We start from the raw sequence: 144,179 nt of genomic DNA on the forward strand, positions 1-144,179 counted from the left end.
TGCACTACAACTTTTACTCTTTAATGTTCTTTTGCACTTTGTCGCAATGTTCTTGAATGTCTATGTAATGCACTTTGAATTGCCCTGTTGCTGAAATGTGCTCTACAAATAAAGCTGCCTTGCCTTGAAGAGGGGTGCCCTTTTTCTGATGAGCACCTGCCCCCCAAAATGTTGTGCACGTCACTGCCTTGAAGCTCTGACAATGGCATGTGTTGTTGTTATTAAGAGTGGAGAAAGAAAACAATATTAAAAGTCAGTACCAGGCTAAACCACTTGTTCAGGTGGATATTTTTTCTTTTTTTACAGTGTAACCTAGTGTGAGAAATCTCAAAAGGCCTCTATATACCACCCCAGAGCCAGGAGGCTGATTGACAGGACTTGGCTGGCTGTGGACCCTCCCAGCGTCTCCTCCTCTCTCTCTCTCTCTCTCTCTCTCTCTCTTCCCTCCTGTCCTCACTCCCTGCTCTCTCTCTCTCTCTTTTCCCTCTCTCTCTCTCCTCAATCGCAAGGCTGCGCTCACCGACTCGACACCGCCGACAGGGATGCAGCGAGGGCGCAGCGCAGCCTGAAAAATGGCACCAGCACCACCACGCGTCCCGTGGATCTATCCATCCCTCTCACTCCTTCTTCTTCTGCTTTTTCACGCGTTGTCGCCGTGCCGAGCCTTACGGAATTACCCGGAGAATGAAGGTGGGTGTCCTGATGTGTGTGTGTGTGTGTGTGTGTGTGTGTGTGTGTGAAGCTTAAAGTGGAGTGCGCGGAGGTTGTGTTGGCTGAGCCTGGATGGAGAGTCCCCATTCCACGGCTCCACTTGCCGGAGAAGGAGCGCAGAGGAGCGGATTGGAGCTGCGCGGGCTCCCGTTAAGTGCTCGGCTCGGTTATGAATGATGCATAAAGAAAAAGCGAAGAGAGAGAGAGAGAGAGAGAAAAAACTGTTCGTCACGTTTTTTTCTTTTCCGAGCATACTGACATTAAATTTGTATGACACATATACACACACACACACAGAGGCAAGCTGCCATGCTGAAGATAGATGGAGAGGGCTGATTTCACTTTGTCACATCTGGGAAAGCTTCCTCATGTTTTTATTAAATCTCTGCAACTATATTTCAGACATTAAAGTAGCCTAACTTATAAAGATGATGCCAAAACAACATTGAGCGCCTTCTTCATTCTAGATGTCTTCATTATAAAGCACTGATAAATGCTTTTTTTCTTTTCTTTTTCTTTCTGCTGTGTAGCCTCAGTCTGCAAATGAGGGGCAGCAATTACATTAGATTTGTCACACGCTGCTGCTGCTGAGCCTCTCTCACTTATTGTATTAACATCGATGCTGGGCCTGAAATTAGCCAATGCATTTACTCACTAACTACTCCTGACTGGCTTGCTGGGGCTGAAACATGGGAGCTGGCTTGTTTAATGGCAAGTTGCACTAAATGGAGAAAAAGGAACAGAGCAGTGTTGCGTGCACAAGTTATATCCAGGTTTATAAAGCAGATTGTGGCTTATTTGAACTATAATTGTTGTTGTTTTTTTTGCTGGCTGGCTGTCAGACAGGACTGGAGATGATACAGCTGTGACTTGATTGTCACTCTGTGAATCATTTCATTCAGTAAGTCCACGTCAACACAGCAGCTGTCCATCCCTGCTAGGAGCTGGATGCCTTTCACTGATATTCTTACTCACTCTCTCTCTCTCTCACACACACACACACACACACAGAGGCTTAAACACTCAACTGATTCACCTTGAACACATGCACACAATGACTAAAGGCTTGATGGGATCGCCTGCATCTGGTTGACTTTAAGGTGCGTGTACTAGGTACATGCTGATGAATGTATGTCACAGCCCCGTGGAGTTCACACAGAACAAAAGGCTCTGGAGGATATAGATAGGGAGCACAGAGAGAGAGAGAGACAGAGAGGGAGAGAGAGAGAGAGTGTGGAGGAGTGTTTTAACAGCAGGACACAATGCATGTGAAGAAGACACTAACACTGTTGAAATATTCATTGAAATGAGCATGAATGATGAAACCAACTGGAAGCCAAAGGAAACTCCTGTTGATTTAGATAAACGGCCGGGAGCATCTGTGAGTTGCTGTGTGTGTGTGTGTGTGTGTGTGTGTGTGATGTCCAACTTGAGGATTTTTTGAGGTGACTGATAGGTCATAGAGAGGTTTTTCATTGCCAATACACACTTTTCAATTAATCTGCCAGGCCGTCCAAGCCTGTGTGTGACTCACTTTCATCCTCTGGTTATTTCTCCGTCCTGCTGTGTCAGACTATTGGCCTAATTGGCACCTATAAGCCAATTGCCCGACTTGTGTGTGTGTGTGTGTGTGTGTGTGTGTGTGTGTGTGTGCTCATGTGCCCCGATGGGAAAGTAATCCAATGAAGCCATTTTTGTAAACCACCCTTCGTTCACCTTTCGGGGCCTGCCAGTTTTCCTGCTGTGACTGCAGACTTAGCTGAGGGATTGCTCTTCTTCGTGCCAGTGTGTGTGTGTGTGTGTGTGTGTACCTTGTGTTTGTCTATGAGTGCGCATATTCTCCACCCACGTATCTCAGCAGTCGTGTTATTCCAGGAAATCCTCCCTCTGAGTCTGTCGAGTATACGCGAGGCTGTCATAAAAGGAGAGATGGAGCTCTCAAGGCTCAATTAAGAACACAGTCCCTTTGATGGAGCTGATAGCGTTAGCGGGAAAATAGTGTTAAGCTGTCAACAAGCTTAGTTTACTACCAGAGCTATTGATCTGCTCCAAAATTGTTGGCATTTACAAGAAACTCTGTTGCGAAGGGTGGACCGGCGGCACGCTGCTGCAGACCGGGGGACATGACAGACGTAGTGGAAAAAAAGGGGTTCATTCATAAGTTGTTTTGATGAAGAGCATCCTGCGAAGGTCTTCTTTGTTTATCAACAGTAAAAGGAGGAAGAGGAGGAGGAGGTTTTGTGCACCAGCAGAGGGAGCCCAACACACCCTCAGTCTGAACCCTGAGGGCATACTGATGTAACAGCAGGGTGGATGCTCACAGGTCTCCCATGGTTCGTTTTTGTCTTTATTGCCTCTCTCCGTATCCCTTCTAACACGGTGGAACTTCTCCCTGTTTGTTGTTTCTTTGCACTTCCCTTTTTTGCATCCTCCTTGTGGGTGGGGGAAAGGAGCAGACTATTTCTATTTCTGTGTCTTCCCCCTCTCTCTCTCTCTCTCTCTCTAAATACACCCCCTCAATCCTAGAAAACACAGGATGACTGGGAGCCCCGTGCTTCCTTCCACTTGCAAGTGTATGTTGATTTAGCGGTAGATGAATGATTTTACTCCAAATTCTGAAAGCAAACTGCGTGCAAATGGACGTATAATTGAATAAATAATAATCAAGAGTCGGCAAAAGAGAGACGGGAGAAGGAAAAACAACGAAACATGGGAAGGACGTGACTCAACTGTGGTTTTTGTTACAGTCTCAAGGTTTACTGTAATGTGTAATTGGTTTCGGAACTACAGTACACTTGAAGCTTTTTATTGGATTGGCCTTAGGGTGCTGCGGAGAGGAGGGGGGGGATTGCTGTGTAAGGTTAACATGAGGGTGAGCAGTTAGTGCAGACGCAAGCATATGTAGAGCATGCCCTCCTCTTACACGCACATCGTATGATTCACACAAGATCCTGACTGTGGTATAATGTTGGGTCAAAGGTCTCCTCTGGTTTAATTGCTTTAATCTATAATGGTTGCTTGTAGTTATCGGCAGAGCCGTACCTCACTAAGTGTGTGTGTGTGTGTCCGAGAGATTGCTTTGCTATGCTCCCATGTAACAACCATGACCTTGGACAGAAGAGGATATAGATCTCCGCTCTCATCGGAGAGCAGTTGAGACGGACAGCAAGCGCGAGCTGTCTCCTGTTTTTCTCGTCTACGTCCTCTACTCCAATCCCTTTTCTATCATATCTGGCCTCCTCTCCCTCCTGCCCTCCATCTGTCTTTCCTTGTTTGTTTCCCCTTTTCTCTTCTTCTTCACTTCCCTCTCTCTGCAGTCTCCCTGTCTGACCTCCAGTAGCGGTGTAACAGATTGAACAGGCCTGCCCACTTTATGTTTTCTGTAATGATGTGAAGCTCCTATATCTGCTTAACACAGGCCCATACTGTACACATGGATGTACGTGCACACGCACACGCACACGCCCACATACACTCATCTTATTATAATGTATGTCTGGGGGGCAGTTTGGTGGTCTTGGTCCAGAGAATAGTGTCATGTATCTCCAGGGCTGGCTGATAGATGAGGTTATAAATACAGCTCGGTGACAGAGAAGGATTCTGCTGTGAGGGCTTCACCTCATGGATTCATTGTGTGTGTGTGTGTGTGTGTGTGTGTGTGTGTGTGTGTGAGAGAGAGAGAGAGAGAAACACTGAAATTATAAATAAAAGACCAATCCACAAGAGAGAATCAGTGAGACAAAACAAAAGCGATAAGAAAAAGAGAACAAAGGAAGAGACGTAGTTCTAGACAAACCCACCCATTTCTATGTGTTCTTTTGAGCACCCACAGAGCCTTTGTGTCCTATTTGATGGTAGTCAGTGGTTGCTAAATATGGTTTTGGATTCAGCCCCACCAATTAAAATTCTCCTGTTTTGGTGTTTTGAAGGATAAACAGTTCACCTTTGAAAGTCCCTTCTTCCGTGTAATAGTTTGGGATTTTGTTTACTCACTTTCTTGGCCAGAAGATTGATACCACTCTCATGTCTGTATGCTAAATATGAAGCCATAGTCAGCAGCTGCTTAGCTTAGCTTAGCATAAAGACTGGAAACATAGGGAAACAGCTAGCCGGCTATGTCCAAGGGTCAAAATGATCTGCCTACCAGAACCTTTAAAGCTCATTACTTAACATGTTATATCTGTTGAGTCTGTGCACTAACCGAAGTCTAAAACTACAAATAACAGCTTTGGTTCTTATTAAACAATAGAGCTATAACGTGTTCATTAGTGAGCTTTAGAGGTGCCAGGCGAGCCGTTTCCCCCCGCTTCCAGCTTTTATGCTAAGCTGAGCTAACCATCCACTGGCTGTAGCTTCATATACACCCACCTGAGAGTGGTATCTCTATCGTCATCTAACTTGGCAAGAAAGCAAACAAATGTTCTTCTCAAAATGTTGACTATTCTTTTAAAAGTCTGGAAAAAGTCTGCTGACTATTAATGCAAAATTCATTCCACATCCCTACCAAATTTGGCAGAAAGAAACTTAATGTTTTAGTCAAGCTGACCTGCAGACTGTGTGTTTTTGTAAAGGTTAGGAAAAACATCTGGACTATATTAATATGCATTAGTTTATTTTTTTAATTTTTTATGATGTGAACAACTGCAAACAAAACCAGAGCTAAATAAACAACAGTACAGCCACAAATTAAACTTGTTTCTTACTTCCTTCCTTTACTGTTTTGCTTGTTTCATAGAGTGTACTCGTCACTTAAAAGTCTTTATTGTTTTATAGATCAGTGTGCATTTAATTCATTTTACATTTTCGACAAGTTGATACACAAGACAGCGACTGAATTTTAACACATCATTTTAGTTCCCACCAGTAAGGTGAACATGTGTCTCAAACAGCTAGAAACTGAACTTAAACAGTTGAATGATTTCCGTTGGATGCAGAGTTCATTAATGTCAAAGGAAGCCTTCTCTCAGTGTGTGATGTCTGATGGCTGTACTGAAGTTTGGCTATAAGTGGGCCCCCTCCATGTCCGCTGACCCCCTTCCCTTCCCCCTCCGAACAAGCCCTTAACTGCTGGTCAAATCACTGATCACTGGGCCTTGACCACTTTCTACCCGCCACTCGAACACACACACACACACTCCTCTTCTTTTCCTTTCTCTGCTCCTCCTCACTCATACCCACCCCCCATCCATGCAACCCCTGTCCTGACCTTTAATTTGTCTAAATTGAATTTGGTTGTTTCCGTACCTCTGCCTCTCTTTCTGTTTTTCTCTTGTTGTTTGCTCTGCAGGCTTGGCTCGTGCCGCGGCTGTGAAAGGCTGCATTAGCCGGCTTTACAAACAAACAGCCGAGGATTTGGGTCAGCCGTAGATATAGTATGTTTGCTGACCACCAGCGCTCCAACCTTTTCTCTGCTGATGAACGGCTGGGGAGGTTTATATGAGAGAAAAATACCTGAGAACTTAGACGCTGGAAATGAACTGTCAGGAGATGATATTTATGCAGCCCCTTTCTTGATTTTACTTCACAGAAAAGATTATAAATGTGAAAATCAGTGTATGTATTTAATCAGTGCATGATGGAAATGGGTCAAATGGATTTATATATCCAAGCATCCAAGTAACAACAGCATTGGTCATTTGTTCAAAGACTTAAAATGACCGTTAATGAAGTTTTCCTCACAAGTAAACTGGAACTTATGTGTATTTTTGCAGCTTCTCAACTGCCTTCATGCAAGTCACAACCATAGACTGTGTATTAGAAGTGGACGTAGCCACCGTGGTGTCACCCATTGGTTTGTGGACTGCTGTTTTGAAGCCTCCCGTTCAGCATTTCGGCCGTCGTCATCTTGTTTTTTGTTTTGTTTTGAAAACATTCCCTGCTTTATGGTCTATTTGACTCTAAATGGGATCATAATTTACCAAATGAACATCATGCTGTATTAAAGAAGACTTGAAACTAGTGATTGAGACCATAAACTCATGTTTATAATGATTACTGAGTTAATAAATCAAGTGAGAAGTGGCTCATTTTCTCATTGACTTCTATACAATCTGACTTCTTTTTGCAACCAGAGGAGTCGCCCCCTGCTGGCTATTAGAAATAATGCAAGTGTAAGGCACTTCCGCATTGGCTTCACTTCTCAGACCTGGATGTTGCTCACAAATGGCAATCCTTTCGTCCTTTATTGACCCCGTCTTCTAGACATTTGTCTCCAGACACAAGGAGAGCTTATCGATGCATGGATATTGGCTGAAACCACGAGTCCTGTAGTAAACTGAGCGGCCACAAACAGGGCCAAGCTAACAAACGTTTCTCTGTTGGTCTTGGTATGTTTTTCTGGCATAATTCCCTCCTGAATTTCCCTGCAGTACATCCACCCCCCTCATCCTTCTTAGCTTCAGTGTTTTGCTAGTTATGCTTGTTCTGTCTCTCTGTTTACTACTTGATGGTGTCTGCGTCTGTGCAAATTGGTTTAAGTTTGATTTGACAGAGGCAGCAGGGCAGACAGACGAGTTGCCAGACAGACAATTACTGTAGGCTTGTGTGTATATGTCATATGGGTATGTGCCAACAGTAGCAACCTGTCCAAGCACACATTTATCTGACATGAGATTTCCTAACCGTCTCCACTCCTGAGATTCTAGGCCAATTTACCCTCCTGTGACCAACCACTGTGTGACAGCTGTGTGTGTGTATGTGTGTGTGTGTGTGTGTGTGTGTATATGTGCTCTTTTCCCATCAGGAGGAATGTCATAAGAACTAACAGAGCACAAAAAAAGGTCAAGAAAAAGCCCAAAAAGAGAAACACACACTCTTAAAGAGGGAGAATTTAGAGAAAGACAGACTTATCTGTCGTGAGTCTTGTTAAGCAGAAAAAGCTTTATCTATCGCTGCTCATTCACTCTATTCTCTCCTCACGAGCTATTTTAATTCACTTCTTTAAATGAATGGTGGGATGCGTCACAGTGTGGGCGAGTGTGGAGGTGTGTGTGTGTCTGTGATTTGTACTGCAAGTTGTTTCTCAATCCTCAAGGTCTCTGTTTGGTGTGGATGTGTGGATGTGTATGTTGCTCTTTGCCCTTGATGAGTTGTTGGCATACTGGTGGAAGAAGCTTATTAAAAAAAAACAAGTGTCTGGATCTGACTGGGTGTCACAGTTCAACACTGTAAGCATTCAACCAGCGCGCGCGCGCGCGCACACACACACACACACACACACACACACACACACACACACACACACACACACACACACACACACACACACACACACACACACACACACACACACACACACACACACACACACACACACACACACACACACACACACTCCAGAGCCTCTTCAAGCGACAAACTAGGGCAGTGCTCCTGTCATAGTCTGTCAGAATGGCATCTTTTCTGTTCTGTTAGTGCTGCCAGCGTGTATATGAAATAGCAGAGTAGGCTAATGTACTATCTGCCACAGCGGATGGGGGAGGGGAAGCCCAAAAAAATGCAAGCTCAACGAGGTACAGTTCCTAACATACATGAATATTTTCATAAACATTTTCAGCTTTACGCACCATCTGCCTTCTGGGTTGCCAGGGTTCTTTTTTTTTTTTTCGTCCTCTTCAAGGCTTTGGAGAAGGTTTTCAATAAACCATGTGCATCCCTTTTAGAAATCACTAAAGCAGCTGCCTTGAAAAAGAGATTCTTAACGTCACATTTTTTACCCATCTGTGACTGCACAATGTTAGAAACAGCTCATGGCTGTTGTCTTGACTTATTTTTTTTACCTGAAATTGGGGTTATTTGTCTCACATTTTCTGCTGGCTTATTCAAGAAAAATCCAACTTCACACAGTTAAGAGCTTCTGATAAACGATGTAGATGTGTTGTCCAGTTTGTCTTGTTTCATTTTCCTACAGAAGTGTTGCCTGGTTAATCTGAATAGGCTCCCTCTTTGTATCCGTTTAATCAGAGTGAATTGGTCTCACAGTTTTACTCGTTTTGACATGAAAGACTCGATTAAAGCCGACTTGATTTGATAAATGTCTTTATCATTCATGACAACTCTCTTACCACTGTGTCATTTGCACTGGTGTTAAGTATTTATCATTTAACATCTGCACTGCTTGGCCAATGTGTCAATTACGGGACATTCATCACAGCTTATTTTTAGCACAATTGTTGTAAACCAGCTAATATTTAAGTGTCCTGATTTATTGGCAAGTCACTGAATAAAGATCCTTTGGAATGGATGTTCATGCATACTAGTGTCCCGATGATATGATAATTATAGAGTAAACTGGTCATTTCATGTGGTCATCTGACATGATTTATACATGAACATTATCCAGGTTTCTGATCGTCTGTGTCTTTTATATTGTTTGTCACAATCCCATTTATTTCTTAACACTAGTGTGCATATAAACATAAATCTATCATGGTTGAATGATGAAATATATTTATTAAATCAAACATTTATCAGCTTTTTTTTTTGCAATTTAAGGGTAAATGATTATTATTATTTTGATTATGCTCTGATCCACTTTTCTATTAACTCATGATTCAGAAACCCGACTACTATTTAGCCATGCATGCAATAGCTAATTGAATCTTATTGGTGTGTTTCACAGAAGCAGCTTTTTACCTTCAGTGATCTGCTCCCGTCTGTCACTCATTTGTATAGGCTGCCGTGTAATTATCTATACAATTCAGTCCAACTCAATTTCATTTTGTGTTTGTCGAAGTGTGGAGGATCAACATTACATTTCTCCGAGCAGAATGGGAAGTTAGAAAGCAGGGGTAATTGAACTGAATCAAAGAAGAATTAGGATTAGAATTTAATTTAAATCCATTGAATTATTCATAGACACATTCAGTTTGCAGACAGCTATCACACTCAAAAAAAGAATAACATTTTCCCTCTTAAATCACGCTAGATCCCATCTCATCCCCGCCCCAAAACTCTCATTAAAAAAGGAAATTAAAAATATTGCTTGTGATATGGCTGCTTTAGGGAACACACACATCCCACGCACGCAAACGGCACATAACAGAGTCTGAAAAGCTGAAGTGTGAATACAAATGTTTGCAGTTTTGCTGTAAAATTTCTCACATTTTAACTACAGCTTGACGCATGCTTGTGAAAATAACTGTGCAGAACACATAGAAAGGAGTTCAAAATAAAGCAGGGTGTAAAAGGATGGTTGGAAGAGTAATATTTCCAAACACTTTATACCTCTTTTGTGTATTAAACATGGGATATCTTCATCGTTTCAGCCTTTTAATACAAGAGCACATACAGTATTAGACAAACTAATTTAAGTCAGTATATTTAAGATGTTAAAGGATTGTTGACTTAAATATTATTTGTGAACATACTCTAGGCATAAAGCAACATTTAGATTTTCAGTTTATAACCAGTGGACAACCTCCGGGTCTGAAAATGAAGCCAATGTAGAATTGCCTTAAATCTGCATTCTTTCTAACAGCCAGCAGGGGGCGACTCCTCTGGTGGCAAAAAGAAGTCTGACTGTATAGAAGTGTATGAGAAAATGAGCCTACTTCTCACTTGATTTATTACCTCAGTAAACATTATAAACATGAGTTTATTGTCTCAATCCCTAGGTTCAAGTCTTCTTCAATACAGCATGATGTTCATTTAGTAAATTATGGTCCCATTTAGAGTCAAATAGACCATAAAGCAGGGGATGCTTTAGGGCGTGGCTACCTTGTGATTGACAGGTCGCTTAAGCGGCGTTGTCCGGTCTGGGAGTAGTCCGTGTTTTCGTCTTACAACTTTAACCCTTTCACAGTGTGTTTTCAGTTCATGAAAGTTAATATGAACATTTTGGTCGCGGAAAAATGTCTTATTCAGCGATCAGCACCAAGATTGCGACGGCCAAAACGTCGAACTCAAACTCAAAACGGCAGTCCACAAACCAATGGGTGACGTCACGGTGACTACGTCCACTTCTTTAATACAGTTTATGTTTATAACTCAATATGTTAATTATGAGTAGGAACACTTACTATATGTTCACTACATGTTAAAACAAATTTAAAAAAAGAGGATGTAGAAATGAGCCATAAAATTGTTTAAATAAACGTTGAATTTCCTTTACATCTCATCACTGCCTATTACATCATTTTATTATTTGCATGCACCAAATGAAATACTGGCCATGAAGCTGCCTTTTCCTATAACATACAAGCAATGTGCAAGATAGTTCACCCAATGTATGTTCATGTATGTATTCAATATAGAATAAGGATGCACCAATCGGATATCGGGCCGATACGGACTCAAATAGGTGGAATTTTAATTCCTGTTTAAGTTTTGACCAATTTGTTGCTGCATTAAAAAGGTTTACACCTGAATTGTAATTCCTGTTAATTTTGAAGATTTTTGTTGTTGGTGTATGATTTATTATTTTAATAATTACAATTCACTAAACTTATATCTATGTACTTAATTGTTACATTTTGTTTGACAAAGTTAGGAAAGCAATGTATAAGTCAAGCCTGATGTTGCCTAACACATAAAAGAATGGTCCCAGTCACTTCCACACAGAGAGGCATACAGCGCATTAATTAAACAATCGGTACTCGGTATCGGCCGACACCTAAAACCCAGGTATCGCTATCGGTATCGGGACTGAAAAAGTTGGATTGGTGCATCCCTAACACAGAACTACGTCTTAACGGAAGAAGTTCAGTAAAGGCATCATAGAGAAAAGAGCTTTGTGTGTAACAAAATAATGGGAAGCAAAAGTCACTGGAAATAAGGATAGGAAGGATATAAAGTAACACACAGCTTCAATAAAATGGCATGAAGGGAGGACGAGAGCGCAGAAGGAGAGAGAAAACTAAGAGAGGAAAGACTGATTGAGAGCCTCTGGTGGTTTGTGGCTGAGTGGAGAGAGGACTGATGAAAAGACAGCAAGAGAGAGAGAGATAAGGAGTAACAGCAGTCTTGGTACGACGCCAGTTTGTTCCTAAAGTTCAGAGCTCAACTTTTCCCACTCCTTCATCCTGCTCTCCGTTGGCCCGTTTGTTGCCCTGACAACACTCTCAATCGTTGAACTGCACTCTCAGTGGAGTGGAAGCCGGGGAAGGTCTGTGTGTGTGTGGCGGCACTAACACGGAGATACTGGGTGCATGTGTGTGTGTGTGTGTGTGTGTGTGTGTGTGTGTGTGTGTGTGTGTGTGTGCTCATTTGCAGTTGTATAACTGTTTTATTTATTGCATCTGGGTGTATTTGAGTACAGTAAGATGTCTCGGTATGTGGAGCAAGCTGCAAAGCCTTATTGTTATACTAGAGCATGTGCTTGAATTGTACTGTGTTTTCATTTCTAGTTTATTAACCTTTTGTGTTGTTCTTTTGAAGAAGAGATTTCAATCTCAATGGAAATGTTTTTCTAATGAACTGAATTTTATTTAATTAATTGTTAAACATTTTGGGAAATATGTTTATTAGCTTTCTTGCCGAGGGTAAGATAAGAAGATTGATACCTCTCTCACTGTCTGTACACTAAATATGAAGATATCGCCAGCAGCTGCTTAGATTAACTTAGTTTAACGTAGCATAAAGACTGGAAACGAGGGCAAACAGCTAGTCTGGCTCCGTCTAAAGGTATCCACCTACCAGCACCTCTAAATCTCACCAATTAGTAAGTTATATCTTGTTTGTTGATAGCTTCATATTTCATGTACAGACTTGAGAGTGGCATCGATCTTCTCATCTGACTCCCGGCAAAAAAAGCAAATAAGTGTATTTCCCAAAATATTGAACAATTTCATTAATAATGAAAGAAAATATTGGAAACTTGTGTGCATAATTTATGGATATGGATGCATGCTGCACACTTTGTTTTTAAGAGTAGTGCAACTTAAAATTGTATTATAATTTTGATTACTATTGATTACTATTGCTACTTACCTACTTACTTAATTATTATGTCCTGCTGAATGTGTAGGGCTTAACAGATTCTGAATACATGAATTCACTGGTGTTTTTTTTTAATAATAAGAAGAAAGGTGACAATCAGATTAAAAAAAATAAATCCCATCTGCAACACATACTTAAAAAGAAATGATCAGCAACTTATTTGCATTTTCTCTCCATTTTTCTCTTTCTATTACCGGAAGATTTTCTGCCACAAGAGCACCTTGATTACTGTAAACTGCGGCTGTCAGCATTTTCGTGCAGCAGGAAACAACTTTTGGGACGTTCGGGGACATAAAACCTGGGTGAAAATTGCTTTAAGCTGATGAGTGAAAACAATGAGGCTCAGACATGTAGTATCAGCATGTTGAATGTCGTGTCAGCAAGCCCCCCTTCGTTATATATCACGTCTACCGATGTGTTGTGTTCTGAGCTGAAAAGAACTCATTACGTAGTCACATATTGTACTCTATATTGAGTCTGTGTGGTGGTCTTATTGAGCAGTCTCTCTCCTTTTGGCACTGTGGCACCATCCTAAGGTGTGTGTGACTCAGTTTAGTGTGTGTGTGAGTGTTTAAGCATCCTGGTCTCTTTGTGCGCCAGTCTGGCTGTTGGCAGTGCCGTTTGATTCTTGGCAGGTGGATCACAGCTTCTTGCAGCCCAGCTGAAGCGGTGGAGACCAACCAGAGAGAGAGAGTGGCAGAGAGACATAAACAAACTGAGAAGAAGCAAGAAAGAGCGAGAGAGAGAGAGAGAGAGAGAGAGAGACACCCCGTAGGGAGGAAACAGGAGTGAGAAGAAAAATAGACAGACAAAGAAGGAGATGAAGAGACAAAGAGATTGAAAATGTTTGGGGGTTTCTGCACACGGCTCTATACGTACTGTAGTAACTTGCAGCGTTTTACAGCGTTTGTACAGGAATTTACAAATTCACACCCTCCTCCCCCCTTACTCATCTTTCACTCCCAGAATGTACACCTCACAGTTTGGTGCTGAAAATCAATAAGACAGCATGTCTCTCTGTAATCGAACAACTCTCACAGTAATCAGGCCTCATGTGCTTGTGTATGGATCTGTGCATTTATGCCCCGTGATAAAAGCTTGGAGAAAATTAGATATGGGTGTTTGTGTCCCTGACTGAATGTGTTTGTATGGAAATGGTATTTTTTAGGTAGAAAGATGTGATAGCAGATGGATTTTTGTTTTTCGTGTTGTCAGTGAGAGCTCAAATTTGGGAGGTGATCCACCGTGGTTATGATATGTCGTGTTTAGCAGCTCATCAACCTGCAGATTGTGTGAATATGTGTGTGTGAGAGAGACAGAGACTGGTCATTAGATCGAACATGAGCCTGACTGATGAGCTTGTTGTTTTTATTCTGGGCCAAAGCAGGCCTGGCCCAGGCTTAGATTTCACACACATACAATTTAGCCAGTTCCCTGGAGAAAGAGAAGAGAGAGAGAGGGAGACAGAGTGGGAGCATTCAGAGATGAATAGAGAGGTGTGGCTTTGTTTTTGTTTCGGGGAAGAAAATGATACGTATTTTCATAATTTCTCCATTTTTTCCTTGACTTTGACACACAAACACACACACACAAACACACACACACACACACACACACACACACACAGGTACACACACGCATACATCGAGGATATGCATACTGGCTGTGTCAGCAAACAGGAAGCTATAGCTAATACATAATTGATGAGACCAGTCATTGATTACAAGTGATAAGTGGTATTGACAGGAGGTGTGAGGAGAAGAGAAAAAGTGTCGATGTGTAGGTTTATGTATGTGTGTGTGTTTTCCCAGGGGGCTGCTAAATGGCTTTAGAATATGTAATTCTTTCTGTAACACACTAGCCCGATAGACTTTAAGGCAAGTTTCTACATGATGAGTGACTTCAGACACAAAAAAAGTGTTTCTTACTTACCTCTAGTTGGCCAATCGAACCATGCAGATAGTTTGGGTTTTAGTATCCTAGTTTTTCAGATATGTCCGAGATTTCTGCCTCCATACCAACAGTGATGGAATTTCATGGTGGAAAGTTACAGTTAAAAAGAATAATTAAACATTTTGGGGAATACGCTTATTCACTTTCTCTCCGAGTTATGTGAGAAGATCGATACCACTGAGGTGAGGAGCTACAGCCAGCAGATTAGCCTCGCAAAAAATATATAACTAACCACAAGATGTTTTTACATTTCTGTTTGTGTAGGGACTAAACAAATGAGATATAACATGTGAGTAAGTGAGCTTTAGAGGTGCTCGATAGCAGATTTCCTTTTAACTTTGAACAAAGCAAGGCCAGCTGTTCACCCCTGTTTCTTTATGCTAGGATAACCACTCATTGATTTTCACACCCAACTGTCGGACAGTAAATCATATTCCCCAAAGTTGAGCTATTCCTTTAAAGAAAATCAGCAGCAAATGTCTTTCAGAACATAAACTGAGGCATGGGTGTTAGAAAATGTGCACTTATTCCACTGGTTTATTGCAGTGTTTCCCAAACCTTTTTTTTCTGGGGACCCACTTTTTAGAAATGACAAACCATCGCGACCCAATTCACAATAGTCCTTATGTCTATAAATCGTGAGAAGAGCGACTTGGTGCGTAAATGAACGTCCCTGACCATTTTTACTGCCATTTCCGCATTACCTTATATTATCTTGAATAGGTAAACCTGCCATTTCGAAGAGATATACTGTACTATATATGTTTGATAAATCACAACTTTGTTTTAAGCATGTTATTAAAAACATATACACATGTTAAATACTTTATAAATTATACCAAATAAATGCATTTAGGTGGAGTTAGGTGGTGTTAACAGTCTTCTGTTTTTTTTCCTCTCATATGTATGCTAGCCTTTCATATTAGATTCAATGTTATAAGTCGGCTAGGTGTACTGCAGATACAAATGTTAAATAAAAGACTATGGGAGAAATTCTGCAAATTTATCTGTCGACCCTAATAAAATCTCCTGGGACCCGACCCCGTCTTTGGGAATTTGAATACACTTCATAAACATACGGAGAAACGAGGGAAAAAAGGAGATAGACTGGAGGAAAAAGACAGAGAACTTGAGTTCTTGGTGAGTTTTGAGATCAGATCAGAACGTAGAGAGACACACATACTGTTCGTGCAAGCTAGCCAACAGTTAACGTCTGTACTGTCCGTAAATTGGCACTTTGGAGTGAATAAAAACAGCCATAGCGCGAATAAAGAGTCGAAAATTCACATCTTTACTCCACAGGATATTCCACAGAGCAACTATTTTAATAGGGGCAATTGTAGAAAGTAGCTCCAATATGTATATAACAAGGACATTGTTTCTGAAACACTGATACTGTATTTAAATGAATGGAAAAGCACTAAAAATACCACTCAGGGAAGTGAAAAAAAATACGTTTTTTGTAACTTGAGTGAACCAGCCCTTAAATTTATCAAGGTCGCACTCAGTTATATTCGCTGTGAAACACATGAAAAGGTATCGCAGTATAAGTGAGTAACAGAGAATATCGTTGGCATGTGTGAAACAGACAATTTTCCTAAATTCCACGAACCTGGTTGACGGGTAGCTTTTATCTCTGTGTGAGAATGTGTGTGTGTGTGTGTGTCTCTCCTTTGGCTCCTGAAATCACATATTATTATACTATTATGTCTAATTTCAGCATGCCACTCAAATGCCCATGAACTGAGGAAAGCAAATGGTCTTTAGTGTCTCTGAATACACACATGGGCTGGAGGCTGCCTCTGACCTTTAGCTGCTCAGCACCTCTCCTCCGCTGTTTCTGTCTCATCCCTCTCATTTAATCCATCTCCCTCTCTCACCTGCATGGGCTCTCTCTCTGCTTCATTATACCGTGTGCACTATTTTCCCCGTTGCTGTTTTCTCACGCAGACGGCGCTGTGTGTGCCGCTACACGCGCACATGTACACTCACTAATACAGCATGACATGCCTCCCCGCTGTCACGGGGCGCTGAGCTGAGGAGAAGGGCTGGGATTCAGTGAGGGCTGATGAACAGCATGGGTGCGAGAGGAAGAGAAAGAGGGGAAAAGATAGGAAGAGGAGGTTGGACCAATTTTACAGTCCCTTTGTTATTCCTACAGGCAGTATGGAGACACAGAGGGGCTTGTAAACAGGCACTTTCAATCCTCTTCAATTGAGTGATTAGTCTCATTTGCATTCAGTAGGGCAAACTGAAACTGTTTTCCTTTTACTTTGGAATAGTTTTTACAGGTCGCTGCTTATAGAAACTGGAGGGGATATGAAAGCGTGCTGCTTTAAAGTGATGCAGTCAGTTTAAATTGCGTCAGGTCAGCGACTCACCCGTCTGATCTGGGATCTGTGGATTGAAAGCTATAGGTTCAAAGATTTCAATAGAGGATAACCTGAAAGAGCCACAATGCGTGTGATTGTGAGGAAGAGAGAGAGAAGAAAGAGGGAAGCAGCAGTCTCTGCAGATGGATACTGATTAAATATTGATGGTCAGCGGTGTTGAAGGCTTGATTAGGACCTGACTGAGCCAAGCCTTAACAAGCACGCACACTGGTGGAGAACATTGCTCCAGAATCTGAGCAGGTTTTCATTATGCCTCCCGCTGGTCAACCTGCCACCTTCCTCTCTTCACTTCTCAGTCTCACCTTCCTGCATCCTCCCTCCACTTCCTCCGGTCACACAGAGATCACACACAGGAAACAACATGTGCATACCTACGTTCATGCTACTGTTGCACAACAATGACGGTGACACTCCAACAAAACCCTTTTAGGCTTGAAAGTTGTTGAAAGGGTTGGCAAATGAGAAAAACACATATTTTCTCACTTATCTATAGTGTTTATCCAGTTTCAGTTTTATGTGCCGAGGTTTTGAGATATCCATCTCAAGAAGCAATGTCTGGACCATCCACAGACCATGTTAACAACAGTTTTTATGGGGACTATTTCTTTGATAGAGTCGTATGAGAATTGTTCACAGAAAGCTCTGTGGATGCTCCAGAAAGCTCTGTGGATGCTCCAGAGTAACCAGGACAATAGGGATTGGAAAAAAAATTGATTCACCTATGTATTGCGATTTTTTTTTTACAATTCTGAAACTGATTCTTTAATGCCAGAATGAATATATTTGCTTCATTTGAGTCTATGTAGAGGTAGAAGGAAGTTACCGCTTTTATTGTTGCAGTCTGAGTACGTCATATCCGTTCCGTATCCTTCAACCAAAACACACCGCAATGAAACGAAACGACAAAGCAGAAAACTGCGAAGGGTCTGCATGGACCCGCACTCTCACATTTTAAATCCAGAGTGGTAAACACTACACATACAGTAAAGTATGGAAACACTTTGGGTTTCACACATTGCCATGAAAAGCAGAGCTAGACATCATGGCTAAAGCTGGACAGGAAAAGTTATCGTATTGCGGTAACGTGCGGTCGAGCCAGCCGCCACTCATCTCCGTAGTCAAATCGGCCGACTCTACAACTGTAGAGCACCTATATACTGACATTTATGTTATATATTTTATATTCAAATGGCCCCGATGGAGCTGATCATGGATATATAAAGAGAACGGAGCTGACGGGAAAGCTAGCGACAGACTTTGCCAAGTTAGCGGAAGTATACAGGTGTGACTATGTCCGGTTTTCAAAATAATCACATAATCGCAAAGACGACAGCCGGCGGCCAGTTAGCATGTATGTTCCGCGCCTACGCGAGAGGACATAACTCTTCACACCAGCAGGCGACGGTAGTCTGTATATCATCATTCAAAAAGGGTAACCGGAAGACCGAGAACTGATCTATACAAGCCATTGTTATGATACGTATATGAAACGTATATGAAACCACTGACCATTTTCACTCCACTCTCATTCACCACTTAGCTTCATTACATTTTTTGTAATTCAGGTGAATTGACTCTTCAAAGGAAAACATGGACTGTGATGAGGTTGTATTTAAAGCATTCAACAGTGGATTTCAATAGTTTTTTTCAATGCTGTATAAAGCCAATGATTGAGCTTGGATAAAGTGTTTCTGACCACTATAACAGCTGGAGGCTCTAATTTGTGCAAACGAACACATGTGCCTGCTTGTGGGCTTCACGGGGTAATGAGTGTTCAGACAAAAGCAATGTGTTCAGCCATATTTTGGCAAAAATATGACTAATATACTGAGAACACAGATGAACAGCAAAATGGATGATTATGCTGCAGGTGTGGTTTGAGAAGCTTTCTGATGTGTTTCATGTGGCATAAAAACTTTCCATACAATCCATTGTAACCACTTTGAATACATCTCGACCACAGCCTCGTCCCTCCTTAAAAAACACGAGTGTTTAACGGACATTTTTCAAGCCTACAGGGCACTCGGGGGTCGATACACAAAAAAGAGGTTTTGGGTGGAGCTTCACTTTAATGCCTACATTGTAACTGCAAAATACATACTCTCGCTGCCTGTCCTCTGTATCCTGATGCTGTTTCACTGACTGACTTTGTGTCCCCTTGAACCATAACAGCTGCAGCACAACCACAGTAATCTCACAATTGAAATTATAGGTTTACCACTGCTTGTGATTCCACTGCTGTTGTAGTCCAACACAACAAAAGGCGCCCTTGTATAAAACATGAAAACATCTTAGAGTTTTTATATGGAAGCTTTTGATGTTGAGTGATGCTTTCATGACGGCAGTTTCTCCACGCTGTGTGTGGAAAACATTATCATTGTTGTAAGAGAAATAAAATGCAACTTTGGTATTTGTGTATGTTTATGCTTTTTGTTCTCTCTCCTCCGCAGTTACGTTGCTGGACTCCATGTCAGCCTTGGCCGACCTGGGCTGGGAGGCTTACCCTAATGAGGGGGTGAGTATACCGTACGCAGCACAACACACACAAACAAAAGTCATCCTCTCTTTATGCCGGAGCTGGCACCAAAAGCATAAATCTGATCACAACTAGCGGCTTGTGTTGACATGTTTTATTTCCAGGGAGCGAGCAGGAACTCAGAGCTAACGGCAGCACTGGAGTGTGTGTTTTAGAGAGCACTGGGTTCTTGAGCGCTCCTTGCTAAATCGGGAGTCTGCAGGGGGAATTTACAAATTATTTCCGCTGCGCTGAAAACGCCGTGGCACTGGAGCCGCCATTTATTACGGGGTTGCAATTTTTTGGGATGGAGTTGAGGGACGGGGCGGAGGGGTAAATATCCTTACGTAAGAGGAGATGTTGTGTACATGTTTGTGTTATCTTCATGTGTGTGTGTTTGTGTGTGGGGAGGGGTTATGTAACTGGCCTTTTGCAGGTATAGGGACCAAGGGAGTCTGGAGTGCAGCCACCATGCATCAGAAAATGACAACAGAGAAGTGAGAGTGAGAGCAAGTGGGCGAGAGCGAAGAGAGCGAAGAACGCCGAAGTGCATTGAATAAAGAAATAAGAGTGTATGTCGCTCTAGCGCGGGAGCTGTTGAATGGCGCTGAATTAATTCTATTTCCCCTTGAGAGACACTTCCTCTCCACTATTCAGCGTCGGTGTGTTAAATCGCAGGATGCCACACGCGGTTTCATGGTTGTGCGCAGCAGAGAGGCAGCTGAAGTGAGCAGAGCTGAGCAAGTTTGTTTTCTCAAGCAATCAAGGGTTTCAAGTTCTCTTTATGGAAATGCTCTGATTGTGTGGCCATATTGTGGATGTTTGTATATCTTTTTTTTTTTTTTTTTACCAAGGTCCTTATAGAAGAACTGAATGTGTTCCATGTGTGGCTAAGCCAAGAGGTTGGATCTAATTCTGAAAACCAAAGAGTACACAAGTTACTTTTATTGAAAATACGGTTCAGTTTGGGGTGGCGTAATCATGGCCCCGGAAAAACACATGTGTTGTTAGTTTACCCTCAAAGAAATGTGTTGGCTGCAAAGTCAAATAAATATAATAAACTCCATCCTGTTTATCTTTTTCATGAGCTGTCATCGTAGAATGTGTACAGAAACTGAGAGGAAACTGTCTCTATGAGTTTCGACACAACTCCTCTGTTAGATAAATATGACAAATAGGTCCTTGATAACAGTTTCATTGTAAAAACCACAGTGTTTCTTTATTTTGGGGTCAGGCGCAAGCTTTATCAGTTGCTTCATCTGACCAAGGAAATTAATAAATTGGTTAAAGCTGGTAAAGTCTTTACTTTCATGGTTGTTCTTATTTTGCCTCGTGGTACATGAAGGCGATGTTATCGTCCTCCTAGATAAACATGATCCTCCTCCTCGCTCTTTTTCAGTCTAGGCACACAGTTTTTCTACAGTTTATGACTTTGCCATAAAATAAGAATCTTGTTTCTCTGAAAGAGCTGGAGGGCAAACAGGAGTAAAGCAAAACAAAGCACCTGAAGCAGCATAAACAAACAAGGAAAAGGTGAACTGAAAGGAATGAAAGGAGCTTCAGAATAAGTCCTATCAATGCTTCAATTATATCTGTTGTTTGGGAAGCTCTTAAGTTTTGAGCAAGGGCAAGTTACGTCATCATCTGTGCATGTTTGTGCCTGCTGATTGGTCTGACTTTTACTCTGTATATCTGGTGGGCTACATGGATTTTTATTCCATGTTTACATAGGCTTGGTTTAGTCTGCTTTAATCACGCTGAGCCGCAAACATTTCCCCTGTGTCCTTGTGCAAAGGACAGTCGCGTGCTTTTATCGTGAAAGTAAGTTGGTTGAGCAAAAGCAGGTCTATGCAACAAGATATTCTGCGCTATGTAGTCATCAGATCAGTTTTATATACTGTGAGGAGAAATAAGCAGAAACAGAGAGCTGTTGGATGAAGAGCTGAGGATGACATGTGGAAACATCTACAACACGTCATGGCTTGAATTTTCTCAGTAGCTCACGGCTCAGCTTGGCATGAGTATCACCCGTATCGAACAAAAGCATTAGGGCTTTGTGAAGCTAAACGCTTCTTGCCAAAGAGAACTTCTACTTGCCACTTCTGGGCACACACAGCACTTCTTGCATCATGATGTCAAACTCTTGTTAATGTATCTCCGTTTTTGACGTAAAACAATCCATTACATTGCTGGTTAAATCTAACCTGCTGGCGTACATCATAAAAAAACAGTATAGATACTAAGTGGAGGCTGCCAATCCTGATGGCAGCATTATTGTTTGTTTAATATAATTATAAATTTGTCTCAGAATGAATGTAATGCTTTATATAATAGAAATGGATGTAACGTAAAGGAGAAAAGAAGGGAGAGAGAGTGACAGAATGAGAGATGAAAGGTGCCGGCGCTGTGAGAAGGTCTTGTGTTTCATAACAGGAGGATTATCTAGTTGACCTTTAAACTCTAAACCTGCGGATTGCTCTCAACGAGAAGCAATTCCCACCAATCTGAGACCACTGTCTACCTGAATTAGTCCAAAACCACACTTGACCCCTGCGGGTCACGCTTAATCCAAGCCGTGCAGGGCCGGATGTGCCTGAGACTGCGTGGAGCGACCCACTTCTGTCACCGGGTGGGGGTGTTCCTCGTGAGGGACACAAAACAGATACGTTTTAATGATGCTGGAAAATGGAGGGGCCCCACAGCATCTCTACTCCCCCAGAGGCTCCTCAGCCCCCTCTCCTCCCCTTCCTCCTTCTTCATCTTCCATCTCTGTTTCTCCCTCCTTTACGACCACCCCACCCCCTTCCTCACTAAGCCAGAGCTTGTTCCAGAGTTTGGGGGCCAATTATGTCCTCGTAGGTGTACCCATCAGATGATTGCAGGAGGAGGGATATTATGTTAAGCTGGTGAATGGTTGAACTTATACCCTGATCCGACGTCTCTGCTTCACTTCAAAGCAATCAAGCAGGCTGCTCGCTGATTGGCCGAGGTGATTGAGGGTTCAGGGAGGAGGGTTTCATTCCGTTAATTGGTGTTCAGGCCGAACCAACACAGGCAACAGTTTTCACTCCATGTGGGTGTTTGGAGTAAGAAAGCTTAAACTCTTCAGCCTATCCAAACATTTTCCCAGTTGTGTTATGGGTTGATTTTTCTCTCAAGCGGTTGGTGTATCATTAGCAAACATGGGGGGCGAGCAGGTTGTTTTCATGTTCATAAACACACCTGTGCTTTACACCGGGCAAATGTGACAATGAACAGACGCGCCAACTAGGGAAATAAGGCGCTCACCAGGAAGTGGCAGTAATCCAGCCACTCCAAACTCTGCCTACAAAGAAATAAACAAAGACATCATAAAGCCCTCTTTATCCCTCAATGACTATTCCCATAAATGCTTTAATCACCACTCCCTGGGGACTCAGCTTTGTGTGTTTGTGTGTGTGTGTGCGCGTGGGTGTGTGCGACCGTCCTGTGATGTCCGACTGGTCTCAGCTCTGCACAGATGGGTCTATTTAGCTGCCAGGCGCGCCTGTAATTTACCAACATTCATTCCACTCTCCTCTCTCTTTCTCCCTCCGTCTTGTGTTTTGTTCTTTTAATTGAATCGAGCGCTCTCAGTTGTTGTGCTCCCATAATGTCGAGCAAGACTCCAGTGATACGTCCTTTATATATGTAATCTTCAAAACTCTGAACTGGCTGTCAGGGACATTTGTGTAAAATGACTGCAGCAGCTTAAACAATCTTCTGCCTCCCTCTTCTTCTTCTTCTCCCGTTTCCTCCTTTTCTCTCTTACTGCAGTTGAAGGACTGTTGGGTCGGGATCAAGAGAGAGCCGGTTTTGTTCGAGCTCCAATTCATACACAGTAGACGTTTCAGCGGAGGCTGTGGGGGATTAAAAGCATCTGAGAGAGCTGGAGAGAGTGTGCGAGTCTATGTGCGAATGTGTGGTTTCTTTTTTTTATGTGGATCTGTTTTAGCGCTCAGGACTCGGGAGGTGAAATGCGTCAAGCTTTTGCCGGGTTGTTGGGCCGTCACATCAGATTAACCTCAAGAATCCAACTTTAGCTTGGACTCCGCTTGTCTGAAAGTTTCTCTTTTTTGCTTTCTTTTTATTTCTTTCTCTCCGCCTCTCAGTTCATCTACCTTTCGACTTTCATTTGAATTTAAGGACACGTTAGGGATGACAGCTAGATAGCCCCGTGGGTCTTGGTGTGGGCAGGTGTGTGTGTTTATCATGCCTGTTGGTATGTATCATGGAGTCTGTGTTTACATGGTTGGACCACTGTAAGGTGATATGAGCTCATCACTCTGGTGCTTACAGCCTCAGTCTTAAGACGATGACAGGAGCTCAGAACAAAGATGGTGGTCCTCTCATCCCTCACCGCAAACTAGGATTCATCCAGTTTGTGTGTGTGTGGGTCTCTGCATACATGTGTGGGGGTTTGTGTGTGTTAAAGAAAAATCCAGTTAGCTTCCCCTTGAATGGATCAGATATCTTGAGACACTGAAACCACATTGGTTTATTTTCATTTTTCTTTAAGGAATAGAAATGTTCTTTCTCTTCGTGTGTGTGATGGTATATGTGTGTGTGTGTGTGTGCCTGTCCATGTGTGTGTAGATAGAAATGTTTTCCTGCTCATGCGAGAAGTGTTCTCAATTACTGCCTTAGTCAGAAGTGGAAACAGATGGTAGCAGATGATGGGAGACAAAGTAGCTCTGTCCTACCTACTCCTTCTCTCAGTATGTCTCTCTCACACACACACTCCGACCTCTTGAGCGCTAAATCACGCATTCACTTTAGAAAAACACGCTCACTACTCTATGCACACGTGCAGCATGGACAAAGACAGTCCTTCAGTCATCTTGACACAGATCATCACTCATATTCACCCAGACATGAAAAACAGAACATGCAGGCTTAGCGTCGGTTTGCACCGAAACCACAGCTCATTGAACTCCGTCCCAGTTTCCCATAGTAAGTAATCTTTGGACTGAGATCTCCTTTGTGCATTGACTGGCGATGAAATAAGACGATCTCACGGCCGAGTGGTGCTGTTGTCGAGCCGGCCCTGTGCTGCCGAACGTCACTCTACCACTTGGTCTTTGATTTGAAATGTATGTTTTAGTTGAAGGGATTTCCTCGTCAACGCAAACACTCCTCAAACACTCACCTCCTCTCTTTTGCATTCTCCTTTCCTTTCTCCCTCTCCTCATCAATTTCTCCCCCCCCCCCCTTTCCTCCACCTCTCTTCCCCCTTGCCTTTTTTATATCACGTTTCCTCACCTCCCTCCTAGTATTTCGCTATTTTCTTCACTCCTCTCTTTCTTCATCGCATTTCTTTCATCCAAAATGTCATCACTTCATCATTTTATGCTATTAAACATTTGTGTGAAATTGTCATAATTAGCATATTAATTCTTGGGTTGTGGTTGAAATCGTTCTTTGTGAGATCACAGTGACCTTTGACCACCAAAATCTAATCTGTTCATTCTTGAGTCCAAGTGGACATTTGTGCCAAATTTGAAGAAATTGACTATGTAATGAGATTTTACGTTCACAAGAATGGACCGAACGTAAGCGGCAACCTCCGCTGCTGAGAATACATTGAATCCAATGCGGAAGTGACAAAAACTGCAGTTCTTTGAATGACCACTTGAGGCTGGCTCCAAAAGGGAGTCAATCTCCATAGACCCCCATGTTAAAATGCCCGACTTTACAGCAGAAATAAACATGTTAACAGCCTGGTACAAACACCTTTGGTCTCTACAGCTAATATCCCCGTTCATGACAACTGTACGGGGTGTGAATTTCTTATAGAACTCGACCGTTTAAATTATCTTAAGGCTTAAAGTTTGGCATAATGAGGGAGTGGGCGCTTTGAGTGACAGGTGCTAGGTCGCTAGCTGCTGGCTGTCTGCTCTGCTGCGTCACCTGGCCCGCCTCAGCTTCACCGACGATCCACCTCTTTGCCCATTTTTGGATTAGCCGTGAGTGAGGCTGTGTTGTCACTGCCAAGATTGCGACGGCCGGAGCGACCCACTTTGAGCTTCACAACGACTACCAAATTCTAATCATTCATCCTTGAGTCCAAGGGGACGTCTACGCTAAATTTGAAGAAATTCCCTCCAGGCGTTCCTGAGATATCGCGTTCACGAGAATGGTACGGACGGAAAACCCCAAAACAGAATGCCTCTGGCCACAGCTGTCGTTGCCGCGGAGGCATAAAAAGTGTCGTCTGATAAATGTGGAACTCCAATCAGAAATTTCACGAAAAATAAACAGCTATCTCTTTGTTTTTTTTCCCTTTCCTCTCTAAACCTCCTCTTTCTCATCCTCAGTGGGAGGAGATCAGCGTGATGGATGAGAGGAACACCCCGATGAGGACCTACCAGGTGTGCAGCGTCATGGAGGCCAACCAGAACAACTGGCTGAGGACGCGCCACATCAGCAGAGAAGGAGCGCAGCGCGTCCACATCGAGATCAAGTTCACCCTGAGGGACTGTAACAGCCTGCCCGGGGTGCCCGGGACCTGCAAGGAGGTCTGCATCTCTTCCCACACACACAGGATGATACACATGCAAGCTTTTGAACACACACGCAGTATGGTGGCAGATAACAAATGTCCTTGCATCTGCTGTGTGTGTGTTTAAGCCCTCCTGTTGCATTTGTGCTGCTTATTTGTTCACTCTTGGTGAGAAAGACATTGAATTTTGATGAGCTCCATGGGTGCTGGTGTGTAGCTGTGTGCAGTCTGAATTTCTTTTGGAAGGAAGCAAGTTAAAAAAAATAAAAAAGAGAGACGTTTCTGCTTTGGAGATCAATAGCACAGGAGTAAGTTTGATTTGGAACATGGTGGAGGCAGACATTGTTTGGAGTCTGGGGTTCGTATCAGATAAATCACTTCTGCACGACTACAAAATATTCTCTGACTTTGCAGGGCTCTTAGCCTTTTGGATAAAACCCAGTTAATGCAATCAGTATTTCTTCTATCCTTCACTTCTCAAATGTATAACTAGCTTAGCAGATACATATTGGATTTGTTGTGAAAATGGTTTAATTACAAATTGGAACAAATTCACCCCACAGCACACACGATCGACACTTTGTTTAGCGTGCTGAGCTAATCAACTAAATCAGCAAATTAACTTCAATAACACTCCTCTGCATTTTCAATTAAACCTGCCTGATCTTCATATTTTATCTGATACAATTATGCAGTATTGTTTGCTTTTGCTGCCTCCTTTTATACTGCAGCAGAAAACCTAGACACTCGAGACAGCAAAAAAAACACATTACAGAATGAGAAGCAAGCAAGAGCAAAGTGCAGCACTAGATATGTACTTGATGTTGTTACACAAGGTTGAAAATGTATTGGTTTTTTTAAGTGCATGAAGCCAGATTATACATATATATTATATATATACACTTATTAAATAAACATTAAATCAGTGATAGAGAAAGATTTGTTTCCCCACATTTCACAGAATATTGGATTATTATATATTTATTAATGTAAGGCCAGTCAAAAGGTGTTGGTTTCGCATTTACTATGACTACTTGGTATGAAATCAGTGCGTACTCTGCACATTGTACTACACTGCACTGCAGAGCAGCAAAAAAAAATCATACTTTTTATGATTTTTTTTCCCATTCAATGCTCACTCAACACAAACACACAGATGGAAGTTCACTTTGATGAATAGATAAATAGACCAGAGAAAAGAATGGCATGAGAGAATAGCTGCAGAATGAAACAGACGGCGCTCTGGAGGCTTCTTTTGTGGCTCCTCGTATATTTTAACTTGTAATATATATTTTTTTTACTGGCCCCCGTTCTCTCATATCAGCCTGATATCACTGCTCCTCTGTAGTCATTTCTCTCTACTTTGTCTGCCCTCTGCACCCTTTTCACTCTCATTACATCTCCAGAATGAGTAGTAGGAGATAATACGAGACAGCACAGGGCTGCACTTTCATGAAGCCGCAGACAGTGTTGCCGACTGGCCATCGAGACAGATGGACTGAGATTTGAGGAGAAGCAGCAGAATAGCTGGAGAGCTACTGGATGGGGGCCTTGTTAAAATGTCACAATGGACGGACTCTCTCACTGTGATCAGTCTCGTTTAACTGTGTTATTCTGTTGTGTCTGATAAGTTTCTAGAGTTTGAAAGGTGATGGATGTTTGTCTTGCAGACATTCAACATGTACTACTACGAGTCCAACAGCGCCAACCTGTGGTTCATCAAGGAAAGCCAGTACGTCAAGATCGATACTATCGCTGCTGATGAGAGTTTTACACAGGTATGGACACACACACACACACACACACACAGAGGTACTTACATGTACTGTGTATATAACATGTAAACATACACACTCACACATATGCATTGTGTACACATCCACAACATAAAATAGGGCATTACCAAATACAAGAAGTGGGGACTCGTGTCACATGACTTGACTCGAGTCAGACTTGAGTCGCAAATTTGAGGACTTGCTTGACTAACATTGATAAAAGACTCAACATGACTTTGACTTGGTATTCAAGGACATGACTTTTTTATTAACTATTTGCATTTTTCTAGATATTGTCAAATTAAGCTTTGCTTTTGAAACATGATTGGGTGAATTGTAGTCCAATGCTCACAAACCTGTATGGTGTACGGTCTAAGACCTGCTCTATATATAAAGCGTCTTGAGATAACTTCTGTTGTGATTTGACGCTCTACAAAAATAAATTGAATTGAATTGAAACCTGGCAACCTCGTAGGACGCGGCAGACCAGCAGAGGCCAAAGATTTAGTTGTCAATGTAGAATTACGAGAGAGTAGGCTACACAATTCAAGAGTGCGCAAGCACAATAACGAGCACACATACAGCGAGAAGATAAACTGCGGCTGTCAGGCAGTTACTATGGTACCTGAAGCGGTGGTGGGATTTTAAGCTTTCTGGTGTCACCAGACCTCCAACCGGCAAAACCTACGCGAAAAAAAAACGCACTCTCTCGCTCTACAAATATAGAAAAAAAAGTAACAAAAAGTTTACAGATATTACAATAAAAAAAAACTGTTGATTTCAGAATCCAATGCATGTTATATGAACAAATCAATGATTATGTATTGGCTATGTAACAAATGATTTTATAAAATGTGAGCCAATTTATGATTTAATTATTTCCATGGTGTTTTATTTATGTCATGCATCACTTAAATTATAGAAATAATTTTATATTTGTAGTAAAACAGACATTTTATAATTGGGCGGTCAGCATTTACTTCAGGACAGGTTAAATTGGGGTAGATCATAAGAATTTCATACAACTTGACTTGCTTGATTCTTACCACAATAAATTGGGACTTTAAGGTTTAAGACTTGAGACATGCACATGTGTGACTTACTCCCACCTCTGCAAAATACACAGTAATGCAACAAATAAAGATTTCCAAATGACCTCATAACTATCACTAAAATTAATGTGACGCAAAGTTTTGTTTGTCTTCAATCAGGATTCTTACTCTTCGTTCCCCTTCTTTAAAAGCATTGCAGCTGTATGCTGGCTCTATGTCTAGAAAAGTGTTTCCAAAGATTTTAGCATTGTGCTCCGTCTGTTTGTATGTGGCCATCTGATTGTCTGATTCTCAAACAGAAGAGTTGCATTCCAAAATGAGATATTCACCATTTGCCACCGACTCTTAGAAAAGAAATCTAGGTTTGAATGTGTGTTATATTTAAACTTAGTTAATCGTATCCCATTTGCTTGCCAAATTGACAGGATTTTGAGGACCTAATTATTTCTGCCTGAGTTTCAGGCAGCAGCGTTGTACCAAAATAGAATTCTAACTTTAAAATGCTCTGATTGAATTTGAATGCTCCTATTAAAATGAACTAACACATGTAAAAATGTCCTTCGTCCGCAGGTGGACGTTGGCGACCGCGTGATGAAGCTGAACACGGAGGTGCGCGACATCAGCAACCTGAGTAAAAAGGGTTTCTACCTGGCCTTCCAGGACCTGGGCGCCTGCATCGCTCTGGTCTCAGTCAGGGTCTTCTACAAGAAGTGTCCCCTCACTGTGCTCAACTTGGCCCAGTTCCCCGACACGATAACGGGCGGAGACACGGCGCTGGTGGAGGTCCACGGCATCTGCGTGAACGCCTCCGAGGAGTTTGAGGCTCCGAAGATGTACTGCAGCGCGGACGGAGGCTGGCTGGTTCCCATCGGGAGGTGTGTGTGCAAACCGGGCTTCGAGGAGAACAAGGACGTCTGCCAACGTGAGTCTGGGGGTTCTGGGGTCATGTGTGGGAATGTGTGGGAATGTGTGTGTTTCTCCGTATGCACGGGTCTCATAAAGGTTTGGCCTTCTGAAATGAAAGAAACTCTCAACAGCTTACAAAAGTGCTTTTAAATGAGCAACAGCAATCATATCCATCCTGCTCTCTAGGACGTGAATATGTGATGTCATAAATAAATGTATAATAAATGTGTGTGTGCGGGTGTGTCTTTGCCGAACGGGCATGCGCAGAAACGTTTCGGCACTCTATGAATTCTGCTGTGAAACTGAGGATGGAATGACAATGACACTGTGTATTTAGGTTACTGACATGTGTGTGTGTGTGTTTGTGTCAGCGTGGGCGTTGTCGCTCCGAGTGACTTTTATACAATGCGAGGACAGTTCTTGCAGAGAACAGAGGAGGAGTTGCTTTGAGGCACATCCCCCCTATTTTTGGAGTGTGTGTGTGTGTGAGTCTGTCAGAGCTGAATATCTCATTTTCCCTGCTGAGTAGGGGTGAGTGGTACATGCGTGTGTGTGTGTGTGTGTGTGTGTGAGAAAGTGCTTATTGATGTGTGCTTGTGTTGCACGAGAGGAAAAGGTACGCCTTAGGAAGCAGATTATTGAATCGTAAAACTCCACAGATGGCACGTGCAGTATGTGTGTGTGCATACTGTGTGTGCATGCATTTGAGTGAGCGAGCTGTATTAGACTCACGCCGTCACCCGTCCCCACGGGCTCGCTTCCTCCCCGACAAGAAAATGGAATCATAGATATTCATCACGGCAAACTTGGAAATCGGTGCACATAATGCAATTTCAGTTTGTTTTGGAGAAGCAGCCGCCAAGACGCCCAGAAAACTTGGCAGTTGGGCCTTAGAGACAAGTGAATAAGAACAGAAGCTGCTCTCTGCAGCTTGCAGACTGGTAATGTGCACAGATTGTGGCAGAACTCTGGCTGCATCTCAATCATGAAACGCACGGCTGTTGAGCTGCATGTCTGTCTTGTAAAAGTGACACGCTATAGTGCGGTTATTTGACAGGTGATCTCACTGACAGGTTTTCAATTACAGCCTGTAGGTCTAGGGCACATTCCCGGTATTGAAACTTTTATTTAAAGTCGTTCTGATGCAGCAGAGCGGTTGACCTCAGTGATCTCCATGACCTCATCAGTCTGCTCCCTGAGTCTTATCACTCCGTAGAGACTAAAGAGAGCAAGGTAAGCACGATTAACAAGCTAGCTTTGACTCAATAACAGCATGTGTGTGTTAGTGTGTGTGTGTGTGTGTGTGTTTGTGTGTGCTGTAGTCGTGCGGTAATGTAACGAGTCCCTTTGACAGTCTGAGGTCACAGGCCAGGAAATATACGTGTCCCTCGTCTAATAAGTTATGGTCAATACAGATGTGGAGGCTAAACAGGTGCCCAGTGTCTGCAACACAGGAGGGAAAGCCAGGTTTTTCGTTTCAGCTCATTTCGAGGCATATTTTGTGGCGCAGCAATTATTCTGGAAACAATCAAATAGCATTTTCCTACAGATTTTAATTCCTTCGCGGTGAATTGAAATCCGCCGCAGGCTTGTCTACGCCACCTACTCAGTATTAGGAAAAACATTTTTCTGTGGGATCTTGGGAAGGATTTGCATAGCAATGAAATCTCCTCCTCATACAGCAGGAGAATTTGCTGTCCCACGTATGTCAGTCTAACACATCTCATATTTGTTTGCAGCCTGCGAGATAATGCCAGAAAAGAACACCCTGGAAACCAGCTTTCTGTTATTAAAATGACATTGGTGCTATTTCGCCCGCACGCGCCTCTATTCTGATATTGTTCCCTTCCCTCGTCATAATTTCACTTAGCCACCTAATGTAACTGCATCTGTAATCAGCCTGCTTTTAACAAAGACATGGGAGGACACGGAGAAGTACAACAACCCAGTGCGTTGTGCTTTAATGTGTCCCTGAGAGAACAAGGGCCAGGCTTTTAAAGAGTCCTCTCAGCGCTCGCCGTCATGCTCCAAACAAAAGGTTCCTGGCCCGGCACAGCCTGTAGGTCTTCCATAGGGAAAACACACTCCGCTAATGCATTTAAATCACCCTCTCTCGTTTGCCGTCACACAAAGAGAGGTGGGGGAGAGAGAGCTGGGGAGAGGACTGGAGGGGCATTTGTAATTATCGTCATCGTGCAGGTGAACAAGCCTTTTAATGGACCGCCTTGAATTCCCTTTCTCTTGTTCTTTTTGTGTGCGGTTGTTTTACCATTTAGCTGCTCTGACGCTCATTGTTTTCTTGTTCTAATGTTCTGTGTGAATCTTCTTGTTTTGGCCTCTCTAGCTTCCTCTTTTTGTCTCTCTCTCTCTATCTCAGTGTCCCCGTCTCTCTCTCTCTCTCTCTCTCTCTCTCTCTCTCTCTCGGTGTGAGGCGCTAATGGAATCATTACTAGCCTCTCTGTGTTAGACAAACACCAGACACCTCCAATTACAGCCTTTTTTTCCTCAATCTCTGGCTCTCTCCCTTCCTCTCTGCTATTTTCTAACCTTGCTCTGGTGTCTGCTTCTATAATGGGCCTGTTCTCCCTCTGCAAGACCCCCATTTTGCTCCTCACCCGTCCTTTCTGATACTGTCTTCCTTTTTCACCTCACCATTTTTCTTTCTGTCTCCCTCCTCCTCCTCCTCCTCCTCGCAGCCCTCATCTCCTCTGTCTGCACTCGTTAAACATTTATAGATCACGGGTTCATCTTTCCCTTTTTCTATTTTCCCACCCCATGCTTGCTTCTTATTCCCTAAAGTGAGGCACAAAGTGTGTTTAAATGTGTGAGCGTGTTTTGATGTTGTTAATGTTTGGACACTGGATTCAATTAAATCTGGTCAATTATTTTACGACAAAAAGGGACGCTGCTCAAGAGGGACACTATTCTTTACGGGTGGGGAGAAAAAAAACGATTCACCTATGTATCACGATTTATTTTTTTACGATTCTGAAATAAAAATGTTTAATGCCAGAATCGATATATTTGCTTCATTTGAGTCTATGCAGAGGTTGAAGGAAGTTACCGCTTTTATTGTTGTAGTTTCATTAACGTGACGTCATATCCGTTCCACATCCATCAACTAAACGACAAAGCAGAAAACGGCGGAGGTTCCACGTGGATACGACCTGCACCCTCACATTTTAAATCAAAAGTGATAAACACTCCACTACACATACAGTAAAGTATGGAAACACTTTGGGGTTCACACATTGCCAGGAAAAGCAGAGCTAGACATGATGGCTAAAGCTGCATGCTAACTCTGTCATGGACAGGAAACGTTATCGTATTGCGGTAACGTGCGGTCAAGCCAGCCGCCACTCTCATCTCTGTGGTCAAATCGGCCGCTGCTACAACTGTAGAGCACCCATATACTGACATTTATGTTAAATGCATTCAAACGGCCTCGATGAAGCGGACCATGGATGTATAAAGAGAACGGAGCTAACAGTAAGAGCTAGCGATGGTATACATGTATGACTACGAAGGTTTTCAAAGTAAGGTGTTAACGAAGGGAACTGTATATACAAAATACATGTATGGAAATAAGATTGATTGGATCATATTCACCAGAAGTATAAAACATTACATGTCCCTTATAAGTTAAAAACTAAATACCACTAATTTGTGAGGGAAATATAAAAAAAATGTAATAAATAATGCCTGAGAATGACTGGCACATGTGACTCCTAGACATCTCTGACTACATACATGCTGAAAATCAAACATTTTTACTGTATAAATTTAGATATTTTCCAAAGTAGAAGTCCCTAGAAGTGTATGATTCAACATTTTCATATACGGATTCATACACATTTGGTGCTCTAGCGAGTATTTAACGCAGCAGGACGGTGTGCAGTATGTGGGAGTGACGTAAAACTGGGCCCATGTTTATTGTAATGGAGGAAAAAACGGCCACCAAAGCAGTGGTGTGACTCATTGATGTGTTTTTTGATGGACAACAATGGAGCTCTATAGCACAGAGGAATAAGCTTTATCAGACTGTTGCTACACCGGCAATACTTGTTAGTAGGATCAATACATTGTTGGCAGTAAAATATAAAATGTCCCTGTCCTTTAATGTATCGTATGGTATGGTATGGTATCGTATCGTATCGTACTGTGGTTTGCACTGTTGCTCAATCACATGAAATCATACTCATCTGCTTGGTCACCACTGGAGTTACATAATCTCTTTCTCCCTCACTCATATCCAAACACATACTCTCTCTCTCTCCCTGTCTCTGTGCCACATACAGTTGCTCACCCTTGTCCATTTCTCTCTACCCCATGCAGAGGCCTCTGTCAGTGCAGCCCAAGCCCCCCGCCTGCCTCGCTCGCTCTCTTGCTTTCTTTTCTCTCTGTGTCTTTGTCTCTTGTGCATTCTGTTTCTGTTCTCCCTCTCTGTTTCTGTCTGCCACTGTTTCCTCTACCCCCCTCCGCCTCCTTTACCACCTCGTACTCCCTTGCCCTCTCCTGCTGTCTCTCTGTCTCACAGCTGGTAGGGAATGTAGTGAATTCTCCTCTCGAACCTCTCCTGCCTTAAGCCCTAGAGGAACACGCTGAAGGGCAGGAGTGTGTATGTGTGTGCAGCTGTGACTAGACGTTTGTGTGTGTGTGTGTGTGTGTCCTGTCCTTCTCTGTGTGTCTGACAGCACCAATTACTGCCTCAGATGCCTGAGAGATGGAGGAGACAGAGTGGAGAAGGACAGACACCTGTCACCTCGACACAAGATCTCCTGCTCTCATCCCCTCTCTCTCTTTCTCAGCGGGCAAAAGTAATATAGGTCAGCATGACATGTCTGTCTATCTATACCTGTCTAATGGTCTACTCCTTCCCTTCCCTTCTCTTCTCTTCTCTTCTTATTCATTTGTCTGTTTGATGCTGCCAACATGAAGCGAGAACTTAGTTTACAAGAGGAACTTTTCAAAGTCACACCACACTCATCATACTGATTCCACTCAGCTCGCCTGCTGTTGTTTGCACTTCTCAAATTGGACCGAAACCAAAGTGAAAAATCGCTCCAATGTGCCGGTGTGAATTGTCTTGTCAGCTATGTGTTCATTTGGAACGCTGTGGATGCAGACACAATGGGTTTCTGGACTGCTACATGGCTTGAAATAATACTTTAAAGAATTGCGATACAAGTATGATACATTCGTATTCACTCTTTCTGAGAATTAGAGAAGAAGACATCAATCTCATGTCTGAGCATCCTATGCACAGTTCAACAGTTTGACAAATACGTTTCATTAGAGACATTTTTGTGAGATGCAAAGTATATTTTCACAGCTTGACGCATTATTTAAAGAATGTAATTTTGATGTTTTTACTCAAGAATGAATACTTCTATTTTGTGCAATTTTTATTTGTATCTATTATGGTTATTTAGATAATAATGATCATCTGCTATAAAAAGAAGGGGTGAGACCAGAGAAATAGAATAGACGTAGAACTGACATTGAACTGTTTGTCGTGGTCATTTGACTAGTTCAAAAGAAAATGGCGATTGTAGTTAGTGGTTATGGTGACCACACACGTCAGTGGGGCTGTAAAGTGTGTTGCTCCCCGCTGAGCCGGCAGCGGAGGTAGTCACAGAAGCCGAATCAACATCTGTTAAGGCCAATTCACTTTCCTTCACTTATAAAAGGGACAGCCAGCATGGCAGGAAATAGGCATGAGTGAGTCCGCGACTTGATGCAAGTCAGTTTATACGGACGTTAGCCTGCTACAACCGGCTACAACTGGTTGCTATGGCAACTGCACAAATATACTGTAAATGGACACCTCTCTAGTCATCCTGCTGCGTTGATCTGAATGCGAATGTCCGTTCTACTCCTATTCTAACTCTATGGGTAGAACAGAGTTTACTAGAGCAAGCATGTACTGTAGGAAATGTGTGTAGAACGGGGCAGCGGTGCATCTGAGGTCTTTGACCTTGAGTTAGAGTCAGGAATGTTTCCTGTTTTTTTGTTTGTTAAAAGTTAAAAATAAATCATCAACAGTATATGCGACTGTTTCTTTGTGATTTTGACGGTTTCATGTTGTGAGTCGAGAAGTGGAGCCCTGTTGAGGTGAATTTAAAAGAATCACGGGACACGCTTATTTGCTTTCTTGCCAGGAGATAGAGGCACAGATTGATACCACTCTCATGTCTGTTTGGTAAATATGAAGCTACTGCCTACAGCCCGTTAGTTTAGCTTAGCATAAAGACTGGAAACTAGGGCTGACCTGAATGCTTCAAAGCTTCGACTATTGCCATGGTAATCAACCTCTAAATCAACATTCAACATTAATTATTATTAGTTATTCTCAGACGGATATTGCCGTTTGTTGTGTGTAGAGGTGCGTGTGTGTACAGTAGTGCGGCAGCAGCACTGAAACGGGGGAAATGGAGACAGACAGAAAGCCCTACTGGAAACAGGTCCAAAGGTAGCAAAAAATGCTTATCCAGCACCTCTAAAATCTCACTAATTAACACGTTGTATCTCGTAACCTGTGCAAAAAATCTTGTGTAATCTTGTGTTATGTGCTTGAATATTTCTTGACGGGCGCCGTAAATTGAAGTCTTGTCATCACAGTTAGGTTGGCAGGTTTGGTATCATGGTGCCTGTACAGTAATCAAAACCAAAATCTGTGCTCACCAACTGTAACTGGCAACTTCCAGCAAGAGACGCTACGCAGAAGTGTGTTGAAAAAACAGTTTTTCGCTAAAAGAAAATAGCTCCAATGTTGAACTATTCCTTTAAGGCAGAGCCACATAAACCCTTAAAGCCAGGAAAACATCACGCTGCTTTAGCTCCTTACACACTCTAAACCCTATTTGACCACAACTATGAGATCATAACTTTTGGGAGGGATAACTAAGTCCTGCACAATGTCATTTTCAGGAGAAGAAAAAAAAAAAAGAAAACCCTGTAGTATGATATTTTTGGAAAACATTGCTCAACCTGTGGAGGGGAATTCGACTTTCTGTCTGCCCAGTGACGAGCGGGCGATCAAAGGCCTGCCGCTCAGCCGCCCAGTCGATCGGACCTGGCTCCGACCGCGGCGCAGCAGGAAAGGATTTACAGTAAAAAGCCTTTGTTTGTTCTCGGCGAGACGACTCACATTCTGTGCAGATAAGTGAAAGTTATATGATACATGTGCTGCGAAGGCTCCATCAAGATATGCACTCAGACGCATATAATGAAAGAAAGACCATGACCACGTACGCACACACATAGACACAGACACACACACACACACACAGACAGACAAACACACATACACAATTGACTTTTACATTTTATATCTCATAAGAGGATTGCAGCCTCTGTTCATAATGAAAGGTTTGAGCAGGGAACAGATGTAGGAAAAGGCTAATCTTCGCACCTGTGAAAGAGATTGAGCTCACTTACAGAGGGCGGTGTGTGTGTGTGTGTGTGTGTAGGTGTGTGTTGAAAGCTCAGTAGGGAGCCTGCCTTTCTTTATTGCCTCTCCAACACAGAGCTTGATCTCTGCCTCTATCCTTTCACCAGAAGAGTGTGTGTGTGAGTGTGTGTGTGTGTGTGTGTGTGTGTGTGTGTGTGTGTGTGGACAGTCGAGGCGGTCGGTAAAGTGAGTATTTTTATGTTGATCACATACAGAGTTTTGAAGGTCAAACGCTCCCTCCTGCATGTAGTATGTTCACACACGCACACGCACACGCACACGCACACACACACACACACACACACACACACACACACACACACACACACACCTCTCTCATTTCTTTGCTCTTCTCTTGGTGGCAGCTCAGGGAGCTTGAGAGCAAGAAGGTGTGGGTAGGCAGAGAGTGGGCGGTCAAGTCAAGAGCAACTCGAGAGATTTTTGTGTGTATACAGTACAAGCAATGTGTGTGTATGCAATGCATGTGTGTGTATGTATGTACAATGCTGCAGGCATTAGGGCATTACGCTGTTGAAGTGGCAGCCAGCAGGGTGTTATTACCAGCCAGATGTTCTTAAAGGACAAATGGATATATGGGCCAAGTAAAGGCGAGTCATCTGCGCATCTTTCTGCCGCTCGACATGTCCGTCCGTCCGTCTGACTTCACTTTTCATTTATTTGGAGCCCCCTTTTTACATCGTTACGCCCTTATCTTCTCTCTCCTAACCTCCATCCCTTTTCCCCCCTCTCCCTCGTTTTCTCATCTCCTCTCTTTTGTGTTTGAATAAATGACACACAAAATCACAAAGGCTTAGGCGCTCGCTATATCCTCTACACACCATAGTCCCCGTCTACGTACCCACACAGCACTGACCCAGATAATGTCTATTCACACAGTTCCTCCCAGCACAGCTCCTCTTTCGCCGTGGCGGCTCGCTCGCCAGACACGAGTAGGGTTGCCAAAAGCCACCACCTTGGTACCGAGATGCATTTTCACCGCCGAAGTGTTAGCCGCGACAAAACCCGAGGACATCGAGGTGGCTTTTGCGAGACGCGAGCTCGTAAAGCTCAGCCGAGTCTGGTGCAGTGGGTTGAGCCGTGTGAACAAAGCCTTAGAGAGAAGGAGGAAAAGCAGGCCAAGGACTGAGAAACTGTTAACGCATGTTTCAACTCCTCACGTCTTTATATAGCACTATTCCCTACAGACGGAGGCAGAGAGAGAGAGAGAGAGAGGAGAGAGGGGAGAGGTGTAGACGGGAGAGAGTGTCTCCTTTGGGTACAGTTGCCATTAATTGACTGTGTTCCATAAGCTGTTGAGCTCCAGTTAGGGATAAACATGTGTGCACTCATGGGAAAGTTCATAATTTTCACATTTCTATAGTGTTGAATCAGTGTTGAGTTTGCTCCACTTAACGATCTAAAGGTCTGGAGAAAGGTGCATGTATGTGCGAGAGAAAGCAGAGGAGGCATGCAGGCAGCCAGCGGGTCTGCTCAACAGGAAACACAGGAACAGGAAGACAGCCATTGACCCCTTCCCCTTATCCCCTCTTTCCCTCCCTCCCTCCCTCTCTCCCTCTCTTTTTAGTTTATGGATGGCTTCCAGATGTACGATCACCCCGTCAGACTGATTGGACACAAGCGTTACTGCTCAGCTCCAAACACGACGTACAGATGTAGCCGCGGTCGAAGTCCAATTTGTCGCTGCTTTCGTATGCAGTACAGCTGCGCTATTGTTTTACAGCCGAGAGGAACCACTCAGAAAACTCAAATATTCTGCTCGAGCGTGGGCCCAGAACAAAGAACGTTTACACGGGACCCGATGAGAGATGTGACAGATTACATTTTTAAACATGGCTGTTTAGACCAGCTGCTGCTGTATTACAAGTGTCTGCAGGCTGGAACTGACACCTTGTATAGGTAGCTAAATACACCTGCAAGCTACATTCTTCTGCTCTGCTGTCAATTACAACTAAACAGATTGCAAAAATGTGCAAGTGTTAGGAAATAACACACACATTTAACACAGCTCATGCAAGCGTGTAACCTCAGTTAAGCTGAAAATAAACATGCTCAAAAATAGCAGCGTAAATCATGACGTTTATGTCAGACTCTGCTAAGATCCCTCTCCAAACTGCCACCCTGCTTCACCCAGCGCTATGCTGAAAGGGCATCATCGCGGTCTATGAGTGTCATTACCTCTCAAGGCCGCTTCATAAACCAGATCTACCTATTGACCTAATTGTTTTGTCGATATTTTTCTCCAAGAGGGGACTCTTTTGTGTGTGACACCCTTGACTTCCTGCGCGACGCTGAATGGGCGCCGTGGCGTCAAGGAGGTGTGTTTGTAGGTGGGGAAGTGTTATTTATGGGGTGCTTCATTCGTAACAAGGTAATACTGGGAGGTCGAGGATGGCACTTGGGGACACACACACATTCATTCACAGAGATGTATACTCAGCAATGTATACACACCCTCGCAAACCAGCGAGGCGGCGAGACAAAGCGCTCTCTTTCTGGGCTTTTGTGTTCATGACTCTGAGGTCTAAGTGATGTTCTTCTCGAATAGGAATAAAACATACGAGTGCAGACTTTCCTGAGAGCGTGGCTGACGGAAGTCAACCGTTGCCCACCCACAGATTAAAAGACAGCTAGAATCTGGCCTCCCACTTGACAGGTACATCTGCATGAGTGTGACTGACACAGAGAAAAAGGCACGGGGCTCTTGTTTCCTCCTCCGCCTGAGAGAATGAATTATTGAGAGTGATGAACTGAAAATAACGTGGGTGAGGAAAGGAGGTGCACAGCTCCTCCTACACACACTCTGCCGGTCACGGGGCCGGCCGATGTGGGCACGTTTACTGCCGCGGTGTGTGTCTGAGTGTATCAGGGGAGATGAGATGTGTGGATGTGGGTTTATAGTGGGTTAAAGCTCTGTAGGGTTTTTTATGGAGGATGTTTAAGCTACGTGTGTGCCTGGGGAGAGAGAACGTTATAGTGAAGGTTTAAATCTGTGTATTTAGACTTTGCGTGTGTGTGTTGACGGGACTGCCTTGTGTTTAGAAGGAAAAGGTGAATCTTTGTGTTCCTCTCGTCTTTTATCTTGATAGCAAAAAAGAAACAGACAGAAGAGTAAGTTATTCAGACTGTGAACCAAACTCCCAACAGACTCCTTCTATAGACCTGTCATACTCTCTCTCTTCTTCTTCTTCTCCTTCTCTCTCTGTCTTTCTGTCCCTCGCCCATGACCCCATTCACACAGACACACACCTGGTATCTATTTAATCTGTTTTTACACTGCGGGATAATCACCCCGGCTCAAAATTAGTGAGCCATCAGCTTGGGTTACCACTAGAAAAGTGTGTGTGTGGATATGTGTTTGCTTTAATTGAACTGAAATTGAGCTCCCTCTCTTTCTTTTTTTTCTTCTTTCTTTTTGTAGGTGTTTGTGTGTGTGTGTGTGTGTGCGTGTGTGTGTGTGTGTGTGTGGCTGTCAGCGAGAGAGTAAATATTTGTGCAGGAGCTCTGGAGAAGGTCAGGGTCAACGTATGACAGACAGCCCACTGGGAAATAAGACACACATACAAAGGCAGACTCTCTCTCTCACACACACACACACACACACACACACACACACACACACAAATAGAGAGACTAAAGTAGAGATGGCCAGAAAGAGAACAAGAAAGACAGAGAGGACAGAGACAGAACAAATAGAAATAGACAGGTGGGCAAACAGGGAGATAGATGGAGAAGGAGAAAAATAGAAAGAGAGAGAGAGAAATAAGTGATGGACAGAATGAGGAAGAGGGGAGAGCTTCATCTCGTAGTTCCCCTTGGCCGCTCTCAGTAATTGGCTGGTGTCCAGAGGACAGAGAGTAGATCAGAAAGAAGCCGGAGTGTACTCATGTGCTTCATGTACTGGACATCACAAACCATTTCATATCCGGTCTGACCGTGTGTGTGTGTGTGTCTGTGTGTGTGTGTGTGTGTGTGGGGGGGGTTCAGAGTAGTCATAAGATGCTATAAACACAGTCCTGAGGTGTCAATCATAGAGGCCTGTGTCTTCTGTGTGGACATGGCTCATATCTCACGTCCGCTCTGCAGCCACGTGATCCTGCCTCTCCATAACAACAAAAGTCTGGCAAAAGTATATCTCCCCATTTGTTTTCTCTTGTAGTGATGACTTGTAGAGGTTGAATTGGGATTAAAAGGTCATTTACGGACACAGCACACACACAAAATAAAATAATTATTGAAGCATAGTTATTGAAATTCTTTTGATTAGATATAATAAGGACACTTTTCTCTCAGACAGAAAATATAGAGTTTGCACTCTAGATAATGCTCCCATGAATTCAATTACCCTCAGTGATGTTTCAAGCATCAAGCTGTTCTTCAGACGAGGAGAAGAAGAGCTGTCTGAAGAAGAGCTTGATGCTCGAAACATCACTGAGGGTAATTGAATATATGTTCATGGGAGCATAATATCTTTTTTTCCCGTCTCTTACATGTTCTATCCAGCACCTAGTATTCATCGTCTGGATGTGTGTGCTTTTGTAAATACAGGATCTGAGGCATACATTTGAAAATATACAGTATGTATCATTAATAATTAGTATGGAAGGCTATTTTAACATCTGTTCTTTGGTGGGATGGATTTTTCTTCATGACAAACATTAAAAGACTGTCTGTACAAATTTTAATTATACGTTTTTATGACGTCATTTGCTGTAATTATGCACTTAAATGCATTTCTCTTTTTATGCACCAGTATGTCCCTTGGCTTCATTACCTGATATAAAAACTTTTTCAGAGCCTTTTCCCTCCTGTAAGTAATATAATTCAGATGGGGAATATTAAATCTCTAAATTTCTGGCCTAAAACACTCAAACAAATCAATATTTAGTCTCAAATACTGGGATCACTCGTTAAGTTAGTTCAGGTGGGTTTACCTTCCACTGCGACCCAATATGCTGGCAGGCACAGTGTTGATACTCTGGACCAGTGAGCAAAAGTTCATGCACTAAAAATGTGCAAATGTTCCCAGTAGATAACCTTTCATTATAAACTTATTGCAGTGCAAACCTGCATCGCCACACAAACGTGGTAAGGTGCTCTGTAACGCAAATTATGTTTTTTTTGTACGTGACATGACTTAATAATTTGGTTAAACTGGAGTAGCAATTAGTGTCGCTAATTGGCAACCATGTTAATTTCTTATTACCATAGGTTAAGTGTTTTATAGTGAAAAATGTCAATATATTTTTATCAATCTCTAAGATATCTTACTTTTGCTGATATTATGTTTTCTGTTAGTGTTACTCAAAATAATCCATGTTTAAATGTATATATGTGTATTTTTTCATTGTTTTTGTGGATTGTCGTCAGTAACTAAAAGTGCGATTTTTCAATGAGAGGTCAGATGGTTTTAATATCCCTGAGAACCTGTGAGTAACCGTATACAGTATATAACTACAATGAACTCACTGTTTTTACAACATTTCTGTAGTGGTGATGATGCCCCGTAACGAAAACAAAACGTAAAGGCAATGAAATGTTTTAATGCAGTTGAGTTATTGTTCATACAGAGCAAACAATATGAGGTCATTAAAGTTTAATAAGTAGATATTATGATGATAATTCTTCAGATTGGAAAGAAAGAAAGAAAGAAAGAAAAAAAGAAAGAGAGCAGATGTAATGTCAAAACAGGCAAACAGGCTTGGGAATTGTGTGTGTTTCACAGGATTAGTAGTTATGGTGAATATTATGGTGTTAAAGGTTGTTATGAACTCGATTAGGGATTAGAGGATCACAGCAGGAAGCTGCACTCTGATGTTGACATCTCTGTTCCACACAAACGTCCTCATTATCACACACACACACACACACACACACACACACACACTCATGTACTTTGCTCTGCTCTCTACTCTATAAACAGACCCACATAGCACACACAAACACACACACATATTACTCATATGTGTCATCTTCTTCTGTAGCTTGTAAGTACCAGTAAGCATATATATATTTCTTCGTACCTACTGTAAATGTGTATATGGTTTTCTTTCCATATATAAAAGGTACAAAGTTATGTTTTTACTTTTGTTAAAGGTCCCATATTGTAAAAAAGTGAGATTTCCATGTCTTTTATAATATAAAGCAGGTTTAAGTGACATATAAATACTGTGAAAGTATCAAAACACTCAATCCATGGAGGAATACACACAGCCCGTATTCAGAAACTGTGCGTTTGAAACAAGCCGTTAGGATTTCTGTAAATTTGTGATGTCACAAATCTACAATATTTAGACCATTTCACATTTTTAATCGTAAACACACTAAATGTGTCCCAGTTTATTTCCTTTATTTTAGTGTATGTGAATGACATCAGCTGACAGGAAGTAAACATGGCCCAAGCTGTTTCCTAGCAACGCAATTCCATTGCCATTCTGTTGAAATGCGCTAAAACGGAGCGTTTCTGACAGAGCATGAATACAGGTATATTCAGACAGACAGTATGAGGAAAAATTAGGTGTTTTTTGAACATTAAATTATGTAAAAATGTTCTAATAGAAACCCAAAATACAAGTATGAACCTGAAAATGAGCATGATACGTCCCCTTTAAAGTTTGTTTAGCATGAAAACATGTCAATTGGACCGAAAGCATGTTTCACAGGAATGTACACATGAGCACAAAACACACACAAACACACACACACACACACACACACACACAGATGCGACCCCGGTGGCCGTAAAGGACGTCAGATTCAATCTCGTCAGATTTCTCCACTGACGCTTGATGTATCAATTTTTAAGTAGCTGGCCTCAACTAACGCCTGGGTAGCCTACACACACACACACACACAACACACACACACAGGCTGCTCTGTGCTCCAGGAGCTGTGGCACTCGAGGGGTTCTAGGAGGGTTCCATCTTGAAAGCCTGTTGCCATGGTGACCATTATGGAGCTCATCTCCCATGGGCCAGCAAGCTTCACACTGGCCCACGGGAGATGAACCTCCGACTATGAATCCCTCTCGAAAGAACACACACACACTCAGCGTACCCCCCAGGTTTCTCCTCTGTCTGCCCTTTATGGTGACGCCGGCAGGGAGCCAATGTTTGACTTGACCCAGAGTGCGACAGAAAGCAAGAGAACGGAGCAATTAACAGTTCAACTAGCGAGAACATTTGAAAGGGAAGTGGAGGAGAGGAGAGGAAAAGGCTGCCAGCCAGGCAGGCAGGCAGAGGACGTGTTTGTTTCAGAAAACTCGCAGCTGATGTGATTTTGCATACGTATACGGAGCCGCCTGGTTGAATGTAATTAGAATGTAATGACTTTCACTACGAGAGGTTGGGCTTGTGTTTCTGTGGGTGCACTTGAGTGTGAATCTGTGTAGGCCCTTTCCATCATTAACTGAATACATTTCCTGAACTCTCTCCCTCCAGTACAGTCAGCAGCTTCTGTCATTCACACGCTACTTTCTATCTTTAACGCTGGTGTGTCTTAAACACTCAGCTCCATACTTATACATGACCCCTTAACAGTATAATTTAAATTAACTGTAAAGTGTGTAAGACACACTGTGTCAGTGCAGTTGGCTTCCTTCTCTCTGCGGAGGCTTATTCTAATATGTAGATCACATTCATTTCATGCTATGGACTAAAATTGGACTGTCAGAAATGAGGGGGAAGTGAGAAATGAGTGAGAACGAAAGTGCACAGACTAGAATTTGTCAATCAAGTGAAAGTTATTTAGATGATAATTTATTCTTTTGAGTCATTTATCAAGCAAACGTGCCAAAAATTCACAGGTTCCAGCTTCGGAAATGTGCTGCTTTTCTTTGTTGTATGTGTTTTTAAATAAGAATAAGTTACATTTGGGTTTTTCACGGTTGGTCAATAAAACAAGCAAAAGCAGTATTACCAGATTTTTCTTTTCTTTTTTTGCCAACATGGACATATTACCCCCCTTTAAAATTAGTATGGCTAACACGTTAGCAAACTTTTGCCTGCTTAATCATCCAGCAGACACGGAGCAAATTAGCATTCATTCAAGATTTGACTTGCATTCGTCAGGTGACCTTTCCTTTGACCTCTGGTTTGCTTTCCATCGTCTATTCAGCTGCTAAATACTCCACTATCTGTGCGTTCCAAAACTCATACTACCATACTATTTAGTATATCAGAAAAAGATTTAGTATGTCCCAATACATAGTAATTCAAATGCAATATGGCAAAAGTACCAGGATGTTCTACTACACCCGGTCACATTTTGCAGTATGCAAGCCAGCATGCTTTTCTGGCTATTCTGACCCACAATCCTCAGCAGCCGATATATGAGCAAGAGGGTCAAACCTCAAGGCAAAATGTTGAAGAAGTATGTCCCAATTGTATGCATACTGCATGCAACAGTACATACTTTGTAAGGGCAGCTGCAGTATGTACTGAAAGTAAAAAGAAAAAGCATGCGATTTGGAATGTAGCCTATTTTTAGCAGCTCGCCGCTAACTCCGTCTGTCTGCTGTTTGGTGCTGGACAGGTGGCGTACAGTTGGTGTCATAAGAACTTTTTAGCTGAAAACAGCTGCAGCTGGATACATAGTTGATATGTGGTGAAAGTGAACCAAAACTGTAACGTTGTGAGCCCAAAAAAGAATGAGTTAAGAGAGGCTAAAAAGCTCCGTCGAGGTGAGGGGAACCGCAGAGTTTAAAATGCCCTGTGGGTTCGTCACTCCTGTATAAGTGACGCTATTTACATTACACGCAGTGATTTGATCCATTGTTATTATAAATATATTGATCAGCTTTTTAGATACATATCTATGTAGTTTGGGAGGCTTATTTAACTATTTTCTGTCATTTTACAATCAAGTAAAGTAAATAATCAGTAGTTGCAGCCCTAAAAAGAGTAGAATAGAACTCAATCAGCTCATAGTGTGTACAGTGTTTTCCCAGCGGAAACGGTTGGGATGTTCCTTTCTCAATCAGCGCGTGGTGACTGAGGGTGTGTCTTGAGTAGCAGTACTATATCATATCTAAGAGCTATCGATTGGCATAAATACACTAAGTCTCTCTGGTGACCGGATGAATATTTAATAAGACACTGGATCTGAGGCCATTCTTTGTCTTTGGAAGAAACACACACACACACATGCACTCACACCCTATATACTGTACAGCATTGTCAACTGTTACTTTAGCAAATTTGGGGTTAGTTCATCGTTCTACAACATAGTTTTTGCGACTAAACTTTTTTTGTGCTTCTGTGTGTGAGTGCATGTTTATGTGAGCACCGTCTCACCGCCTCAGCCTTCTTGTCCCTTTTTCATATCTTTGGTAAATCATTAATCATAAGGGAACCAAGTCAAGTCACACATTTCCCATGGGGCACACACAGGGAGTAGCTTGAGAAAAAAAAAAGAGGCAAGAAAAGTAGGAGAGAGAGAGAGAGAGAAAAAAAAGGGGGACTGTGAGAGAGAAGAGTGAGAAGGAGGTGGAAAAGCAGAGTAGAAAACAGAAGGAAGGAAGAAGGAAGCTCCACTCGGAGCAGCCAAGCCGCCATTCTTGCGGAAAGTTTTTGATCAGGGAGTTGTTCGGACGCCAGGCCTGGCACGGGGCGCCCTGTCTGTCCTCTAGCGCAGGGGTCTCTTTGTGCCACTGTGGCTGGCCAGCGCCCGGAGCCAGGACTCTCCGGATGAAACTCCCCGGAGAAAAGCTGCTTTTCCACCCTGCTCCTACAGCCCCAGCCAACAGGAACACACACACACAGTCACTAGCACAGCACATAGGCACCCATTACCTTGGAAGCTGACAGGAAGGAGAGCAGAAACCCTTTGAGAATTATCACTCCCTTTCCTTCCTTTCTTTCTTTCTCTCTTTCTTTCTTGCGCACCTACACACACACACACACACACACACACACACACACACGTCCCTTCTCCAGTGTTCTCTCAGGTCTTTTGGGGATTGTGCTAGTGGACTTTGCTCCCCTATGATGAATGATTTGCCTAAAAATACTGTCTGCATGCGAGCGAGCGCAGCGTCCAGGTGGAAGAACTTACCTGCACAGTGAGAAAACACACTACTTTTAGGCCACTCTCCCATTCCTCTACCCGGCAGGTTAACCACGCTGTTGAACATACGCGCGTGTGCCTGTGAACACGCATGATAATTTACAGCCTTTCTGGGACGAGTGACGTGTAGCTTGATTAAATCCGTGACCTTCACCGGCAGCACAAGCAATCAGCAAGCGAACACACACGATCACGCACACGCCGCATACTTAACACCTTCTCGCACGCGGGCGCCCGGCACACGAACATGCAATCAGCACCTGGCGGACTCTGTCGCATCATTGATCCAACCCATTCACACACACACACACACACACACACACACACACACACACACACACACACACACATGTATACATACACACAGGGCATCCATCGAATTGCATTTGAGACACCCTCATTTTTCTTACGCAGGGTTTTGTACACCGTAATACTATTTACCGCCGGCAGAAAAGGGTTTGCGAGGCTGGGAATACCAGGCCTATGAATGTATAAATAAATACATGCGTAATCTATATTCAGATTACCAAAGGGAAAGTCAGGAATTCCATTTTACTGCATATGGATGCAAAAGGGAAATCATTCGAGTCCCCAATCTATTTCAGCAGACTGCTCCATGTTGAGCGGAAGCCTGGTTTTCCCTCCCCGCTTTTATGACTCCACATAATGACTAATACGCAGCCACTTTAACAGCCGTAGCAATAGTCATGTTATGTTATTGTGACTACTGCCGTGGCTGCGGCTGTGTATTTTTGTTCCCCCGGTTGCCCGAAGATCTAAAGCTTATATAACAGGAATGACAGTTGATCTGCTGTTGCACTGTGTTATCGTACTGTACGGCCCTGTGGTTATATACAGGCCTCCAGCCTGATGTGGAAGGATCTCACGTAGACCTAATGTCACAATATATTACATCAAACTTTGTTTTCTTGTTCTTTGCCAAAGGGTGCTGCACGGCACGTCTCGTGACCTGGCAGTATCTATAGTACCTTTGTTGTAGCATAACTCCTCATGTCGTTTGGTGGTTCTGTACATTTTTCTACTTTTTTGAGTATCTGTTTGCCCTTCTACTCTACTACTGTACAACCTTGTTTTTATGCTTGTAGTTTCTGTATCATTTCTATCAGTTGTGACAACATTGTACTCACCGAGGTGAGATCTGATTGAGATCTAAGAACATCAAATCAAGTCAAGTCAATTATATTAGTATAGTGCAATATCACAAATTTGCCTCGGGGGGGCTTTACAATCTCTACAGCATACTACCGGCTCTGTCCTTTATGACCCTCGTAGCGGTTGAGGAAAAACTTAACCAAAAAATGAGAATCTTTAACAGGGAAAAATGGAAGAAACCTAAGGAAGAGTATGAGGAGGATCATTGAAAAATGTCAATCAGTGTTTCCCAAAGCCCAAAATGATGTCCTCAAATGTCTTGTTTGTCCACAACTCAAAGATATTCAGTTTACTGTCATAGAGGAGTAAAGAAGCCAGAAAATATTCACATTTAAGAAGCTAGAATCAGAGAATTTAGACTTTTTTTTGTTAAGAAATTACTCAAACTGATTAATCAATCATCAAAATAGTTGGCAATTTAATAGTTGAGAACTAATTGATTAATCATTGTAGCCCACACAACTGCAGAAGGTACAGTACGTGAGGTCAAAGTTGAACAAGGAAGTCGCTCTGTAAAATGTGATGGATGTTTACAACAGGGAAATAATATCACCATTTGCCAATTAAGTGTGGCGACCCTGGAGGGTTTGTTTAAACCCCCTCTGATCATCTGACTTCACATATTTATGGTATCATCACGATTAGTCTCTAGCAATGTTGTTCCCAGAGCTCAGCAATTACTCTGGCGAGTGTAATGTGATGGTGACTGACAGAATCGATCTACAAAAATATGACCCAAGTTGTAATAAACTGGAAGCTGGAATCTCATAAAAGCATTACTGCCATAACTTCACAGACTTTGACGATGCATGAAAAAGGGAAAAAGTCTTAAAGGGTAAAAAAAAAAAGCACAGCATCTGACCCTGTGTTTATTTGTCTCCTCGCTCCAGCATGCAGACCTGGTACCTACAAGGCTTCAGCCACAGATGCCTACTGCACCAAATGCCCTCCTCACAGCTCGTCCCCGCAGGAACAAGCCTTCGAGTGCGTCTGCGAGAAAGGTTTCTACCGCGCCGAGGGCGACCCGCGCTCAATGGCCTGCACACGTGAGTGATACAAACACTGGCAAAAACTCAAACACCTGAGCATCTCATTAGCTACAAATACAGTTATACAGTCGGAAGCTGATTTCATACCATGTTGTGTAATCAGTGCTTTCACTGTAGTCAAATATTTGCATTTGGTTATACAACGGCATTAAGTAACAATGATTGGATTACATGATATTTAATTAGTTTGCAATGTATTCCTGTAAGAATCTACATTGCATGGCTGCTTTCCATTTACATCTATAATCCCTCCATGCATTTTCCTCCTCCTCAGCTGCTACTGGTTTACACAGCACCAGCGATACAACACACACACCTCCATGTCTGTTAGCTGTGTGGTTACGGTCCACAGATATCTCAGATGAGAACACTGGTACGGGTGTTAGAAAGCTGATGATAGTTCTTACTCTTTGTCTGCCTCTCACACACACACACATAAACGCACGCACGCACACACTCAAAAGTGCAGAGCCAGGAGGATCGGACCACATCCTCATGAACAGGGATGAAGGAGAATAGAGAGGATGAGGAGGGAAGATTGAGCGAAAGAGAGGGACGGAGAGAGATGGATTGAGCTAGGGGGGATGTGGGGGTTGGAAAGGACATGAACTAGAGAAATATGGAGCTCACACTCACTCACACACACACACACACACACACACACACACACACACACACACACACGTACCCAAACCCATTATCAGGTTATGGTAGATTATACTCATTAATCGTTGTAGCAGGTGAGATGTGTAACGGTTGGAGTTATCAGCTGGAAATGAGTAACGGTTCATTCAAATACATACGTGCAGAGTGCTCACACATGCTGGGGAAGAGCACTGGAGACGATGGAGAAGGGGGGGAATGAGGAAATAAGGAGAACAGGTGAAAGTATTAGTCACGGAGAGACATAGAGAATGACACTTAAGACACAGGCAAAGAATAGAACAGCGGGGGAAAGAGTGGACTATCAGAGGCATATAATTTAAATGTCATATAGTAAAAGGCCGATCAGTAGAGGAGATGATGGACAGTTAAGTGTGTCCCAGGGAAGTGGGGGGATGGAGAAAAGAAGAAGACAGAATTAGCAGCGTCAGTCAGCAAGGGAGATTTATGACCGACAGCCTCAATTATCCACAGTATGGCCTCCTTCCCCCACGCCCAGCGTTCCCCTCATCCCTCCTGTGCCTCAGAGAGGCTCGCCACTGGGAAAGGCTAATCAGGAAAGTCCCAGGCTCTGGCGCCGGCCCCCCCGGGGCTCACTGCTCGGCCAGGGCCTGATGAGATGTCAGGCTGAATGGGCATCCACTGCCAGATTTCCATACGGTTGAGATACCTGCACCGTGCTGTGCTGGGAGCAACCATAATCAGATAAGAGTGGTTCCCGTGTAACAGGTTTGACACGGGAAAGGCTTACCGTGATGATGAGTTGGACGGTTGTGGTTCCGCTCGAACACTCCTTCCTGAAAACCGATCTGCCGATGAGAAAGCACAGAAAAAGGCCCGAATGTAGATGTTGAACAAGGAGTTACAAGTTGGTTTCTACTTCCTGTATCTGCTTCACAATAAAGCCGCATTCAGACAGACAATATCACTATGTGAAAAAATGCAGCCCCCTCATTAAGGCTGCACAATTAATCTAAATTTTATTGAATTTGCAATATGACCTACTGCAATTTTCAAATCGCAGGATGAGGAGGAAATTGCAATATTTGTTAAAAGTGAAATGTGTGTGGAAATACCATTTTAAATGAATTATTATGATGCTGCAGAGATGTCCTGGCCTACACATCTTATTCTACAGACCTAAGAAAAACATCTTTGTTTGGTAAAAATCACAACATAATCATTTTAATGTGTTTTTCAATGAAAATAATGGTGTAAAAATGATCATACCCTCTAATATCGCAAATCATATCGCAATTGCAATAACTAATTAATATTTTTTCAAAATGGTGCAGCCCTACCTCTCATACTTTTGAAAGAGGGACCACTTCGTTGACACAGCGAGGTTGCCAATGCAGAAGATAAAAATGTAACCAAAAAAGCACAGGGTAAGCACCTGAAGCAACAAGCCCATGCATGCAGGCCCTCCACGCCATGGACAGAGTACGTTATACTGCGGCAGCGGGAAAGCAAAGGGTGTATGAGCGCCGTCCAAGTTAGATATCTACTGTCTAACACAAATGTTTTTGTGGCCTTAAACAGAATATCTTTGAATTTAAACTCAAAGTTGTTAAACTGTAATCACAAAATTTGGGTATAAGAAATATTAATTTGTATATCCCTATGCTGCTTCTTAGTTCTGTAATTCCCAGCTTGTCTCTGCTCCTTGTTACCTCATTGATCCATGTACACACACACACACACACACACTAGTGAACAGGGAGTACGCACAATAACTAACACATACACGGTCACATCTACGAGAATGTTACCTCTCAGGTTTATTTAGATACAAAATGCCCCGTACAGTGTGAATGTTAAAACCTCAGTATGCTGCTTCAATTGCAACAAAACCATTTAAAATATTATTCACATATATCTAGATATCTAATATTTAGATTTGAATTTATGTGTCGACATGAACACACTTCATCTAAAGGTATAATACATTTTTGTGTCTCTGCGTCTTTGAGAAGGATTACTGAAACACTTTTTGGATTTTGTGATACACCAATCATTTCAGCTGAAGTTGAGAGTAATATTAATTCACTCTAAATCATAAAATGCACCTGACTCATGAAAAGAATTACTGCAGGCTCTTTCTATAGCTCAATGTCCACTCACTATTAATTGTCTGCAGTGCAGCCCCACGGAGTATCAATTAACTTCACATGGTAAAACCCTCCCTGCAGTCGAGCGCCGGCTATTTAACATCATGTGAATTCTCTTTAAAGATGGATTTAAACTTTGGAAGTGTAATACGTTCTCATACCGTCCCATTTACAATCAGCCAAGCTCTTTTAATCACTGCCCATGCCATAGCTATTCATTAATCGAGCACAAAGTGTCCACCCTCTGGCTGGAGACAGTTAATTCATTTTTAATTTAATCAATGTGAGTTCTGTTCTTAATAGAAACGGTGATACGTTTGGTAATGAACACGAAGACGATGCACGTTCAGAGAAAAAAAATGATATTCATCAGTCAGTGTTTCATGAGCTGGCACTAATAAGGGGAGGTGCAGTTGCTCAGAAATGGATAGACTGTGGCTTGTTTGGGTTGTACCAGTGCGTGCTGGGATATCACAGACAATATCTCTGGTTCTGTTGAATCTAAACTGTCCATCGTGAGTCTGACAAATGCTAAATCATTGGAGAGCTCTTTCACTTCCAGTCATTTCCCAGTAGGTTGGGTGAGACTCTACTCTCTTGACAGAAAGGCTTTATAATCACAGTTTTGAAGAGAAATAAAAAATACATTTTACAAGTTTACAGAAATAACTCTATGCCTTTATTTCTCCTCAGGTCCTCCGTCTGCTCCAGAGAACCCCATCTCCACGGTGAACGAGACCTGCGTCACCTTGGAGTGGTCGCCGCCCAGAGAGACGGGAGGCCGAGGAGACATCACCTACAGCCTCCACTGCAGGAAGTGCTCTGGCGACGGCAGGAAGTGCACGCCGTGCGGTAGCAGCATCCATTTCGTTCCCAGACAGTTCGGCCTCTTGTCGGCCACAGTGCTGGTCACCGACCTGCAGCCGGACTCCAACTACAGCTTCACCGTTGAGAGCCAGAACGGAGTGTCGGACTTGAGTCCCACGCCAAGAGGAACGGTAGTCATCAATGTCACCACATCACAGACGGGTGAGAACATGCACGCATAATGTGGGTAATGTAAATGTAAAAGAAACATCTCCAAATTTAACTACGAATGAGAAAACCCCACCGACGGCTCTTTCGCAGTATAATTTTGATGTGTGGCGGCGTGTTTTCAGATTTAAATTGCAGTAAAAACTTGGGAAGAAAGGATTCTGCATGACTTCACTGATATCCACTTTTAAAAAGCTGATAAGAAAATAAAATCCTCCGAGGGAAAAAATGCATTCATCAGTCTGAACCAGGAATTTGCACGATGGATCAGAGAGAGCATTTTTCTTTTTTTCAAAATTTGTCTCCTGATTGCAGCGTGCTCACAAATAGTATCAGGCTTTTTACATGACAACTGTAAAATCGCTGCTGCGCCGCATCACTCTGATGCCACAAAATGACACCTCTGCAGCTCTGCCTTCACATATATAATCATGTGTGCATCTTTCAGTGTGGGACGGTGGGAAATTGGTGCAAGAGAAATGCGTGTGACAGGGTGGCGATGACTAATAGGCCTCGTACTATGGATGTGTGTGTACTACTAACAGGAGGAGGGGAAGGTGAAGGGTGTGTGGGAGGTTGTTAACCTCATTAAGATCCCCACATGTCACACGTGCTGCTCCCGAATACATTATACCACATGCATTTATACACGAGCAAAAAACACATTTTCAACCCACACGAGCATGTGTACCAATGTGGGAAGGCTGGGTATGAAGTAGCTGGGTTTGGGGTTACACACGTCGTATGTCACACATATACACGCATCGTAGAAAGCTGTAATCACACATGTATAAAACAGCTTGTAAGCTCTCGCTCATTAGCAAAATTACATGACAAGCACTTCAAATACGGGTTTTCTCGTTATAGCACAGTAGGTTTCCATCTGAAATCTCTCTCCTCTCCCGCTCTCTCTCCCTCTTTTCATGCTTTTTTTCCTCATCTCGTTGAACTTTACTCTCTCTTTGTTGCTCATGCTTTTCCTCCCTTGTTCTTTGTTTTCTACAGTGAGCGTAGTGCTGAAGGAGAGGCGGAGCAAGGACAGTGTGACTTTGGCCTGGCAGGGTCCAGAGAGACCCAACGGAGCGATAGTGGAGTATGAGGTCATCTACTATGAGAAGGTGAGAGAGACGCGCACACGGCTCATTTTTTAAAGAGGCACTCTACCAATTATACACATGGAGATCAGTTTACTGGTTATGTCGGATTTGTAACAGAAAGCCTGTGTTACAAACTGGAAGAGTGGAACAACTTTGATTTGGGGGGGTATTTGCTTCCTTGCAGAGAGTTAGATGAGAAGATTGATACCACTCTCCACATATCTGTGCTGTAAATATGAAACTATCGCTAGCAGCTGGTTGGCTTATTCTTTCTAATAGCCAGCAGGGAGCGACTCCTCTGGTTGCAAAAAGAAGTCTGATTGTATAGAAGTCTATGAGAAAATCACCCTACTTCTCTCTTGATTTATTACCTCAGTAAACATTGTAAACATCAGTTTATGATGTCAATCACTAGTTTCAAGTCTTCTGCAATACAGCATGATGTTCATTTAGTAAATTATGGTCCCATTTATGCTTTAGGGCGTGGCTACCTTGTGATTGGCAGGTCACTTCCACGGTGTTGTCTGGTCTGGGATTTATCTGTGCCTACAAATGTCTTATTCAGAGTTTGCTTGTACTTATCTCCATCCTCTCATGTCACTTCTGGTTGCAAAAAAACAGGATGGCGACAGTTAAAAATGCCGAACTCGAGGCTTCAAAACAGCAGTCCACAAACCAATGAGTGATGTCACTGTGACTACGTCTACTTCTAATATACAGTCTATGGTCCAAATAAGCTCACAAACGACCATATTATATATTGAGTTCATTTAATCTGCACAAAAACTGAAGCTTAAAAATGACAATCGAGGAGATATTTTTCAGATTATCTCTCGACCGGAACCAACTAGCCGATACCTCAGGATGTTATTGATCCTTGGCAAGAAATTGTCCGGCACATAACCCCCCGTAAAACAGCAAATTGTTTTTCTTATACTTCAGTTCCTGCATGGATTAACAAAGGACATAAACATGTTAAATTGTGAGTTATAGAGGTGCTGGGATCCAGATTATGTTATCTTTAGAGACAGAGCCATGCAAGCTGTTTCCAGACTTTATGCTAAGCTAAGCTGGCCGGCTGCTGGCTGGAGCTTCATATTTAGCATACAGACATGAGAGTGATGTCAATCTGTTCATCTAACCCTCGGCAAGAAAGCGAATAAGCACATTTCCAAAAATGTCAAACTATTCTTTTCAGTGCAACGCTACATTTCTGGAGGAACCCTTTAACAGGTTGAACACAACATGTTTCTCCCCCCCTCCCCTCTTGTTCTCTTCATCTACATGTTGTCTAGGCTAGTAGGATATGGGTTTAGCCTTAGGGCATGTCTGTAATGACTTGTTCATCACAAACATCTCTCTCTCTCCATCTTACTATCCCTCACGTCTTCCCTACTGCTCACACCAAGCCAATTAACCACACATCTGTCGAACAAACCTCGTAAAACACGGCCAAGGTGATGAAATTAAGCTTCCGTGTGTGTGTGTGTGTGTGTGTGTGTGTGTGTGTGTGTGTGTGTGTGTGCGTGCGTGTGTGTGTGTGCGTGCGTTGGCAGGCATTAGCAGTAAAATAGTGTTAATCCTTGTTGTAGAGTGTCTTCCATTAGGTGGAGTATCAGCCTCTCTGCAGGGAATCAGCTTACTGACAGACACACTTATTCTTTATTCATCCTCCTACACACACAAGTGCACACACACACACACACACACCTCCAAGGTAGTCGAGGAGCGAAGCGAAGCGGGACTTGAGTAACCACATATTGCCCCCAAGTGTAAAGAGGATAAGATTTGGGACTTGACAGATGCTCATGTATAAACGGTCCAATGATGAACAAATGAAAACTTAGTGAGGTGTACGTGGCCCCTGGAGACATTTAAATTAAACAATTTGAGGTTTCTATTATTTTCTGGGGGGGTTTTTCTGTCCCTCTCGATACCACAGTCCATTGCTCTTTATATAACCCTTTAGAGTATATCTATAATTTCAGCCTTTTTTCATCCACAAGGACATTATTCTCTGACACATAGTATTATCCACTTTAGTATTAAATTCTCTCCTCTCGCTCTTTCCTCCACTTCAGAATCAGCGGGAGCAGAACTACACAGTCTTGAAGACTCGCTCCAACATGATGACAGTGGACGGGCTGAAGCCAGGGACCACCTATGTGTTCAGGGTGAGGGCTCGAACCGACGGGGGCTATGGGAGCTACGGCGGAGAGATCGAATTGGAAACCAGCCACGAAGGTAAAGGGATGACTAATACATATTTGTTTACTCATAATGAATGAGTCATTTCAGTGTTCCTTATTTTTTCTTTTCATTCTGTGCAATTGGATTGTTATTTTTTCATCTATTTTCCTCTTTTTAAAATGTCCCTGAGGTTTTCAGCTGAAAATTACCATAGTGACATGCCACTTCTTTACCAACAATCCAAAACTAAATTAGACATCAATGGTGCAGGTGAATTAGAGGCACAAAGATTAACTGCAGAGCAAATACTACTGGTATATTATATCACATCGCAGTACTGTAAGAATGTCATTCATCCCTGCTGCAGGTTAAATCTATCCACCTGATGTTTATAAAATAGCTCCCTTTTCATCCGAATGGCTTCTTCAGTTCTGTTGTCAGACAGAGAAACCGCGGCAGCCTCACAGGTTGTCATCTACGTGTCTGAACCAGCGGCTTGAAAGCATCCTAGAATACGTTATCAGGTAGAAAGGAGACAAACCAATTTCACAATGAAGGAAAAAGAATCTTTGCTGGATAGTGAGGATCTGATTCACACCGACGTCTGGAGCAAAATGAAGAAGGGTAGAAGAAGTTTGCATCCACACAAATTGATTTAAACGTGACTGGACATCTGACGGCTATTTTTGGGCTGGTTTTATTCCCCCCACCTGCAACTATACTGTAACACCAGTGATCTGTGTAGAGCACGATTTGTTTTACATTTTTCCTTATGGGGATAGTTTGGGTGTTTTGATTATATGAGGTACTTATCCATAGTAGTTGTATTACTTTCAGTAGATGACAGTCGGCACGCCACCAGCTCGGAGAAACAGACAGGAGTACCGACACCGGAGCAAAGCAACACAGTGCTGTGGACTGACCGGCTAAAAGAAAGGCTCACCTAAAAAAATCAATATCAGTTTAAGTGTACGTTATATTTAGAATATTTTCCCCTCTTTATATTGCCGTCAGACAGCCCATTTCTTCTCCTTTACGACGAGGAACTGAACTGAAAGTGAAACTCATCTGTGCTCTCTTCAAATCCAGCAGTCACAGATGACAAAACAGTACGGATACGTTTCACTTTCAGTTCAGTTCGCTGTTGGAATATATTAATTATATAGCGTATACTTAAACGGATATCATTTTGTTTTAGATGAGCCTTTCTTTTAGGTGGCTAAGATATGTTTTTCTGCCGTCCCCGTCCACAGCAGTACGGTACTCCTGTCTGTTTCTCATTGCTGGTGGCATGCCGACCGTCACCTACTGTAGGTTATACAACTACTATGAATAAGTACCTCATACAACCCCACTTCAAAACACCCAAACTATCCCTTTAAAGGACTCGGACCACTTACATTTAGAAATGTATTCCATATAGACTTTAGGAAAGAAGAGGAGGAGACACAAAAGAGAAATCTATACCAGGTTCGATCCGGGTCCAGTGGGGCCAGGCCTCCCAAACAGCTCTGGGGCGTACTGCGCTGCATCTCTGTCATGATGCTTTCAATCTCTCTGTCACTCGTCCTTTTCCCCTTTGTTTGCTGTCATCCACTTTCATTATCGCTTCATTATGTTCTCTAGGATTTTCTGCTTTAGAGGCCCCATAATGTGCTCTTCAAAGTGAACATTGATTCCCAGACAGGCAGGCAGAGAGGGGGATAAATCAGTTAATGTAAAGCACTGTGCTATAGATTGTCTGTGTAGCATACAACAGGCACACATTAGCCAACTAATCATTCAATAATCAATAAAAGTAATGCAAAGTCCTGCAACAAATATCAGGAATGGGACTGTAAAAAAAAGATTGCGATTGTGTCTGAAACTTATGGAGCTCAGGACACAGGTTGGGTATTACGGTATGAAGCTGTTACTGAGCCGTCATACAGCAGGTTCATAGTCAAGTTCAGTGCTGTGAAATACAGGATCCGACCCCGTAGCAATCATATCAATCAGATCAATTCTATTGATTGTTAAAGAAGGCCGTGTATGTGTGCGCCAGTAAATGTAATAGGAGATCAATGCTTATCTGTGGTTGCCTAGGGGCATTAATTTGCCTCTTCAACACACACACACACACACTCATGTATATACATACATACACACACATACAGACACACGTGTCCGCTCATGCTTAGCTAAGCCAGATAAATGAGGCATTTGTTTTGAGTAATGGCTCGATTGGTGTGGCGTAAAAATCGATGCATCTTTGCAGAAAGTTCTCGGCGGTAGCCTTGTTATGTGCAATGTTAACATATCCATTTGGACAGCGCGGCCGAATGGGAATGGCTTTCACGTCCACTCTCATACCCTCATAGGCGATGCAGAGAGGGAGAGCGCTTTTCATCAAGGACCTTGCTTACTATTCCATCCACCTCCCTCGCTCTCTTTTTCCCTCTCCTTCAACCTCTGTCTTTTATCTCCCTTTCTAATGCTATCATATTTCATTCTCTCTCCCTCTTTCCCCCGCCACACTCACCTTGCTGTCTTTTTTACTCCCAGCCTCCCTTCATCTTTTCTCCCCTCACTTTTCCTCCTGCAGAAAACACCCTCAGCTTCTTTCCATCCTCCTTTATGCTTTTGTTTATTAATCCACTGTGTTCCCTTTTGTCTCCTATATAGATGTGTTTGCTATCGGGGACCCTAACCAGTCCACCATTCTGGCTGTGTCCATCGCCGGGGGAATCGTTCTCCTCATCTTCCTGGTGACTTGCTTCGTTGTCAGCGGAAGGTAGGGTAAAACAAAGAAAAGACACTCCTCTACACATGATCAGTATGAACTGTACGAGAGCACAGGGCAGAGGTAAAGTGTAGCATAGGTTTATAGAACAGCCGGGAAGCCTGGAAATTCCAAAAATCAAACAACGACCCTAAACAAGGTTGTTTTTGAATGATGTGTTTGACGCATGAAATACAGAAGGATAAGTCTTATTATCAGCAAATCCCATGAAGACACCAAAAACAACAATTTGATCCAACTAACTTAGTAATTTATTTATCTTATTCCTCTGTTGGGTGGAAGAGCTCAACAATAAGGATTGCCCGCTCGCCCGAGGCAAGTAAAATACCACGTTGGGCTAGTAAGTCTAGCAACTCATTTGCCAGATCAGGCAAGTAGTAAAAAAGGAAAAAAAAAAAACATTGTTTTTGGAAAGCTGGTGATGGAAGTAGCTAAGGAGTGAGCCATCTCGCTTCCTTCTCCTCTCTGTTGAGAGTTGCACATGCACAGGACTGATCGCACACTCGCTATAAAAAGACAAAGTTTATGAGCTGAAGCGTGGGCATTTCAATTATCCTGGAAACAGGAGTGAGAGGATGAGGGCGAATATCCAGATTGATTTACTTAAATCTAGATCTGGTCTTTGTTATTTGATAAAAAATGGTATCCTGACAAGTAAAAATTGACTTCGGGCAAGCAGATATCCAACCAGGCAAGTGACCAAAAACATTGACATTGAACCCTGCATAGACCTCCATTGTTGTCCAAAAATCTTGAAAACACATAAAAGAGCCACATCTTTGCACTGGCTGACCTATTCTTTTGTTATAAATTGTAGTTTATTTGGAGTCCGTCTCAAACGATCTGTCCTGCTGCTGTTAAAGCAAACTGGAGCATCAAATCTGCAGCTAAAATTAGTCCCCAACAAATGCACTAGTTACCCATGTTTGAGTTACATGTGTGGAAAAACTGCAGTGCCCAGCTGTGTTCGGAAGTTATTCAGCATTTCCTAAAGCTGAGAGTATATATTTGCGGTCCGTTTTTAAAGATTTACGTCTTCAGTAGGAACCGATTGGCTTGGGGTCACAGACAGGAAGTGGAAAGTGCTGAGAGACGGACTGACAAATTGCTGGTTTTGGTCTTTTCATGGGATTTCTGCTGACAATAGCAAGAATATAAAATAATCACCAGCCTTACTCATTAATTTGGTTCTGGTGAATCCGGTCCTGTAATTCAGTTTTGAACATCGTCATGGGTCGCTTTCAGGTTACACCAGCTGTAATCTCATTTGTGGCACATTATACGGTCGCCAACAAAGAAGGTTAACGTTGAAGATGACTGAACTTTGAATGTTTAGGTAGCTCTCTCCATAGGAAAACAATAGCTCATGCATCACTAATCATACGCAGAAGGCCTATCTGGTAATGTACATGTGCATTCATGTACACACGAGGGTTAAGCTAAATCTCCCACTTGGTTTCACTTCATATCGCTCTGCCTCTCTCTGAAGGATTACATGTGGGGTGTGCCAAAGCAGGGCCTCCAACTTTGACATTTATACTGCTGCCAAAGCCTAAACTAAAGGCTATGTTATTCTGTATGTGAAGAGCATGGACTCTCTATGATCACTCTCTTTGAAGGTTAGGCTGCTGTTAATGCTCCGTCTCAAAGAAGGCCAAAGAGGAGACGGAGATGAGAGGGAGGAAGGAAAATAAAAGAATGCCGATTGGTGAGGGGCGAGAGAGATGAAAGGACGGGAGTTAGGAGAGGGCTCTTTGGACGAAGAAGAAAGGGACCACGGCAGGAGGGGAGAGGAGGGAGAAGGGACGACAGCATCTGTGATTTACTGTGCCTGTAACTAAATGTTTATCCTCCATGAGCTCCGCCTAGATTAGCTACATGTTAAGAAATACACGCACACACACACACACGCAAACATGCACACACTAATGTACACACGCTAAAAACATTAGTATTGATTCAGGTGATTGCTTATCAGGCTGAGTGCTCTATTCACTATTGACTAGGAGGGATGTAATCAGTGGAGACTGTCCTGTGTGACACACATACACACACACACACACACACACATGACACATGAACAGGGAACACATCAACATTTTTTTAATCAGTGGGGAATTATGAGGTTGTGCGTGTAAGAATCAGAACAACCTGTTAAACATAGGGTGCTACGAACACACACACACACTCACACTCAACTAATCAGGTTTCACAGGCTGGGGAGGTGTTAACTAGGTTTTTACAGAAGGGTCGATGCACTGCCATCAATTTCAGGCCTGCCTCTCTTCCTCTTTCCCCTCAGTCCGTCTCTATCTCTCCTCCGTTCGGAGGTGGGGACGCTCGGGAGGAAGTAGTGTTGATTACCGCTTTCTATTAGACAACTTCTGTACATCTGTCAAAGTGTGTGTGTGTGTGTGTGTGTACAGGTGGAGTGTGTTTGTTGCTGGGGAATGAGGCGAGGATCAAAGCTACATTACTAGAGAGAGAGAGAGAGAGAGAGAGAGAGAGAGAGCTCAGGGAGGGTGGAAGATGGACAGAAGTAAGGTAAAGGAGAGATAAAATGAGAGTGTATTAGATAGGCAGTGGGAATGACAGACTGTAGTGAGGAGGAGGAAGGGGGGGGGAGGGATACATCAGAAGTATGTTTGCGCCACTAGAGAGCTACATTTTGAGATGCTGTGAAAGATAGAGAGAAAGAGGGGAGCGATGGAGAGGAAAAGGAGATTGATGGAGGGAGGAGGAGAGCCAGCGGCACAACGGGAAGAAGGAGAGGAGCAAAAGATGAAAAGGTAGATCACAAGAGGGTTTGAGAGAGGAGGAGGAGGAGGAAAGGTAGAGGAAGGATGATGGGTGGGCGATTGCACTGTTGGGTGCAATAGGAGTGTCACACTTCAGGTTTTGGAGGCAGGAATCTAAAAAAAAAAGGATCAGTCTTCTCTTGTTGCCCGTACCTTTCCTCTTTTCATCTATGAAACCTTCCATCTTATCTGTAAATCAGTCCATTTCTCTCTCCTTTCAGCACTCTCTCTCTGCTTTTCTCTTCATTTTGCTGCAGCTTTGGCTCTCTGGCTTTCATTTCCTGTTCCGTTCTTCAAAATTTACATTTGGATGAACCCCCCCCCCCCCCCCTCCCCCTTCATAATGTTTCAAGAATCTGACATATTTGCTCAGACCGGTTCAATGTGGACGATGATTAAACTGGAATCGAAATTGACACTGAGAGTCAGCCAGGGTTGAAATGATTTCCCACCAGACCTTTGTAAAGCCCCTTTTCTCCCTAAATGTCAGCTGTTTAAATCATTCCCCCAATAATCATCCGACTGGATACAAGTGCCGGAGAGCTTTTTGTTCTTGTTTTACACCTAGTTCACCTTTTGAATCCACAATCCTGAGCACATTTTGAACACCGTGATAGGGAAGCTTTTATCACTGAACTATAGAATAACAATGAATGCCCGTACGGTCTCTCTGTCTTTCTCGCTCACACACACACATTCCCCGCAGCCGTTGCTGGCAGGGTACCGCGCAGCTATGCCTCATAAACGAGCTGATTTGCAGGCCATTCTGTTCTGTCCTGTTCTCGTTTAATAAAGTGCTGTTATGCTATTGTTACCGCAGGAGGGAAAACATGAAAAAATGTCGAAAGCTCCTCAGACGCAGCACGCCGCTGACAAATCACACCAGTTATTGCCGTGTGCGTGCCATTATTGCTCTGCGAGAGTATATGCGGCCGAGTGTGTGTTTGTGTGTGAAGTTGGTGCTTTTGTCCTCCTGAGGGTGCTTTGGCAACGTGGCAGGTGCGAGCGATGGGAAGCTAGCGAGCGACTGGCATCACCATGGACTCAGCAGATGGCCTTTCACTCAAAAAGCGCTCTCCCCTTCGGTCCTCACTTTCTCTCGCTCCTTGTTAAACATGTTACAGTCTCTGCCTCCCGGCATCTGTGTGTACGTGAGTGTGCTCTGTTTTGTCTGAAGTCTAATGATTCTCCAGCCTTGCAACCATCTCCTTGTTCAGAATAGCTGCAGGCTTTGGTTGTACGCCAGATTCCCGTGTGTTTTTCTGTGTTCATGTTTTTAATGTGCCGCTTTGGTGAGAAGTCAGCGTGAAGTTGTTCCATCTATGCGATGCCTGTTTTTTTTTTAAGCAGTCTCATCTGCTGTGCGTCTCAAAGTCTGCCTTTATTGAGTGCATCTGTTGTCAGAGCTGGGGATATCCAGCAGGGAGTCAAGGGCTGCAATCTGTTATAAGAAATGACTGAAAATCTTAAAATAATAGTGATTAATTAGCTTTAGTGTGAAATAAGATGTTGAGTTATTTACGCAAGCCAGATTTCTTTTTTCCACAGAGGTAAGCTCAAACTGAAATCTATTGATCACCATCTTGCAGGGCGGTTCAGTTTTTATCAACGACAAAAGAAGAGGAAACTTTCCAGAGGCCGATCAAGCCTAGATTCGTGAGGAGAAAAACACCCTGTTCTGTGGAGTTTTGAATAATAAAGAGCGAAAGGCCGAGAGAGAAAGCAGGAAAAGTGAGATGTCATTACAACGTGGCTGATTGCAGCAGAAAGACTTCTCAGAGTCACACTAATGGAGATTGTTAACAGCTCTACCTTGAACACAATGGCATGTTCTGTTGATGCGCGTGTTTGTGCGCGTAAGCTCTTTTACCTCCGCAGCATCTGTTGTAGCAGCCCAGGGTTATTCTTAAAAACTTAATGACACAAAAGAGGAGAGGAAGGATGAAAAAAACGAGGAGGCATGCGCTGATGAAAACATGCTGTTGAGAGAGGAGAGGGCAGAGTTAAGAGGTAGCGAGAGAAAGAGACTTGTGAGAAACTGAATCACACTAATTGAGTGTAAAACAGCTCAAGAATGTTGCAAATGTGGGTGTGCTTGTTTGGATTTCAAAGGAGATGTGAGAGGTTGAGATTAAACACACCAGAGACTACAATTGGTGATGTTTTTGTAGCTCAGATGTGGGAAATAATAATAAAAAAACAATAAAATGCTCTGGTTTGAACCACAAAATAACAAAAATTGGAAATTAACTAGAAAAGTGCACTCAGTAGAGTGTCAGGTGTTTCTGTAACAACCACTGCTGTAATGTTTGATTGAATGAATACAACAGGGTTTCCGCCAGTGTATTGCAATCCCTGGCGGTCCTAACTTGACTCCCAACCAGGCCTACGCATCGGGAAATTATGTATTTTTAAGATGGTTTTTAAACTAAAATATGTTTAACAAGTAGCAAACTCCTTTAAGGAATAACTCAGTGTGTAGATTATGTGCTTAACGTTACCGATTGTCGGTGTGCGGTTGAGAGAGACAGACAGAGAGAGAGAGAGAGCGCGAGGCAGCATGTGTATGTGACAGGCTGACGGAGAGTATAAAGTCAGCAGGAACATTACAGCTGTGACTGTAGCAGTGCAGTGTGTGTACAGTTTAGGCTGTTCGTGAATAAATGCTACAACTCCTCAAGACACAAGCCAAAGTTCCTGTGTCTTGCTTGACACAGTCTGTTTACTGAAGGGGTTAGCTCCGGAGTTAGCCACAACTTCGGCTCAGGCTCGCTTAAGGTGGGCTGACCTTTAAGGTGGACCAGCACTATTGTTCATGTTGATAAGCGCTTGTCATGTCGCAAACATGGCAGACGCGGTTTTTACTCAAGATTTTTCTTTTTCACCAAACTAAGACGGGATTAATTGCCTCGTTAACTCATCGTAAAACACATTTAATTCAAACTCGACAGAAACAAAATAAAACTCACCAAAGCTGTCTTGGTTAGTTATTCCAATGTTCCAACAACCACTAACTCTGGTCTAGTCCAAATACTCCTTAATTCACTGAGTTATATGTGAAAATATGACGGCTCAACACACGTTTTTTTCCCACTGTCTCTCTCTCTCTCTCTTTCTTCGAAGGCAGATCAATTATTAGCAAAATAAACGCTTCATGTTGACCGTTTAAAGCTTCCTCTGAACAGAAACTGTCAGTCCGTTAGCTCCATTAGCTGTATTAGCTCCTTTAGCTGTTTGCCAAACACACCGGCTGTCCCATCAGCTGCTAACAGCGAACTAGCTCTCCTCCTATTGACATAAAAAGATGTGATCCGTTGTAGTCAGTGCTTGGTTTAGTTTGTCTTTTGCTGAGCACTAGTTATACATACATGCAATTGTCTTAACTAGGTGTGCAAATCAAGAGAGGAACAATTACTAATCCATATGGGAACAAGAATCCAAACTGAAATAGTTGTTGATCACTTGTGGCCCCTACAGGCCCCTAAGATTTACTATGTCCCAATGCATAGAATGTCGAATGCAGTATGCCAGAAATACCAGGATGTCCTACTGCATCTGGTCACATTTTGCAGTAGGCAAGCCGGCATGCTTTTCTGGCTATCCTGACCCACAATCCTCTGCGCCGCAGATATTTGATCAAAAGGGTCAAAGTTCAAGACACAATGTTATGACAAAGTAGCATGTCCCTATTGTATGCATACTGCATGCAATAGTATGCACTTAGTAAGGGCAGCTTGAGTATGTACTAAAAGTAAAAAAGAAAAAGTATGCGATTTGGAACGCACACATAATCTCCTGGCGGAACAACAAGCAACAAAGGCACAAATAATAGAGCCGTGTTTGCCAAATGGTACTTATGGTGAATTCGGTGGATGTAGAAATCAGCCAATGCATTCCCTTCCCTGTGGGTGGTGTTGGTCTGTTTGCTCGATAATAGCACTAATAACGATTTGGCAGCCAGGCGATTCTGTGTATCTGAAACAAAACAGGCCAGTGCGGGGAGGTGTGTGTGCATATATGCGACAAGGACGTGTGTGTAATGTCATTAGACAGATTTGTGTGTTGCATGGATGCTGGTGCTTTCAATTAATGCAGCTAAGCTGTAGGGTGTAGCTGAATACAGCTTTGTCTGCAGAATGCCTAGAAAGTAGCTTACAAACAGTGCAATAATAGCAGCTAGTTGCCGCAGGTGCAAAACTATTTCACACAGGCGTTATGCAAATGAGCAGATGTTGCAGTGGGTTTGATCAAATGTCCTATAAACATCAGACAAATTCAAAACTGTTTTCGGTTGGGGTTTTTTAAAGTTTATGGCACATTTAAATAAATTTGTCGGCTCCACACACACACAAGAGCACATATTACGATCGCGACCTAATCAAGTTGTGTCGGTGTAGTAACATCATTAGGGGGATTAGTTTCACACTGATCTACACACTGATCTGTTAGCAAATATAAAGATACACTTCACCTAATGATACAGATGACATGCTCCGTCTCTCACTCTTTCCATCCTCTCTCATGTGACCTTTTCACCAGGTTGTTAAAAATTCGGCTACATTACACCAATTACCACAGACCTGCTACAGACCTCGCCGCTTCTCCCCCACCTTCCTTTTCCTTTCTGTTCCTTTCCTTCCATTACCACTCTCTTTAATGAGCAGGAGCTAAATGAAATGTTTCCAAACAGGTTGTTAATGAAACATAGACAGATTTATTACTCATAACTCTTCAGCTAATCATTTCCCCCTTCCTAATAATTAGCCCGAGCTGAGTAAATCTTTTTACACTGTGGTCAGAGAGTGCTGAGCCGGTGCCAGACGCGTCCAAGATGGAGAGAGAGAGAGAGCGGGCCACTTGTATTCCTGAACGTTACATCACCCAGACTTCTCGGAGTTTGTTTTTTTTCTCCATGCTGTTTTGACTCTTAATTAATTATCCACAATAATCTTTTATGAACCTCACAGTTTGTTAGCGCCCAAGCAGTGAAGGTTTTGTTTTCTCGGGGTTGGTGAGCGAGACTTAATTTTGCTGTGAAATAATGAGAGTGAATTTAATCCATTGATTTAATTCCCAGTAATTATTTTTTATTTAATAGCTTGATATTAAATGGAATCACCATTATCATGAGTAACGATGAGAGCAGATACCCACAGCACGGTGTGTATGTGTGTTTTTAAATGTGTGTGTGTGTGTTTGTCATTTCATTGTGTCATGCCGGAGGGGTGACTAATGATTTACTGATTTCATTTTTCTAGTCATTCTGATTAGCAGTGGGAAAATAATGTGGAGGGACAGGAAATGAAAGAGGAGAGGAGAGGAGAGGCGAGGAAAGGAAAGGAAACGTAGTATCTTTCTGTATGAATGATCCCCTCTGACTCTTTTCTTGTCTCGGAGTGTATCAATTTCTTCTCCCGTCTTCCAGCCGGCAGCCGGCCTCTAATCCTATAAAGGTGGCCAGTCTTATAAAACAAACTGGGCGATACCACGCACCTCAGAACTACACACAATTTATTAGCTCTCTTCACGTCTCAGGTTAACATTAGTCCAAGGTTATTCACTCACATGAAGACAGTCTCTCTTGTCACCAGCACATCATTGTCCACACACAACTTAGTTCATCTTTGTCTCTTTTGTCCCACTGTGTTCCGAGGTTATCCCACCAGACATATTTACCTCTTCTCTTCAACCTTTCTTTGCCTTTAAGCTTTTTATTCTATCCTGCCAAAGTTCCCCCGTCGTTTGATCTCCTCTTTGCATCCCTCTTCTTTTCTGTCTTCACACGCTCCCCACCTCCATACGTTTTTCTTCTTTCCCCCTCTGATTCAGATAGGGACACTAGTGGCTCAGCAGACTCTTTCCATGAGAAAACTTTTGTGAACTGCAGGCTGTTACGTCTTTAAATACATTATACCAGAGAATACAGCAGCATTTGTGTGACGTGATGACCGCCATCTATATCTGTGAGAGGTCTTAATTTCACTCTGCACTGTCAGGCTTTAGCAGCCCCCGCAAACTATAATGACAGCAGAATCACTGAGTGCTGGTTTTCATTATCAGAGGAAGCACAAATCAGTGCAGCTCAGTGTAGTAGATGTTGTCTCTCACTCTTTATAGCCTGGAGTTAGGCTGAGGGGGGGAAATGGGAGCAGCAATAGAGCTTGAGGCTAAATAGACCAATAAATGAAGACATGGCATGATAGTGACAATATCAGGGAAAAAAGGAGGCAGCCTGCTTCGTCACCACACATTGTATAATCTTCTTAAAGGTCTACAAGTTCAGGCTGATTCACAATGTGTTTTCATACACGACACGAGCCACCTGCATTATGACTGGCCACCAGACGACTGTATCTGTCTTTAGGTCTCAAGATTCAGAGGTTTTATTTGCCACACGCTCACACAATGTGTCCAGTGAAACGCAAGGTGTCTTGAGACAGAGGTGGGACCAAGTCCTTGTTTTGCAAGTTGCAAGTAAGTCTCAAGTCTTTGCACTCAAGTCCCAAGTCAAGATTAACAAAGTCTCAAGTCCTAAACGTTGAGTTTGGAGTCCTGAACTCGTCAACAAATATAATGCCATTTTAACAATAGAGTAACTGGCACCAACTGGCGCTCAGTAACGCAACGTTAGTTCTTCATGGTTTTCTCCTGCAACTTGATTGGATGTTGTCGGATTGGTTCAAACAAAGTGGATCTGGGGGAATTAAGTGTAAGATAATCAAATGCAAGTCCAAATAATATTCACCAAAAATAAATAATAGAGTCCAGAGTTCAACAAACAAACACCACTTCTTGGGGATTCAGCCTTAAACAACAAAAGATAGAAATTCAGTTTGCTCAGTTCAGTTAATTTTGTTTCCTCACAAGTAAATCCTCCTCCCAAACAAAATCAATAAAGGATCTCTCAAAAAATAAATAAACCCAACATCTGCGACGCTGTAAGAGTTACCTCCAGAACCATGCAGTTAATCGTCTTCGTGCACACACTTTTTTAATAACATACTTTTTAATCTTTGGGCTTGGAGGAAAGGAATCAAGTATTTTCAAGTCAAAAGGCTTAAGTCCAAGTGAAGTCACGAGGGTTGAAGTCCAAGTCAAGTTGCAAGTCCATTTTATTTTGTCAAGTAGAGTCTAAAGTCATCAAATTTGGGAATCAAGTCCAAGTCATATGACTCGAGTCCACACCCCTGTCTTGAAGCTGTGCTAACAAGGCTAGTATAAGAATTAGAAAAATAAATATAAAGAAAAAAGTTTTAAGGATGAAAAAATATGAATGTATGTAATACAAGTATTAAATACAATATATACAAATACAATAACATGGCGTACACATTCAAGTGCTAATATGAAGATGTGTAGGGCAATGCAAAGGATTCACAGAGGATATACAGAGGACAGAGTTCACCTTCCTGACGGCCTGAGGGAAGAGAGGTTCCATCTTTATATTAAAAAGATTATACTATAAATTAATTATAAATTAATTATTTTAGAAGGTCTGACTATAATGTTTGCACCACATTAATGATTAGAGCTATCATGTGACAGAAAGACATTTTGAATTCAGCCTTTACTCATCCATGTTCATGTGAGTTGACCTCCATGTGCTCTGGTTTCTTCCCAGTGTCAAGTGGACTGAATACTGTGTTTATCTATCTTGCGTTAGGCTTGTGATGGACTGGTGACCTGCACTAAGTGTCTAAGTGGTTCATTTCAACTCCTTCCTCACATTTATACCACATTTGGTTCACCAGAGACTGGCCTCATTTTCTGTAATTTACGGTTACATCGTGGTTTAGTCCATTCTCTTTTTTCTCTCACTCTCTAAGGACATGTCCTCCAGATGTTGACTGACACTCTTCTCTTTGTCATCTGCTCTTAATCTGTCCATCAACTCTCTCATCCTTTCTCTTCCTCTCCTTCACGAGTGTTCCTCGATCCATGCTGACAATATCAACGTCTCCATCCCTCCTTGTTTCAATCACCTTCTCTCCTGCACGATTTGACATCTCCTCCCTTTAGACTCCATTTCTATTTAGCACTCTTTCTTCTCATAATATGTCTTCTCTCTCTTCCTTTTTATCTTCAGCTCCTGTTGCCGCCCCACCTCTCTTTCTGTCCACTTCCCTTACATTTCTATTCCTATATGGCTGCCTCCCCGTCTCTCCTCGCTCTTTCCCTCCATCTGATTGCTTGTTAGTTGGTATGCAGGCTTGGACCCCCATTGTGCGTTCTTGCCTGTCAGCACTCTCTTTTTCCATCTCCCTCTCCACCTCTCTCTCTTTATTTCTCTTTCCCAGCTCCCAGTGTCCACTCTTTCTATTAAAAAAAAAAAAAAAGCAGCACAAAGAAAAAGAGAGCAGGGTCTGTTGGGGGGGAGGATAAATGGATGGAAACAGGAGGAAGAAAAAGAGGATATGTGGGTTATTGGAAAAGGGAATGTTTTTACTTAAAGGAAGAATTACGAACGAATGTAACACCCCAGAGAGATAAAGGGCAGAATGGGAGAGGAAAACGGGGGAGGGGCCACGGCGACGATAATATATGGATGGAGTTCTACGAAGGTGGGAGCTTGCTAGCAGAATGACAAATGGGTCTCGAGTGACAGAGTATTATATTAAAAAGTAAATTGATATGCAAATGTGGAGTGTGTGGCTTTGGAGGACAGGGATAGCCTGTTGTCCTCACTGAAGTGGAACAGAGAGAGGCAGAGAGAAAGGTGAGAGCCCGGGTGTGATGGTGATATCGCAGTCCATTAAAGTGTGTGTTTTTGCGCGATTGGTGCAGGTGTGCGTGCTTTAAATCTGCATGAATATACAGCTGTGTGTGCGGGGTTGTGTGTTGTTTACTGTATGAAACAGCAGAGTAAAGTGTAATTAGATGGCAAATGGAACAATGATTTCTCCCACAGTGACGGATAGGGCAGCATAAAGAAGCAGCTAGTGGCGTTACTCATTACAAAGTCTGTTCCAGCTCAAGAAGCTGGATGGATGCTCATAGTGTAAAGTGAAAACCTGTGGCATCCAAATCAATAGCAGAAAAGCCACTCAACGAGGCTATGTGGTCACCATAACCATGTTTTCTGCAGTTACAAAACATGCTCACTACTAACTTGCTTTGCTGAATGCAAGTAGTTGCATGGATTACAAGCACTGACAGCGTTTTTTCCCCCCCCCAATCCAGGAGGAGACATTCCTGTACAGTTGGGGTACAAGGCACTGGACTTTAATTCCCAAACAATGAAACTGCATTGTGAATTACGTTTCGAGGGAAACAGATTTTACGATTGTTTTTGACGTATCACAAATACGTTTGTAATGATAGTCCACAGAAGGGAGGTCAGGGTGAGTCAAACAAACACAGGACTTTCACCCAGGAAACCGCTGTTTGTGAAACTCTTATTTTAATTTACATCCATAGGTTAATAACGTATCAAACATAGTAATTTTAAGCCAAACCATGATATTTTTTGCTAAACCTCACCAAGTAGTTTTATTGCCTAAACCTAAGGAAATAGTTTTGTTCGTTTTTTTTGTTCTGTTTCAATTGACGTTAACCACGTGTTTAAAACTGTTTAAAGCTGTTTAAAGCTGTTTAAAGCTGTTTAAAGCTGCGACCGTAATCCAGAAGTAAATACATTTCCCTCGATAAGTAATTGAGAATGCAGTTTCGTTGTATGGGAACGCAATTTTGTAGGAGACAGATTTGCACATTTCGTTAGGTTTAGGCTAACAATCTAGCCAAGAGTAAATGACAAAAAAACAGGAGTCACACATGAGTAAAGATACAAAATTAAATGTATTGTGAGCTTGAGCTGAAATAAATTTTAATGAGGAACATCAGTCATGAATGCAAAACACAAAACCTTAATGCAAAGTAGATTGTGGAGGCCCGGGAGGGAAAAAAGAGAATAATGTCAGCTGTGAAGCCACTTAAATGGACTGAGGCCCAAGCTATTCAGGTATATACTGTTTCCTGATGTCCATTCTCTTCTCTGCTTATTGGCTCAAGTAGGGGTCACAAACATTTGGTTAAGGTTACACAAAAAGGTTGGTTAAATGTCAACAACAATTCAGAGTTGACTTTTTGTATGTTTAACTAAGACTATGATCTTTTTTCTAACCTAAACCTAATCATTAAAATGTTAATTTCTCTTTTAATGACAGTAGTGGATATTGCAGGGACAATAAATCTATAAACATATTTTTTAGGAAACAGAGATCATTGATTCCCAACACGTGTTCTGTAATGTATCTTGGATAAACTAAAGGGATTATACAATGAAGGGGCAAATACATGATTCAAATATTGTTATAACTAGTGTAAAGCTGACTAGATATTGATCAGGAAAACTGACCTTTTTAGAGTCAAAGAGAATATATTTGGCAGAAAGTGTAAAAAGTGGACCATTCACAAGCTGGACAAGCAGCCTAATTGTTTAAACATGGAATAACTTCAACTGAGAATAATCCATTTAAATGTGTGATTACCCTATGACAACTATTTGTTCTGTTATGTTGTTTTTGTGCTGCCGCCACATGTTACCACTTTCAAATGTGAAGTATTAAAAAAAAAAAAAACACCCGCGGCATCGGAAAATGGTTTCCACATTGTCCTCCTGAGTCCAGTTCTAGACTCTTTAACGGACAAATTACAGGTCAGTTGCATTTAGTTGAAAGTATTAAATAAAATATCTATTTCGAACACACACACACACACACACACACACACACACACACACACACACACAGACAGACACAGCTGTCGGGGGAAAACAAAAGCCACAGCCATGTCAGGTTTTGTGCCATGTTTAAGACTGCAGCGCTAATGATTCATGACACTTCTAACTGAAGAGGAGAAATGAGTCGCTCTGTAATTACTATGGAAATGTGTTCATTTCCCATCAGACACACACACACACACACACACACACACACACACACACTCATGCATGCCATGCACCCGTGGAGACACACACACTTACACAGATACACGTCTAGCAGTGATGGGGAAGTGTTTTGAACGTGGGTTTCTACACGTGTGTGTGTGTGTGTGTGTGTGTGTGTGTGTGTGTGTGTGTGCGTGTGTGTGTACACCCCCACGGGATTATCACAGTTGGAGCAGAGGTGTGACCCATGCTCCCATTCCCCATATGCTCTAAACACATGCCCCAGAGCACTGTGTGTGTGTGAGAGTGTGTGTCAAGGGGGTAATGATAGTCCCTTGGTGTTTGACTGGCTTGAGCCCAGCTGATAACCAGGTGGGGCCCAGAGAACATTATGCCCCCTCCTCTTTATCCCCAAATACCAGCAACCAGTCTCTAACCTTATGTGTGTGTGTGTGTGTGTGTGTGTGTGTATTCCCAAGACAGCCTATTGATGTCTGGGTTATACCATGCATTCAGCTGTGTAAAATCAACACACGGATTAAACACCAAATGACTGAGATTTACTGAGCCTAGCGAGACCCCACCTTTCTCCATTTCTGTCTCATTAATGCTTTACTCCATTTCTTTTCCACTCAGTATTCCTCTTTTATTACTTTTGTCTGTTTTAACTCTATCCAACTTCTCCTCTCCCCTCTTCTTCATTAAATCTTGCTCCTTTTCTCCTCTGTCCTCCTCCACTCTGCTTCCTTAAAAGGGGACATATCATGCTCATTTTCAGGTTCATACTTTTTGGGGTTTCTACTAGAACATGTTTACATGCTTTTATGTTTAAAAAACACGTTATTTTTCGCTCTCTGTCTGAAACGCTCCGTTTTAGTGCCTGTCTCTTTAAACTCTCCTCCCAAAAAAGCCCATTCTGCTCTGATTGGCTTACAAGGAAAATATGGTGCACCTTTGCAAAGGTAGTTCTCAATCTGTGGGTGATATATAGGGTGGTGTGGGGATAAGATAAGATAAGATAAGATATTCCTTTATTCGTCCCACAGTGGGGAAGATGGATGGCGTATTTTTGTAGGCCAACCCGGAGGTTAGAATCACACGGGTTCCCTCGACCAATGGGATTTTTTTCCATTGGGTTTTGGATTATTATAGAAAATTAGCTCTGTGGCAAACACACGTTTATGATACTTACACGTTTTATTACGTAAAATAATCTCCGCAAATGAACATCCCTTTTATTATTTTTGAAGTGTGAATGCAATCGTCAGACGTAAAAAGCTAACGTTAGGCTATAAACGAACCACAACACGGTCGCATGAGCGCGAGTTTACACAACGAGGCTGTAAAGACGGATGAGTCGGCGTGATGATTTTTAGTAGTCTCATTTAGCAACCGCCTTTTTTAAGACATATGAAAGCTTCAATTTACTGTATTATGTATTGAAGTATTTTATATTGTAGAACAAAACATTATAATCTCTTAAGCTTATGCATCTAACTAAAAACCCATTCAAAAAACTCATGGACTTCGAGACAAGGGAACCGGAAGTGCTAAAATGTTAACTCATGTCCGGGTTTTAGGACTCCTTCCTGCATCACTCTATTCTGATGAGCCTGCCTGTTACATAGGAAGGGGAGCCAAATCTGACTGGCTTGTTGAATCACATGTTTTCTGATCTAGGCAGCCCACAAAAAAACTGGCTAGGTTGTCTTATTTCACAGTTTGTGGGTTGGTAAGCACTCCAGATACCCAAGTGTATGAGCACAAGCACTGAAAAAGTGAGTTTTTCACGATATGTCCCCCCTTTAGATCACGTACAGCCGGTACTGATGATTCCCAGTCACTCTTGGCTCTGAGCCCAAATCAATTCATCTTCATGATGGACAGACGTACCGACTATCTGTACAACAGTCAGAGGAGAATTTGGCCAAGAGGGAAAAAGAGGAGGGGAGAGGAGGCTGTATTGTTTATGTCGTGTTTAGTACCTCGTTATATGAAACTGCTTTTACATTTTATGTTTTTTGTCCTAAAATGTTTGTGCCGAATTTAAAAGAGCCGTAAATCTCAGAGACAGTGTTATGGGTGATCAGGGCTGTTAAACACTGTTTGAGGCGGATGAAGCTCAACAAAGTGGAAAGAAAATACACTGACACAAACATAATGACACCCCACAAAAACACACACACACACACACACACACACTAGCAGCATCCCCCGCATTGAGGTCTGTAAAACAGAGTAAGTTAAACACTTCCTCACAGCTGGACGGCAGGATTGACTTGATCAATTTGTCAATATTTTGTCTTGATCATTGGACTGACCCGCGCTGCAGGGTGTGTGCCTGTGTGCACAGGGGGGTGGGAAAAGGGCACAGAGGTGTGTGTTGTGTGTGTGTTGTGTGTGTGTGTGTGTGACGCATGGCAATATTGAAGGCAGTGGTAAATGGCCGGAGGGGTTCACGGATGGGTAAAGAGAGGCATTATGCATAGATCTGACTCTATAGGGACATCTATGACACACTCACACTCACATTCACACAACCTCAGGCATAACAGCTTAGAAGGAACGGTGGAATTGACGGGTAGACGCAGAGAAAAAGAGGAACAGTTTGGGGCTTTGTTTCCTCCAGGCTCGTCTCAGAGGAGTGGGCGTGTTGAGACAAAAGGAAATATCTAGTTGTTCCTACACACAGCTATTGGCTATGCACAGTGTAGCACAGGACTTTACTGGAAATATCACAGATTTAATCAAACATCTGTGTGGAATTGCACATATGTGATCTTCTATAGATGTGCCATAAAGCTATATTGGTATCTGTGTGATGGAAAAACAGTCTATACTGTGTCTATAGGTCTATATGTTGGATCATAATCCAGCTGTGCATTTTCTTTTTCAGGCACTGTGGATATATCAAAGCCAAGCAGGACCCTGATGAAGAGAAGATGCAGTTCCAACATGGCCGAGGTAAAGACACAAACACGTAAATGTTTGTATGTTTGCAATCAAAAATGGGAATGTTTCAGTTTATCACCTGAAATTCATCACTGTATTCAGTAAAATTATAGCATGAGGCATACAAATGTGTTTTGTTTTTGTTTGTTAAACTGAATGATTTACTTTTAAATGTAAGTTTGTGCTCATCCAAGCATCTCACACAAACGTAACTCGTCTTTAAACCGAGCTTCACACCGAGCTTCACACCATCCTGCAATGGGTCACATCATTTCCTGTATTTGTGGTTTACACTCCAGGAGCAAAAGCACTCGAAAGTAACAACACCCTGACAATTACTATTTGTTTATTCACATAAAACAGTCATACTTTGCATACCTTCAAATGTATCATGAGAACAGTCAGAGCCACAGAACAACATACAGTCAGTGTACACGTAAGTCTCCAACTTCTCAGATGAATAAACCACATTGTTTCACACTTTCTTGCTCAAATGTTTGCTGGCAAAGTGTAGCTCCTTATGGGTTCCTGTTAAAAATTATGAGTCATTTTAACACCGCTGCTAACAAAGTAGTTATGTGTTTAATTATGTAATAATTTGCAATGTCACTCAAACAGAGCACCCACGCTCAGGCTCGCCGTTTCAACACGTGTTCACACTGCTGAAATGTCCGAGTAGGAATCAGCGTCGGCTCCTGCAGGAAACCATTTCCCCAGAGGGATCAATACCCTATTAATACTGTTAACTTTCTACAATAAATGGAACGCCATACGCCGAGCAAAAGCTGGCTATATTTCAGTACATTTAGCATTCATATATCTCTCCCCATTTCTCCTCTTTTCCCGCTCATGCAGTCAAGCTGCCAGGCAGCAGGACCTACATCCATCCTCACACTTACGAAGACCCCAACCAGGCTGTCAGGGACTTTGCCAAAGAGATCGATGCTTCCAATATTCGCATAGAGAGAGTCATTGGAGCTGGTGAGTTGGCTGTAAAACAGCAGTAGACTGTTAATGACGCCAAAAACAGTTAAAATTTAACTTGAATTCAAATTACGACTGCCTTTTTTTTTTGTGTGTAGGAGAGTTTGGGGAAGTGTGCAGCGGTCGGCTGCGTGTTCAGGGAAAAAGGGAGATCTACGTGGCCATCAAGAGTCTGAAGGCGGGATACTCTGACAAACAGAGGAGGGACTTCCTGTCTGAGGCCTCCATCATGGGGCAGTTTGACCATCCGAACATCATCAGGCTGGAGGGTGTCGTCACCAGATGTGAGTGATGTATTTGGTTGTGTAACCGTACACTCTATCTATCTGTGAGTGTGTGTGTCTGTCACATAACTGTGTGAGAGGTTTTGGTGATGTAAGTAAGAGCTGACCCTGGATCAGATAAAAGCTCCATTACCATGGTAACACACATGGTGGTGTGCATGTGAACGGCGCCTGTCTGCCTCTCAAACGGCCACTTGTTTACCTCACATGATTGTGTTAGGCAATTAGAGCGAGTGTGTTCATGAGGGTGAGACAGACACAGGCCTGGTTCAACAAGATAGCTGATTCGTTATCGCCGGGCCTCGCTCCCTCAATCACACTCTCTCTCTCTCTGTCCATCTATGCCTCTCTCATCTCATACCTCTCAGTCAGTGTCCATCTAATCTTCTCATTCAATCGCTCCCCACTTCTCTCCTGTCCCTCTAGTCCTCTCTCTCTCTGTCTTTGTCTCCCTCACACCAGAATATGTTGGCTAAATTTGAAAACACATCTTTTTTTCCTCTCAGTTTTGGTCCTATGACCACACTAAAGGCACAACTTGCTCTGCTGATGGTGTCCTTAGACCCTTGTCCTTGCTGTACCCGGGGTATCTCTGCCTTTATGACCCAACAGTTATCGCAACCAAAATGTAAATCTTGGTTTGTGTGGCTCGGTTCTCATAAATTCTGAAATGGTCTAACATTGGCAAATGTCAAATATTTATGTGATCATGACCTGTAAAGCCAACTGATGATGGAAATTTAAGAAGACAACTTTCTGTCACCATCGGCCAAATATTACGTTTGAATATTCGTTCTAAAAAATGCACATGGTTCGAACTATTCAAATATTGATTTTTGTGCATTATGTCCGTAACACTGTGTCCTAACTGGCTGCGATCTATGCAGCACCGCGCCGTTTTGAGCTGGACTTTTGTCGGTCTCCCCGTTTCCATTTATTCCTTTCGCTCGCTTTGAAAGCCTGCAATGGACGAGGCAGGGTTGACCCGTGAAGATGAAATGAGTTCACTACAAAAACCTAAATAAGGTGGCTGCTGGCTGGAGGTATATCGACAGGAGATCGCTTGAAAGTTTCCTACTTGCTGTTGGCTACATTGTCATTTCCAATAAATATCACAATATTAAATGTGCATTCAGCGCACGCGAGGCAGACAGCCACGGTAGTGCTGCTTTGTTTTCCACAATCAATTTTTAGTTTTCATATTCCAATATCTGTTTGATTCAAATATATATTTGAATTTGAAATATTCGCTGACAGCCCTAGATCTCTTATTTTAAACGTCAAAATAGACAATCACCAACACAGGCGTTGTCATTGTCATGGAAATCTTTGCAAAAACATGTAAACACGAGCATGGACGCACATCTGAGTTTTCAAAATGAGCCATCTTAATGTGGTTCCAGGACTCTTTCCCCTTCCTGTTCATGTTCACCTTGTTATGCAGATGTTTGTAGAGATCTACAGACAAGCAAAAGGAAGAGGGAGAAACAGAATGGTAAACATGCAGGCGGACAAATAAACCTCCGCTTTCCCCCTCGTCTCACTCCCCCTCTCTCTATCCCTGTCACACACTCACTCACACACACACACACACCAAGATCTTGAGTCCATCACACACCGGTGCTCAGTGGCACTTAGGCCAACAATAAAAGAGCAAATGCATATGCATAGGCTTTTATCATGAATATTAATAATTCATAAAGTTAATTGGATGTGTTTTTTAGCCTCATGAATATTCAGCAGCATGCATATTAAGAATGAGAACCACACTGCATTTCTTATTCACTTCCTCTTACTCTGTCACTCTCTCTCTCTCTCTCTCTCTTATTGTCTAAATAATGCTCTGTGTTAACTGTGACCTACGGTTAGCAGGGTTGAGGCAGTTTGTAGAAGTACTACAGCAACTAACTAAATCAAATGTGTTTTTTCTGTATTCTGGCAGGCAGACATGTAATTATGGCACTTCCTTTTCAATGGCACACACCATTCTGATTTAAAATACCAGAATAAATTCAAGAATTACTGCCAAATCCTTGATATTTTCTGGCAGAAGACAATAGCGGAGCCGACTGTGGAATGGTTGGCTCGACAAGCAAGTTAAACATAATAAGGCGCTCTTTACTTTGCTGCGCTCTATGAATATAAAAATATGTTTGTGCGTGTTGTTTTTGCCGTGTGTGCATGTGTAACGAGCGTCTGTCTGCTTCTACACGCGTTTCTTTGTGTCTCTCTTCTCACCTGTCTTCACGGCACATTGAGAAGCTGATAGAGCCCCTCAGAAACAAATCTCACCAGCGGAGCAGTAATTTCACAGGTCACAGCCCAGGGTGCGTATGTGAGAGTGAGGGGGTGAGAGTTGAGATGGGTCAATAATTCCTTCAGGCCTTTTTCTCCAGCACCAGCTGGTCCCTTCACACCGCCCTCAGTCTAATCAGGCAGGCCGACCCTGACTGCTCTGGACTCAGGTGTGTTGGATTGGTTTGTGTAGGTGTAAATTGTAGTAGAATCAGCAGTTATAGGAGCACTATTGGTTGGAGTCGTTGTTGTCACAGCTCTGCTGTAGCAGTAATAGAAGTAGCTGTGGTAGTATAAAGCACCAGTAGTAGTTGTAACAATATTAATAGCCGTAGTAGCAGAGTGAGGACATCAGACAGGAAATAAGATTAATGTCCTCATACTAAAATACGCTTATTTGCTTCCTAGTAGGGATGCACTGATCTGACTTTTTCAGTCCCGATACCGGTAGCGATACCTGGGCTTTGGGTATCGGCCGATACCGAGTATCGTTGTTTCGGAACAAGGTTGATTTTTCTGAGCTTTTGCACTGTGAATAAAGGCATCAACCAATCACGTTGTGCGGAACAGTCCAAACCAAGACAACAAACTTTATTACTCCTTTCAACCTTGTCAAAGGCAGTGAGACCAGATCCACTACCGTCTATTCTTACCTTTCACAATAAAAGCCCTAGACATATAATATTCACAGGCGAGTATTTCGCATTTTCTTTCCGTTTATTCATCACGCCCCCTGATGTGTAAAGATCTTTAGTTAGAGGGCTACAGAAGTGCTGGTAGGCAGTTTTTCTTTTAATCTTTGAACGGAGCCAGGCTTGCTGTTTTACCCCTTTCCCAGTCTTTATGCTAAGCTAAGCTAAACAGCTGCTGTCTGGAGCTTCCTATTTAAAGGAAAGACATGAGATCATCATCTGAGTCAGGGCAAGAAAGAGAATAAGTGCATTTCTTTAAATAGGAAGGAGGGGCATTTTAGAATGATTCATATTGTTAATGGTAGTCTTACAAGTAACAGCAGAGTAGTAGAAGTACTACTAGTAGTAATAGTTATAATGGGGGTAGTGATGGAGGCAGATGTGGTAGCACTGATGGTTGCAGTGGTATTTATTTGAAATTTGCACAGTTGTACTTTGTATTGGGTATGTGCTCATTTTGTCTGTCTGCGTTTTCCTTTTTCATTCATTTCAGTGTGTGTGTGTGTGTGTGTGTGTGTGTGTGTGTGTGTGTGTGTGTGTGTGTGTGTGTGTGTGTACTCTCTCCGCTTAAAACCTCATAAGCCCTCAGCCCCTGCCGTGTGCCACTCTAATAACCTACTCTGCTGTCTGTCACCTGATTGTTGCTATTGTCATGCTAATTAGAGCACCACATGCGGAAAAAGAGAAAAAAATAGATCTTTCTTTTCACTATCTGTCTCCCTACACATCAGGAAAGTGCAGCAATCTGCCCCCCCCCCACTCCCTCACTCCCTCCCTCCCTCCCCCCCTCTCCATCTCCTTATCTTCCCTTCATCTCCCCCGTCCCTCATTTTATCCATCCACCCTTTATGTGTTTTACAATCGCTGCAACAATCGGCTCATTTGGAAAACCCTCAATTACCGAGCTCCATCTCATCTGCCCACATCGTACACACACACAACGCACACACACATACACACACACACACACACACACACACACATAAAAAAAGCTGCCCTACAAAGGTGCTATTAAAACCGGCAAAACCACCCGTCTTTTCCGCCCGTCTTCTGTTTGAAGAAACTAGTGATTAGTTTTAACTGTGTGTCTTTGTGCGCCGAACAATACGTGTTTCAATCTTTCCTGTCAGAGTGTTTGAAATTATTCATGTTTTGAACACGTATGCAGATCTGGAGATTGGGGACAAATGAGGAAGAGGAGGGGAAACGTAGGAGAAAAGGTGACGACGGGTGCGGGACGGAGGGAAGGAAGGAAGGAAGGGAGGGGACGGATGGATGAGATAGGACACAAGAGTGAGGAAATGAGAGACGATGGGGCTTGAGAACAAATGAGGGCAACGGGGGGAAGATGTTTCGAAGAGATTCGAGTTGGGGGAAAGGGGGCGGATAGACGAGAGGAGAGATGGCGAGGAGACAAACGTGAGGAAATGAGAGGAGATGAGAAAGCGAAGAGGGGTGGAGGAGGTGAAGAGAGGGGTGGAGATAAGGTTATTGAGTTTCTGTCTTACTGTTTCTCCGCGCACCCCCGCACCCTCACATGGCGCTTCCCAGAACAGAGATCTGTCCTGTGTTAAAAGCATTGTATCACTTAGTTCAGAGCCTTAACATTAATCAATACAGCAGTTATTTCATTTTCTCGTTTGTACCTTGGGCCGTCTCATTCAATAATGCGGTAATGCGGCCCGCCGGCGCAAACACAGATAGCCTCTCGTAATGTAATTGTCCACATGTATACAGACTGTATCACTTTCATTTACACTCTCACCAGCACACACAGAAACAGCCTCTCATAATGTCATTTACCAGATATACTGCATACACGTAGTCTCCATCACTTTGATGCACACACAATTCACAAATTAACACGCACGTGTAAATGACCCTACCGTAGCTCTATCCTGGGGAAAGCAAAGACAACACTTTCACTTAATGAAGAGCTGGAAAAAGAAGAGCAAACTCTGCACTGATCGTTCCATAACACACTCCACCTGGCAGAACATCAATACCCAATCTGTACACACACAAACACCAACACACACACATACTGGGAGGTGTTTTCAGCTCCACAGACGGCTGCGTTATTTGTGAGGGCGATGAAAGGCTATACATTTGAATGAATATGAACGTGATTAGTTAATTATGTGCTTTCAGGAGGAAATTGCGGAGCGCTCGCGAATGTTTGGCGGAGAGGAGCTCAGCGACGAGTTGGAGAGGCTCCGTCCTGCCAGTGTGTGTGTGTGTGTGTGTGTTTGAAATGTGGATGGCATGCGATAAAGTCGCTAAAAGAACTGAAAGGGATTCATTGTATCATCGAGTGTGTGTGTGAGTGTGTGTTTGCGCTGGCACTTGACAAAAAGAGACGGAATGAGCTAATATACAGCTCGAGTGCGTGTGGTCGGTTTTATTGGTAACCTCTGTTATCTTTTAGAGTTGCAGGGATAATTCTGTATGGCAGGTGTCCAGATGATGACTAGTGATAGCAGAGTGTGTGTGTGAGTGTGTTTGTGTGTGTGTGAGTGTATGCCAGGCTCACATGGTTTTCTAAGCCGACACGACAGGATGAATGTGTTTCATTGTGCTTCGCTCTTGACCGCGTCTAACACCGTCGGCCTGGAAGTAATATTCTCCTTCACTGGTAACATACATGGGCTTATACACACACAGACACACACACACACACACACACACACACACACACACACACACACATCTCGCCAGGTGGACAGAAGGGCTGTGAAGAGTCGTACCTCTTCCCAGTCGGGATCAATCCCATCAACTGTTTTATCCGTCGCTGTGACAAACAAAAACACACAAAGGCACACGTATGTCCTCCACCTATGATCAGAGCTGAAATCCGGCGGTCATCATCGTGCCGCCGCCCCCCCATCACCACCCACTTGCCATGCCCTGAAACCAGCTCTGTCTCTCTCACACACACACACACACGCACACACACACACACACACAAACACAAACACACACGCATAGAGTGACACACCACACACAACACAGGCCCCGTGTGGAGATAAATGTGACCAGTAGTCCTCACCCCCAGCAGAAGAAAATCCAATTCTCTTTCACTTTTATCCCTGAGACTAATGTTACTGTCAGAGAAGACACCACCACCAGAGACCAGGCGACTCTGTTTGTGTGTGTGTCCCGGCAGTATGTGTGTGTTTGTGTGTGTGTGTGTGTGTGTGTTTGCTGCAGTGAGATAGTGAATTCATTTAAGGTGATGTATTGCTGTCTTTACCTACAATCTCACTGTAGGCCTCGGTGGTGTTGTTCCTGCCTTTCCATGACAAGCTTTTGACCCCTCCTCCTTTCCTTTCCTCTCATCTCATTTCCTCCTCCTCCTTTTCTTTCCTTTCCTCCTCCTCTTCTCTTCTTCCCTCCTCACTTCCCCTTTCCTCCTCCCATACATCTTTCTTTTCCCTCTTTTAACCCTTTGCTTCTTTTCGCAATTTCCATTACACTTTTTAATCCTTGATTTGTTTTCTAGAAATTTCTTTCCCATTTAACCTTTTCTTTCAATTCATTTTACAATTTCAGTTGTTAATTATTTATTGGCATGACTATTGATTAAAAAAAAAACATGAGCCCTTTTCTTGGAAGGAAAGACTGGTTGCGTCCGTGATTCCATACTTTTAGTATGTCCGAAAGTATGAAACCAATAGTATGTGAATTATACTATTTCTGATGAAATATTACTGTATGCAAACGCTGGACACTACGACGGCACAAATATCCCACAATGCAATACGGTAGTGACGACAACGTTCATAACAGACGTTGACGGACAGCTCTGTAACATCAATAACGCTTCAGTTCAACTGTAAGTATAAGATTTCACTTTGCTAAGCGTAATAATTTTTTACATTCAGTTACAACTTTGATTCTCACTAATCGTCATTTTGGTCACATGAGGTTGGCACTGGTTGCCATGGTTACACGTGACCAATCGGCAAGGAGGCTCTCAGGAAGTGACGACGTAACTTACAGTTCAGTGCGTCCGAAACAATACATACATGTTTATTCACATGAAAGTATGTTGGACGATATTACACATATTGGGTATGTAATGCATAGTACGCGATTTCAAACCCTGCCTGGGACTTTTTTGGGGTACATTTTAAAAAATTTAATTTCTACTTTTTTTGTATTTTCTGTGTTTTTTAAGAAAACATTGTACAAGATGACTCTCTGTCTCCAATTCTTCAGTTTCCCTCTCCCTCTCTAGTGCTGTCTTTATCTCTCCCCCAGGTTTTTTCCCAGCATCTCTGAGGTCTGATTGAGGAAATGTGACCTATTCATCACAACTGACATAGTCTGTGTGTTTACAAGCCAAGCCAAGCACACACACTCATTTGTACTGCACATTGCGTGTTTGTTTGTGATTGGCAAAGCTCGGCTGTAGGGGGGTGGTACCTATAGGGAGAACCCTGTAAAACAGGGACAACTGCTGGTTTTGGTGTGTGTGCGTGTGTACATGTGATTGCAGGTACTTTGTTAATCATTTGTAAGCCCCACCAGATGCCATGCAGGGGACCATAGTGCGCGGGGCCTGTCAGTCAACCACCCATTCATCACACAAACACACACTCATGCAGGTGCATATAGCGATCCAGCCACAAACCCCCCCCCCTTCCCCTTGAGGCTGATTAGTATTCATGAGATCTCAGGAGGCCCCCTTATACACACACACACACCAACACACACATGTTCTGGTGGATTGGTCCATTCTAATTATCTCCTGGCGTTTATGGAGAGGGCTGATTAGAAGCTGTCAGTGTGACTGATGACGACATGCCACGTTATCCCCTGGAGAGAGACAGAGAGGAAGGCCGGCCACAGCTGTGGACGCCGCTACTTCACTGTCCTCGTCTGTTTATAGGTGGTGTTTGTTATTCTGCTCCACTAACAACAGCGTTTTGTTGTGTGCCTCCGTAGGTAAACCAGTGATGATCATAACAGAGTTCATGGAAAACGGATCTCTGGACACTTTTCTCAAGGTGAGTCACGGCTCAGCTGGAAGGAACACGGCGCACACATTTCCTCCAAGGTCAGGGCCACACGTCTTTACAAAGGCCATGTGACAAATGATGTCCCAGCTGCAAAGTGTTTGAAATTGTAGAGTTCATTCCCCCAAATTGCTGCACTGGAGGACACAGTCTTTTAAAAAATATATAAAAAGGTACCCGACTGAAATTGTCTTTCATCTCAAGCCGGAGTATTCAATCTATGAAAAGTTTTACACCAAGGTCTAACAAGTCTGCATTAAAATAAGCGCCATTTCTGCTGATTACAGTTTTTAAACTTGTTTTGAGCCAAATTTTCATATGAAATCACCACATCAGGAGTGTTTATGAAACACTTTTACAACCTAAAAAAGTGTGCAGCTAGGAACGACACATTTGACAATATAAAAAAAAGCAACGCATCTTTACTAAATGGTACAGTGTAAATATAAGAATAATTGTCATCTGTAGTTATTAGTGCTGTCGAAATTAATACATTCATTTTTTGTGATTAATTTGAAATGTTTAACACAGGGACGTAGGAATGACGTATTTTTGTAGGCCAACCAGGAAGTTAGAATCGCACTGGTTCCCTTGACAAAAAGCCAATGGGATTTTTCCATTGGGTTTTGGATTATTGCAGAAAATAAGCTCTGTGGCAATCATGCATTTATGATACTTACACTTTTTTTTCAGCAAGATAACCTTGACAAATGAATACCACTTTTATGAATTTTGAAATGTCAATGCAATCGCTACCGTTAGGTTAAAGACAAACAACGCCACGGCTCATTCCTGTAGCACTCTATTACCACAGGAGTAATTCATCTTTGACATATCTCAAAGTAAAACACCCTATAGAAACTACAGGGCTTTGCCAATCTACAATACAGCAGTGTGGTATTCGTGGGTGAATATCTGAACCTTATTAGCGCTAGTAGTTATACATGGTGAGTCTTTTATTGGGTGAAATGTTGAGTTTAAGTGACAGAACAAACGGTAAAAAGAATCAAAATCACTATTGTCTTAGCTGCAAGAAACATGCACTGAACTTTTTCTTTAGTAAGTATGGACAGAGGAGTGGATGAGAACAGAAACATCCAGATGGATGCGTGGTCTCCCCACGCTTTCATCACATGATGTTTGATACTGGGTCTATGAAATGCACTTAGCGTCTAGAACCCAGAGCAGAAAAACAGCAGCAGACTGCTGACAAATGGGCAATAAAGCAAAGAAAGTGTATTGCTTTGTGAGCAACATTTTGCTCCGTCAGGGGAATACAGAAATGAACAGTTCATTTCAAGTTTAATGTAATACCACAAAAGTCAAGATTGCAACTGAGGAAAACATTGAAAATAACCTGCAAAATACCAAAGAGATTTAAAAGAAATCAGCTTAATTATGAATGAACAGAGAAATACAGTCAGCAGAAATATTTCTAAAGACATTTATGATGCTGAACAAGTCTCTGAAAATGATCTCCGTTAAGGACGCAGAGTTTAAACTAGTTGAGTATTACAAAATGAAGTCCTGAAAAGCAGATTCTACTCAAAGTTATTGCTGAACCCCTTATCAGTGAGCAGATTTAAAAATCGAAGGAAGTCTGTGGAGGTATTTCTTTGTTATTGAAATCGACATTATGACAAGAGTTAGAGGAGCCTGTCACTCAATATGTCATTACATGAATTGATGTTTTTAAAGAATTACTCCTAAAAGCCTTCCTCTGAAACTCATCACAGATCTGCAGACGAATTAACTCTATTCAGAAAAATCTAAACGTATTTTCTCAAAATTGACAGGTTTTGAAGCATTTCTTAAAACGTCCAATTATATCCACACAAATATGGATCTTTCTGTAATTGCAGATGCGGAAGACAAGCAGATCATGTTGTAAATGTTGATAAATGTGTGATTCATGATTTCTGTTCATAAAAAACAAGCGGCAGAAGTAGTAAACGTAGCAGTATTGACTTTGCCAAGAAGCCTTGTATTGGGGTTTTGCACACACACCCAGATGAATAGCTTGCAGCCGTGGTGTGGCTCACATTGAAAGTCCCCCTGATTCATATTCAGAGTTGTTTGTCAGCCTGTAAAATCACTGCAGTGCTCCAAAGCCATTAAGCCTGTGATGATAGGCCCATCGCTAAATAGACAGCAATCCCATCAGCAACGCTGAAGCAAAATGAAATGAAATCTGACAGATAAAAAATGGCCTGAAACACACACACACACACACATACACACACACACATACAGTACATGCATGTTGTGTGTTACAGTTTGTATTGTAATGAGGGTCATAAAGTGTGCCCGCAGTGGCTCAATATAATTATGGAATTTTATGGGTTTTACAGCTCATCCGTGCTCCGGGCATCCATATGTGTCTTTAATTATGCTGACCATTTATTAAGCAGTCGTCCCTCGGAAATAACAAAACCACTGGTCTGTCAGAGGAGCTCCTCCTCCCTTAGTCTCCTTGTTTCTACCTACAGTAGCTTTTCTATCCCTTTCCCATAGTAAGTGTCTCCTTTTAAAAGGATAGAATGGGTGTTTTGAAGTGTGGTTGTATGAGGTCCTTATCCATAGTAGGTGTGTAACTTACAGTAGGTGACGGTCGGCGTGCCCTCAGTTTGGAGAAACAGACAGGAGCACCGACACTGGAGCAAAGCAACACAGAGCTGTGGACAGGACCGGCAGAAAAACTGATTTTAGCCACCTGAAAGAAAGGCTCACCTAAAAGAATTTAAGTGTACGCTATATTTAGAATATTTTCATGGCATTATCTTGCCGTCAGACAACCCTTTCCGACAGGGAACTGACCTGAAAGTGAAGCTTATCTATGCTCTCTCTCTATGACAAAAACAGTATAGATGTGTTTCACTTTCAGTTCAGTTCCATGTGGGAAAATATTCTAAATATAGCGTACACTTAAACGGATATACATGTTTTTAGGTGAGCCTTTCTTTTAGGTGGCTAAAATACGTTTTTCTGCCGTCCCCGTCCGCAGCACTGTACTGCTTTGCTCTGGTGTCGGTGCTCCTGTCTGTTTCTTGATGCTGGGGGAACACCAGCCGTCATCCACTGTAAGCAATACACCTACTATGGATAAGTACCTCATACCACCCCACTTCAAAACTCCCGAACTATCCCTTTAAGTTTTCTGTTAAAAACTTAAGTAATATGGCAGAATATGCCGTACAGTCTCATTTTCCGTCGTCACCTTTCTCATCCGTCTCCTTCATCTCCTTGTCTAACCTCTCTGCCCTGCATTTGTCTCCTCTCTCGTTCCCTGCCCTGCCCACCCTCCCTCCTCCTTCCTGGCAATGCAATGTGGTGGGCAGATTGATAGAGGAAGTCTGTAGGTTTGTTAGACAGTCCAATCAATCAGCATCTCACAAAGCCACCGGCTAATTAACTTACTCCACAGCTGCCGAGGGAGTGAGAGAGAAAGAACGATAGAGGAAGGGGCAGAGGGGGGGTGCACAGATGTAGAAAGATGAAGGAAGATAGATAGATAGATGGAGACCGAGTCAAAGTAATACAGAGTTCTCTCTCTCCGAGACATTGACTGAGGACAGACGGAGATGGATGGAGAGAACAAAGAGACAGAGGGAAGGAGAGATGATATAAAGGAGAGAGGGTGACTGATAACATGGATGGCTTTTTAACGGGGGCCGTTGGCCCGGGGCAGGAATAATTGGCAGAGGAAGGTGAGCCGGACCCTCATCGATCAACAGGCTCTGCTCTCTGCCAACGACAGCTCAAAACTGAAATCCAGTGAGCTCTGCTTGCACACACGGTCAGTGTTAGAGAGGAAAGTTTTGTCTGCTCTGTCAGATCCAATCCTCTGCGAGCAGGATTTTTCGGTGAATCTCCATTGATCCCTGGGTGGAGAAATTCATCTTTTCCTTGCCACCCTCCAGAGAGAGGTCAAAGCGCAGGGTTAGCGAGAGCTGGAAGAGATTCAGAGTCTTGCTCAGAGACAGAAGCGCGGGTTTATGGCCATTACAGATGCTTGAATCCTGGCTTGAACCTTCACTCCCTGCTGAGGTTGTTAAAGGACTTGACCCTAATCACTATGCCCCCACTGATGCAGCTTAATGTCAGCATTTACACTCTGTGCCGTGTATTAACTCATCACTATCCTCTCTATCCTCTCCCTCCAGAAACATGACGGCCAGTTCACGGTGATCCAGCTGGTCGGCATGTTGCGCGGCATCGCCTCAGGTATGAAGTACCTGTCAGACATGAGCTACGTTCACCGAGACCTGGCAGCTCGAAACATCCTGGTCAACAGCAACCTGGTGTGTAAAGTGTCGGACTTTGGCCTGAGTCGGGTTCTGGAAGACGACCCAGAGGCTGCCTACACCACAAGGGTAAGACACACTCTCGTATGCTGCAGCTGTCATAAACAAATGTTACCTTCAGTTACAGTTCATCAATCCATTGACCTACAGGATACACCATTAGATTAAGTTCAAAACCTAACACTTGAAATAATTTAAGGTGCGACGTGGAGCAGTTGAGAAAGTTTATGCAAATATCCTCCGACATGGGGGAGTGACAACCCGGAGTGAACCGATCATGCTTCTTTTGATTCCCACAGAAAACAGAACAAGCACTTCAAACAGGTGTGGGGAAAGCTGATCACTGCAGTAAACAGCTGCTCAATTTATGATGTAACTTTAACAAGCTACTTGAAAATGATGCATGAAAACATTGCTCAGGAAATGAACTACTTTGTTTGTTTTCCAGAATAGAAATGGGAGAAAACAACTGTCTAATTAGAGCTGAATATGTATATTACGCTAAACATTGTGGCCCAGTGTCTGGTATCAGTTACTAAAGTAAGAACTGACCTACGATGACCCCTTCACCACATTTGTAAAAATGTTTCTGTCTCTCTAAGGGCTCTATCTTACACCAACTGCAAGGCAACGCACTGCTAGTTTCAGGCCGAAGCAGTTGTCATTTTCACGCCCAGCGCCCATGTTGTGTCAGTAGCTAATGCACTAGCGCCCATCTGTGCGCCCATGGGCGTATTGGTCTTAAAATGAGGTGTGGTCTGGCGCTTTGTTGGAGCATTGCTATCTTGAGGCAGCAGAAAGCGAATGGGCCATTGACCAACAAAAACCTGGTCTAAAGTCAATGTCGCAGTATTTTCCTGCTATTTAACGGGCGCATTATTCAGATAGTAAGATGCGCCTACATAGGCAGGTTCACATCACGCGTTCACTCTGCTTCTAACACAAACAGGGACGAGCAGCAGCGTTCCTCCTTTTCAGTTAAATAGGTTATCAGTGCATTTGCTCATATGCAGTCAAATGGAGTTGTTGATAGGACAGAGGATTAGGAGAAGGCGTATTGGGAGATGGTCTGCTCTCGCACTTTCACTATGCCAGGTGCAGGCGCACATGGCTTTTAAGTGGAATGGGAGAGGACACTCTGATTGGTTTACTTCATGTTAGGCCCAAAACACACCTATGATTATTTAAGAGACTAAATACAACCCCTTTGCCCCTTGCACCTTACTTTGCGCCCAGATTATGCACTGTTTAACGAGCAAAAGTAGAGTTGGACACACCCTAAATGCACTTGCTCCATGCATTTTAGACCATGCACTATACTGTAGATCTTTTAAATAGGGCCCTAAAACTGTATCACACAGTGTAGTTGGTTTTCTAAACAGTTGAAGATTTGTCTGAGGCCATGCCAGGCAACTGATAACATAAAAGTATACTGTTCACAAAATGAAATGCACACATGGGATGACTGCACGCACACATGTTTTTTGCCTATATATGGAGAAAAGAAAGAAGTCTTTGGTAACATCGCCATCCTCTCACAGAGCACAGAGAGAACCAAGAAACTCAAACGTCAGTGAGTTAAACCGCTGCGGAGTAACTCATCTAAAATGCCCACAAGGAGATGGCATTATTCATATTCATAGGAAGTGTTGGGGATGTTATTTTTAATATGGCATTAGCATTGCCCTGGGAGGAGTGTATCAGCCGCTGACTGCTCTATTGCAATCACACACACACCCCCACTGATGTCAGGAGACCTAGATGGAGAGCTGCAGGCATGAGGCCGAGGCGGAGATGGGGAAGAGACAGAGAGAGAGAGAGGGAGGAGTGGATATCAAATAAGACTGAGAGAGAGAGAGAGAGAGAGAGAGAGAGAGAGAGAGAGAGAGAATAAGGGAAGGCAGAGGACGGATCCAGTGAGAGCAGTTAAGAGAAAAAAAAAAAGGAGGAAGGGGTAGGGGTGGACTGGGGGTGGTGGTGGAAACAAAAGTACAGCGCCGAGTGACTTGGCAGCTTTGTCTTTTATTTGACTTTGACCAAGCAGAGATGGGGAATGCTAGGTGGTGCAGAGGCAGCTGCCGCATGTTAAAGAGCTGAACTGAGCCCTATAGAGGTACGGTGTGTGTGTGTGTGTGAGTGTGTTAGACGGAGCGAGAGAGAGAGGGCGTGGGTATCTCACTGCCTATTGTGTCTATACAGTGGGCTTTATGGAAGCCTTTTGATCTGTGCATCAACAACAAAGGCAGGAGCAGCATGGAAGAAGAAAAAAAAACAGCAAAAGGAAGTCAAGTGTTAGAATAAACACCGGAGCAAAAGGAACCCTGTGTTGTGAGCCAATTAGAGAGGAGGCAGCAACGCTGCACCAAGCTTCTACGCAGCCACCATCTTATAATTTGTTTAGTCAGTCCTACTCTTATTTATTATAGCGCTTAGTCACAAACGTACTAATAAAGCAACCTTTACATATTTACACCATTACAGCCACTAAGTTCAGGGTGGCATATTCAGTATGACAAGAATGTGTTGACTGTGTTGTGAACCATCTCCAGGGAGGGAAGATCCCCATCAGATGGACGGCTCCGGAGGCCATAGCCTACAGGAAGTTCACCTCAGCCAGCGATGTGTGGAGTTACGGCATCGTCATGTGGGAGGTGATTTCATACGGAGAGAGACCCTACTGGGAGATGTCCAACCAGGATGTGAGTCACAAACACATACATCATGTCTCGGTTGCAGTGACTATGTTTCCCTCAATCTTCAGCTCAATTCTTACCTTTAAGAAAGGACATTTTTTCTTGTATTGATCACAGAACCTGATATGTTGCCCTCTCTCTCCCCACAGGTGATCAAAGCAATAGATGAGGGCTACCGTCTTCCCGCTCCTATGGACTGTCCTGTGGTGTTGCACCAGCTCATGTTGGACTGCTGGGAGAAGGGACGCAGTGAACGGCCAAAGTTTGGACAGATTGTCACAATCCTGGACAAACTCATCAGAAACCCAGCCAGCCTCAGAGAGCTGGCCAACAGCTCAGCATGGTCAGTGGGAGAAAGCTGTACATTAGAGTTGTGAATTCAACACTTTCACTGACACGCATCTAGTCTTGAGATTAGATTATGGGATGGTAGCCTACATGCATAGAAGACATAATCATAGCTTTAGATCTACGTTGTAAATCTACCTTGTCAGTTTTTAAAATTGTGGAAAGTAGGTAATGTCATTTTGTTTTTGTAATATCCCATTCTTATCTCTTATCCCAGCGAAGTAACATTTGTCAGTGAAAAGGTATGAATATAGTGTTGTGGGATGGCATATCCATGGTCTCACATTTAAAGTTGAGACTCGCTGCCTCCACAATTGTAATGCACACATCCATAGAATATCATTATTTTTTACATTTTACACTTAAGGCATTTAGCTGATGTTCAGAACCAGATCAACATACAGAGCTGTGCAACATAATTTGATTTGTGTCAGTCCCTTTCAAAGAAGACCAAAGACACTCTAAACAGAAAAAATAAGTTCTTCACGCACTAAGTCTGTATTTTCGTGTGCATTTTTTTTAATTCGTCATCTGATAAAACGTTGAAACAGAGTCCGATGCGTTTTATTATTCTATCCGTTGCGAAAATTCGCAGTACAAGACAAAACGGAATTCATTACGTGGGTGCAATGAATAGCGCTATACCCAAACGGGGCGAATGAATGAATGACTTTAGCAAGAAGCTTTTGTTTATCTGCTTAGAGCACAATCACTACTGTCTAATCTTTCCTATATCCTTTGTTTTGCGATCATCCCCGATTCCAAGCTGTCACGAACTATCTATAAATTTCTCTAAAGTGCTTTGTGCTGGGAAACGAAATCAATGTTTATCAAATGCCATTTTGGATGATGACGTTTGCACAGACGTTGGCTCTTAGTGGTCAAACAACCCTCTTTTGGCTTTTGATAGATGTGATTGACACAACGTGAGGTCGTATTCATTTTTTAAACGTGTGACAATTTTGGACGAAAAAACATAGACTTGGTGTGTAAAGGCCTTTATACACGGGTCTTATAGACTATGGCATGGCTTTAACTGAAGCATATACAGCACAGAATGTAAGTGCAGATGCCATTAGTCCTACATATGCAAGGTATTTACTAAGTTTGAGCATGCAAATGAATAAACAGAGATCATTTATAACAATTTATAGCAACAGGAAGCAAACAAACAAGTCAAAGGGTCCAGCAAGTGAAGCCATGTGCGCCCGTACTGGAGGGGTTAGCGAGGGGATGAATCATTAATCACACTTACCCACTAATGGGTAGGTTAAGTTTAGGGTTTATGTTTTCGTTTCACAGTGGATTTGAGTCTGTCATGCTGCGGTTGTTGCAGAGTTAAAGCTATTCAGTCCAAATGCAGATAGAGCACCATGAATGAGCATTAACTGGCTCCTCAAGTGTGCTGCTGACATTTTTTTATTCTTATGAATGCCCCCTGACGAGAGCTCCAAGGACAAAACAATTGACCTCGGCACCAATCAGAAACTGTTATTTAGCCACTCAACGGGAGAACATTTCATTGAGTTGTGAGTGTGCTTTGTATCCCAGCAGGGAGGAGCCGTCCACCCCAGAGTTCAGTGTGAGCACAGTGGATGAGTGGTTGGAGGCCATCAAGATGGGCCAGTATAAGGAGAACTTTTCCAGTGCTGGATATGTCAGCTTGGACTCAATCCTCTACATCAGTGTCAGGTACAGACGGCTGGTGACTCGTCCCAGTTAAATGAAGCACTCAAAAGGTCAAATTTGTCAGTAAAAGACATACTATATTCCACCAAAAAAGGGATTTAAACAAGTATCTTAGACATAAAACCTCAGCAGCTGCTTGGCATTTGAGAGACACGGTAGATTTTTTTGTGTCATTAATGAATATGTTTGTTTTCTGTCTTCCTTGTAGTGAATTGGCTAAGATGGGTGTGAGTCTTGCCGGCCACCAGAAGAAGATTCTGTCCAGCGTGCAGACCCTGCAGACCCAGGGGACGCACGTCCAAGTATAACAGTTCCCACATAAACACGCACAGAGAGACAGAGCCAAAATGGATGCTCTTGTGAAGAGTTTCCCCACTGAAATGGAGTTGTAATGGATACTCTATGCTCGGGCCTCCATTGATTTTGAGAGACACACTAAGACGGAGACAACATGGACGCTTGGCTCCTTCACCTTTCTCGCAGTTTCACCATTCTTCCCATCCTCGATGGGCACTACCGGCTTCAGCACTCAAGAGTTCCAGCAACACAGCAGCCACCATTACGGAGCAACAGATGAGAGACACACGTCCAACAACCAAGACCATTTCACATCATATCAGCTCGACAAAAGAAGAAAAAAAAATATTCTTAACAAAAGAAATGACAAAAAAAACAAATTAGAATATAATTATCATCACTGTCTGTGAGGTGTACAGTTGTTTTTTACTGTCATTTTTGTTTCCGTTTTCACCTTGAAGAGTTTAAAAAGGGTCAGAAGAAATGTATATGTGTAGATATATGTTTATATGGGCTGTGTGTCCCACAACCGTAGAGATGGACCTAACGTTTGTATTGGTGGTGAGGTTTGTATCGCTCAACCTTAATGGGAGTTATTACCTACAGCAGTACATGTATGGCCCCTTCCATTGTAAACAGAAAGCCAATGAGTGAGCCGAGATTATGAATGACATGAATGTGCGGGGTGAGGGGGAACGGAGAAACTGGACCTTTAGAGATAGAGAGGGAAGTAGATTTTACTAGCTCGTATAGGATGGGAATATGATTCATTTAAATAGTGTATTTGACCAGGACAAGGGCTTCCCTAGAGACTGCTCTCAGACACACTTCCATAGCAACTAGACACAGGGCACCTTTGCTAGTCTGCTTGCACTTGTGATGTAACTGAGTGCAAAGAAACTGCTTAAGCTGCAGTTAGCACAGACACATTTTTACTCTTCCATAACTGACTGTCTATTCCAAACAACATTGTTTACTCAGCTGTTACAGTACGGTGTTGTTGGGAATATTTCAGCCCAAAAAGTTTGCCTTCCCATGTTTCAGGTGTGTTAAGAAAGTTATAGTGTTTTCGTGTAGAGCGAAGGTGATGCCGAGGTTATCATAGAGTTGACACTGTTAAGAATGTGTACCTTGTTTTTCCAGTGTTGTGCCATGTACAGTAACCTTGAGATGTTCATTTGGGCAACATACCACCATTCCTACTACACTCCTTGTCCGTTCATCAGTTCATATGGCTGGATGCTAACACAAGGCCAGTCACAGTAATTACAGTGTTTTGTGCTTGATGAAAAGGAGCATTGGTTTTCAGCAAGATGAAATATACACAGGGTTGATTTTCAGCTGTGCCACCATGAGAGGGTAAATTTTACTTTAAAAAAAAAAAAAAAAGATTATTTGTGTGTCTTGTACTGTCTCACTTACTTGTTATCAGTCATGCCAACCTATTTCAAGCACCCCTAGTTTCAAACCAATACTGATAAGGTAAATCTACAAAACAATGTTTACAGCAAAAAAAGCAAATAAATTGGTTTGTTGTTTTTTCTTTATCAGGCAGAAACTGCTGCTTATCACATTAAATACAAGCTTAGATATGATGGGACCCTCTTTGTGTGCACTGCATTAATGGCACTGAACCTGCTTTAGTGTATTCCCAAACCCAGTTTTAATATATGTGGTACTCTATAGGACCAACAGTGGCATAAAGTACAGTATATATGATTGTATCATAGTGTAAAATATGTACAGTGTTGATTTCCAATGTTAGAATGTTTGTAATGATAACGATGATGATGATGATGACTATGATGTACTTTTATTGTGAAAAAGAGATTTCTGAAGTACTCGTTCAGGGGCGGGTCATACAGGAGAAAAGTGAAGGGAGGTGATTCGTTGGTCTGAACAAAGGAATGTAGCATGGTGCGAAGCTCCAGCTTTGATTGACAGGTGACAGTGACTGCAGTTTCTACCATAGTGTTAGAATGAGTAGAATGGACTTTCCTTATTGATACACTGGCTTAATTTGCATACCACCCATAGACAGTAATTACATGCACTTTTTAAGCCTGCGTCTTCCTACAAAACAACTTGTAAACATGCTCGTTTCGGTGAAGCAAGAAAGGTCGAGATAAGAGACGTCCTCAGATCAAATTTGTATTCACTGACAAATTAAACATTCGCTAAACCCCTCCCCCCCAAGCAGAAATCGTCCAATCATAGCTTTGCAATGATAACTCGGCACGGCAAGCCTGTCAAGCTTTGCATTTCTCTGCATGCTGAAGCGATTTGCATGTACGTATTAAGAGCGTTACTTGCAATTAAAGACACTGGATTGTGCTGACTTTTTTTTCAGCCTGTCCAAAACCCAAAATACAACAGCAAAAGTGTAAGGAATGGATTAAACAGTCCGTTTGTCTGTTCTAATCAAACTGCAATTGTTAGCATGTTGGGCTAAATAGCTAACCACCTACAATAGTAATCAAGCATTTCTTCCAAGGCCAAGCTGAACGTCAATTATTATCTAGGTTATATTTTGTGGGGCTACAGGTTAGGAAAATAAAAGCCCCGTTCACAGCTAGCCCATCCACTGTGTTGTATTTCTCCACTGAGTTGAAGCTGGTCTTGAAAGCTATCAGAGTTTAGAGTAACGTTTTGTTCTTTATTGGATTTGGGGAAGTTTACACAACAAGCAACTAGGGCTGTGTATTGGAAAAATTCTGGCGATATGATACATATCATGATATTAAAGTGGCAGTAGGCAACAATATTTTGGCATAATTTGGCAAAAATTCCATAATAACCTTTCAGCATATTGTAATTCAAGTGATCTGAGAGAAAACTACACCTCTGTACCTCCTCATGGCTCTGTTTACAGGCTTTAGAAAATCTTGCCTGTGACGGCAGACTTTGACCAATCACAGGGCATTTCAGAGAGAGCGTTCCTATTGGCTGTTCCACAAAAGGAGATGCGCGTTCACGTCTGGTCTCTGCAGATAGTGAAAGCCTCGGTCAATGGCGGAACAACCTACTGGAAAGCTTGCTATTCCAGCATTGGCAGCAACTGCCTACACCTCAAAACAACCCAAAAAAAGAAAGACAGACTTTCAAAAAGACAGTCCACACTGTTGATGTCCTTAGAAGGTAATGTGTAGCTCGCTGCGGTAGCCTCCTCAGATGTAGCGAGCACGTATGAAGCGCGTGCATATGCCCGTTCTCGTGTGGGGGGAGGGGCTTCGGACAGAGAGGGGAGAGCGGAGAGAGGAGAGAGAGGAGAGAGCAGCTCGAGGGGATGCAGGATTTTGCGTTTTCCGGATTTCTACGCACTGCAGCTTTAATCATGATACAGGGGTTACGATTGAATATATTGAATATATTGAAATAAAGTATTGACTGAGTTCATCTTTGCATGTAAACTCTAAATTAAATCGATAGTGTTTTTGAGAATCAACAGAGAACATAATATCGCAATACTCTATATTTTCAATATTTTCTTACCCCCCTACGAGCCACCCAGCCAACATTACCCAAGATAATTTTACGTTTGCACATTGATTACTCGTCATACTTAAAGCATTTTCTTGTTGTGTTAAAAGTGAACCATGTTGTTTGAAAATCCAAACAAGTATGGACCCTTTTAACCTTTTTTTACAGGGTTTTCATTTTAAAACAAGTGAGGTGGAAACATTAAAAAGTCAGCAGGAGACAGCGTTTTCAACAAACTCATGGAGCTAAAGTTAGCTTAAGTACAGTAGCTTAGCTAGATAGCTACAGCTACTAAAATACACCAGTGACGGTTGTCCTTTTAGCCAGAAAAAATAATGTTCGAGGCTAGAAATGAGAACTCTGCTTTTGTCTTCATCTGTCTGAAATTAAGGACGTAATGTTTTAAAATGACGGGACGGTAAATCTGCCGCTCTTATTGTTAACTATATTATGTGCCATTCAACAACGGAAAGCTTGACAAGGGGGCCGGGCTTAGTGAACTGTCAGTTGAGGCGGCCTGAGTGGACAGCAGGGGGAAAATTTCAACCAGTATAAGGCGTTTTACTTGTGCTTTTTCTGCCCTATTGTTTCAAAATAAAATACAAAATACAATTCGGAGAGTCTGAAACTGTCAGTGCATTCTACTCTTGCTAACTCTATGATTTCACTCTAGCGGACTACCCTTGACCGCTGGCCTTTTAGATGCCTTATTTACTGAGCTATTGTTCTTTTCTGTTGCCCTATAGAGGCGATATTAAGAGTAAAGTGTATGTACAGGTAGTATTTATCTGTGTTCTTAAGATGACCTCACATCAACACCCTGGTTTTGTAACATCCCAGAGATCCCCTCCAACAGCACCTTCACTTTGATTTCTCTAAGCAGAACAGAGTCATTTTGTTCTGAAAATATAATAATGAATCTTAAAGCTGATGACCTGCAAAAGCTGATGGAAATTCACAGAATGGTTCTTATTTATTTGAGTCATAAGATACTTGGTTATTGATGTGGTTAGCTCACAACTTGACAGGCTACATTTGGTTGCAAAATTATTTTCATGGGCAAAATTCCTCATGCAATGTCAGGATTAGAAAAAGACACTAAATAAATATGGGTGCATTGTGAAATTGTTCACCCTTTTTACAAGCGTAATCAACACTCCCACTTTAGAAACTTTTACGAATACAGAGGTCACTCACACACACCATTCACCCTCAAGGTTAGCTATGTGGGTTGGTTTGCTTGATCTCAAATACAGTGTTTGTCCTCCATTCCCCACCAGGTCTGTATTGTAAGTGTTCATGAGTGACTCTCATTCAAGACTTTCAGCCCTCTCTCTCTCTCTCTCTCCCTCTCTCTCTCTTTCTCTCTCTCTCTCTCTTTGGCCACCGTACAATGCTTATTTGTCCCCCCATGCCAGTTTCCTCAGCGTTGCTTGTTGTAAAGGATGTAGGCATTCTAATGTCTTTCATGTTGCTGTAATAAATATGCTAATATTTCTAATTTCTCACCTGAAGCCTGCAGTGTCTTTTTCTTTCACACATTCTCTGCTTTTTTTTCTTTCTGTCTCACATTTACACAAACACACACACACACACACACACACACACACACACCAGTAATATGCTTATCCACCAGCACAACTCCACAGTACAATTACACCGGGACTTGCAGAATATGACGGTATAAAATTCCAACTGCCTTTTACATGAAAGTGTTATTAAGCCCTCGCTTAATTTTTTTTTTTTTACTGTGTAACAAAGCCTGAAGGTATTACATTTTGTTTTGGTGAGCGTGTGGTGACCGGTCTTGCAGAAAATCAGTGCATGAATGGGAAGATTCAAGGGTAGCCTCGTTTGTCCCCGGCTCTGCTCTAATGGCGATAACGGTGGTGAAATTCCCATCATAACATTCTTGAATGGCAAAATATGGCCGTCCTGCAACCACATCTTCATTATCAGCGTGTGTGTGTGTGTGTGTGTGTTCCTTACTGAGCAATAATTCTGTCTCAGGGGAAGGGGAAGGTCAGCGACTCCTGGCCTTGGTTAACCCCTTAATGCACTGGCCCAGTTGCTGTCACTCTATGTTACCGCCATTACACCTCATTTACCCCATCATTTTAGGCTCCATATTCCCCTATCGCTCGCTCTCTCGTCTCTCTTTCTCTCACACACACACACGGCTAGACATACAAAAAATTCAGGGCCTGTTCTCCATTACCTCAGTATCTATCTCCTCCTACTGCCCTCCTCTTAATCTTTGTGCTGGCCTCATGCATGCCCATTTTTCCTCCCCTATCCTATCCACCATCCTGTGCAGACAGACAGAAAGGTTGTGTCTAGTTCTCTGACCTCGACTCCCCCATTATCTCCCCTCTCCTTGCTTTTTCCCTCTTCTCATAGCTTTCTAATTCCCCCAACCTCCATCCATCTATCCACCCACCCATCCAGCCATCCATGCAGAAGTTTTCTCCACATGCAGCCCTCTCTTTGAGACTCGTTGCCTCTTTCTGTCTCACTGCTTTCACTACTGGGTTCCCTTTCACCATTAAAGGCCAATCCATAACTTTGGGCTTTTGTCTCCAGGTGTCTCAATAGGGAGAATGTCATCTCACGTATTTACTCTGGGTAACATGGAGGCTACTGGGAGCCAACGGCTTAGGCGATTGATTCATCATGCAGCTGCTATTGGCATCATGTGAAAGGTCAGGTGTCCCTATGGAGAACACTTTAAAAGGCCATTGGTGACTGATGAGCCTGTCATGTTTAGATCACATACATGCAGAAGCACTCGCCCTCTATCTCTGCCTTTCTCCCTGGTCCTCTTCTCTGCACTCTCTCTCTCTCTCTATGAAACACACACACACACACCCTCCCTTTACTCTCCCATGGGAATGGTAATTGGGCCCCTCTGTCATGCTGTCGGGTGTGGGTTTGAGTGTCCCCTCATGTGCAACAGCAGACATTAAAATAACACAAGAGACCAAACAGCCATAGATCCACCGTGACCTCTGCAGGGTCAGCCATATGTGTACGTGTGTGTGTGTGTGTGTGTCCATAGATGAATGTTACATCTGTGTGTTCATAATGCTCGTGAGACCAAAAACGATGCCAAAAACGGTGCGAGTATGAAAAAGGGAGACAAGAAGAAAGTAGTAGATAAAATCTGAACGAGGGAGAAGATTTCATCAGTCATTGGTAAAAATTTCCTGGAGTTCCTGCTTTGTCGCTCTTGATTGCGTTACACGTGTCCTCTCTAATCAAATATGGCCCAGTTCAGACGGGCTCAGTGTATCGCGGTCGGCACACACACACAAGCACACATCAGTGCTCTTCTGTCTCATGAGGTTTTAGTTTGCTATCAAAGCGATTTCCTGTCTCAAATTTTCATCAGTAATCAAAGTTCCTGATTGAATTTGAAAAGTGAGCCCAGCTCTATAAATCACATTACATGCCTCACTCCCATCATGCCTGCTCTCATCAGCCACAGGAATGAGACGCCACCCTGGGTGTATGTCTGCGTCATGGTCTCTGTGTATTGCGTGTGTGTTCTTGTGCATGCAGTGGAACAGGAAAATGGATGTTGACAGAAGAACTGTGATTTGATCCGTGCAATTTTTTGTTGAGACAGATAATACAAAAAAGGAGAGGAATGGTGAGACGACAATAAAGATAACGCACTTGGGTCGGATTGTATGTGGACACAGTTCTTGGCTTTTGTTTTAAGGTCAACTGGATCCCAGATAGATTGAGTTTATATGCATCAGTACATCTCAAATCAGTGATAAAGTCAGGCAAAGTGAATTTGGAGGAAAAGACTGTGTAATGCTTTTGTTGTTGGCATGGATAGGTTAGTGAACAGGCCTATGGCCCCAAGGGGTCAGAGGATCACAACCAAATCCAATCCAATATTTGTTTTTCCTTATTTTTTCCTTCATATTACACCTTCACATCATGCAGAGGCTACAGTTCTGCTGTGGTAGGAAGCTTTGGACAGGAGTCAGAGAGTCTCTCTCTTCATCTCTGGTAAAGTAACTAAATGCTTAAGTACTGCTATTGGTTCAAAAACTTCACCTGAAAGTTCTGGTTCACCTGCAAAAGGTCACCGAAAGAGACACAAAACAACTACAAAAATACGCAAAACGACTGCAAAGAGATAAAACAACAAATACAAAGAGACTCAAAAAGAGATGCAAAATGACTACAAGACTCAAAACAATAACACAAACAGATGCATAATGACTACAAACAGTCACAACAATTAAAAAAAGATGTAAACTGACTACAGTCGTAAAACAACTACAAAAAGATGCAAAACGACTACAAAAAGAGGAATAACGACTACAAGACTCAAAAGATAACAAAACCAGATCCAAAATGACTACAAAAAGATGCAAAATGACTACAAAGAGATGCAAAATGACTACAAAGAGATGCAAAACGACTACAATAAGTTGAAAAATTACTACGAAAAGACTCAAAAAGGTAAAAACAGATGCAAAATGATGACAAAAAGATGCAAAATGACTATAAAGAGTTGCATAACAACTACAAAAAGATGCAAAATGACTATAAAGAGTTGCATAACAACTACAAAAAGATGCAAAATGACTATAAAGAGTTGCATAACAACTACAAAAAGATGCAAAATGACTACAATGAGACTCAAAACGATTACAAAGAGACACAAAACATCTTAAAAGAGACGTGCCCTGGCGCCCATTGTCTCATAATCTGCCAATGGTGGTTGGCACCAAATAAGATACAAACTGTAGTATTTCCAAACACAGTTTGACCCAAGTCAAATAGGTAACCAGAGAAAGAGAATCAGCAAGAATACTGCCTGTATTGGACAGCTGTCACCACCCAAAATCAGTTACAGATTTCAAAATGGAGCAGAAGTAGATAGAGGATGAACAGAATAAGAGGAGAGGAGAATAAATAGAGAAAAAAAAGGTGAAGAAAAACTTGGAGGGGCTGAGATAATATTGACCACATAATCCCTTACAGATGTGGAAATCACTGTTGGCAGACATGACATGCTGAACTGCTATTGGCTGCAGAAGGACTCTGACCAAAGACAAACTCACTCTTGCTCAAATCGTGCTCTCTATCGACGGAGAAAAGATGATACAAATCTAAATTTAGAGCAAACGTGGCAAGACCACATCTGTTGGACTATAAATTACACAAATCCACACAGCATACCTTTCCAGGACTCAGTGAGTCATATGGGGTGATAGTGTCTATAAAAGCCTTGTTTATTTAAGTGTAAAAATACTGCTAATGTCTTCCTACTCTGAAGTGTACAGGCCTCGTTCTGCGCTTCTGTGAAATCCCTTTATGAACCCGGTGTGTGACAGCTGATTGCAGTGTGTTGCATGATTTCCTGTGCCTGTCGCCTGAGTGTGTACATGCGTGTGAGTGGAGCAGAGACATGAGTGTTCTTCTGTACACACCACGTGTTTACGTGTGTTTCCTATCCTGTATAATCAAACACAGCTCTTCAAGTGCCATCAATCAAGCTTTGATGTTACGGGGGAAGAGCCTGGAAACCGCAGCGACCCCCTCTACGAGCGGAGGCAGAGCTGAGGGGGAGGCTGTTTTCAGTGTTGGTGGATCCATAAGAAGTGTTTTCTAAAGGAAACGGAGACGTAGAAGCTCAGGGACCTGCAGCATAACTATATACATTATGTAGGCCATAAGAAATGTGGTTATTTCAGGGTGCTCAGGGTGACAATACACTCCGTCGTGTACGTCGACACCGGTATCTGTAACATCAAAACGATATGGTTCTCCTCGGAGCGTCGCTCTGCATACCCTCGCCTCTTTCATCATGCTATTCTTTCTTTCTTTCATCATCTGCTACTTTTCCTTTGCTTTGTTTCACATCTGAAAAGGACATGAGGTAAGGGGGTTGCATTCAACACCTTTACAGTAGCGCAATTACACACATAAATACAGATCTAGTATATACAATACTGGATGGTTTTGTTAGAATAATTGTGCTAGTGTTATACTCTAGGTAAAACAAACCTTTTTTGTAGGAAAAATACTTGGAAGTTGTCTGGTAAATACTAAATGGAATGTATTTATATAGTGCTATCGTTCACATACACATACACTGGAAACATAACTACCATGAGAGGCACTGGCCTATCAGGAGAAATTGGGGTTAAGTGTCTTGCTGTAGGACACTTCAACATGTAGACAGGGGAAGTTGGGAGTCAAACCACCAACCCTGCAATTGATTGAAAACCCGCTCTACCCGCTGAGCCACAAACTAAAATGTTGTTGCATAATTTAAGGGATTGCCCGTATAAAATAAAACAAGAAGATTGTTGATTTTTTGGTCAAAGAATGAACTTAAAACATTCTCTTTCTGAAATTGTGAAATACACAATACTGTAAGTGTGTACTGTAGTTTGAAAATACAAATTAAATAAGACCATACCCATAAAACTTTCTTCCACAAAAAGAATTTCAACCCTGTCTTTTTACAGTAATCACAGCTGTGATGCCTCCAAGAACATTTGGTAGACCACTATGTCAAGATATTCCAACTATACGGGGTGGTCTCTTAATTTTTTCCAGAGTCGTGAATGGAAAGCTCATAGCATTTTAGTGGTGGGTTGGAATGACTTTAAACTCACTAGATCATCATCAGACAAACAGGCATACAGTATAAGGTCATCTTCTGGTCTTCTTTTCACTATTATGAGACCAGCTCTTCTTTACTATGCCGCCTTCGCTGCTGCGTCCACTCCTCCTCTTCCTCCAGCAGCCTGTTTGTCATCTACATAATGGTTGCCATTGACAAGTGGGCATGTCTAACTTGGCATTGATTGGTAGCGGCCTCTGGGGATTCAACCAGCGACATAAGAGAAACCAGAGTGTGGATGAGTGGTGCTGCTGGTTGTGTATCTGTGCCGTGGGTGTGTTTGGGAAATAACAGGGTATGAGTAAAGAAGGCTCAAGAAAAGAGCGCATCACAGTGATTTAACAGTGGACTTGTGAAGTAAAACCCACTCATACACGACACTGACTTTCCTTTGAAAAACAAAAGAATTAGAGGAGGACAGAATGAGGAATCGACCAGCGTGTGTGACAGGCTGGTCGATGAGTTGGAAGTTGATAAGAAGGATCTTTGGTGGTCAGGGGTCAGTAACCTAACCAAGACATTTGGCTCTTCATATGCATTTCTATCGGACCATATGAGGCACTTGTAAATATTCATTTGGATTTCAGCAATTAAGTTCATTTCTTGTTGATTTGTATTGTAAAATGGCACATACACTTTTTGAAAAATGTACCTACTTAAAGAACAAAGGCTGCTGGCATCAAACCGAAGTACATAATCCATTTTGGTCACCTCAGGACCTTTAAATATGAAATGATTACATCTGTTGTTAGGTGAAAACCATTTAAATGTTGCTTCAGTAGGAAGAAAAGCACTATTTGAACGTGACAATCGTACATTATTGAGTTTGTCCCTGTGAGTTTTTGAAAGGTTTTCATACCTTAAGGGCTGCAGAATTATTAGCCAGTCAGACCGCCGCTGAACCAGAGTCCAGACTGAAACGTCTACCTATGCACTCTACCTGGTAGCCTAAATTAATTATAAATAAACATAAAAGCAGCATATCAAATTATTGTTAACCTAATTATTTCATACGAAAATGATAACAACAGACTCAAAGCCGGACAGCGTGCACCTGCAACCATATTCATCTGATTTCTGAAAACAGAATGAGCCATCGAAGCTGTCGCAAGGGGATGCGCCTGCGGTTATATTATAAACAAAACAATTAGTGTATTTATTAGAGTAAACAAATTGAAATATGCCAAATTCTGATATCATCACACTCAAAAGTAGTGATGCGCATCCACCCGACCCATTATGAGAGTCAATACACATCGTCCAACCCGCAAAAATATGCATTAATCAACCATCCGCAACTGACACCGCAAACTGTCAACTTTATGCATTATAGTAGCACAATTCCCAGGATCTCTCTCTCTCTCTCTCTCTCTCTCTCTCTCACACGCATGTTCTCCCTCCCCCGAAAATAATGGTTAAAAGAAGCATTTTTGTTATGAAAGTAAAACCAACGATAATCCGACCAATGAGAATTTGGTCAGACTAGAGCATATCGACCAACCAAGCGTCCAACCGACCAGAAGTATCCCGTGACTTTTCCTTTCGCGCCATCATCAGGTCATTTTTTTTATTTGTCCAACATTTTTGATTATTACCAAATACGAATATGCTAAACTAATGAAATTCCATCAGCCTCAGCTGTTCTTTTTCTTAGGTGCTAAATAGAAAATGTTAGCATTAGGGCTGTCAATCGATTAAAATATTGACACTGTCAGTGTGTCAGTGTGTCAGTGTGCTGACTTGACTATGACTTGCCCCAAACTCCATGTGATTATCATAAAGTGGGCATGTCTGTAAAGGGGAGACTCGTGGGTACCCATAGAACCCATTTTCATCCACATATCTTGAGGTCAGAGGTCAAGGGACCCCTTAGAAAATGGCCATGCTAGTTTTTCCTCACCAAAATTTAGCACAAGTTTGGAGCGTTATTTAACCTCCTTCGCGACAAGCTAGTATGACATGGTTGGTACCAATGGATTCCTTAGGTTTACTAGTTTCATATGATACCAGTATCTTCACTCTAGCCTTAAAACTGGGCTTCAAACTCAGAAAGATTGATTGCGTTAAAGAAATTAGTGGCGTTAAAACAAATTTGCATTAACCCATTATTATCGCGTTAACTTTGACAATCCTAGTTAGCATGCTAATGCACTAAATTAAGAAGACGGTAAATATTGCACCTGCTAAATATCAGCATGTTCACATTGTTATTGTGAGCATGGTAGCATGTTGAGTTTGGCATGTAGCACAAAGTACCACTGTACCGCTAGCATGGCTGTGCTCTTGTTTTCATACAGTGTACTGCTGTACTGCAGACAGGACCATGTGACCTATCAACTAAAGTTATAATACACTTAAAAATCACAATAGTTGAATAAAGTAGTTTCATCTGGTGATTTTATAAATAAATGTAATTAAACCTGTCATTTAGCAACCAAATGCACAATTGGGGAGAAATGAAGAACATAAACATTGGAGGTATACACAGAAAGCCAGCAAGACAGCCAAATTACAAGTCTAAGAGAAAAACCAGTTGGTGGGGTTTTTGTAGTGTAAAACCACAATCACATGGTCTGTACAATGTCATGGAAAACTAACGGCATCTTTGGAAGCACACTAGCACATGCACACACACACAATCCATAACCACATGCAGCAAGCACACACACTGTGATAGTTGATGTTTGACCACACAAGATGGGTTACTAAACGAGTGTGCGGGTGCTGACTCAAACTCTACTTGTGGTCTATTCACAAAGAAGAAAATACGCTTCTCTCCGTCTATATCGTTGTCATACTCTGCTGGATATTAAGTGAATGTTTATTGTTTATGCCATTACGACGGAGCGTTTGCTTGTGCATGTGTGGTTATGTAAAGCACAAACACAGAGCTATGGGTAGGCAGTCGGGGCTCTAAATCAGCCACGTGCTTACTAACAGAGGTTTGACCCAAATAACAGTGTAATTTATGAAGGCTTTTAGGCTCCCAGGCAGCCATGGAAATAGAACAGAGAATAATGTGAGTCTGACCGTGGCTACATCACTTCAGTTTATGTCCCAGTCTTTTACTAGGACACACGTCCGCGGTTCTTAATGATACAGAGACAGTAAACACAATGTTAATGGACGCCGGGTTTACAAAGAGTGCTCGGCTGCGAATGCACAGCCGTGCGCGCAATTATGGACGAGAGCGAATACTGAACAGGTGCAGCTACTGACAGGGATTTTATGAACGGAGATGCAATCGACAGTAGAGGCAGTACAGTGAAGGAGGGAGATATAGTTATAGCGACAGTGAGAAACATGTGAGAGACGGATGGATGGAGAGGGAGGGACAGACTGAAGCAGAGAGATCATTAGTACCCCACTGTAAGGCTCTGGCCCCAGGCAGGGTTAGCGGCTGAAATGGACTGTTAGCAGCTGCTGGAGGAGATGACATCTCAGGCAGACCCAAAGGACGAGTTAAGACATCCCGAGCACTCATATAGTGTGTACAGTAGGTGTGTGTGTGTGTGTGTGCCTGTATGCATATAATCCCGTGTGCTACCCTCCCGTGCAGTAGCGGGTCATTTGCCTCTTAGTGTTTGAAGTGGAGATGCAGCTCTGAGGATCAGGCTCCTGTCACGGCTCCACAGATCACAGCACAGAGCGACACAATGCCATGAGAGAGGAGGAGAGGGCAAAGACAGACAAATGAGGTGACATGAGACCTTTCCCACACAAGCTTTTCTTTTCGTTCTTGCTTGCTTGCTTTCTTTCAGACTATGTCCTCCTCACAATTGGTGCCTTCAAATGGGGTCGTGTTTACCGTGTTCACAAGAAGAGTCCCTATTAACGCCCTTCTCTTGTAGTATTCACAACATCTTAAGTGGAAAGTTTTTGAAAGCTCTGAATTTAAGACTTGTGATGTGTGAGAAATGACGGAGGCCATGGAAGTTTATTTTTTGGTGCATAATAAGTTAATATATTGTAATTTTAGTCGTATATTTTAATTCGTCATTATGCATTTACTGCATTATGTTACCCACTTGCTAGCCTCTGTGGCTTCTAGATGCCGACAGTAACATTAATATTGCCGTTGCTTAGCAGCAGTGTTCTCACGACCTAACCACTTGAACGCCAAGCATAAAGTGTACAGGACTTCTAGTGTTGTAAATACGAGCTCACGGATTTCATTTGCAGGCACCATATGTCTGAAAACACAGTATATGTGTGAAAACAACGCATCCACAAAAGCATTTTCAGGTCTTTTTGCTAATAATCTGAAGTGTCTAACCAAAGATCATCATAAACACCTAATATGAAACAGCTAGACCCTTCCTCTTTCAGGCTGGCTAACCACCGTGTGCATCACAGCCCACATCTGGTGAGGAGTGAAACAGACACAGTCCTGTTTGCCAAGTCTCAGCTGGTTAGGGGACACACCCCAGGTGAATAGGGTAAAAGATTTAACTAATAGATATCGTCATGGTGATATGATGATCATGAACTTCCCCAGTTGATTACTTACATTAAGATTACTATTTTTTGTTTTACAAGTTTTCTGAAATGAGGAATTATCTTATCAAATATGTGCTAATTTGCATACATTTCCAGAACAGAAACCTGATTGGATTGGATAAAGCCAGGTTCAAAATTAAATTTTGTTGACATATAACTGTAGAGTCAAAGATTTTTACAAAGGGGATTTGGGATATTTATCACTCCATAAGTCAGAAAACAGCCATAAAAAAAATAATTTTCACTGTTTTTTTTTTTTTTTTAAATAAAATGATGTATAAATCAGGCTATTGATGATATATGAACAAACCCTCTGTCAAAACAGAATATAGATAGGAAGGAAACTGGAAAGTTTGGTGCTACTGAAGTGTAAATTTCTGGCTCAGAGTCGGAGAAAAAACAAATTTTGAGAAAATGACCTTTAAAGATATGGATTGTAAAATTCCATACATTTTGCAGGTGAATCGGGTAAAAATATTAAATAATAGATTTGTTGATTACTTACACTACTTACAATTTTTATGAAATATTGTGTATAAATATGCAAATGAGGCATTATCTAATGTTAACTTTTTGGTGAATTAGGAGAAATCTACAGATGCAAATAAACAAGGTTTGGTAAAATAAAAACACCTAAATGTGTATTTTAGATGTTTTCTTTCCACTAAAATCTAAAAATTGACCTGTCTTAATGGAGCCAAACTAAAATTTAGTTGTACTCTGTTTACATATTTTCCTGTTTCTGTTGTCAGATAACTGAACATGCATCAAATAGTGATGTGGTCGAGATTTGATTGATGTCTCAGTGCAGCAGCACATGGATTACAATAATAGTTAATAGGTAGCATCACTCAAATGCAAGGCCGGTGTTTTCAGATTCATCCAGTCCAGTCTGGAGGTCAAAACAGACAGAAAGAATTGTGCACTCTGGACGTTCGCTCAAGAGAGGCAAACCAATGCAAAATAGTCTTTCCTTTGCCTTTCTCACGCACTCAGAAAACTAAAGAGTCCATTGATGGAGAGCCGTGAGAATCAGGGAAACGAGCAGTACGTCAGTAATGACATTACGTTGCTCTTTTCTCGTTTGATACACAGTCAGATGATTTACTTAATGCCGCTTGTAGACTCGTGACGGACAGAGAGAAGAGGAAGAAAGAAGAGCAAAAGGGGGGGAAATCAGGAGGGAGTGAAGAGAGACAAGAGAGCCAATTTGTGCATTCACATGTTTTTCTCAGACTTATCATCACACAAATTAGATCCTGCTTTCTGCTGATAAGGTCAGCTGTCAGTCTGGACTTATTTAAAGGAGTGTGTATACACAAACGGACACATGCACTGCCGTACGCACAAGCTGATTTTTAAGATGATTCTGCATCATTAGGACAGTACATACACATACACACACACACATACATACATAAACACATGCATCTTACACGCACATTTCATTTAACATGATGACGGCATACTCTCACTCTCTGGAAAGCCCTGCATGGGAAAAAAAGAAACTTCACAAACCACTCTTCTTTCTTTGGATTTAAATTCATAGTCATATATTCTAAAAATCCCCTCTCTTATAATCTTCGAGCCATAAGCTCATGAGTCATAAACTGTAAATTCAATTGCACGCTGCAATCCATCCCTATGGAATTGTGCAGTGCAACAATACCACTCACAGTCAAGAGTCTTGTGTAGAGAAATGTCCCCGTACGCAGGTGCCAGGCCCCGTCGCTCTGACATATTCATTCCGACTATGGCGGAGCGTGCATAAAAGGTATTGCCAAAAGCTGAGTGTTTGTTAAATGAAGATGAATGGGATGGTTTGGATTGAAGGTGATATTTTATTTAGGATCAGACGTTCTCTGTTTGGTAATGCAACAGCCACTCTCGCAACAACATGACAGCCCCGGGAAATGGATATTGATTAGAAAAGGTTGATGCTTTTTCTCCCCCTCGTTTTTTTTTTTTTTTTTACTCTCCCCTCTCTCTCTCCTGCTGTTTGGCTCTTTATAATACCCTCCCTCCCTCCATAGCGATCTCCGTTTCCCTCCTCCTCTCCGTCTCTCTCTGTCTGTTGTCAGGCCGTATGTGTGATGTGCTATAAAGCATGATGGATGGTTAGAGCTGATTTTAGGGCCCCGCAGCTGAAGCTGGGGTTGGAGGACACCTGATCAAATTTCAGTCATGTACGGGCTATTTTGTGTGTATGTATGCATGTGTTTAGGTCTCTGTGTGTGTGTGTGTGAGAGAAAAAGAGAGAGAGAGAGAGAGAGAGAGAACAAAAGCAGAGAGAAAAGAGAGAGAGATTTGTCTGTATATATGAGAAAAGACACCAAAGCATGAAGATGAACTAGTTCTCAACACAGTCAATTCAATATAGTGACAGAACCACATGAATATCAGTTTGTGGCTCCACCTGTGGATCATCTTACAGCTACAAAAATATCAGCACTGTTCTCTCACACAAAGGAAAGAATTATATCATAATGAGCCTTTAAGACATGTTTCATTTTAAGACAGCAAGAGACGGTTTTGTTCATTATGTTAGAATCAATCCATAACTAACAGCAATTTAAAAAGAAAATCATTGTGTGCGTACATGTTTCTGTCTCCCTGTGTCTCCCTGTGTATACAAGACTGTATGTGCATGTGGTTAATATACCCCCCTGCTGATGCCATAGGCTCACACAGCCAACGAACCATTTGTTCAGCAGATGTATGGCTGTGCACTATTAAACAGTATTGCCCTACACACACACATTGACTAACACTCATTCCCTGGAGTCTTGCCTAACGTCATTGTTGGAGTCAAGACAACCTAGACCGAGACAAAGTCATTACCAAGACCAGAGGGTATCGAGAGCGAGACAAGACCAAGACTTTGAGGGGTTGAGACCAAGTCAAGACCAGACCAGTGCGAGTCCCACACTGTATGACACACTTACCATAAAATGTGGAACATGCAAACCATTGAGGCACTCCTCGAATTGATCTGAAAGATCCACATTCCCATAAAAACACCCACAGAAAACAAATGAAGATTCCTCTTCAGTCCCCTCTTTTATTGCCATATAGGCTGTACTGTATAAGTGTGCATGTATAAGTGTACCATGAGAAATGTCTTGATGTATTAATCAAAAGGCACTGCAGAGGTGAATTTTATGTGGGAATTTTCCTTTGATTTCTATGGGCAATCACAGTATTGATGTTAGCAAATAAATCAGACATTGCACAGGCAATTTAGTGATACCCCCGCAGTTGTGATACTGACTGGTCTTGATATAAAATCCTGAGTCCTCTTTATCTGAGACCGAGACAAGACTGAGTAAAAATGTGGTCAATTCCGAGATGAGACCGAGACCTTCAAAAAGTGGTCTCAAAACCAGTCTCGAATAAAACAACACTGCCTGACGTTAACCATAACCGTTACATACCTAACCCCAACCTTTTCTGCATCCTGACCTTAAACCTGCAATAACTGATTTACTTAGAAGTAAACTGTGAACACAACAATCACATAGTATCAACCTTTAAGTTGATATGGCGAACGTGTTAGCAAACAGTTGCATATCTACACATCCAGCTAATAAGGGGCAACATTTGGAGTCGTGTTTCTGGTCACCTGATGAATGTAACATTAGGTCCAATATTCACTCTCCTTCAAGCTCTGTTTTTGGTCTCCACCAACTCATGAGAAAAATATCCATCTCTTTAGCTGCTAAACGCTGCACTATGTTCACCAGCTAGTCATTAACTTTGTCTGTCTACCATTTGATGCTGGGCAACTAGAGTACAGTTGGGTTTATCAGTGTGTTTGTTTACCGCTGAAAATAGCTTCCTGATGCTGCAGACAACACTGATAAAAGCGGTGAGAATTAATCAAAACAGTAAAGTTGGTGCCCAGAAAACCAAAACAATGAGCTGAAAGATGCTAAAACGTTCAGTAGAGCTGAGGGGATCTGCAGAGTTGGGGGATGATTCTCTGTGGGTTCGTCACTACGTGTGACCCCTTTCACATATAAGTAGTTAATATAAAAATATAGATTATAGCAGCTTTAACTAAATATAATAAGTGTCAACCATGAATTCTATGCTTTTTGTCCCCAAAAGGTGACTTATACAAGTACACACATCCGACACTCAAAGACGAGGAAACAGAGAAAGAGGAAGCGTGAAGAGGATATATTGTGTTTGGGAACAATAGTGACATCATTAAAATTCGAAACACACACATACTATCCTCAGTGTACCTCTACACCGCACAACACACACACACACACACTTGTCTGGTATTATCTCTGGTGCCCATACACCCTCATTACCATTCAGCTCTGATCCCTGATGATAACCTCTCCTGGGCAGACGCAGCCACACGGTGACCAAGATTATGCGTTTTGACAAGTCCAATTAATACCGACCTAACGACAGCGATCGATAGCATTGATTAAACAAGGCAGGGAAATTCATAATTGCCTGAAGGTGAAAGGTTAAATGACTTATACAAAATCTTAATACACCATTAAACACACCCAGGGCTCGCTCTTTTGTCGTTCTCTCTTTTTGTTCACTGTTCAAGGGACAATTGACCCCGAACACACCACCTGCAATTATTGCATTCTTTCTTTTTATTCTTTCCTAGTCGAGGGCAACAGGCTCTGGCATAGTCATCAATGACCGGTGACGACATAATTTGGATGGTATTGTCACGGATAATACACAATATTGACCACACAGGCCAACAAGATAATACAAAGACTATAAAAATAAACAGTATTGATTAGTTTTTGTTAGCTCATCAATGTATCCTTCTGAATGGAATCAATAACTTCCTTAGTGGTTATGTTTGTGTTTTCTTCCACACACTCTGGTCTCTATGATGAGCTCAGTCAAGGTTTATTATTTCCTTTTCTTAATATAGATTTCTTGTTTGTCCACAATAAAGTGGTGGTGGCAGTTACATTGTGCATGGAACTAAGTGAAGACGGACATGCTTGTTGCCGGCAACAGGAACACAAATCAACAATTCTCTAATTTTACCAATTTTACCAATGTTTGTGTTTTACTACATGGTGGCAGTGCAACAAGCTATAAACACATCAGTGACGTATCATCACCCTATAAAGGTGTTGGCAAATATGTCAGCAAACAGGTGTCTTTTTACACGTCCTACATGCACAGAGCAGCATTATCATTCATGTGGAGTTGTGTTTCTGGTCATCTTAAGTCCAATATTTACTCTCCTTTTAGCTCTGTTTTGGTCTCTATCAACTCCTCAGAAACGATATCTTTACCTGCTAAATGCTCCACTATATTCACAAGCTAGTCGCTAACTAACTAGTCTGTCAATCATTTGGTGCTGGGTATCTAGCATACAGTTGGTTTATCAGAGATGAGAGAGGTGAGAGTGAACTAAAACAGTAAGTTGCAGGCTGTAAAACCAAAAAACAATGAGCTCAAAGATGCTAAAACGCTCATCAGCACTAACGGCTCCTTTCACATTACACTTTACATGTTGTCATGGTATTTTCTATTGTTCACCTGTATGATAAAATCATTTAAAGGGGCTGTGTGTAGGATTTGGCGGCATCTAGTGGTGAGGTTGCAGATTGCAACCAACTGAAAATTCTCTCGTGTGTCAAGCGTGTAGGAGAAGTACAATGGCTGATGGGAAAAAACGTGAAAATGTAAATGGCCCTCTCTAGAGCCAGTGTTTGGTTTGTCCATTCTGGGCTACTGTAGAAACATGGCAGCTGGCTCCGTGAAGAAGACCCGCTCCCTATGTAGACATAAACGGCTCATTCCAAGGTAACGAAAACACAACGATTCTTATTTTCAGGTGATTATACACAAAAGAAAACACACCTTTCAATAGTATATTCCATTTCTGCCAATAGATCCCCCTAAAAGCTACACACTGTTCCTTTAAGCATCAATCAGATAGTGGCTGGCACACTTGTACAACCACATACAGGGATGTAGTTTGGTTATCTTCCAACCGTTAAATGCTTTGTTCACCATTTCTCTGAGCTACAACTGCACTGTGCTGTTAAGAGACTTTAACATGTGGAGTTTCAGTCTTTCCAAACATACAAGTCTCCCCGCCCGAAGAAATACACAGAAAATAATCCAGTTGCTTCAATATAAGCCTCTGATAATTCCTTCTCTCAATGAACTCTTCAACAGCTGATATCTAAATCTCTCCAAACGCTCTGAGCAAGGTTTCCCCCCCACAGCTTTCTCGTCTTCTGTACTCTGCTCTGAGCAGCCGCTTTGCTACCAAGATGAACAAGATGGAAGGTAAGAACAAGACTACTGCAAGGGCATGCTGCCCAGCAGCCAGGCTTTGATCACCTCTCTGAGTCAAACACACTTAACTCCCTTTAGGAAGCAGTGGGGGTCGACCCAGGTGTATCTCCTCCTGCTCACTGCTTCCTCTCAGCAGCAGAAGACTGCTGCTATATGTGAACTAGCAGGAAAATAATATGATACAATAATAACAAATCTTGTTTATCTAATTCTGCGATCAAATCTAATTGGAATATAGTGCCTTGTAATGATTTTGCATGCATAAAAAATAGATTTATCTATTTAACTACTTGCCACATAAACAAACCTTTCTGTGTATATTATTCACCACTTGCTTAACACATTTCGCCTGCAGCTTTATGAATGTATCAAAGAATAGTTTTCTCTTCCCTCTCTCCTCCACACAAAGACCACGGAGCAGGATCTGTTTCTACTGAGGTTGTCGTGGGAGTTTTTTCCTCGTTGTCATTGCCGGTCTAACATCAGTAGTGCCATTTTCATTTACTTTGAGTTATCAGAGTGTGGGCGTTTTTATAAAGCTCTTGGAGCCTGTAAGTGTAGTAAAGGGCTACACAAATAAACTTGACATTCAAAGAAAACACAGCATAGTGAGGAAAGATTTTCCAAGAAAAGAACATACATACTACTAATTCTTCTTAATGGACCTCTAGGGTTGTTTACTAATAGAAAACAGTTGATGATGTTTCATGTTTGGTGCTTCTTATTACTTAATCTTCCTTTGATCTGTCCTTCCTTGTTTTTCTTCCTTCCCTTCTTCCTTGCCTAATTACTTACATCCTGCAGCAGATTTTTAATTCATGCCCCAATTGTAGCTAAAAATTTTTTTTTTTGGGGAGGGGGTCGTTTTCTAGATGCAATATTTTAACACTGCATTTTCTCTTACGTCCAAACCAGTGCGCAACCTCCAGGTCTGAAATGTGAAGCCAATGTGGAAGTGTCTTACACTTGCATTCTTTCTAATAGCCAGCGACTCCTCTGGTTGCAAAAAGAAGTCTGATTGTATGGAAGTCTATGAGAAAATGAGCCTACTTCTCACTTGATTTATTACCTCAGTAAACATTGTAAACATGAGTTTATGGTCTCAATCGCTGGTTTCAAGTCTTCTTCAATACAACATGATGTTCATTTAGTAAATTATGGTCTCATTTAGAGTCAAATAGACCATAAAGCAGGGTATGCTTTAAGGCGTGGCTACCTTGTGATTTACAGGTCGCTACCACGGCGTTGTCCGGTCTGGGAGTTGTCTGTGTTTTCGTCTTAGAACTTTAACCCTTTCACGATGTGTTTTCAGTTCATGAAAGTTAATTGTAACATTTTGGTCGCCTAAAAATGTCTCATTCAGCGTGCGGTTGTACTTAGCTCCACACTCTCGAGTCACTTCTGGTTGCAAAAAAACAAGACGGCAACGGCCAAAAAACAAGATGGCGACGGCTTTATATATAGTCTATGGTCCAAACAAGCTACGAGTATGAACATTATTGCAACTGTGGCAATGGCTTATGTACAACACCCCTTTTTTCCTTAGTGTGTATGCCTATACAGTACTTACACGGCATCTAAGTGAATATAATGCAAGTGTATGCTCTACATTGTTGGAAGAGAATGCTATCAACTCTCTATACAAAAGTCTATACAATGTAACTAATGGAGGTTGTATAGCTCCTCTGGGGATGTATCCGTGAGGCTAGGAAGCAACATCAGTGTGAATAGCAGCAGTGTTTCATACTGAATCATGTGCTGGTTTTATCAGTGGTACCTTAATGCAAAGTTACTAACTAATAGGTAAGTGGTGTCAAAGGAAGTTCAGATTTAAGATACAGTGTATACAGTGTACAGTGTATAGCCAGAAGCACAAAGTGCTCCATCTTATAATAAATGTAATCTATTATGATAATGTGTGCCTCTATGCCTGCGGATGTTTTTGTCAGTATTTGTGAGTGTCTGCATGCACATGTGCAATCCTGTGTGCCTGTCTGTGTGTGAGTGTGTGTATGTGAGTGTACTCACCAGGGTTCCTTGTCAGAGAAAGGGCAGGGAGGGTCCCAGAGGTGTCAGAGGGGACAGCAGGGAGCAGACAGAGGTGACACAGGGAGAGGACTCTGGTGACATTTGCACAGTGGGAACCGGCCATCACAGCATAATGACGAACAAGGTCCGCTTTTACTAATGAGAGAAACAAGGAGGAGGATGTGAGCAGAGAAATAGCCTGACATCCGCATGCTCACAGTCAGTGATACATGCATAAACTCAAATATACACACTTCTTTGTCCGTGAAACACAGTCTCTTTCTCTGTCTGATTTAGATTGGACTAATCAATGTATTGTTTCTGGAATAGGGCACACACACCTGTGTTTATGCAAATGCACACACACATATACGCACCGGGCTAAATTCAAAAGCCCTCTGGTCAAACAAAGCTCTAATGTAGCATTCTCTGCGTATTGACACACACTTGTCCAGAGGCTGCTGTGAGGCAGTGAAGCACGGTCTGAGTTCAGACCAAACCATCGGCAGTCTCTCTGCATCTCAATAACAGATGTCCCAGGGCTGGCGACGACTCACAGTAGCTGGCCAGGAATAATAAATGAAGTGCACACAAGTATTATCTAGCATTTAGTTTTTATCCTTTCTGCATCATATTTGATTGATTTCTGGTCGTCTTCTGCCTGTATAGTGTGTTCACAATTAGCAATTATTGTGGTTTTTTGTGTTGTTATTTTCATTGCTGTGGTATTTCCCTGAGGTCATTTGGAAATTAGATAGTGTCCTTAGTACAGTGATGCCTTTTCGCATGAATATTCTATTGATAAAACGCAAATAAATGGTTCAAGATTTTAGGAAAACATTTATTTGTTCTCTTTCTGAGAGTTAGATGCGCAGATCAATACCACTCTTAAGTCTGTGTTATGTGTTGTGACAATTTCTTGATAAACAGTCTTTGTGCTAAGAAAGCTAAGCTAGCTAACTCTCTGAAAGAAAGTGAATAAGCATATTTCCCGAAATGTTGTGCTATTCCTTTAAAAGGTTCCTTGAGTTAAAGGTGCTAAATTCGATTTCCAGAGCATTAAGTCACTCTCATTCTGTATGTGTTGTAATCTGAGCTTCTCTGTGCTTTGTTGACATAGCCGGGCCGGCTGGGTTGCTTTTAGTGAATGTTAGTGCATGTGAGCGCTCCCCACTGGCTAGCTCGGAGACGCCGCTCTGCACTGCGCTCATACGACGGTTACTACTGATAACGCCGTCCCGACCCACGGGGTCGTCGCGGTTGTATGGAGGCAATAGATATGCTCTGAATTCTGTATTGAGCACCTTTAACTGGTATTTTCTTCAGTTTCAGTTCAGCGTTACTGCTGTCAAGAAATGCAAAAAAAAAAAAAAAAAACTGAAAAATTCTTCCTGGAAAAGTCTAACCCAGTACCAGATGTTCAAAATGCAAATGTGAAATGTTTCTTCCATTGGGTATAGGCTGCATCCCTATCTGTGTATTGCTATTGTTATATCAAATTGCAAATATTAGAGTAGCAGAGCAGGCAGTTACTTAAATGGAAATGGAAATATATCAGATTGTTACTTGTCAGTAATTTGGATGATGGTTACTTTGTTGGGAAAATGGATAAACAAGCAGTTATCGAGCAAAGGTGGTGTCGATGTTGAGAGAGCCGGGGGGGTGGAGGGCTGCAGAGAATAGCAGACTGTGTTTGAAAGGCTGTTTGAGGGGGTTTCAAGTGCTGCGAACAGAGACAAACAGACACACAGAGGAGAGGAGCCACTGGCTACAGGCTGCACAGGACACAGGCCAGAGAGACGAGCTGGGTATTGATCTGTGGAGTTTGAGTTTCTTTGTGAAACAGAAGCTGAGGACACGAGCGAGAGCCTTATTTAAAAGTCGCCCTATTCGCATCCATATCTATTGATCCATGCACACTTTCATCCAGCTTTAAGTAACTCTCTGGTTGCCTTCTTTCTTTTTCCTGTGTCTCCTCTTCTCAGCCTTTATTTTCTCATCATTCTGCCGAGGCTGTCCAGGCTCAAAGCATCCCTTATTTCATTTCTCTCGCTCTCGTATTTCTTTCTTCCTCCATCTCCCCCTGGCTCCTCTTTAGGTCTTACGTGAACTTTGAAGAGCATACAGTATTTCCTGATCATGTTTCCACGCGATTCATCTCTCCCTGATTGAAACTGGCTGCTTTTATGGGTGTTTATTTTTCTAATGCGTTTCCCATAAAAGCCTATCTCACTATCCTCAGAATCCCTTATCGCCAACGGCAATAAATTGAGCGGATCAACTCGATGTAGCACAATCACATTTAGCGGTGACAAGCGTTTTTCAGCACCTCCAACACACACACACACACACATGGAGGAGATAACAACTTTGTTCTGTGGAAGATTTGATTGGCTGCGGATTGCCGTTGTCAGACTGCAGGAGTGAAATATGGCTGCCGTTATTGTGTGCTGTCATAACTTGGCCTGTAAATCTCTCCCTGAGTGGAAGAGGGGAGGACGGAGGAGAGAATTGATTCTCTTGTTGTACTTCATCTTTAGCCTCTCTGCTCTTGGTGCGGAGCCAAAGGCCTTGGCCGCCGTCTTCATTATGTGCCCATCTACAGGAGGAGACGGTGTTAGTGGTCCCTCCATCTGATGTCATTTTAATTACTCTGCACTCATATCTAGCATGCCATAGCTGTCCTTCCCTTTCTTTTTAATTCCTCGCTTTTATGCCTTCCATTTTCATGTTTTTTAACCTTCGCAGATTCCATTTTATCTTATTTTCTACTTCCAGCAATTCACTCCATGCCTCCATCTTCTCCGTCCCCTCCCTTCCCCCCCCCCGTCTGCCTCCTACCCAGCAGCAGCAGCTCTGAGCAGACCTCCACCGCTAAGCGCGGTACAACTGATAACGTCAACCATGCTGTCTGTGACTGACAGCTGAGTAAAATGGCTGTGGCAGCACACAGAGGCATGGAGAATCCGTTTTCAGGCTGCAACAGAGTCGGTCCCCGCGCCCATCTGTCAGCCGAAAACAGGAGCACGGACTATCAGTCACAGCTGACCCCCAGTCAGCCACGCGAGGGACTAGTTGGGAGGGGAAAGGCTCAAAGCAACACAAATAAGCATGAAGATCAACAGATGGCTCTCTGTCAATCACTCTCTTGTTTTTTCTTTTTTCAATCTCACCATGCCTCTCTCTCTGTTCTCCATCTTCATTCTTATCTTATCCTCACAATCCAACATATTGTTCTTGTTTCTTGTATCTTTCCTTCATCCCCCCTCCACCTCTCCATTTGTCCTCAGGTGGTACAGCAGCGAAATTTGACATGAGCTCAGTCAGGTGTTCTTCTCCTCTCCCCCCAACACAGCTTAGATTGCTGTCATTACACTCACTCCGTGCTATTTCTCTCCCACTGTAATTGGAGGTGCTGTGAATGAAAGCTGGGTCCTTGATTTCATACTTTGAAGATACTGATAGCCAGTGGTGGGCTTGCCAAGGGGAGGTGGGTAGGTGTAAGGTCTATGTGGGTAGTGTGGGATATGTACAATTTTGCATTACAGACTGAAAAGAGGCAGACATGCACGTTTAAGTGTTGTAAATGTTCATTCACAGTGATGCTCCCTGCCTTGTTTTAGGGAGCTGCAGTGAGGGGCGTGACACAGGTTCACTGCATGGCCTCTCTTTTCACAGCCTCTTATTAGAGAGCGCAGAGTATAATGTCTAACACCTTGTTAATGATCTGCAAGCTGAACCCCGGAGACATGACTGGATACAAGAACCGCAGGACATGAAGACACTATCGTCTCTTTTACGCTCACAGATAAACTCATCTATGCGTAAAAAAACATAATTCTGCTGAAAAAGGACAAAAACACTTTTTAGCGAGGAGAGAGAAAAAAAATCAATGTGGCAATTTAATTTAGTGTAGAGTGAACACTTTTACATATTACTGTACAAGATGCAAATGAGATTTCTCCCCTTGAATAATCATCCGTCTAAAAGGCTGAACCTCACTGGGAGGTAATTACACTGCTCTGATCATTAAATAACCCCTGTTCTCGCTCTCGCTCTCACACTTTCTCTCTCACACGCTTCCACCTCTCTTTGCAAACTCCCGACACTTTTCTATTACACACGCTGAAAATATGCCACCGGTTCAAACGCAAGTATCAGTTTGCTCACACAAACTTTAGCCCACACAGACACAAATGTACGGTGACGCATGATTCACACACCTCCACGCCTGCTGAAAAATGTAACAGCCTTGGTATCAGCCACACTTCTTTTTATAATGTGATTTTTTTTCTCACACACTCTCCCCCACCTTGTGCATTACCATCTTCCCATTTGCTAATAATGGGTTGTGGTGAACCAGTGAGGCTCTGTATGCACTGACTAACATTCTTCTACTCTCATATAATGCAATCCAATCCAGCAACACCATGAAATATGCCCTAAGAAATCTCTCAAATAGCAGCTTCACAAAAGGGCATTTATTGCAGGGTTTATTGTATTGGGTTTCCTGAAATACTTCTGCCAGAGTAACTGACACAACTGATATACTTGGCCCAAGCGTTTAAGTGGCATCTTGGCCAAGAGCCTATCTCTGTAACTTTCTGTTAACTACATGAATCTACATCAATAAAAACTGATTACATTACATAGGTTTGGCACATAGACTGTATATAAGAAGTGGACGTAGTCACCGTGGTTTGTGGACTGCCGTATTGAAACCTCTAGTTCGGCATTTTGGCCGTCGCCTTCTTGTTGTTTTGCAACCAGAAGTGACACGAGAGGGTGGAGCTAAGTACAACCGAACACTGAATAAGTCATTTTTAGGCGACCGAAAATGCTACAATTAACTTTCATAAACTGAAAACACACCATGAAAGGGTTAAAGTTCTACGACGAAAACACAGACAACTCCCAGACCGGATGACACCGTGGTAGCAACCTGTCAATCACAAGGTATCCACCCCCTACAGCATCCCCTGCTTTATGGTCTATTTGACTCTAAATAGGACCATAATTTACTAAATGAACATCATGCTGTATTGAAGAAGACTTGGAACTAGCGATTGAGATCATAAACTCATGTTTACAATGTTTACTGAGGTAATAAATCAAGTGAGAAGTAGGGTCATTTTCTCATAGACTTCTATACAATCTGACTTCTTTTTTTGCAACCAGAGGAGTCGCCCCCTGGTTTGGCACAAAAACACGGACCAAAATCTAATAATGCAATGTATATAATGTCGAACAAATTGTGACAGTGTGTTAGAAATACATCTATAGGCTCAGGATAATATATGAGCATAGCAACATGCCTGTTATACAGACAGAGTAAATCAGCACGGGAAGTGTTGACAGGTCACTCGCCACCATGTGTATGTTCCCCATAAAAATTGCACATAAGTATCAAGTGTCTGCTATATGTTGTATACATCTGTCACCTCCACTGGCTATTAGCTGCCTATGTCAACACTTAAATACTGTATACAAAATATATAATAGGATCAAATATTTAAGTTGCTATAATCAATCGACATCTCAGGGAGGCATCAAATTGGTAATAAGTTACATGCAGAGTTATAGCGGATCCATCACCAAATATGGCTGAATATCAACAAAAAACAGACAGTGACCTTGACGTTATGAGCACCTACTTTTTGCAGAATTCTTCCTGTATTTCTGTAGTGGAGCGTCCTGTAGGTTTTGGACCTGAAAATCAAATGAGATAAATATAAATACTATTAGCAATTACAATATGGATCAGTCTGCAGAACAAAGTAGCAAAAGCAGCAAATGGTTACTGGTATACGAAGGGTTAACGTCTGGCCAATCAAGTCAAGAGATGACACTATCTAAAAAATTGTTAGCAACCAACCAACTCTATTGGTAGACATATCATAGGAAGACTCATATAAGCAGCATATGACTGAATGACTATAGTTAATTTTTCATTAATGGTCAGCTAAATATTACCGAGTACTTCGCCATCTCTTCATTATCACTCCTTCATCTTGCATTTCAGTAACGTTAGCGAGAGTTACAGTTCTTGGAAGGATACAATTAATTTATTTATAATTTATAGACAAATGAATATGTATTTCCTCCAAAAGTCAGACAGAAAGCAGCAATAAAACAGCTGAAACAAATCACAAAACACGCAGTCACTTATAAAAAAAGGTGAGCTAATGTTACACAACATTATCAAAGGCTGTGGATAAAAATAAGTCTAAAGGAATATTATTGCATTAAACAATAGCTATACACTCAGAATGCTAAGAAGATATAAGAATTAAAAATGCATAACAAGAATATAATGTAAATTTTCTCTGACAAAATGTTTTTTGTTTACAAAACTATTAATAATCAACTTAAATGTGACTAAAACTAACTCATCAGAAGACTCAAGCTATAAGTTATTAGGACACTCAGTTTACCATTTTATTACAGTAGGCACACCTTCATAAAATAATGCAGTTCAATATAACACCACTAACACAAAGGTTACCATAGAGTCACAGTGTCTGTTTTGATTCTGCCACTGGAGGCTCCAAAGTAATAAATATATATAAATCCTACATAATACCATTATTTTATTCTTTTTACACAAGAGATCGTGAAGATACCATAACTTTATCTGTGGCATTATTTCAGCTGTCTGGCTGGCTTCACCTGTCTCACAGTTGTAACACACTACCAAACACCTCCAACTGGCACGGCTCACAGTTTGCTTCGCTCGGATCAAAGAGTTGCCAAACAGCAGGCATTTTTCTTCACTGGAAAACTACTGTATTGTGTCAAAACACAGTTGTTTAGTGGGAGTAAAGGAGATTTCAGAGTGAGTGGCAGGAAAACTTTATTTACTGCTCCCTTTACAACTTGACAGGTGGATTGCCGCTGATTCTGATACAGTAAACAGATCAGAGGAAAGTGGGACACATTACTTTATTCATCTGGGTGCTGCTGCCTTTGTTTATATGTCATCAGCAGTAATCAGTGAGGGAACACAAAATGCTCCGCGGTGCAAAAAAAAAAAGTGCTTGATCTCTCTTAACTTTTAAGTTGTGGAAATAAGGTAGATAGAGAATTGGGGTTTCTGATTTTCTCACTCTGGACCACAGCGGCTGCATAATGTCAATATTCCCTGGGAATGGTTAAAATCCCCATTTTGGATGTACTGCATGGACATCAAAGTGAAAACCTAAACAGCAACCTTGTTCATTCATGGAAGACGTCGCCGCTGCAAAACTCATTATGCTCGTTGTCAGGCAGAAGGTCAGCACTATGACACAAAGCTCCAAGCTGCCTGGAGGAATTTAGTATGGATCACCTTCTGCAACATGCAGCGCTCAATTCCAGCTGTCATCAGGCTGGAGGAGGCAGAAATGCATTACCAGCCAGGATAATATGCTTTATTATATAGCTTATATGCCAGCTCACGCCGCCTCGGGGCAATGAGAGGAGCAATTACAAGGACAGGGATGTCTAGTGCATGTGTGTGTGTATGCACATGCACGCATATAGTACACACCTGCCAGCATTTACCTCTCAAAGCCAATAAACTCCTAATGCGTTATTTTCAAAGTCGCATCAATGTTTAAAACGTTATCAGCCCCCGGACATGCACCGCTGCTTACTGATGATCTCCAGTACAAGGACATAATCCTTATCTAGCCATTGCAATATAAACAGTGTAACCCACACATATATAGCGCTACACTGTACATTCCTCATAAAAACCGTATAGTGGTTGTCATTTGTTTCATGAATTTCTAACTATTTCTCGCATTGACACGAGCGATTTATAGTGTGAAGCTCCAGCGACAATCTGCTAGTTTAGAAGATTCAGCATTGAGTGACTCAAACACCCAAAAGGCTTTCTTTCATTCAAAAGGCAACAAAAGCACTAACTGATATCTCTGTTGGATGAAATGCAATTTCACCATGATACCACCAATAGAGCCTCTCCCGTGGCACAGTAGCACTGAGAATTGCCCGCTTTTATGTTCCATCTAACAATAATCCTCTGCGCCTGCGTTGAGCCCCGGCCCTGCATGTTCTTAACACACCAATATAACAGCATTATGTGTTTTTAGATAAGAAAACATCACAAAAGGCCGAATCAAATATTCATCCCGCGTTACCCGTTGATCAGTAATCTCCTGTTTTCATTTCGCCGCCGTCGCTTTCTCCATCCCCTATTCCCCAGCTCTCATGCTCCCCGGGTTTCATCTGCACGCTCTTTTTCGATGTAATCTTTTCTGTGGATATGGAACGAGAGAGAAAGAGAAATGATGATACCTTAAAAACAACACAAAGCTATTTGCTGTACTGCTGGAGTTACTGATGAAGTTCATCTACCAGTGTTTGCAGGTGAATATGTGTGTGAATGTATATCCACGTGTGTGTGTATATATGCCTGGAATGAGCATCGTCACTTTGTGAGAACCACTGAATAGATCTCCTTTATCTATTACATTTGAATCGGCTCACATTTGTGGTGTGCTGCGGGATGAGAAGGACACGTTGAGGCAGACAAAGAAGTAACAACGACCATAAACGATTTTCAGCTTTGCGGCTCTGCTGGGAGCTCGCTGCAGCCTTGTACTTGTTAGCGCTGATCATTCTGAAGCATGTGTGTTTGTGCCTGGCCTCTGCTCTCCACGAGCAAGTCTCCTGTTGATTGGATCACCCCACACACACACACACACACACACACCGCCTGGGCTGCTCTACTGCTAACAGCTTAACAACTTAGGGGAGAGACTGCAGATCTTTAAATTGACTTATATGCTGACTCCAACAATCTATGGCACTAACAGAATGATAGGCTGGCTCTGCAACATATGGCCCCGTTAATACAGACATACACTAGTATTTAGGAGTATTTTTTTTTTCTTTTCTATGTTAAAGAACATACATTTAGATTTTTTAATTATGATTAAAAATGTAATAGGAAAACTACAATTAGCCCTTTGTGGTTGTTTGCCTACGCCAACCAGTCAAGTTGCAGTTTACATCCACGTCTATCCAAAATGTCATCACTTCATCATTTTATCCTGTTAGATATTTATGTGGAATTGTCATAATTAGCATATTAATTCTTGAGTTATATTGTGAGGTAACAGTGACCTTAACTTTTGACATAAAAAATCAAATCAGCTCATCCTTGAGTCCAGGTGGACGTTTGTGCCAAATTTGAAGAAATTCCCTCCAGGCGTTACTGAGATATTGCGTTCACAAAAATGGACCGAATGTACCGTCACTGGCCAAGGCTGTCGCCGACGCGGAGGCATAAAAACAATAAAACCGAGGTGAAGATTTACACCAGGCTGCACCGATCCAGCATGTTCAGTCCCATTAGCAATACAGAGTACCGATCCAATACCAGTGTTTAATTAATGAGCTGTATGCCTCACTGTGTAGAAGTGACTGGGATCATTCTGTTATGTGTAAGGCAACATCAGGCTTGACTTAAACATTGCTTTCCTGACATAGTAAAACAAATTGTAACAAATAAATGTACTTAATTGTTATTTATTATTAAAATAATATATCATACACCAGCAACTTGCTAAAAAATCTTCAAAATTAACAGAAATTACAACTCAAGTGTAACGAATCCATTGATACCAACCATACACATGTCATATTGTCATATTAGCTAGTCGGGAAGGAGGTTAAATAACGCTCCAAACTTAGGCTACAGTTTGGCGAGGACAAACAGGCATGGCCATTTTCAAAGGGGTTCTTTGACCTCTGACCTCAAGATATGTGAATGCAAATGGGTTCTATGGGTACCTACGAGTCTCCCCTTTACAGACATGCCCACTTTATGATAATCACATGCAGTTTGGGGCAAGTCATATTCAAGTCAGCACACTGACACACTGACAGCTGTTGTTGCCTGTTGGGTTGCAGTTTGTCATGTTATGATTTGAGCATATTTCTTTATGCTAAATGCAGTACCTGTGAGGGTTTCTGGACAATATTTGTCATCGTTTTGTGTTGTTAATTGATTTCCAATAATAAATACATCAATCATATACATAAATTTGTATAAAGCAAGTATATTTGCTCACTCCCATGTAAATACGAGTATTAAATACTTGACAAATCTCCCTTTAAGGTACAATTTGAACAGATAAAAAATGTGTGATTAATCACAATTAACTATGGACAATCATGGAATCAATTGCGATTAAATATTTTAATCGACCGACAACCCTACTTTTGATACCTTTTGCAGCACAACCACTATGTCATTTAACCATTTACTGTCTGGTTTTGTGTTACTGTGGTGCACAGTCGACAGCTAAAAACAACTGTTGAGCTTTTTTGAGCTGTGATGGTCTGTCTATTCTTTCAGCGGGAAACACAAAAAATAATAAATAAAATGTCATAAAATCCGGGCCTGTTTAAACCCATCTGCTGTTTTTCAGATCTGCGTAATTTCTCCATGCCAAGCAAGGAGCCTTACACATGTGTACTTGGATTTGCTCTCATATTTTTTGCTATGTCTCCATCAATTTTGTCTTTTTCTCCCCGTCTATCACATTCTCTCTCCCTCTACTCTCTCTCTCTCTCTCTCCCTTCATCATTGCCGGTGGTCCCAGAGGTAATTACAAGGAGTTTCAGACAGTGGTTCTGGAGACCTGGGACTCTCCACCAACCATTATTCTCCAGATCAATTGCTGTGGACTAAACTGAACACACACTCTCAGAAGCACAGAACAATTAAAAGTCAACACGGGGGAAAATCCTACACACGCTCACATGGACACACGTCTGCATGTGCACGCACACAAACACCTGAATCAACCGAGGCACAGACATGAACACGAGTGCACAGACGCGACGATTAGAAGAAATGAACATATTCAGCAAACATGCACAAACACACAACGTTCAAGGAGAGAAAAGGCTGAGAGACAAATGAACACATTCCCACACGCGACCGCAAAAAAAAACCTACGTACATAACGAAGTGGAAGAGGATTCGACAGAGCTTAGAGCCAATCTGGTGCTGAAGGAAAGCAGCAGATGAGAAATCTTATTTGATAACTGCTTCAAAACAGTCCAACACTGCGAGGGCCCCATGGAGCCAAGTCGAGCGACAACACCAAACAAACCTTTGCTCCGAGCACAACAAACGTTTTCATGTTTTCTCTTCAAAGGATCACACGCTAATACACTCCACAGTCTGCCTTATCAAAGCCCTCAAACTGTGCGGGTGTGTGCGCATGAGTCAGTATCTGTGCAGTGTGTGCTTGCATGTGCGTATACAGTATGTGTTTGTATGCATATTTTGGCCCCTGAGCACCGCATACATACATACATACATACATACATACATACATACATACATATACGCACTTATGAGAATATGAGACGCAAGGGGTGCTCAACTGTAATAGAAAAAGAACGCCGCACATGCTAATTGGCCGGGACGCAGCAAAGTAGAAACACTTGAAGTTCCAAAAGCTTTGCAAAGAAAAGGTTTTACCAACACACAAAGTCAAATGAAGGACATTTTCTGAACCACACTTTACATAAATTTCATTAGAAATAAAAGGAGCTGAGGAGATCAATAGTATTAGGAAATTAAAACACAGCAAAGGCTGGTTTAAAAGCTGCAGTACATGTGGAGGCGCATGATTGTCCACACAGCGTCACAGAGCTGTACAGACACTGTAATGTATTGCTGAGCCTTGTGTATGCACAGTTGGATGCTGGGAACAGTCTCTTATATGGATCTAAATATAGAAACTCTCCTCTTGCTGTGTGTGGACTCTCACTTAGTCTCTCTCTTTCTGTCTCACTGACTTGAACACACACACCACACACCACACACACAACTCAATAAACACTTCACAACTTTTGTCTCACACACTCGCACAAACTTGTGCATCTATGTATGTGTGAGTGTGTCTCGTGAGGGCTCTGGTGAAGTAGGGCAGGCTGGAGGAAAAGTGGGGCGACAGGGGGGCGGGAAGTAAGCCCAGTCAGAATATCAATAATGGATAAACATGTTGCCATCAGTGGGGACTGAAGGAGAGGGAGATGTGGAGAGAGAGAGAGGGAGAGTAAGGACACGGAAGAAAGGGTAAAGAGTGAGGACAAAGGACAAGAGGAGAGAGAGAAGCTGGTGGAAGAGAACGTTTGCAACAGTCAGACAGGCAGAAGAGTGAGAGGAGACGCATATTGAGTCAAGGGCATTTACTTTTTATAGAATCTGTTTACAGACGAAAGATAAAATGAACGCCGTCGTGACAACTTCCCAGAGAAACTGTCATAGTATTTAAAAAATCGCTGTTTCGTCATCTGACTTCAAACTCGTGGATCTGTTACTCAAACTGGACCAGTGCCTGAAGCAAACGCAGCCCCTTGCATTGCTTTAACACGGGGTTGTTTTCAGTCTGAATGCCTGCTAATGCAAAGCAGGTGAATATAGCTCACAGCATAAAAACATTACATTTAAAAAAAAGAATTCAACACCAACTAACCTTTCTAGAAATAATGTACCCGTCATTTTATCAACAGAACAAATTGTCAAAATTCTTCACACAAACTTTAGTAGTTTCAATGAAAACTGAACACAGTAAAGTGACTAACGTGGAAACCCAGACGACTCTAAAACAGTGGTTCTCAACCTTTTTTGGGCCAGCGCCCCGCTATCCATTATCCAGGTCCCTTACCGGCCCCCATCAATTACAATGTAGGCTAACTGTCTCCCCTGAATATTAATGTTGATTACTATTCTGTGTTATATCGTTAAAAAAAAGCATGTCATTGATGCCCAATAACATATTTGATTAAACTGGACAGCTGGAATATTATTATCATTAGTTTCCCACAGAGCAAAAAAAGCTATGTGAATATACATTTCTATTTGTTCAACGAATGCAATAGTTAGACATTTGACACAATTTGACAAATTGGAGCGTCAGACACTTCATTTCCTGCATTCTGGTGAATTTTTATGCACCAATTAATGGTGGAAATGTCTTTATGTATGTTAAGGAAAACACAAAATTCAGGCGGCAGGTGACAATTTAAAATATACAAATATAATGAAATATAATGCAGTAAGGCTCTCAGGCATTCTGCATTTCTTTCCAATATTTATGGTAACCCAGTTGAGTCAACACATGGCATGATTTACTCCTCATTTACTCAGCATGTGGCACCTATCCACCTCAACGATGCATTAATGTATTTCAATTCATTTAGAAAACCCTTGGACTTTAATAGCTCATAATGTGTTTCAGCAAGATTTCTGCTCATGTTTAAAACTTTCTGCACATTCAAAACACATCTCACATATCTGAGAATAAAGTTGTAATATTACGGGAAAAAAGTCTGAATAATTCAAGAAAAAAATCAACCTTCCCTATCGTCTGTTGTGCATTACGTTATTGCTCTTCTGATATGGTAGTATCCCCTTCAGACCGTCTGACAGACACAGAACCTCATTTGGGACTCTCTGGATGAGACAAAGTTTAGAGAAGTAGCTGTGTGCTGCTCTTTCCAAACTAACAGAGAACACCTCTGATCAGGCTTACATCTCACCATTGTGTTCGCTTCACCATCGCTTCTTTTACATGCAAATGTTACCCTCACCACCTCTAATAAAGTACAGCTCAAAGCTGCTTCCACAAGCTTTCCAGAAGCACACACAGTGGCACAGAGCTACAGGTCAGAGTAGCGCGCCGTTCTGTAGAAAACAATGAAATAAAAACAGACTCATCTTTAGCAGGGAAAGCCTCGTAGAAAAAAAAGCTCCAGATGATGGTGGTGAAAGCAAGTCTGTGACCCGGCAGCCATGTTGAGATCAGTTGAGGAAATTGTTGATCAGTTGAGAAAGCAAACTTTCTCATTTTACAGCTAAACCGTGCACTACAAGACGTTTCTGAAAACATTTGAGGTGAGAAATAGACATTACAGTAACAGAATATTGATTCATATTTGATCAGCGCCACCTATTTTGACCATTTGATCGGAGTTTGTGAGTGATTGACAGCTGCCTCCGTTGAATGAACAGCCAATAGGAACACTCTTCTCTCTGAAATGACCTGTGATTGGCCAAAGTCTCCTGTCACGGGCTAGATTTTTTAAAGCCTGAAAACAGAGCCATGAGGAGGTGCAGAAGTCTAGTTATCTCTCAGAGCATTTGGATTACAATATGCTCAAAGGTTATTATGGAATTTATTGTGCCCAATGATGCCAAAAATATTCGGCCTCCTGCAGGTTTAACTCTCTGTAGCAGCAGTTGATTTTGCCGCCACCCCATGTGCAAGTACAATACGTGCACGCCAACCACCTCTCATCAGTGTGAAATCATATTATTGTAGTGAAAATACCTACGCAATTTTTTTTTGGTCCACTTTTTACAGAGTCCTTGAGTTCACTGGTAGTGAGTACAGGAGCAGATGCAAGTGAGAGGAAAAAATGAAAGAACGCGAGGTTGAGTTTGGAAATGTACCATTTTTCACATTTAAGTAGGCAAATCAGTGTGAGAGGTGAGCTATCCAACAGTGTTCCAAATCCATTTAGCCTAAGGTAAATGATGAAAATAGGATGCACAGGGCTCCACTCGGCACGACATTGTCACCCCTGATTCATATTTATGCAGCCTCTAGCATAAAATCAGGTGTGTGTGCGTGTGTGTGAGTGTGTGTGTGAGAGAGAGTCTGTTATTTCTGTGTCTGGCTGCATGAGAGGGAGTATGAGTGGAAACGAAAAAGAGAGGAAGGTGTTCAGAGGTTTTTTGCCACAGGGCACCTCGGCATTTACTTTCTATCACATTTTGGCTCTTGTAACCCCAGCCAGTGTGTGTGTGTGTGTGTGTGTGTGTGTGTGTGTGCGTGTGTGCATGCACTTATGTGTATTTTTGTGCAATCATGACTGCGTGTTTGTGTCTGTGTGCGCTTAGAACCAATTACTGATTGGCTCCTTGGCTCCTTTGTTCAACGGTCCACCCAAGGCATTTTTTGGCGATTGAGTAACTCCGGGTTACCGTGAGGGCTTGTTGCTCATGGCAACTCAGCTGTGTCCACTTTTGTCTGCTCCTTTCTGACTTGAAAAGACATGATCACACACAAAGAGTGAAGAAAAGGAGGCATATTGTGCTCCATGTAATGCGTTCAACAGTGAAATATTGATTCAACACCATTAAAACTTCCCAAATAAATTGGTACACTATTCTTTCTTACTGTACATACATCGATGGCAGACTAGTTGTGTATGTAAGCATGTATGTGTGTGTGCGTGTGTGTAAACATTGACAGCTTGCCTCAGTTCTTCTCCCTATGTACAAGCCTTTCTATTATTCCTTCCTTAATGACACTAATTAGACTGTTCCCTTTAATTAATCTGTTCCTGATTGAGCTTGTTTGTCTGCGTGTGAGCGCACGGTGGCTCATGTGTATGTGTGTTTGTGTGTGTGTGTGTGTGTGCGTGCACATTGCTGCCAATGAGGCATGATAATCGGACTGCTAATCCCACTGATCCCGACGCTCTGTGAGTGAGTGATAGAAAACAAAATGTCAGGCTGAGTTTGACGCCGCATGCGGAGCTCCTTGAATTCCATCGTCCTCCCCGTCGCTGACCTACAAAACACAGAGCCGGGCGAAAGCAGGAATCTACAATTATCAAGGTGGAGAGTGTACAAGTGGGATCCATTACAGCCTCCTAATTACTTACAAAGGTTGCAATTAGTGAAGTAGTGCATTGGGTTTGCATGAGGAAATATGAGAGGGGGAAAATCACAGAGGGATTTGGATTTGCACCAGCTCCTCCCTTTCTCTAATAAATATGATCGGGCATATTCTCCCCCTTTCCTTTGTTTCCTCTTGACTGTTTCTTATTTTGGTTTGCCTCGGGCCCCGTGCAAAACCCAGTCCACCTCAACAGAGAAAATGAGACAATGTTTCTGCCTATTGACTTTGTGTTTTCGTTCTATAATTGTTGCCATAAAGCATAATTAAACTTCATTGTTCATTCCTTCATCCTCTCTCTGTCTCTTTGCCGCTCTCTCTCTCTCTCTCTCTGCTCTTCGTGTGTTAGAAAGTAATTATATCTCGTTGTGCCTGCGAGACGGCACACTCCTGATCCACTGATGAGAGCAGGCTGGGAGGTTGAATATAATGAAATGGAATACATTACAGGATGCCGGCACGCCATAGGCCTGGCCTTCCTGAGACATGCTGCTCCATCGACATAACACAACAAGAGCTTCTGCCGCCATTACAGGAGCAAATTTACTTCTTTATTCAAATGTCTCCTTTAGGAGACAAAGTGACCAGCTCACACGAGTCCATGATGTTGATGTCGTGCTTGGGATAATCATGTGTTATTCTGCTCCCAGAAGTAACCGCCGGGGAAGAAATTCTACTTTTGTTTGTTTCTGCTATTGACAGCTACATGAACCGATCCAGCGCCCGAGATAATTAAAAGCGACGGATCTTGTTCAGAGTTAGAGGTAAAGTGACATTTACCCCTAAATTTGCATTTAGCTCCTTTGGCGTTTCCTTTCATGTGAGCAAAGCAAGTTAAGGTGGAAGATCCTTCAAACCACAACAACAATGACAAACCCTCACCCCACTTCTGTATTTTTGAAATGCAGAAATCTCCTGAGTGGGTGCTTTGTGAGTTGTTTACTTTGTTTGTCTGACTAACACGCAGCGACTCCTGCTGAGATTCAGCAGTCATATTATTGGAAACAGAAATAATACACATAGAACATGACTACCTCTGCAAATACGTTACTATAAATTAAAGCCCAACTGAGACTAGATTATTGAGGCTGTTACGGATAAGACATTTTTTTAATTATGATCATGATATTTTGGCTGGCATTCGTGTTTTAACATAGACACATTAACCAACATTGTGTGGTTGAGTGTGATCAGAAGGGTGCTGCCATGCATCCGTAACCATCAATGATGTCATGGTATACAGACACACCTTGGAGTACATTTCTGCATCACTAGAGTAGGCTTGCCATGGTGTTACATGGTGTTACATGGTGTTACACGGTGTTACACGGTGTTACACGGTGTTCAGGCACACACCGATTACATTACTTGCCCATCGCTCCCGCTTTCGTTTTGCTGTTCTTATAGAAATATAACCCATTCAGTTCATTTTTGCGTATCAGTGTCGTGTTATCAACACATAGTCGAACGATAAAAGGCTACGAACTGAAAGTGAAAGTGTCTGCTCCGTACGGAGTCTCAGCACAGAGTGGCAGGAGTCCGATTTCACACACACGGGACGAGAGAGAGTCGACAGACAAGACAATGGGGGAGCATTTTGGTGTCAAAGCAAAAGAGCCTAATTGGCAATATTTTGGATATAAACCCAATGCTGTAAGGGAACCATAACGTTAATGAGGCAATCGCCTTCACAGCCGGTGTGCGGCTGGCAGCGCAGTGGCATCGGGTGGAAACCCGCAACCCTGCAGCGATCAAACATTAAAGATCAGAGTAAGCGCTCTACAGATATTGAGTGTAACCTTTTTCTTCTAAAATGTCCGGTGTAATCGGTAACACCAGTGTTGTCACAAATTTATTAACCAGTGTGAAAATGTACTCATCACGACATCCCTACACTGCAACAAGGTGGGAAGTTAGACCACAAGATTTTCAGATGGTTTTAAGTTGCTCTTTAAATTATGTAGTGAGCTCAAAGAAGACATTTGTCAGTGCTCTCTGGTAGATAAACTACGTGATGGCAACGCTGTTTCTATATTTCCTCAAACACATCTTCCTGCACTGAAAGCCTTTGCTACTTATTGGCCAACGTATACGCCTTACAACATAAACTAACATATCAGTGATAAGCTAATCCTAACATCAGTCATGTTTATGTATCAGAAGGCAATTCAATATATGTGTTATTTTAGATACACTCATTTAGTAGAGAACTTTCACAATTTAGGACAATTAACAAAGTAAAGCAGCCAGTAACATTCCTCAGTTACTGAGTCTATACAACCTTAATCAGAGCAGACAAGTCACATAGTCAATTCAATCAGAAGGTGTAAGCCCAGAATAAACATTACCAACCATTTGTTATCAGGCTTCTACAAGAGACATGAGAGGAATATAACAATGGGTAGAGATCACTGTTAATAGGACAGCTAGCTGTAGAACAGACAGGAGAGGTGCAGCATGGGTCAAAGGTCCAGCACCGAAGTTACTCTTGTCTTACAGGTTGTCTCTCATGTAAACTAGCTCTGGGAGAAGCTGGCTGCAAGAAGAGGAAGGCTTAATCTGCCTTTGTGCTTTACGATCTTAACACAGGAGAGATGACTCCGACACAAACACACATACACACACACGGATAGATTAAGAGGAAAGTTGGGGGTAGAAGCGTTAAAATGTACAGAAGAAGAGAGAGGGAGAAAAAGCTTTAAAGAGAAAACAAACGACAAAATGTGAGATAGCTCAGGGAGGTGCCACCTCTACAGCCACTTTTCTCTCACAGAGCGAAGGAGCTGGCATTACAGCATCAGCATACAAACACCTCGGTAATGAAGCGCCAGCAGTCCTGGGCTCTAACCACGCAGACCTATCCATCTCCCCCATGCATTATTCACCGCACACAGCCATTTTACCGCCCTGCGCACCCGGCAAAGATTGGTTCCACTTTTTATTTATCTGTTTTTCATCCTCTCCCTCCTTTTCCCTCCTCCTTCCTTTCTGCAGCTTTTCAATTAAATTAAGGCAAGCGCGACACTAAATCCATGCGGCAGAGGCTGCCCACATGACAATTAGACTGTCAGCCAGACAGAGGAAGAGGGAGAGACGAGATAGTGAACACAACCCAGGTAAGTTGGCAGTGCTGAAATGCTCATTTAGGGGCGGTGAACCAAAGCCCAGACAATATCCCCAAGTCAGTACATTGTAGTTCTTTGAGACCACATGCTGCGACCAGTGGACTCATTCAAGGTCAAATTTCAATATTCAGATTTTAGTCAAACATTCAGTCAATTCATTCAGACCACAATGTGTCAATAGAATAACATTAATTACATTTAAAGTGAGTCATTAACGCCAATAAAACATTGCTTATGGAAACTAGATTACATTTTTTGGCACAAACTCCATCTGTGATTAATGCCCATAATCTCAGATGAACCTCATAATCAGTCGGCAGCATTACACACCCCAGCTTGGTGGGGGTGCTACCACTTGGATGTTGGCAGCAGTGCCAGAAGCCAGAGACAGCGTGCTACAGGTGCCAGCTAATAGGGTTAATAAAGAGGAAGCTGATTAGTGGCTGGCTCCTGCGTGGGCTCAGAGAGAGGAGTGATAGTTTCAGGCTCACTTTATTAGACGATGGGAACAAGGAAGCAGTCGCCTCTTGAATCTGAAACCCATAGGATAATAGAAGGAAGTAAGAAGAGATAAGAAAGGATGGGAGCCAAAAGGCATGGAATAATGGATGCAGGAGCAGAGGAGAAAGAATTAATAAGTAATCTCAATTTTTTTTTTTATTTCACAGCTGACTGAAGTGACTGCATTTCTAGCTCTCTACTCTTGTTTTCACAAAATCTCAGTACCTCTCCGTGAAGCCTTCCACTAGCCTGCTAATTTGTTCATTTAGTGCAGTACACACAATCTGTCTAGCAGCATCAGCGCAGCTGACGAGGAGATTATACTACCTCCTCCGAGCAATATCTGGAAAATGTTTCCCCTAATTCCCTTCAACAAGAAGCCAGATTCAGCACAACAGCAACCCAAATATTTCAAGACTTTGAATAATGGAAAGACTGCATGCTGTTAATCACCTCCGGATAAACTCTCTTGTCTGTTTAGTCTACATTGCCCATTCATTGCACCCTGTTTTTATGTATTAATGTTATGTTAAATTACTCATTTAAAACAGATTTATAGTCAAGATTGATGGAGAATTGTCTGTCTAAGGAAGCTTATACAAATTGACCATTCGCTAAGCCGTGCCTCCTTTAGTTACCGCTGTTTTGTCTATTAATCTTTGCCTTCTAGCCCTGATGATAATGCCACTTGAAATTTATAGCACATTTTGGAATTATCAGTCCAGAATTTCAAACTGAAGAAGGCAAAAGCAAGCTTCTAATTTTTACCCAGCAACCGTTGTTTTTTGTCTGCTGAGAGGACCAATGTTTTCTCAGCTGTAGCCAGCTAGCTTAATAATGCTAAGTGAGTTGGTGCCATGGTAGTCCATGTTACCAGTGTTACGCGGTGTTCGGGCATACGCCAATTACATTACTTGCCCACTGTCGTTCTGCTTGTTTTTGTAGAAATAAAACCCATTTAGATGATTTTTCGTGCATCAGCGCCCAGGTTGATCAGATATTAATACTAAACGTGTTGTCGGACAACTGATGCTACAATTATAAACTGAAAGTGTCTGCTCCGTCCAGCAGCAGCAAAAACATCCACTGATTTACGGACATCTCGTTCCCAAAGTAAGGCAACACTGAGACATTGGTTTGTGTCATATCAAGAGAGATACAGATAGGAGAAGTATGGCTTAATAAACCGGACACCACATAGAGACCAGTAGGACAGAGAGGCAACAACAAACCCAGCAAACACACCGCCATGTGCTGTGTGTACTTTTTATATGACCTTTTGTGACATTGAAGACCAAATTGCCTCATTTCTGGTGTCCCTCAGCTGATTCGTGCGTGTGCGTGCGTGCGTGCGTGCGTGTGTGTGTGTGTGTGTGTGTGTGTGTGTGTGTGTGTGTGTGTGTGTGTGTGCGTGCGTGCTTTGCACCTCTGCTTAAATGTGTGCGTTTCAAATGTGGGTCTGTGGGTTGTCAGCTGAGACAGGTAAAGTGAGGTTTTGCCAGAGACAATTGGGAGTCAGCAGTCATTTCAGGGAGACCGCTGTTCCTGAAATGAGCAGAGACACAACCCAAACCAAGCAATTAAGGAAAAGGTCAGGCTGGATAGATAGTCTCCCATTTCAAGAAGGAGGGGAAGCACACACACACATGCGCACGTAGTAAGTAGTGTTACTATGCTTGTGAGGACGCTAAGGGAATGCATTAATTCCCCTACAACTAAATCTGACTTTAACAGCCTCTGCGGGACGTTTAACCTTCAACCCTACCCCTGATTTTAACTTCATGCCTGAACCCACGCCCTAACCATTAAAGAAGACCAGCAATCGTCCTCGCTTTGGCAACCTTCTAGCTTGGTCCTCATAAGAATGTATTAAGGTACACACACATATAGTATATGCAGACCCAATGTGGCAGTGTAGATTCAGTGACACACATGAGGGCACTCGCGTGCACACTTACATGCACAAAGACGCACATCACTTTTCTACATTTGAAAGCCAGTGTCCCATGTCGAAGGGTAGTTAAGATGGTGACATTTCACCAGAGGGCTTTTTAATGAGACGTGAATGGTGTAAGTGAAGCAGAGAGGGGGGTCCTGCTGCACGCTGTGGCATCAGTTAACAACAGAGGGAAAGGGTCAGGGAGGGGCTGGCAGGCTGCATGAGGGGGGGGGGGGAGGCATGCACGGGAAAGAAGCATGGAGGGAGAAGAAAGTGGGTTAGTTAGGGATACAGGAGGAATAAGAAAGTCACAGAGAGAAAAAGGAGGGAGGGAGAAAGACTGAGAGAGAAAACGGGAGAGACACTCAGCTGAGCGAGAACACAGAAAAGTCATAACCCAGATTCAATTAACGTCTGATTGCTGTTCTATTGCAGTAATATTATACAGCTGAGAGCGGTTTCATATTTCAAACAAAGGCCAAGCATCAGCCTCATTTATGATCTCCCTCGCACATACTTATTCTCTCTCTCTCACACACGCATATAGAGACACTCAGGAACAGAAAATGGTTTGCTCTCACTCCAGAGGAAAGAAAAAGGAAAATGGCATTAGAATAAAGAGAAGTGATGAGATCAACAAAAAGTGTGTGTGGATAAGAGATGGAGACAGAGAGACAGAGAGAGAGGAGAAAATGGCACTCAGTCAACAGAAGCTTTGGAGGGCTGAGTGACAGCCTATTTGTTTTGGGATGATGAAGATATTTCCATCCAGGCAGCCATTTGTAGCGTTAGTGCCTAGGACAGCCTGTCAAATCTGCTTTAGCTCTCCATCCCGTCTGCGCACTGCTGCCATCACGCACACGTCAACACACGCTGTCTGTCTCCCAACGGACCACAACAGGTGTGCGTTTTTTTCTGAAAGAAAGAGAAAAGGGCTGCTCGCTTTTGGGGCACCATTACCAGCACAACACCTCTGGGCTGAATTATTTAAGCTCATGTGCACACAGACTAAATGCATCATCCTAACCTTTTCTATGTCGCTCTGCCAGAAAGTGCTATCACCTTTTTCACCCCCTCCTCTCTCACGTCTACCCAGTGGCAAAAACATTACATGAAGAGGAGGAGAGAAGGCGGATGTTTTCTATGTAGTTAGCAGGTTGAATGCTGTTGTAGTAGTAGTAGAGGAAGAAGGTAATGTAGTTTGTCAAACACCACACATCCTTCACCTGCGTAATAGCGGGAAATAGAGCTGAAACCATAATGTCACGGCGGGCTATAAAACAGACGCTCGGGGGCAACAGAACGCCAAGTCATCAGAGGCTGGACGTCTGTCACAAATGCACACATGGGCGAGACATAAGTACAAGTAGGAACACACATACACACACTAATTGTCTCTCTCTCCACACAGTCATAACTTTGAGAGCACATAAATGGCTTTTGGGGAGACTCCAGGCGGAGAGCTGAAGACACACACTGTGTGTGTGTGTGTGTGTGTGTGTTTCACTCTCTCTCTCTCTTCCCTAACACACATTAAGTGGTGTAGGGGAAACTGTGAACTCCGGTTGAACTCGGGGTAAAAGAGAGGTGAGAGACAGTGCCACTCACATGCACGGTTGGACGCCCACACACACACCAACTAGTCTTACAACAAATTTAGTTTGAGCAAAAAGGTTTATAGTGTGTTTGGAAACGACTTGCAGATGGCGTTTGACAAATTTAATCTTAAATGATCTTAACTTAAAACATCCAGTGAGCCCGCAAAACACACACTCAGTTTGACCCTGTGTGTGTTTTGTGTGCAAACATGTGACGTCAGTGCTCACAGTCAGAATCCCATTAACCTTTTCAGACCTCCCGTCCTTAAATACAGTTTGACTGATTGAGTGTTTCTGAAATCTCTCATCAATTATTGAACGGAACAAGGCATCACCGTTCATGGCGCCCAAACCAACAAACAGACTAAAATATTTTGTTACATTTGTAGATGTGATTTTGGAGAAAAATGTATGATGCTGTGAGGAATCGCTGTGTGGGGAAATTCCGGCACAGTGTGGCGATGGTGGCGGCGGTGGTGAAGGTGGTGGTGGGGTCCCCTCTAAAAGATTAATGTGTAACTTTGTGTGACCCTGGCTCACTGCCTCTCTAATTCCCATTGGCGACCTGGGCCTGCAGCGTTCACCAAGAGCTGTTAGCCATGGCTCATCACACACATGCACACATGTGTGCGCACAAAGAAGCGCACACCCACGCAGCAACACAAGCATAAATGGACACACAAAAGGTGCACATACTAAAGTACGCGTACCACAGACGAGCGCGCGCACACTCTTTCGGGGAGGCATGTGCATTCACATGTGCACATTCCTAGATGCCTACATACAAGCACACACACACACACACACACATATATAGGCTAAGTGGTGGTTGATCAAGCCAATCTAAATGCTAAACAAGATTCTGTCTCAGGAGTAAACTACTGGCTGGCTGCAGACTGTCTCTTCTCTAGAGGCACTCAACAAGGGGACATAAAATTGATGTGCATGTGTGTTTGTGTGTCCTCGCATTCTCAAGACCCCAGACTCTCCGTCACACTGAGAAGATTCTGAGGCACTTGCTAGAAATGATTTTTTTTTTTTCTCTATCCATCAGTAATTGCTAGGTAGAGAAGAGAAAAATAATGCCGGCATCAAACAAACAAACAAACACACAGGCTGGGAAGGACCCACAAAAACACACGACAAAACACACACTCGCATATCAAGACACTTTTCTGCAGGTAACTCAGAGAGATATGTGCGCGATAATACAGCCTTTGAAATCAGTTCCCTTATTCAACAATAAGCCTATGTGATGATGCGTCTGTGCGAGCAGAGAGAAGGGATGGAGTGTATACATGTATGGTTCCTCACTTGATATTCTGCGTGGTAGCTGTACCTTCCCACAGGTGCAGATACAATAAAGCGGACTGCAGATAAGTAAACCTGCAACTATAACTTTTCAATTTCAGGGAAAAAACAACAAGCTCCACATTAGCATATAATCTGTTATAATATCTAGTGTGACGTCTCACTGCATACGTCTGTACAAATCTCACTGTTGGTTCCGTTTTCTCATATAATAACTAGGGCTGTCAAAGTTAATGCGATAACGCATAAACGCAAATTGTAATTTTCTGTTTTAAATCTAGAGTGAAGATTCTGGCATCATATGAAACATAAGGAATCCACTTATACCAACCATGTCATATTAGCTAGTCGGAAAGGAGGTTAAATAACGCTCCAAACTTAGGCTACATTTTGGGGAGGACAAACTATCATGGCCATTTTCAAAGGGGTCCCTTGACCTCCGACCTCAAGATATGTGAATGAAAATGGGTTCTATGGGTACACACGAGTCTCCCCTTTACAGACATGCCCACTTTATGATAATCACATGCAGTTTTGGGCAAGTCATAGTCAACGCGGCACACTGACACACTGACAGCTGTTGTTGCCTTTTGGGCTGCAGTTTGCCATGTTATGATTAATGCTAAATGCAGTACCTGTGAGGGTTTCTGGACAATATTTGTCGTCGTTTTGTGATGTTAATTGATTTCAAATAATAAATACAACAATCCCTTTAACATACAGTGTGTACATACTTGCCTTTATGATTATAAGTATAGGAGGATGCCGGCGGCGTACACCTGTATGCGTGGATGTGTGACTATACGTGTTTGAGCCAATGAGAGCACACAGAGGACGCCGTGATGAAGATTGACTTGTTGAGTAATGAAAAGCCACTGCAGCCCTCCTCGGAGAGAGAGAGGGCGAGGGAGAGGAACGAGAGAGTGAAGTAATAAAGTAATGAAGGAGCAAACGGCTCAGAGGCTCGCACTTTGGAGAAAAGGGGCGTCTCTGGGGGACGGAGAGAAGAGGGGCAGAGACAAGGAGCTAAAGAATGAGAGGAGAGACTAGAGAAAGGATTAGGGGGGGGGAAGGTAGGAGATAGCGGAAAGACAGGAGCCATGATGGATGGAACGATATTTGCATGCATTACACATTTAGGGCGAAGCAGGAGGGTACCTGAAGAGTCATGGGAAAGTAATATCTTGTTTGGAAGCAAAAAGGCGTGCGGTCATCTAAACAGTTTGTTACGAAGCAGGTTGTTTCAAAGTTATTCCTACTTGCTTCAAAATAGAGGAGAGGGTTCAGGTGTGTGACTGGGAGCCTTTACCATAAAACCCTTGGCAACCCAATCTATAATTCATACCGACAAATGGAGGCGACACCCGAAGGAACACAGGGTCACATCACACACACACTTTCAAAGCATCAAAATCCGCTGCCACACACACACCGTCTTCTTCTTTCAGGCAATCTGTGGAATGACTATGTCTCTCGGGGTGTAGGCTAAACACCCATTGCTATGGTGATGGAGCTTGGGCTCTATCCAAAGAGACAGAGATGATCTATAGAGAGGTTCATCCTTCATGGATGGCCATGAGGGGAAAACATAAGCCAAATAACACCAGAGCCTAAAGGGCCTCGGGGCCTTTCAATTTGGGGGAAATTGTTGCTCGCGGCCGCCCACGAGGATATTTGTCACGTCACTGGGCGATGCCGAGCAACAGATCACTATCGATTGGACTGTTCGAGTTTTACGTGACACGGCTCATAGGAAGGTGTGAGAAGTCGGTATGTCAGCTCAAATGTGTGTGTGAGAGAGGAACTGGAGAATATTAACTATGCTAATGATGTTTCATTACTGTCAATATTGTCTGATCCCATTCCCTGACACAGAACACCAGAAGGTGCACTGATCCTGTGGCTTTCTGTGTTCATGTGTTATATACAGTATGTGTTTGTGCACCTAAGCAGGTCGGAGTATACAATTAGACGAATATCTTAGATCAGAGCGCCACGAGTGTCTGTAGGTATTAGGTTCTCTGAAGTCTCAGGATTACCATCCAACATCTTTTATTCCATCCTTCTCTTCAGGGTGAGAGGGAAGCGAGCGATGGGGGTGGAGGGGTGAAGGAGGAGGAGGGGGCAGGAATGTGATTTATCCCTCACGCTACTTGATGAATCTGCTCTGGGTGGCTAAACTATTTATGAGCCTCATAGCTAAATTCCTCCATGCGTCTCTTCCCTTTCTCGCCTCGGAACCCAAATCTAATTCGGCCCCGGCGAAAACACACACATACACGTGTGTACCCGCGCACATACACATACTTAACACAAAGTCACTCAAATTTACACACATAGATACACACACATTCGCACGATGATTAGCATTTGTGCC

The 144,179-nt window shown here is 42.5% G+C and overlaps 1 protein-coding gene across 3 annotated transcripts; it reads left to right on the top strand.

Annotated features, from left to right (window-relative positions):
• The first annotated feature begins 475 nt into the window (after positions 1-475).
• Positions 476-96,109, top strand: epha4b (eph receptor A4b). Of its 3 annotated transcripts, none has more exons than XM_037787534.1 (19): positions 476-690; positions 19,445-19,509; positions 25,845-26,045; positions 27,700-27,807; positions 29,427-29,778; positions 49,362-49,517; positions 52,988-53,323; positions 54,335-54,447; positions 56,508-56,670; positions 59,281-59,389; positions 75,978-76,045; positions 76,889-77,014; positions 77,116-77,301; positions 85,239-85,300; positions 89,473-89,682; positions 92,163-92,312; positions 92,456-92,649; positions 94,209-94,346; positions 94,552-96,109. In XM_037787534.1, exons 1-19 carry the CDS (start codon positions 573-575, stop codon positions 94,649-94,651), a joined length of 2,955 nt encoding a protein of 984 aa, XP_037643462.1. In that variant the 5' UTR covers positions 476-572; the 3' UTR covers positions 94,652-96,109. The 3 variants fall into 3 exon arrangements, with proteins under 3 accessions (XP_037643462.1, XP_037643463.1, XP_037643461.1); XM_037787533.1 differs by having other exon boundaries at positions 478-690; positions 94,206-94,346; XM_037787535.1 differs by lacking the exon at positions 94,209-94,346.
• Positions 96,110-144,179: the final 48,070 nt, after the last annotated feature.

Source organism: Sebastes umbrosus, chromosome 12 (genome assembly GCF_015220745.1).
Source record: "Sebastes umbrosus isolate fSebUmb1 chromosome 12, fSebUmb1.pri, whole genome shotgun sequence".
Classification (NCBI taxonomy): Eukaryota; Metazoa; Chordata; class Actinopteri; order Perciformes; family Sebastidae; genus Sebastes; species Sebastes umbrosus.

Bases quoted from the DNA above. Each gene is read 5' to 3' on its own strand.
- epha4b (XM_037787533.1), top strand. From the start codon at position 573: ATGGCACCAGCACCACCACGCGTCCCGTGGATCTATCCATCCCTCTCA. The intron at 53,324-54,334 runs GTGAGAACATGC...TGTTTTCTACAG, and splicing joins TGTCACCACATCACAGACGG to TGAGCGTAGTGCTGAAGGAG. The intron at 56,671-59,280 runs GTAAAGGGATGA...TCTCCTATATAG, and splicing joins ATTGGAAACCAGCCACGAAG to ATGTGTTTGCTATCGGGGAC.